The sequence below is a fragment of the Dendrobates tinctorius genome, unplaced genomic scaffold (genome assembly GCF_039654945.1).
Source record: "Dendrobates tinctorius isolate UK_male_01 unplaced genomic scaffold, ASM3965494v1 ptg000144l, whole genome shotgun sequence".
Taxonomy (NCBI): domain Eukaryota; kingdom Metazoa; phylum Chordata; class Amphibia; order Anura; family Dendrobatidae; genus Dendrobates; species Dendrobates tinctorius.
Genome location: NW_027361811.1, coordinates 11,241,099 through 11,376,876, shown reverse-complemented (window position 1 = coordinate 11,376,876; position 135,778 = coordinate 11,241,099). Strand labels below are relative to the sequence as shown.

Genomic DNA, 135,778 nt, shown 5'->3' with positions numbered 1-135,778 from the left:
GCGTTTTTCCGCGCATGCGTTTTTTTGCGGTATGCGCTCGGGCGCACAAAATGCATCCTGTTGCATTTTTTGGGCGTCCGACTTGCCTCAAAAAAACGCATGCGCGCGCAATGCGTTTTTTTACAGCAAGACACCCATTATAAGTCTATGGGTGCGCATATGTGCGCATTGGCATGCTTATGTATGCGTTTTTTTGCACATGCGTTTTTTTTGTTAACCATGGAATTTAGGGGTTTGGGTTAGAGTTAGGGTTAGTTAAGGGGGGTTAGGGTCAGGGTTAGGGTTTGGGTTAGGGTTAAGTATGGTTTGGTTAAGGGTCAGGGTTAGGTTTAGGGTCAGGGTTAGGGTTTGGGTTAGGGTTAAGTATGGTTTGGTTAAGGGTCAGGGTTAGGTTTAGGGTCAGGGTTAGGGTTTGGGTTAGGGTTAAGTATGGTTTGGTTAAGGGTTAGGGTCAGGGTCAGGGTTAGTAAAGTCATGGTTTGGGTTAGTGTGAGGGGCCACCTAATGTTTGGAAAAAACGCAAACGCGGTAAAAACGCACTAAAAACGCATAAAAACGCTGCGTTTTTTTCATGCATGCTCATAAAAATGCTTGAAAAAAACGCAGCAGTTGTATGCTTTTGTATGCGTTTTTTCAATGCGTTTTTTTGCGGGAAAAACGCGCTGCAAAAAAAAAAGCAAGTGTGAAATTAGCCTTAACAGCGCAATTTTGCTGCGAAAAATAAGCATCCCATGCAATCCTATGGGATTCCGCGGTAAAAAACGCAGCATTCTCATTAATTTGCGGAATCGCAGCGATCCCGCACCCATAGGAATGCATTGTTCCGCTTACTTCCCGCATGTGGCTGTGCCCTCCATGCGGAAAGTAAGCAGAACATTTGCGGATGGTACCCACGGTCCGGAGGAGAGGAGACTGTCCTCCGGGCTTTGGGTACCATATCCCTGTAAAAAATAGAATTTAAAATAAAAAATATTGTTATTCTCACCTTCCGACGTCCCGCGCAGCCTTCCCGCCTCTCTCCACGCTCCCGTTCCCAGTAACCCTTTGCGAAAATGCCCGCGATGACGTCCATTCTCGCGGGATCGCGAAGTCTCGCGGTCATTCGCGCGACGTCATCGCGAATGACCGCGAGATGTCGCGATCCCGCGAGAACGAACGTCATCGCGGGCATTTTCGCAAAGGATTACTGGGAACAAGAGCGTGGAGAGAGGCGAGAAGGCTGCACGGGACGTCGGAGGGTAAGAATAACACCATTTTTTATTTTTTACATTTTATCTTTTACTACTGATGCTGCATAGGCAGCCTCAGTAGTAAAAAGTTGGTCACACTTGTCAAACACTGTTTGACGAGTGTGACCAACCTGTCAATCAGTTCTCCAAGTGATGCTACAGATCGCTTGGAAAACGCTAGCAATTCTGCAAGCTAATTACGCTTGCAAAATGCTAGTTTTTCTGCGGGAAAATCGCGGGAATTTAAAATGCGATTTTCCCGCAGAATGGAATTCCGGAATTCTTGCGGTAATTTCCGCGAGAGTTCCGCTACGTGTGAACTTAGCCTAAAGGTTTATCCTAGAAAACTCTCTTTAAACCCTTCTTGAAGGGATAAGGCAGCCTTTAACCCCTTAGCAACCAGTGACATTTTCACCACAGCTCGAAGAGGGCTGAGTCCGCCTCATACTTGGTAGATCATGTCTGTGTTACATTGGCGGCATCACTGACCGCTGTCCTGTGAATGGGATGATTGCCGGTGTGCTTGTGCACTAACTCCTGCCCCCTTTCCCCATGACACAATTGCTGGGGGCCGATTGGTTACCATGGCAAGCAGGGGCCAGCTATAAAGCCTTGTGGCTGCCATCTTTTTCCTATTGCAAATCTCAGCCACATGCTGGGTTTCGTAGGAAAAGAGCACCTAGGATATATTCACACGTTGCATTTGTGCTGCGATTTTTTTATGCAAAGTTTAACCCCTTTCTAACATTAGACATAATAATCTGTCTCTGTGCCCTGGGCCTTATTGACCAAGGATGGATTATTACTGCATTTTTTTAATGCGACACTGCGTCTGAAGACTCGGTAATCGCATTAAAATTTGGGCGCCATCTTACCTCTGGGTAGATGGTGTCTTCATCATGGGGAGGTGTACCTGGCCCTCTGCAACTACGATCTCTGTGATTGGCTGCTCAATTCTGAATAGCCAATCGCAGCATTCCTCAGTGTTTGAGGCAATCAGATTGCCTGAAACACTGATGGCCCAGCCTATGATCGGCGACCTGAGAGCACTGATCATAGAATGGTGCCGGGTAACGTCATGCATGGGGTGGACCCGCTCTGATTGGCACGATCAATGATTACATCAATCGCGCCAATCACAGGGTACAGCCGTGGTGACCTGCCTAAAAAAGGATCTGTAAGAGTGTAAGGGATTGAGCAGAATATCCCTTTAATGCCACCTCCCCTTTAAGGAGTTGTAATAGTAATGTGTATTGTAAATAATGTACAGATCTTATGATGTTTTGGTACTGCTACACTATGGTGTATTACCTTCTGTTCATTGGTACTGCCACATTATGTGTTACCATGATGTATTGTATTATATTATATGCCGTATATTAATGCTTAGGCTAGGTTCACAATTGCGGTTGAGTCCGCAGCATATCATCCGCATTCCCAAACGCATGCAAAAACGCATGCAAACACATGTTTACGCAGCGTTTTTTTATCCGCATCATCTTATGCATGACGGGAAAAAAACAGCGATTACATGCGTGTGTATGCGTTTTTTTATGCGCATGCGCTAGAAATTTCCAATTTTTTCCTGTAGCTTTTTCTTGACATCAGACACCCATGGGATTTCTATATATATAGACAAACTGCACAGAGGAAATACTCATCTTTGGCTGCTGTATCTAACTGCAAGATGGATCTTGACCTGGACTGCTTCCTAGAAGATCTGGATTTACAATTGAAGTTGGCTATTGCCTTTGCTTTTGCTTGTCAAGTACACAGAAGAAGAGAAAGACTGAGAAGACGTCGTCGTCGCTATTGGCAACACCCCATTCTTGAATGTAGAGAGAGCAGTGGCGCCTACCACTCCTTGTACACCGAGCTGCAGCAAAACCCGGAGAAGTTTTCTGACTACACGAGGATGTCGCAACAGAGCTTCCATGAGTTGCTGCTACGTGTCCAAGGATCCATTGCCAGGCAGGACACACAGCTCTGGCGAGCAGTTCCTGCTGAGGAACGTCTCTTGGTCACCCTGAGGTACGTAGTGTTGAACCCTAACCCTACCCTACCCTATCCCTAACCAGTGTACTGATTTTTGTTTTTCATTTTCTTTTCCGCAGATTCCTGGCTACTGGAGAGACATTGTCCTAGTTACATTTCCAATTCCGGATTGGGGTATCCACCCTTTCTGGGATTATTGTAGACACTTGTCGTGCTTTAGTTGGCATTCTGCGGCAAGAATTCATCCCCCAACCCACAAGTAAACTCTGGATTGAAAATGCTTCCAAATTCCAGGACATTTGCAATTTTCCTAATTGTGTGGGGGCTGTGGGGGGCTGGAAGTGGAACAGAGTACTTCAATTATAAAAAATATTTTTCCATAGTTCTAATGGCTATTGCGGATGCCGATTGTAAATTCGTTGCCGTGGACATTGGCTCTTTCGGACGAGGCAATGACTCACAGACGTCAAAAACTCAGACATGGGCCAACGTCTGTATGGGAATGATTTTAATTTTCCGCCGCTACGACTTCTGCCCAACACTGATGGACCGCCAATGCCTTTTGTTGTTGGGGATGAGGCGTTCCAAATGTGTGCCAACCTCATTAAACCATACTCTAGTAGAAACTTAAATCACACCAAAAAAATTTTCAACTACAGACTGACAAGGGCATGAAGAACCGTGGAGTGTGCATTTGGATTTCTGTTATCGAAATGGCACATTTTGTGCACATCTACTAACCTAAAAATTGACACTATTGATGAGGTCGTGAAAGCATGTGTTCTTCTGCACAACTACATAATGGTTAAAGAGCGAACAAGCTTACAACCAGAGGAACCTGTTACTTTGCATGACTACCAATTTCACCCTCTGTGAACCACTGTTGAAGTTGCCCAGATGAGGGATAAGTTTGCCGCTTACTTTGTTTCATATAATGGACGTGTGGCCTGGCAAGATGAATTGATTTAAGCCGCTAAGTTAAATGTACCTGTTATGTTCTGTACCTGTTATGTACCTGTAAGATCAAATATTACATACCTTTTATGTTTAAATGTACCTGTGATGTTAACATGTACATGTAATAATTAATAATAATAATCTTTATATAGTGCCAACATATTCCGCAGCGCTTTACAGTTTAACAGTTTCAAAACACAAGTCATGTCGTGAAGAGGTTGAAAAGTACCGGATTCCCGTGGTTACCCTGAAGAACCCCCCGATTAATTGCTTCAGTTGACGGCAAACCCTTACTGGAACCCATCACCATGGTCACCGAGGAGGTTGTGTTGCAAGTCGGCGCTCTCCACCGGGAGAGAGTGGCTTTCTTTGTGCTGCCCGCGTTGTCCCACGCCATTCTTCTTGGTCTCCCGTGGCTATGGACTCATCAGCCAGTCCTCGACTGGTCTTCCAGGGAGGTATTGCGCTGGGGACACTCGTGTCAAGGCCGGTGTCTGAACGCTATTCGTCCAGCTGTTACCGCACGTCCACCTCTGGAGCTCTCGGGGCATCCTTCGGCCTATTAGTCCTATGCAGATGTCTTTGACAAGAAGGAGGCAGAGATCCTTCCCCCGTACCGGCCTTTCGACTGTCCAATCGAGTTAATCCCCGGTTCCACCCCTCCTAGGGGTAGGATTTATCCATTGTCTCCCGCAGAAACCGCAGCCATGTCTGAGTACGTCCAGGAGAACCTTGCAAAGGGATTCATACGGAAGTCTTCCTCCCCCGCAGGAGCCGGTTTCTTCTTCGTTAAGAAAAAAGACGGTTCGCTGCGCCCTTGCATTGACTGTAGGAGCTTAAACAACATCACTATCAAGAACCGGTACCCTCTTCCACTCATCCCAGAGTTGTTTGATCGCCTCAGAGGAGCACGGATCTTCTCCAAGTTGGATCTCAGGGGAGCATACAATCTTATCCGCATCCGTGCCGACGATGAATGGAAGACTGCTTTTAACATTCGTGACGGTCACTATGAGTATCTGGTTATGCACTTTGGTCTGTGCAATGCTCCGGCTGTGTTTCAGGAGTTCGTCAACGAGATCTTCCGGGACCTTTTGTACTTCTGTGTAGTAGTGTACTTGGATGACATCCTTGTCTTCTCCCCAGATCTTCTGTCTCATAGGAAGACTGTCCGCTTGGTGCTTCAGCGTCTTCAGGAGAAACATTTGTACGCCAAGATGGAGAAATGCCTGTTCGAGCAAACCTCGCTACCATTTCTGGGCTACATCATCTCCGATGCCGGGCTGCAGATGGATCCAGAGAAACTGTCCGCCATTCTCAAATGGCCCCGCCCCGTCAGTATAAGAGCTATCCAACGTTTTCTCGGATTCGCTAAATATTACAGGCAGTTTATTTCGCACTTCTCGTCACTTACCAAGCCGATCTCCTCCCTTACCCGGAAGGGGATGAGTTCAAACTCCTGGACACCAGAGGCTGAAGAGACCTTCCAGTCACTGAAACGGGCATTTTCCACAGCTCCTATGTTGTCCCGTCCTGAGAGCAGCAAACCCTTCGTGCTGGAGGTGGACGCATCCTCGACAGGTGCTGGGGCTGTATTATCTCAGAAAACCGCCTCTGGTCACCTACGCCCTTGTGGATTCTTCTCCAAAGCCTTCTCCTCATCCGAGTGCAATTACTCGATTGGCGACCGTGAACTCTTGGCCATCAAGTTGGCATTGGAGGAGTGGCGTCATTTCCTGGAGGGAGCTGTCCACCCGTTTGTTATCTACTCGGACCACAAGAACCTGGCCTACCTTCAGTCTGCCCAGAGACTTAACCCTCGGAAGGCCCGGTGGTCCTTGTTTTCGCTCGCTTCGATTTTGAGCTCCATTTTCGCCCTGGGGACAGAAACACCAAAGCTGATGCCCTATCCAGAGTCTTCCAACCGTCCGAGGTAGGGGAGCCCACGAAGATTATCACCGTGGCACCGCTGAGTTTGCTTCCTCCACCCCCAGGCAAGACTCTCGTGCCAGAGAGTGCCAAAAGAAGAGTTCTGCTTTGGGGGCATTCCTCCAAATTGGCAGGCCATGCCGGAATTCAGAAGACTCTTGCCCTCATATCTCGGCACTATTGGTGGCCAACTCTCCGCCAAGAGGTGGCAGACTTCGTTGCCTCCTGTCCCTCCTGCGCTAGGAATAAAATACCTCGTCGGTCTCCGTTTGGTCTGCTGCTCCCTCTGCCGGCTCCTACGTCACCTTGGGAGAATATTGTATTGCCATGGACTTTATCACCGATTTGCCCCGCTCTTCCGGTTGTACGGTGATTCTAGTAGTGGTGGACCGGTTTTCCAAAATGGCACATTTTAGTCCCCTGAGCGGCCTCCCCTCTGCGCCCGGATTAGCCAAGATCTTCATCCATCAGATTTTTAGGCTTCACGGGCTACCGCAGCGTATAATATCTGACCATGGAATCCAGTTTACTTCCAAGTTTTGGAGAGCCCTTTGCAGACTCCAGGATATATCCCTGGATTTCTCATCCGCCTACCACCCGCAGTCCAACGGACAAGTAGAGCGAACTAACCAGACGTTGACGGGATATCTTCGTCACTTCTCCAACGCCCATCAGGACGACTGGGTTGACCTGCTGCCCTGGGCGGATTTCGCCTACAACAATCATGCCGGCGAATCCTCTACCAAGTCGCCGTTCTTCGTGGTGTTTGGCAGACATCCCAACATACCTCTCCCTGTAGCTCCGGCCTCCGACGTACCTGCAGCCAACTCCTTGTCCCAAGAATTTTCTGAAATCTGGTCCGAGACCACCACGGCACTCGAGGGCCAGAGAGCGGATGAAGAATCATGCGGACAAGAGGTTAGATCCTCCGCCGTTTCACATCGGGGGATAAAGTCTGGCTCTCGTCCAAGTATATCCTGTTAAAGTTACCCTCTTACAAGCTGGGTCCCCGCTACATCGGTCCTTTTGAGATCCTGGAACGTGTCAGTGAAGTCGCCTACAAGTTGAGGTTGCCTGCTTTGCTCCGTATCCCAAACACCTTCCACTTCTCTCTCCTGAAACCCGTGGTACTAAATCAGTTCCATCCCTCACTCTTTCCTGCTCCTCGGCCGGTGGGCTCCGACAACACCTTCGAGGTAAGAGATATTCTTGCCATAAAAAGAGTCAGAGGGAGAACCTTTTTCCTGATTGACTGGAGTGGTTTTGGTCCTGAGGAAAGATCCTGGGAGCCTCAGGAGAACATCAATGCTCCCTGCATTCTCAGGAGATTTTTTGCCAATCGCAGTGGGGGACGGCTTAAGGGGGAGGGTACTGCCACGGCCCTCACCGCGCGCCATGCCACGGCCCTGTTGCGCACCCTTCCACGGTCCCCGTCACACGCTCTCCTACTTACATGCCTGCACCGCAGACTCTCCCCCTCCATCGCCGGCAGCGGCGTCCTCTGACCGGGCCGCGGTCTGTGACGTCGCTGCGACTCCTGCGCATGGGCCATAGGCCGCGGCCGGCTCTCCCCGCCTGATCTTATACTCCGGCGGTGCCCTGACCCGGTAGCACCACCGGACCAATGGGGGGCAGATCCTCGCCTACAGTTGTGGCCAAAAGTATTGACACCCCTGCAATTCTGTCAGATAATACTCAGTTTCTTCCTGAAAATGATTGCAAACACAAATTCTTTGGTATTATCTTCATTTAGTTTGTCTTAAATGAAAAAACACAAAAGACAATGAAGCAAAAAGCAAAACATTGATCATTTCACACAAAACTCCAAAAATGGGCCAGACAAAAGTATTGGCACCCTCAGCCTAATACTTGGTTGCACAACCTTTAGCCAAAATAACTGCGACCAACCACTTCCGGTAACCATCAATGAGTTTCTTACAATGCTCTGCTGGAATTTTAGACCATTCTTCTTTGGCAAACTGATCCAGGTCCCTGATATTTGAAGGGTGCATTCTCCAAACTGCCATTTTTAGATCTCTCCACAGGTGTTCTATGGGATTCAGGTCTGAACTCATTGCTGGCCACCTTAGAAGTATCCAGTGCTTTCTCTCAAATCATTTTCTAGTGCTTTTTGAAGTGTGTTTCGGGTCATTGTCCTGCTGGAAGACCCATGACCTCTGAGGGAGACCCAGCTATCTCACACTGGGCCCTACATTATGCTGCAAAATTTGTTGGTAGTCTTCAGACTTCATAATGCCATGCACACAGTCAAACAGTCCAGTGCCAGAGGCAGCAAAGCAACCCCAAAACATCAGGGAACCTCCGCCTTGTTTTACTGTAGGGACCGTGTTCTTTTCTTTGAATGCCTTTTTTTTTCTCCTGTAAACTCTATCTTGATGCCTTTGCCCAAAAAGCTCTACTTTTGTCTCATCTGACCAGAGAACACTCTTCCAAAACGTTTTAGGCTTTTTCAGGTAAGTTTTGGCAAACTCCAGCCTGGCTTTTTTTATGTCTCGGGGTAAGAAGTGGGGTCTTCCTGGGTCTCCTACCATACAGTCCCTTTTCATTCAAATGCCGACGGATAGTACAGGTTGACACTGTTGTACCCTCGGACTGCAGGGCAGCTTGAACTTTTTTGGATGTTAGTCGAGGTTCTTTATCCAACATCCGCACAATCTTGCGTTGAAATCTCTTGTCAATTTTTCTTTTCCGTCCACATCTTGGGAGGTTAGCCACAGTGCCATGGGCTTTAAACTTCTTGATGACACTGTGCACGGTAGACACAGGAACATTCAGGTCTTTGGAGATGGACTTGTAGCCTTGAGATTGCTCATGCTTCCTCACAATTTGGTTTCTCAAGTCCTCAGACAGTTCTTTGGTCTTCTTTCTTTTCTCCATGCTCAATGTGGTACACACAAGGACACAGGACAGAGGTTGAGTCAACATTAATCCATGTCAACTGGCTGCAAGTGTGATTTAGTTATTGCCAACATCTCTTAGGTTCCACAGGTAAGTTACAGGTGCTGTTAATTACACAAATTAGAGAAGCATCACATGATTTTTCGAACAGTGCAATACTTTTGTCCACCCTCTTTTTTATGTTTGGTGTGGAATTATATCCAATTTGGCTTTTTGTGTTTTTTCATTTAAGACAAATTAAATGAAGAAAATAATACCAAAGAATTTGTGTTTGCAATCATTTTCAGGAAGAAACTGAGTATTATCTGACAGAATTGCAGGGGTGTCAATACTTTTGGCCACAACTGTATATCAGGCCGCCCTCCCTTAGTGGAGGCGCCTGATCGTTGTTGTGTTTTCAGCCTTAGGCTCCTGTGCCTTGCCTGTGCACGGCTCCTGCTCTCACCTCCTGTGCTTTCTTTCAGTTCTACTCCGACCCTGTGTGTGTGTTCCTGCCTACCCGTGCCTATCCATGCCTGTTCCTGCAGTCCTACTCCGGTCCTGCCTACCCGTGCCTATCCGTGCCTGTTCCTGCAGTCCTACTCCGGCCCTGCCTACCCGTGCCTATCTGTGCCTGTTCCTGCAGTCCTACTCCGGTCCTGCCTACCTGTGCCTACCCGTACCTGTTCCAGCAGTCCTACTCCGGTCCTGCCTTCCCGTGCCTACCCGTGTCTGATTCCTGCAGTCCTGCTCCGGTCCTGTTGACAAGTGTCTCAGCCTCCTGCTATCCTACTCCTGTCTTCCTCTGAGGCCTACGTCCTTCCTGTGCCCGTTGGACCAGGTCCTCGGCTCCAGTCCAGTCCGAGCCGTCCATCTTGGTTCCGGCTGTCGTGGTATTCGAACCCCTGGGCCTGCGCCTAACGCTCCCTGTATAGGGGTCGGTCCCACCAGGTTGGTTGTCCTGGGCCCCTCGGTGCCACAGTCCAGAGGGTCCACTCCGGGAAAACCCCTTGCCTAGCGCCTCGCTAACAAGTCATAAGTAACAACGTTAACAATACAATAATTAAAGCAAAATAAGACGACCCTGCTCATGAGAGCTTACAACCTACAATGAGGTGGGAGGAGATACAAAGTACAGTTGTGTATTTACAATGGTGTATTTACAATGATGGTCCAGCCATCTTGAGGGAGTGAGGGATGGATGGAGATAGTGAATGGGCTACACATGCACACTTACACATAGAATGACTTTGATTAGTGAGCGTGATAGGCTGCTCTGAACAGATGTGTTTTGAGGGAGCACCTGAAACTCTGCAAATTGTGGATAGTCCTAATTTCTTGGGGTAGAGCATTCCAGAGGGTTTGCGCAGCGCGGGAGAAGTCTTGGAGTCGGGAGTGGGAGGTACGGATTAGTGCAGAGGTTAGTCCAAAGTCGTTTGCACAGCGCAGCGGTCGGTTAGGCCGATAGAAATGATGGAGGAGATGTAGGGGGTGCTGCACTGTGGAGAGCTTTGTGGATGAGAACAAGTACTTTGAATTGGATCCTATAATGAATGCGCAGCCAATGTAAGGACTGGCTAAGAGCAGACGTGTCCGAGTACCGATTAGCCAGATAGATGACCCTGGCTGCTGCATTAAGTATGGACTGAAGAGGGGATAGTCGAGTAATGGGGAGGCCAATTAATAGCAGGGCTGTGGAGTCGGAGTCGAGGAGTCGGAGTCGGTGCTCATTTTGGTGGAGTCGGAGTTGGAGTCGGTATAAAATGGACCGACTCCGACTCCTAAAGTATATAATAAATTGGGTACAGTAGTTCAATGCAGAATATGCTGAATATTTTTTCATAGGAATTTGGGAAAGTTATGAAATGTCCTATAAATGACTGTTCTATTCCTGATCTAAGGCTACATTCACACACAGCGTTTTTCCTGCGTTTTTTGAGGATACGTTTTTCAGGTGCAAAAGCAGATCAGCTTTTTAAAAAACCGCATCACCTGAAAGGTTTTTGAGCTCATAGATAATGTTTTCAATAGCAAAAGCAGATTAGAAATCTGCTCTATCTATCTATATATCCATTTATCCATATCTGTCTATCCATATCATATCTGTACCAAAAAGAATGAAAGCCGGATAGCACACAGACTAACACTCCTTTTTTTTTAGCACCAGTCAGGTACACCTCATAGCTGCCCAAAAGGACGCCCAAGACAGGCGTTGCTCGTCTTCAGTAACATCAACATCAACTGATAGTTGGAATAAATAGACTGCATTCATCACCACATCTTCTTAAGGTGCAGGCTTTATTTTCAAGTGTAGGGGTGTAAAGTATGAGGTTCTGCAGCAGCTGAGGTGTGCAGTATGAAATTCTGCGGAACAGTATGAGATTCTGCCCCCCCCCCCCAGGTTTGATCCTGGCTACGCCCATAGTGTGAATGTAGCCTGAGGATCTAGGCTTTATCTTTGCCGAGATAAGTCATAGTGTGTGTGTGTATGTGTGTGTGTGTGTGTGTATGTATATATATATATATATATATATATATACACACACACACAGTACAGACCAAAAGTTTGGACACACCTTCTCAATCAATGCGTTTTCTTTATTTTCATGACTATGAAAATTGTAGATTCACTCTGAAGGCATCAAAACTATAAATTAACACATGTGAAATTATATAATTAACAAAAAAGTGTGAAACAACTGAAAATACTGTATGTCTTATATTCTAGGTTCTTCAAAGTAGCCACCTTTTGCTTTGATTTCTGCTTTGCACACTCTTGGCATTCTCTTGATGAGCTTCAAGAGGTAGTCACCGGAAATGGTTTTCATTTCACAGGTGTGCCCTGTCAGGTTTAATAAGTGGGATTTCTTGACTTATAAATGAGGTTGGGACCATCAGTTGTGTTGTGCAGAAGTCTGGTGGATACACAGGTGATAGTCCTACTGAATAGACTGTTAGAATATGTATTATGGCAAGAAAAAAGCAGCTGAGTAAAGAAAAACCAGTGGCCATCATTACTTTAAGAAATGAAGGTTAGTCAGTCCGAAAAATTGGGAAAACTTTGAAAGTGTCCCGAAGTGCATTGGCAAAAACCATCACGCGCTACAAAGAAACTGGTTCACATGAGGACCGCCCCAGGAAAGGAAGACCAAGAGTCACCTCTGCTGCGGAGGATAAGTTCATCACAGTCACCAGCCTCAGAAATCGCAGGTTAACAGCAGCTCAGAATAGAGACCAGGTCAATGCCACACAGAGTTCTAGCAGCAGACACATCTCTACAACTGTTAAGAGGAGTCTTTGTGCAGCAGGCCTTCATGGTAAAATAGCTGCTAGGAAACCACTGCTAAGGACAGGCCACAAGCAGAAGAGACTTGTTTGGGCTAGAGAACACAAGGGATGGACATTAGACCAGTGGAAATCTGTGCTTTGGTCGGATGAGTCCAAATTTGAGATCTTTGGTTCCAACCACCATGTCTTTGTGCGACGCAGAAAAGGTGAACGGATGGACTCTACATGCCTGGTTCCCACCGTGAAGCATGGAGGAGGAGGTGTGATGGTGTGGGGGTGCTTTGCTGGTGACACTGTTGGGGATTTATTCAAAATTGAAGGCATACTGAACCAGCATGGCTACCACAGCATCTTGCAGCGGCATGCTATTCCATCCGGTTTGTGTTTAGTTGGACCATCATTTATTTTTCAACAGGACAATGGCCTCAAACACACCTCCAGGCTGTGTAAGGGCTATTTGACCAAGAAGGAGGGTGATGGGGTGCTACGCCAGATGACCTGGCCTCCACAGTCACCAGACCTGAACCCAATCGAGATGGTTTGGGGTGAGCTGGACCGCAGAGTGAAGGCAAAAGGGCCAACAAGTGCTAAGCATCTCTGGGAACTCCTTCAAGACTGTTGGAAGACCATTTCTGGTGACTACCACTTGAAGCTCATCAAGAGAATGCCAAGAGTGTGCAAAGCAGTAATAAAAGCAAAAGGTAGCTACTTTGAAGAATCTAGAATATAAGACATATTTTCAGTTGTTTCACACTTTAATTATATAATCCACATGTGTTAATTCATTGTTTTGATGCCTTCAGAATGAATCTACAATTTTCATAGTCATGAAAATAAAGAAAACTCTTTGAATGAGAAGGTGTGTCCAAACTTTGGTCTGTACCGTATACATGTACATGTATACAGTGTATTACATATTTACAATTTATTACAGTTTTTTGTGTTCTAAAGTTGTATTCCAATAAATAGATATTATGTTCTATCTAAATATCTTGATTATTGGATCATAGAAATGATTAAATGTCTGATGTTCACATTGTACTACAATAAATTTTTCACTTAAATATAAGCAATATATGTGGGAGTCGTGGAGTCGGAGTTGGAGTCGGTGTAAGGGAAACTGAGGAGTCAGAGTCGGAGTCGCAGGTTTGGCTTACCGACTCCACAGCCCTGCCTGGTAGAATACATATAACATGGTAAACCATGAATTGGTAGTTCTGAGGACATGAAGTGTGGTAGCCAGGCCGAGAAATGGTCAAGGAAGTGGGTGGGTGAGCTTGGGGGCCGGTATATGACCGCTACTCTGAGGGAGAGGGGACGGAAGAGCCTGATGGTGTGGACCTCAAAAGAAGGGAATATGAGTGATAGAACTGGGGGATGACCTGGAAAGTGCATTGTGGGGAAAGGAGTATGCCGACTCCAGCACCATGTCTGTTTGTGGGTCTCGGGGAATGAGAGAATTGTAAGCCACCATAGGAAATGGCAGCAAGAGAGACAGTGTCAGAATCCTGAATCCAGGTTTCAGTGAGGGCCAACAGATTAAGAGAGTTGTTCAGAAAGTAGTTGTGCAGGAAAGGAAGCTTGTTACAAACAGATCGTGGATTCCAGAGGGCACAATTAAAAGATGGAGATGAGGGAGTGCAAGTAATATTAATAAGATTATTATGGTTTCGATATGAGGTAGGGTAGGGGTTGAGGTTGGGGGATTGTGGACCAGGGTTGGGGGAGATGTCCCCTGAAATCAGTAGGAGTAGGAAGATAATGAGCAAATAGTTGTTGGAATTGTAAGTAGTTTTTTTCTGCGATGTGTTTGGGCAAGATGGGCTGAGGTTTCTCAGGAAGGTGAGAAGTGCATGGGAGCTGTACATGGGAGAGAGAAGTATAGAGGGGCTGATGTGTATGAGTGGTGATGGAGGGGGGGATGGGGTGGTGAATGTAGATGGTAAGGGAGCACAGCAGGATAGAAATAAAGCACATGGTTAAAAGGGAGAGCAAAGTGTGGGTTACCTGATTCCTGCCCTGATTAACTGCCATGGATAACCTCAGTTTTCTTGATGCTTAGCTTCTGTGATGCTTTGCTTATGGGATGCTTGCGTGCTGCACCCCACACTGCGTGCTTCCCCTTAGGAACTACTACATATATAGGCCACACTACAGTGTCAATAATTTACCCCTAATGTTTCCTGATTTAAATATAAACTACCTTCCCTCCCAAAAAAAAGTGTGTTTGTGTTATATTTTACCTAAAAAAACAAGTGTTTGTGTTGGCGGCAGCACAAAAAAGATAAAGAAAAAACAAGGTATAGTGGTAACAAAATATAACAACTTTTATTTACAACGTTTTAACAAAAATAAAGGGGTTAAGGTTGGGGTGATTTATTTTTTCTTTTGGGTTTAGGTGAGGGTGTAATGGGTAGGACCATGGGGGGTGTGGAGCTGGGTGATAGTTGATGAGGATGCGGTTACAGGGGAAGGGGCAACCAATTGAATTATTGGATCAGGGATGAGAGTGAAGACATTGGGTATAGATGACAAAGTGAAATCAGAAGGGAACAGACAGAGACAAAAAGGAAGGTAGTGACAAATTGGTAGATGAGGGTGGAGGTGGTGAGTTCAAGGTGGGAAGAATTTTTTGGCTCCTGGTTTTGGTCCTGAGACCAAGATTTTTTGTTTGGACTTTGCTTTTCTTGGCTGAGCGGGAGTGCTGGGCTCTGTAGCAGTACTCTGGCAGGGTGCTGGAATGGGCCACATTAGGGGTACTGTAGTGGGCAGGGGTGCTGGACTGGACAGGGGAGCTGTAGTGAGCAGGAGTGCTGTAGTGAGCAGGGGTGGTGGAATGGGCAGTATCATAGATCCTGATGGCTGCAGGGTTCCTGTACTCTGGAGCATGGTAGATGGTGCCGGCTGCAGGGTTGAAGGACATGGCAGCGTGGTCGCTCAGTGAACTGGAGGCGGTGGTGGTGGCGGAAAGTTCGGTCCTGTGGGAGCTGGATAGTACGTTTGCTCCTGATAGTATCCTCCGGCCTGTTCAGTGTAGGATTGGGACTGCTGCTGTAATGCATGGCTGTAAGCAACCTGGCAAGCCTGCATGACGGACAGCTGGAGTTGAGGCATATGGTTTTCCAACACGCTCCGCTCAATTGCAGAAAAAAAAGTTGCGCCGGTCTATTAAGGTCGGCTTCCAGGCGGTCTAGGCGATTGTTGACTTCCTTGAACCCACTCTTCACTCTGTCAGCAATCAACCTAACACCATCCTGGAAGACCGAGCTTAATTGAAGAAACTCAGGCATACCTGACCTCTCCCAGGCCCTCTGCCACTGACTAGAAGACCTAGCAAAAGCAGAGGGCTGGGATAGGGGAAAACCTGATGGACCGGCTGCCTCTTCCCCAGCCTGTGAAGCCTGCAAGGTTGCTCTATCGCTGGTCGATGACTGGGACTGTGTCTGTTCAGTGGCTGGTAGATGAGGGGCCGCTTTAACCAAGGAGGCTCCGGGTTTTGTGGTGCTGCCCCTGGTTCTGTGAAAAAAAAGAGAAAAATGTTAGTGAAAAAATAAAGTTTGTGTTGTACTGCTCCAGGTTATGTGTGGGGAAAAAATTAAACATTAGTCAAAAGAAAAAAAAAAAATTCTATACTTACGTTCGCTGAACAAGTGCAAGCCTCAGAAAGGCAAGGTCCCGGTGGTATTTGTATTTTCTGAACCTTGCAGCAGAACCACTTTGAACCCGAAGCTCCTCTCTCATGTCCTTGTTGAAGCGGTCCTTCATCAAGGACCAACGGATTTTGATTCGCTTCGCTGTGAAGGGGGAAAAAAAAATTATTAGTAAACAATGCACATCCATTCACAGGTTCACTGCTGTTTCAGACCACATTGCAATACTTACCAAAATCAGTTCTGCACGTGGTATGACACGGTCCCAACCAGGCAGTAGCAATGTTGCCACTTCTTCCCAGAGCCGTCGAATCGCCACATCGTCTTGCACTAGGTGGATGAGTTGTTTGTTATCTATATCCAGTGTGACTTGTTCCCGTTGTGAAACCTATAGATAAAATAGAATTTATTTTTTTTTAAGTAAAACTGAAAAAATTGTATTCCAACTCTGATGAAACAAATACTTACACCCCATCTTTCCTCTTGAGACACATGAACCCAACGACCCTGGGAAGATTCCTCTCCACTGGACTGCTCCTACTCTTCATCACTGCCAGGTACCTGTAAAGAAATTACATGATTTAACACATGTGAAGTATTGCCAGTCAATACATATTGTCAGGCAGCGACCGGAGTCATATGTGAGGGTCGCTATGTGTCCCCCAGGATGCGCTCAGAAGCGTATTAGATCCACTGGAGTGCCTTGTGGTCACAGCACTGTGCCTGTGACTCACGGGGCGGAATAAAAGTAAGTTTGAGCCTGGTCAAGTTATTTGGACCAAGGAGTTTGTTCAGGGAAACCCAGTATGGGCTTTTATTTTTGAAACAGACTGCAGGAAGGTAGTGGGGTCCGGCCCGTTTCCTCCAGCCCAGGTCTTATAAGTGGCCTATGGCCACAGATTGGAGGAAGGGAAGAAACCCTGCAGAAAGAGTTTTGGGTGTGTCAGTTCTGGCTTGCACAGACACAGAGCAGTAGCTTGCCGAGCGTTCCCTGTGTGAGGCAACAGGGCCAAGCTGAGCCAAAAGGTTTGGCACCCCTTGCATACCTGGGCAAGGACTGTTTTGTTGCTTCCCGGTTGCGATCCGGAGGATACAGCGTGTTGTGCACTGTGTGTGGTTTTTTGGACATTAAACACTTTTTGGTTAACTGGCTTGAGTCACTGCCTCATTGCACAGCGTGGACACCGCTGCTTACAATATCAATCAGTAAAGCGAAGGTGATTACATAATCTTTGTCTGGTCCACCCTGGGAAGAAGTCTGTTGTTCACTGAGGACATGGTTAAAGAACAGTCAGCAGCCAATAAACAATGTAGACCCAAAAAAAGGACAACAATACTTACATTACAGGCAGTAGTCCAACACCACAGCAGTCAGCACAGGCCAGGGACAGATGGCAGCAACAGGAGCAACCAAAGCACCAGGAGACGACCACAGGAAAACCACTGCACCAGGAGAGACACCCACTGCGCCACAGACAATCAGCCAGTCTACATGGAACAGAAAAAGGATGCAGAGAGACAGACATTTCCAAAGCTTCTATACTTACATAGATAGTCTTATCCTCACCACGACAGAAAGCAGCACCAGGGAGATGAAATGGAGAAAACCACTGCACCAGGAGAGACACCCTCTGCGCCACAGAGAATCAGCCAGTCTAGAAGAAACAGAAAAAGCATTCAGAGAGACAGACATTTCCAAAGCTTCTATACTTACATAGATAGTCTTATCCTCACCACGACAGAAAGCAGCACCAGGAGATGAAATTGAGAAAACCGCTGCACCCGGAGAGACACCCACTGCGTCACAGAGAATCAGTCAGTCTACAAGGAACAGCAAAAAGGATTCAGAGAGACAGACATTTCCAAAGCTTCTATACTTACATAGACAGTCTTGTCCTCACCACGACAGAAAGCAGCAACAGGAGCCAAACACTGTACCAAGCCAAGTGACACGTCTAAAATGAAACAGAAAAAAAATTAATAGTAAAAAAAAAAGCAGTGAGACAGACATTTTCTATGCTTGTATACTTACATAGCCAGTGTTGTGGTATCATCCAAAGTCCAGAGAGTTATGGCCTTGCCGTGTCCACACTTCCTTTTATACAGCTCTCAATTATCAGGTAGATGAATCACTTCCTGGACCAACTCATTAAAGAAACGCATGTGTATAGAACGCATATGCGTACGCACGTACATGTACGTTTCCATAGACATTAATGCGTTTATTTGACGCACTCATCTGCATGTGCATGATTGCACATATTTGCTGGATGTTGCCGCTTCCAAAAATCCAACATGATGCATTCGCCGGACCCCGCCGCACACCGAAAAACAATGCATGCGTACGCTGACGCATGCGAACTGATGCAAACGTATGCACCAGCGTACACCATGTTAAAGATAGGGAAACATGACGCATGCTGAATGCTGTGGATGAAACGCTGCACAAACAGATGCTAATGTGAAACCAGCCTTAGATTAGGGTAAGCCAGTGCATTCTTTGGGTTCAATAGTGGAGGGCACTGTTAGTATGTATAACAAACAAAAAATTTGCCTGCGCTATATACCCCAATAAATACTGGGTTTTGGGCTGACACCGATCCCTGTTTTGGCACTAGCTGCTAAGTGCATAACCCCATCTAGCTTTGAGTAAGCGCTCGTGTGTTTTACTGTTAGTATAGTTCCTTAGGCTGGGTAAGCATAGTTCTGTTGTGGGCCACTAGATGGGGGTATACTAGTGGGCCTTGTTAGGTATAGTTGATAGGTAGTTCACATATGGGTTAACTGTAGGAGAAGCTGCTATGGGTTAAGCAAGCGTAGGTCATAGGAATAAGTCAGAGGGGCGAGTCCACAAGGGCTTTAAGCCCAGGATGCCATAGCAGCTATGAATTGTTGCAGAAAAGCACGGGAACAGTCAGACGGGTGATAAGACCGGAGCACCCAGGGAAATTGCAGTCTATGACAGCAGCATAGATCCAAGAGTCGTGCAGGGCGCAGAGTATTCACCATGTAGGTAGATCTTGAATAGGGCTGAAACCTGCCAGTCTGAGGCGAAGCGGATGAATGGGATCCCCTATATCTTTAGGTCCAACAGGAGTGATGCTGTGGTACCGCCAAGGGCGCTACCACCCCGGAATGAGTCAACGGGTAGACAGTCGCACTCAAAATTTAATGTCACTTGCATCAGAGTCATTAAAGGAATTATTATGATTTTTATTTATTTTTTTTCAATAAATCAAGAAAAGTGAAAAAACGCCGCAAACAGAGATCAGATTCCAAACATGAGTATTACATGGTTACGTTTCAACCTATACCTAGGTCTTTCTCAAACCATACTCAATAGGAGTGTCAAGGTATATGGAAAGAGGACAATTTTTCAGAGTCCCAAAGTAAGGGCTGCCGGAATGTGCATGAGGATACCGAAAGTAAGCAAGGGAAAGTGCAGGAGGAATTCTGTGTGGACTGTAATGTAACTGATGTGTCCGGGACCATTAAAGAAGAAAGTAAAATCATTGATTTAGCATCAGAACCGGTATCTGTGTCCGTTATTTCAACCCTGAGCACTGGAACCAAGTGTGCAAGAGCTGGGTCGCACTGCAGTGGAATCCCTGCTGATGGTTTTTCTGTGGGAAGAGGTCAGGACACCAAACCCCGGTGTCCTCGGCTGCGACTACCATCCTGGCCCCATCTTACAAGAGCACCAATCCTAGGCTGGTGCCTGGCAATGCCAGTTTCACCAGGGCCAGCTCTGATTGGTGCTATTGATGTCATCGTCGATCTCACCAATCACAGGGAATAGAAGTGGTGTGACCTGTCTGTGACCACCCTGCACATTCTCACAGTAGCTGAGGATTTGGCCAGGGTGGTCGCACTGTCCAATCTGCGATGTGATGGGCCTTGTGCCACATAAGCCTGTGACCCCACAATTGCTCACTGCTGCCAAAGAGGAAAGAACAGAGAAGAAAGAAGACAGAACAGACAAGACATCTGTGAGAAGATCCCTACCTGATCTCTCCTCCACACCAATCCCCCTCTTTCCCCATCACAGAAGAAGGAAGAGAGAAGGAAGAAAGAGAGAAGACAACTAACTTTTTTGATTCCTGCCTGATCTCTCTCCTCTCATCGACCCCAATCCCCTTCCCCCTTGCCCTCTTTTTACACCCCTCCACTCCCCCTTTACGCCACCTTGGTGCCCACATCCAGCAGTGTGGCCAAGTGTTGATTAGTGATGCAGTTCATGGATCAGCACTCGTGCTCGTTATTTTCCACTTTTTTTTCACCCCCTTTGCACCACCTTTGTGTGCACTTCCAGTAGCCGCCGAGCATTGATTAGTGATGCAGTTCACTCATCAGCACTCGTGCCCGCTGTTTTACACTTTTTTTCACTGACTTCTTTTTCTTCCCGATTGCTGCTATTTTTCTTTTATCTTTTTCTTAACCCCTTTCTGCCATGAGACGTACTATCCCGTCCATGTGCCCTGGGACGTAATTCCCAGGGACGGGATAGTACGTCATAGACAATGTAATAAAGTTAAAAAAAAAAATAATTTTAAAAAAATCGCTAAATAAATTAGTAAAAAAAAAAAATATTCCCCAATAAATTCATTTTTTGAAAATAAAAAAAACAAAAACAATAAAAGTACACATATTTGCTATCGTCGCGTCCGTAACGACCCGCCCTATAAAACTGTCCCATTAGTTAACTCCTTTAGTGAACCCCTTAAAAAATAAAAATAAAAAACTAAGCAAAAAATAATGATTTATTATCATACCACCGAACAAAAAGTGGAATAACGTGCGATCAAAAAGACACATATAAATATCTATGGTACCACTGAAAACGTCAGCTTGTCCTGCAAAAAACGAGCCACCATACAGCGTCATCCGCAAAAAAATAAAAAAGTTATAGCTCGCAGAATAAAGCGATACAAAAATAATTATTTTTTACATAAAATAGTTTTCATTGCATAAAACCGCCAAAACATAAAAAACAACCTAAATGAGGTATCGCTGTAACCGTACTGACCCAAAGAATAAAATCGCTTTATCAATTTTACCGCACGCGGAACGGTGTAAACGCACCCCCCCAAAAGAAATTCATGAAACGCTGGTTTTTGTTCATTCTGCGTCCCAAAAATCAGAATAAAAAGCGATCAAAAAATGTCACTTGCCCAAAAATGGTACCAATAAAAACGTCAACTCGTCCCGCAAAGAATAAGACCTAACATGACTCGGTGGGTCAAAATACGGAAAAATTATAGCTCTCAATATGTGGTGATGCAAAAACTATTTTTACAATAAAAAGCGTCTTTTAGCATGTGACAGCTGCCAAACATAAAAACCGCCATAAATAGTAAATCAAACCCCCCCGTTATCACCCCCTTAGTTAGGGAAAAATAATAAAATTAAAAAAAGTATTTATTTCCATTTTCCCATTAGGGTTAGGGCTGAGATTAGGGTTAGGGGTGTGTTGGGGTTAGGGTTGGAGTTAGAATTGGGGGTTTCCACTGTTTGGGCACATCAGGTGCTCTCCAAATGCAACATGGCATCTGATCTCAATTCCAGCCAATTCTGCGTTGAAAATGTCAAATGGTGGTCCTTCCCTTCCAAGCTCTGCCATGCGCCCAAAGTGTTTTACCCCCACATATTGGGTATCAGCCTACTCAGGACAAATTGCAAAACAACTTTTGGGGTCCAATTTCTCCTGTTACCCTTAGGAAAATAAAAAATTGGGGGCAAAAATATCATTTTTGTGGAAAAAAATGATTTTTTTATTTTCACGTCCAGGCGTTATAAACTTCTATGAAGCACTTGGGGGTTCAAAGTGCTCACCACACATCTAGATAAGTTCCGTGGGGGGTCTAGTTTCCAAAATGGGGTCACTTGGGAGTTTCAATAGTTTAGGTACATCAGGGGCTCTCCAAACGCACATGACACCCGCAGACCATTCCAAGTCTGCAATCCAAAACGTCACTACTTCCCTTCCGAGCCCCAACGTTTCCCCATACAGTAGTTTTCTCCCACATATGAGGTATCAGGGTACTCAGGACAAATTGAACAACTTTTAGGGTCCAATTTCTCCTGTTACCCTTGGGAAAATAAAAAAATTGGAGACTAATTGATCATGTTTGTGGAAAAAATACGATTTTTTTTATTTTCATGGCTAGGCATTATAAACTTCTGTGAAGCCCTTGGGGGTTCAAAGTGCTCACCACACATCTAGATAAGTTCCTTAGGGGGTCTAGTTTCCAAAATGGGGTCATTTGTGGGGGTTTCCACTGTTTAGGTACATCAGGGGCTCTCCAAAGGCAACATGACACCCGCAGACCATTCCATCAAAGTCTGCATTCCAAAACGTCACTACTTCCCTTCCGAGCCCCGACGTGTGCCCATACAGTAGTTTTCTCCCACATACGGGGTATCAGCGTACTCAGGACAAATTGGACAACAACTTTTGGGGTGCAATTTCTCCTTGTACCCTTGGGAAAATTAAAAAATTGGTGACTAAAAGATCATGTTTGTGGAAAAAATACGATTTTTTTTAATTTCACGTCCGGGCAATGTATTTAACAGTGTCTAAAATGAACAGGATTCGGACAGGCGCTTCTTAGTATGGGCTTGTGGTGCAAGACAGCTCTTTTGTGCATGCCACACAAGAGAGGTGTGGGGTCTCTCTCTACATTAGATAGGGACTGCTTCAATACGGGTTACCTTGATGCGGTGAAGCAGCTTGGTATACATTTTTTTGCAAAAAAGCGTATCTGCTAAATACCCTGTATTTGTTATCCAGCACTTGCTGATTACTGTCATATATTTTACTGCAGAGTATTTTTGCAAATCTGTTTTCGTGTTGTGTCTCAGTTAGTGGGTGGTGTGAACATTGTCTTACCGACTTGTTCACATTGTGCATGTCACATGTGTTTTTAATCCGTTTTTTCCTTGCCTAGCATGGTTTGAGAGACCCCACCACTCTCTTGTGTGGCATGCACAAAAGAGCTGTCTTGCACCACAAGCCCATACTAAGAAGCGCCTGTCCGAATCCTGTTCATTTTAGACACTGTTCAGATGTTCAGGTTTTAAATACATTAGATAGGGACTGCTTCAATACGGGTTACCTTGATGCGGTAAAGCAGCTTGGTATACATTTTTTTGCAAAAAAATGTATCGACTAAATACCCTGTATTTGTTATTCAGCACTTGCTGATTACTGTCATATATTTTACTGCAGAGTATTTTTGCAAATCTGTTTTCGTGAAGTTCCTTGGGGGGTCTAGTTTCCAAAATGGTGTCATTTGTGGGGGGTTTCCACTGTTTTGGTACATCAGGGGTTTTCAAATCAGGACATGGTGTCCGATCTCAATTCCAGCTAAAAACGTCAAATGGCGCTGCTTCCCTTCCGAGCTCTGCCATGCGCCCAAATAGTCATTTACACCCACATATGGGGTATCAGCATACTCAGGACAAATTGCACAATAACTTTTAGGGTCCTGTTATCCTTGGAAAAATAAAAATTGGGGGTGAAAAGATCATTTTTGTGGAAAAAATATGATTTTTTAATTGTACCGCTGTACGTTATAAACTTCTGTGAAGCCCTTGTGGGTTCAAAGTTCTCACCACATATCTAGATAAGTTCCTTGGGGGGTCTAGTTTCCAAAATGGGGTCACTTGTGGGGGGTTTCCACTGTTTAGGTACATCAGGGGCTCTCCAAACGCGACATGGCGTCCGATCTGAATTCCAGCCAATTTTGCATTGAAAAAGTCAAACGGCGCTCCTTCCCTTCTGAGGTCTGCCATGCGCCGAAACAGTGGTTCCCCCCCACATGTCAGGTATCAGCGTACTCAGGACAAATTGCACAATAACATTTGCAGTCCAATTTCTCCTGTTACGCTTGGTAAAATAAAAAAAATTGAACCTGAAGTTTTTTTTTTTGAGAAAAAAAGTTAAATGTTCACTTTTTTAAATATTCAACAAATTCCTGTGACACACCTAAAGGGTTAATAAACTTCTTGAATGTGGTTTTGAGCACTTTAAGGGGTGCAGTTTTTAGAATGGTGTCACTTTTGGGTATTTTCTATCATATACACTCCTCAAAGTGGCTTCAAATGTGATGTGGTCCGTAAAAATAAAATGGTGTTGCAAAAATGAGAAATCGCTGGTCAATTTTTAACCCTTATAACTTCCTAACAAAAAAAAATTTTGTTTCCAAAATTGTGCTGATGTAAAGTAAATATGTGGGAAATGTTATTTATTAAGTTTTTTGTGTGCCGTATCTCTGTGATTTAAGGGCATAAAAATTCAAATTTGGAAAATTGCGAAATTTTGAACATTTTCGCCAAATTTCCGATTTTTCAGAAAAAAATGCAAGTTATATGAATGAAATTTTACCACTAACATGAAGTACAATATGTCACGAGAAAACGATGTCAGAATCACCGGGATCCATGGAAGCGTTTCAGAGTTATAACCTCATAAAGGGACAGTGGTCAGAATTGTAAAAATTGGCCCGGTCATGAACGTGCAAACCACCCTTGGGGCTTTAGGGGTTAAAAAAAAAAAGTTTACACCAAGCACTACCTCACAAACACAACTGAATAAATTACTGACACAAACACTACATACATTAAAAAAAAAAAAAAAGTCGTCCCGCTCATCCCAAAAATGCTATTCTGTGGAGGAGGCATATGCTTTCCTTGCCTCCGACACTGATAGTGAACGAGAGGATCCCACCTTTCTTTATTTTTCAGACTCTGACTCCTCGTCCTCCTCCTGTTCCTTCTCAGGTCCTGCTGAACCATCATGAAGACGCCCCAGGACAGAAAATGAACCAGCACCCCCCATTACTGACCCCGTATGGATGTCGCCCCCCAAAAAAAAATTATAAGCCACTGATTCCTAATTTTGTGGCGCAATCAGGAATCAAGTTTGACACCACAGGCCTCACAGAAAGACTTTTTAAAGTCTTTTTCTCTGAGGATTTTGCTAACCTTATTGTGAGCTAAACTAATTTATATGCTCATCAAATTTTGGCACAAAACCACGATTCATCATTTTCTAACTGGTCTCCTGTAGATGCAGTTGAAATGATGCAGTTTTGGGGCCTGATCCTTCACATGGGTATCCTGAAGAAGCCAGAACTTTGGCAATATTGGATTTGATGAACCAGGAGCCAGCGAGGGCTTGACATTGCAAGAGAGACAGAGCAGAATGGAATGAGGCACTCACATAGAACACAGGCTTGAGGTGGGAACAGCTGGATATACACAGTAGACACACGGACCAGAGATAGGGAACAGCAGGAGGTACACAGGAGACACACGGACTAGCCAGAGAGCTCGGGGGCCTGAAGGCAAACGAGGATGCCTGGCGCAGGAACGCAGGCGCTATCCAAGCAGATAATCAGGCACCTTACCTGCTTACCTGCTCAGAAGTGGCGCTGAAATACCCGGTGGGCGCCGCCATGACAAGGCGGAGCCACCGGGTTAAGATCTCCCAGCAGCACTAGAGGTAGAGGGAGTGCGGCAGCACATGCGCGAACCGCCGACTCGCCGGGCCCCTGAGAACACAGGCGAGGGGCGGGACAAAGCCTGCGTCACTCTGAGAAGTGGAGGAGCTCAGGTGAGCACCCGCAGGCGTGACAACACTCCAGTGTTCTGAATGGTCATGGCCCAGACACGTTTTGAGTGCATCCACAAATTCCTGCATTATACCAATAATGCACAGTGATCTCCCCGAGGTGATCCCAACTTTGACCGTCTGTTCAAAGTTCGGCCAGTCATCAAACACTACAACAAAAATGTGCTGAAATGTACGTGCCGCAAAGGGACATCTGCGTGGCTGAGTCCCTAATTCATTTCAAGGGGAGGCTCACATTCTGTCAGTACCTGCTCAGCAAGAGGGCCAGGTATGGAATCAAACTCTACAAACTGTGAGAGTACCTCAGGGTACACCCACAGGTTTAGAGTTTATGAAGGAAAGGACACCAGGATTCAACACCCTGACTGCCCCCCTGTCCTATGAGTGTGTGGGAAAACTGTGTACGATTTGGTGCACCTACTGATGGATAAGGGTTATCATCGCTTTTTATACCAGCATCACACTCTTCAAGTCTCTCTCTGCGCGAGGTAGTGCAGCCTGCAGCTACTGTCCGCAAAAATCAGACAGACAATGTTAATTGGGCAGATGTTCAGAAGGGGTGACAGCAGAGCCCAATGTAGCGATCACCTGCTCTTAGAGTGCCGATCATAGTCTGGAACTGGTCACTCCCTTTAACAACCATTGGGGTGACATACACCAAATTTTGCAGAACTAGGGAATCTTACTTAGGGAACCAAAACTTGCCCACTTTATTAATAAACAACCTAAACTTACAGCTAAGAGAGCAAGAAACCTAAAGGACTCCCTATCCACCAGCCATTTCAGACGTACAGTGCAATCACTTGGTAAGGGCTCTAGATTGGTGGGCACATACCCATTTAGTGGATGTACCATTTGTCCATACATTTTTTCAGACAAAAGTATTACCATCTTGGTATTTGCTAATCAATTAAAAATCAGTTAAACACATGGTTCTATTCTAACTGCCGCACTAAAAATGTATATATTCTCATTTGCAGCTGTCCAAAAGTTTATGTAGGTCAGACCACTCTGACGTACGATCCAAAAACATCTATCAAATATCACACGTTCTCCGGGCCATAGTAGTAGACTGTTAGTACCACGCTGGAGTCCTGCTCTGACAGGCAGGGTCTCCAGCGTGTCTCTTCACTCACTAATGCTGCAGACAGTTCTTCCCATCCCCATGCTCTGCATGCTTCCAGCCGGCCCTCTAGCCATGTCCTTAGGGCACGCGCGCGTGCGCTCCTGCCCTCTTAAAGGGCCAGCGTATGCACTTGTTATTTCCTCCCCAGCCAATGGCTGTGGGACATTATGTATATATTGCTTGCTCCCCACTGAGGAGGTGCCTGAGCAACTTTCCTATTTAGAGTCTATGTTGTGTAAGGTTGCATATCAGTACATGTCCTGTTTGCTGTACTCAAGTGCAAATCCTGCCTGCTGCACTCGGATACGAACTTGGTCAGATGCATTCTGATACAATCTCTGCCTGCTACTCCACCCAGTCTATCCTTCTGGGTCCAGCTGCTGCGTGTTCGTTGGTCTATCCTGGAGTGGCACCTGGCGTTCATCAGGAGCCAAGTCTAACCTCACCATCAGAGGCTCTAGTGAACAGTCTTGTGTTCGCTCCCCCAAGCTCTCCGCGGTCCGTGGCACAGTGGTTCCACAAACCACATCCATGACATATAGACAAACTAGAGTCAACCATTTGGGATAGGCTTATTGTAGAAGAACTCTTAAGATGTGAGGCCAGATCTCAATAGTTTGTCACCCAGAGGCCTCAATGAGGAATGTTGAGGCTACAGTTATTTACTTGTTTTTACTTACAGGGAATATATCTGCAGTCTCGATTTATAGCTTTGCCTTTCGTAACACCCTCTTTTCCTCTTTCTTTCATAGGTTATTTGAATATAGTATACATTTCTTGCAATCACCAATGGCATCTTACTTGTCTCAGTATTGGGATGAAACTTCACCGTGAATGTTCACATTTTTTATACAGGTGCTACTCTTGTGGATTTTTAATTATTGTATCAGTTTTGTGACTCTTCATATTTTTTTTTAAATTAATTTTTATAGGATAAACATTGGTAGCTATTATAGACATTGCAATACCAAAGCTCGCAAAATTAACAGACAGCCTTGGCACGCCAGCCTGACCAAAGAACTGAGGCGAGCTTTCAGGGCTGCTGAGCGGAGATGGAAAAGATCCCACTCCAATGAGGACTTCATTGCATTCAAACAGTCCCTCACTACTTTCAAGGCCACACTCGCCACAGCTAAACAAACCTACAGTTGTGGCCAAAAGTATTGACACCCCTGCAATTCTGACAGATAATACTCAGTTTCTTCCTGAAAATGATTGCAAACACAAATTCTTTGGTATTATTATCTTCATTTAATTTGTCTTAAATGAAAAAACACAAAAATAATTGTCCTAAAGCCAAATTGGATATAATTCCACACCAAACATAAAAAAGAGGGTGGGCAAAAGTATTGGCACTGTTCGAAAAATCATGTAATGCTTCTCTAATTTGTGTAATTAACAGCACCTGTAACTCACCTGTGGCACCTAACAGGTGTTGGCAATAACTAAATCACACTTGCAGCCAGTTGCATGGATTAAAGTTGACTCAACCTCTGTCCTGTGTCCTTGTGTGTACCACATTGAGCATGGAGAAAAGAAAGAAGACCAAAGAACTGTCTGAGGACTTGAGAAACCAAATTGTGAGGAAGCATGAGCAATCTCAAGGCTACAAGTCCATCTCCAAAAACCTGAATGTTCATGTGTCTACCGTGCACAGTGTCATCAAGAAGTTTAAAGCTCATGGCACTGTGGCTAACCTCCCTAGATGTGGACGGAAAAGAAAAATTGACAAGAGATTTCAACGCAAGATTGTGCGGATGTTGGATAAAGAACCTCGACTAACATCCAAACAAGTTCAAGCTGCCCTGCAGTCCGAGGGTTCAACAGTGTCAACCCGTACTATCCGTCGGCGTCTGAATGAAAAGGGACTGTATGGTAGGAGACCCAGGAAGACCCCACTTCTTACCGCGAGACATAAAACAGCCAGGCTGGAGTTTGCCAAAACTTACCTGAAAAAGCCTAAAACGTTTTGGAAGAATGTTCTCTGGTCAGATGAGACAAAAGTAGAGCTTTTTTGGCAAAGGCTTCAACATAGAGTTTACAGGAGAAAAAAAGAGGCATTCAAAGAAAAGAACACGGTCCCTACAGTCAAACATGGTGGAGGTTCCCTGATGTTTTGGGGTTGCTTTGCTGCCTCTGGTACTGGACTGCTTGACCGTGTGCATGGCATTTATGAAGTCTGAAGACTACCAACAAATTTTGCAGCATAATGTAGGGCCCAGTGTGAGAAAGCTGGGTCTCCCTCAGAGGTCATGGGTCTTCCAGCAGGACAATGACCCGAAACACACTTCAAAAAGCACTAGAAAATTGTTTGAGAGAAAGCACTGGAGACTTCTAAGGTGGCCAGCAATGAGTCCAGACCTGAATCACATAGAACACCTGTGGAGAGATCTAAAAATGGTGGCAGTTTGGAGAAAGCACCCTTCAAATATCGGACCTGGAGCAGTTTGCCAAAGAAGAATGGTCTAAAATTCCAGCAGAGCATTGTAAGAAACTCATTGATGGTAACCGGAAGCAGTTGGTCGCAGTTATTTTGGCTAAAGGTTGTGCAACCAAGTATTAGGCTGAGGGTGCCAATACTTTTGTCTGGCCCATTTTTGGAGTTTTGTGTGAAATGATCAATGTTTTGCTTTTTGCTTCATTCTCTTTTGTGTTTTTTCATTTAAGACAAATTAAATGAAGATAATAATACCAAAGAATTTGTGTTTGCAATCATTTTCAGGAAGAAACTGAGCATTATCTGACAGAATTGCAGGGGTGTCAATACTTTTGGCCACAACTGTACTTCTCATCTCTCATATCCTCCCTGTCTCAAACCCTAAACACCTTCAATTTTCCCTCTACTCCTCTCTGGTCAGACCTCATCTGGAATATTGTGTCCAGTTTTGGGCACCACATTTTAAAAAAGACATCAACAAACTGGAGCAAGTTCAGAAAAGAGCGACCAGAATGGTGACCGGTCTACAAACCCTGTCTTATGAGGAAAGGTTGCAGGATTTGGGAATGTTTAGTTTGCAAAAGAGAAGACTGAGAGGAGACTTAATAGCTGTCTACAAATATCTAAAGGGCTGTCACATTGTAGAAGGATCAACTTTATTCTCAATTGCACAAGGAAAGACTAGAAGCAATGGGATGAAACTGAATGGGAGGAGACACAGATTAGATATTAGAAAAAACTTTTTGACAGTTAGAGTGATCAATGAGTGGAACAGGCTGCCACGAGAAGTGGTGAGTTCTCCTTCAATGGAAGTCTTCAAACAGAGGCTGGACAGACATCTGACTGGGATGATTTAGCGAATCCTGCTTTGAGCAGGGGGTTGGACCAGATGGCCCAGGAGGTCCCTTCCAACTCTACGATTCTATGATTCTATGATTCTATGATTCTATGATTCAATCTCTCTTTCATCCCCCAGCAACTCCTCCATCTCCACTCATCTCAGCTGAAGACTTTGCCTCATTTTTCAAGCAGAAGACTGATAACATCAGAGACAGTTTTGGTCAACAACCCCCAGAGCTCTTCCTCCTAACTGCCCAGCCTTCCTCCTCCAAAACCAACTTCTACACCTTTACAGAAGATCGACTCTCCACTCTACTCTCCAGATCACATTTCACCACCTATGCTCTTGACCCGATCCCATCCCACTTCATCCCAAACCTCACCACAGTCTTCATCTCAACTCCAACCCATCTCTTCAACCTATCACTTAGCGACTGGTGTTTTCCCCTCAAGCTTTAAACATGCCTCAATCACACCTATCCTCAAAAAGCCCTCTCTTGTCCCATTCTCTGTATCTAACTATTGCCCTATATCATTTTTCCCCTATGCCTCAAAACTACTGGAACAACACGTCCATCTTGAACTGTCCTAACACTTCTCTTCTTGCTCCCTCTTTGACCGCTTACAATCTGGCTTCCAGCCACACCACTCCACTAAAGCTGCCCTAACTAAGGTCACCAATGATCTATTAACCGCCAAGGCCAAGTGACACTACTCTGTCCCACTCCTCCTAGACCTGTCCTCTGCCTTTGACACAGTGGACCATTCCCTATTACTACAGACCGTCTCATCTCTTGATATCAGAGACTTGGTCCTATCTTGGATGGCATCTCATGCGACACCCCCCAACGGACCTATCAATTAAAGTAAAGAGCTGCTCACTCTCTCCAGTCCCACAAGCTTGCTGCCTCGGGGTTATCCTTGACACTGATCTCTTTTCAAGCCACATATACAAGCCCTTTCCACTTCCTGCTGACTTCCACTCAAAAATATTTCATGGATCCGTACATTCCTCAACCAAGAATGCGCAAAAAGCCAAGTCCATGCCCTCATCATCTCTCGCCTTGACTACTGCAACCTCCTGCTCTGTGGCCTCCCCTCTAACACTCTCGCACCCCTCCAATCTATTCTAAACACTGCTGCCAGACTAATCCACCTGTCCCCCCGCTATTCCCTGGCCTCTCCACTCTGTAAATCCTTGCACTGGCTCCCCATTACCCAAAGACTCCCGTTCAAAACCCTAGCCATGACATAGAAAACCATCCACAACCTGTGTTCTCTGTACATCTGTGACGTCTCCCGGTACTTACCTGCACGCAACCTCGGATCCTCACAAGATCTCCTCTACTCCCCTTTAATCTCCTCTTCCCGCAATCGCATACAAGATTTCTCCCACGCATTCCCCCTACTCTGGAACCCTCTGCCAAAACATATCAGACTCTCGCCTACCATGGAAACCTTCAAAAAGAACCTGAAGACCTACCTCTTCCGACAAGCCTACAACCTGCAGTAACCACCGATCCACCAAACCGCTGCATGACCAGCTCTACCCTCACCTACTGTATCCTCACCCATCCCTTGTAGATTGTGAGCCCTCGCGGGCAGTGTCCACTCTCCTCCTGTACCAGTCGTGACTTGTATTGTTATTGTTATAGTCATATAGTATGATGGTCCACCCAACAGTACACTATATAGTATGGTGGTCCAACCCACAGCCCCTTATATACTATGATGGTCCAACTCACATCGCCCTATATAGTGTGATGGTCCCCCACAACATCCCAAAAATTAAAAAAAAATTCCACTACTCCCCTGTACTCATCCAGACACCTAATCCTCCAGAGCGTCTGACTCTTCTTTTATGCATTCTTGCAGTGGATGCTGGCTGATAGCGTGATGTAGTGATATCATTGCACTGCTAATGTCCCCTGTTGGTCATGGTCCACCTTGTCTGCTACATTGTTATCAAAAACTGCAGCCTCAAAACGCTTATACTGTTAACAGTTGTGACGGAGAACAAAGTCATTGGCTCTGTCACTTACTCCAGCAGACTGTGGAAGTCTCCTGCGACCTGCCGGAGGCCAGCACCCTTCTGGCATTTGCCAGAATTGCCAGATGGCCAGTCCAGCCCTGATGAACACCATTGATACTGGTGTTGTAATCACTGGTTTCTTGGTGCTGCTTTGAACTGTGGATTGCTTGTCCTCTCAGCCACATGGTAATCATTATCATGTTTCTTACCTTATTAAATATGTATATATTGGACAGACTCTTGGCATATCTCCAAAATTACCCCTGAGGAAGCCACGTCCTGTGGTGATACACATCGAGTTCCTGCTCCTCATATGACTGCTGCTGCATACAGGACCCACCTGTTACGTGTGTCACATCGACCTGAGAGATCTGGGGTTAGGCGATCTTAACTTACTGTGAATTGCAGGTCTTTCATTTAGCCTGTGTGTTTTGTTGCTCATATTAAATAGGCTTTGTTTCCTTTGGCGCTGAAGAGGTCAATGTCTCTGTATGCTGGTAAGAGACATGCAGCTCCATCTCACAGCTGCTCCTGACCTGCTCATTTTCTCTCTCTCTCTCTCTAAAAACTGGCCAGACCTTCTCATCCCTGCCTGTGAAAGTTTTGCTTCCTTTGCTGGAGTTGGTGTGCTGTATTTGGAGTTTAAAAACAAAAACACATGACCATAGTCCTATCATTAAAAATATTTTATTGATATACCATAATAATATAAAACCAAGGTTTAATTAAAAAAGCAAAGCATCAAATATATATATGATAATATGTCTGCATTGTGATTGCTATAAGTGTGTGCTAGAAGTGTGAAGATTAATTTAAGAATTAAAACCAGAAGGATGAATACAGACTGTGCCCTGCTACCTGCCACCATCGCACTCTAACAAGCATCTCTATTCTTCCGACAGGTATGTCCATCCACCCAGCTCTCCTGCTCTCCTGCTGTCTGTCTATGAAGGACACACAGTGTGTCACCCAGCTTTGCACATAGACTTGCCTCTGCACCTAGCATTCACATGGTATGTCCATCCACCCAGCTCTCCTGCTCTCCTGCTGTCTGTCTATGAAGGACACACAGTGCGTCACCCAGCTTTGCACATAGACTTGCCTCTGCACCTAGCATTCACATGGTATGCCTTTCAGCTAACCCCAGCTTACCCCAGTGTTATTTATGACCTTGTTTACTCTGGCTTGATCATATACATCTGGTCCAATCTTAATTGTCTGGCCAAGATGAGCAGAGACCACTCCTCTCTGCTTCACACCTGACTGCACTTAGTTGTACATATATTGCAGAGTACAAGTCTGCATAGACTTCAGTCTGCATTGTGATTGCTATAAGTGTGTGCTAGAAGTGTGAAGATTAATTTAAGAATTAAAACCAGAATTGAACCAGAAGGGAACTGAAGGTAACTGGACACAGTCACTGTAAACAATGTTTCTGTTTGTTTTCACTTTCACCCCAATAATCCTTCACTTTCTGCTAATTCCCCTAATCCCTACTCCTAGTAAGGAACTGTTCATCTCTTCTTCAATCCTCCCCATCCACCTCACCTCCGCCTCAAAACTGTTCCTTAACATACAATCCTCTGTCTCCAAACACAGACAGCCCCCTCATGCCCTCTCCTGCTCCCACCTGCTAACACTTTCTCTGCTCCTTCTCACTGCTGGTGATATCTCTCCAAATCCTGGTCCTCCTCACCACATTCCCACAGTCATTTCTACCTCCCATCCACGCTCTATCACAACCTTCCGTAACCTCTCCAACCTTATACCCATTCACCCAGCCCCCGCTTCCCCAGTCCCACTAACAGGAGCTCTGTGGAACGCTCGCTCTGTCTGCAACAAGCTTTCCTACATCCATGATCTTTTTGTTACTACCAAACTCTCCTTCCTCGCCATCACCGAAACCTGGCTCACCCCTTCTGACACAGCCTCTCCTGCTGCACTTTCGTATGGCGGCTTCCACCTTTCTCACACCCCCCGCCCCAGCAGCAAACATGGTGGAGGAGTTGGTTTTCTCCTGTCAGATACCTGCTCCTTCACCCCAATCCCACTGCCACCCTCTGTTACCCTCCCTTCCTTTGAGGTGCACTCTGTGCGCATCTACTCCCCCTCCAACCTCCAACTGGCTGTCATCTACCGCCCCCCAGGGCCAGCCACCACCTTCTTTGACCACTTCACCACCTGGTTACTTCATTTCCTTTCCGCGGACATCCCTACTATCATCATGGGCGACTTCAACATCCCCATTGACACTTCCCTCTCAGCTGCCACTAAACTTCTATCTCTCACTTCCTCCTTCGGCCTCACTCAATGGTCTTCTACAGCCACCCACAAAGATGGCCACACACTGGACCTCATCTTCACCCGCCTCTGCTCCCTATCTAACCTCTCTAACACACCTGTTCCTCTCTCTGACCACAACCTGCTCACATTCTCTTCCCTCTTCACTCCATGTCTACAATCCCCACCCCACAAACTTTCACACCCTCGCAGGAATCTTAAACACCTTGACCTACACTCATTCTCCGAATCCCTCCTCCCTCTTACAGATATAAGTTCCTTACACAATGCGGATGACGCTGCCGCTCTATATAACACCACAATAGCTGTAGCTTTGGAATCCGCTGCCCCACTTACACATACCAAAACTCGCAAAATCAACAGACAGCCCTGGCACACCAGCCTGACCAAAGAGCTGAGGCGAGCTTCCAGGGCTGCTGAGCGCAGATGGAAAAGATCCCACTCCAACGAGCATTTCATCGCATTCAAACAGTCCCTCACTACTTTCAAGACCACACTCGCCACAGCTAAACAAACCTACTTCTCATCTCTCATATCCTCCCTGTCTCACAACCCTAAACAGTTATTCAACACCTTCAATTCTCTCCTCCGCCCCCCAGCACCTCCTCCCTCCCCACTCATCTCAGCTGAAGACTTTGCCTCATTTTTCAAGCAGAAAATTGATAACATCAGGGACAGTTTGGGTCAACAACCCCCAGAGCCCTTCCTCCCGACTTCCCAGCCCTCCACCTTCAAAACCAACTTCTCCACCATTACAGAAGATCGACTCTCCACTCTACTCTCAAGATCACATCTCACCACCTGTGCACTCGACCCGATCCCATCCCACTTCATCCCAAACCTCACCACAGTCTTCATCCCAACCCTAACCCATCTCTTCAACCTATCACTAACAACTGGTGTTTTCCCCTCAAGCTTAAAACATGCCTCCATCACACCTATCCTCAAAAAGCCCTCTCTTGACCCATCCTCTGCATCTAGCTATCGCCCTATATCACTTCTCCCATACGCCTCCAAGCTACTGGAACAACACGTCTACCTTGAACTGTCCTCCCATCTCTCTTCTTGCTCCCTCTTCGACCGCTTACAATCTGGCTTCCGGTCACACCACTCCACTGAAACTGCCCTTACTAAGGTCACCAATGACCTCTTAACTGCCAAGAGCAAGCGACACTACTCTGTCCTCCTCCTCCTGGACCTGTCGGCTGCCTTTGACACAGTGGACCATTCCCTATTATTACAGACCCTCTCATCCCTCGGCATCACAGACTTGGCCCTCTCCTGGATCTCATCATACCTAACAGACCGGACATTCAGCGTCTCCCACTCACACACCACCTCCTCACCTCGCCCCCTATCTGTCGGAGTCCCACAAGGTTCAGTCCTAGGGCCCCTGCTGTTCTCTATTTACACCTTTGGCCTGGGACAGCTCATAGAATCTCATGGCTTTCAATATCAACTTTATGCTGATGACACACAGATCTACATCTCTGGACCAGATATCACCTCCCTACTAACCAGAATCCCTCAATGTCTGTCCACTATTTCATCCTTCTTCTCCACTAGATATCTGAAACTCAACATGGACAAAACAGAATTCATCATCTTTCCCCCATCTCACGTGACCCCCCCTACGAACCTATCAATTACAGTAAATGACTGCCCACTCTCCCCAGTCCCACAAGCTTGCTGCCTCGGAGTAATCCTTGATGCTGATCTCTCCTTCAAACCACATATCCAAACCCTTTCCACTTCCTGCCGACTTCAACTCAAAAATATTTCACGCATCCGTTCATTCCTCACCCAAGAATCTGCAAAAACCCTAGTCCATGCCCTCATCATCTCTCGCCTTGACTACTGCAACCTCATGCTCTGCGGCCTCCCCTCAAACACTCTCGCACCCCTCCAATCTATTCTAAACTCTGCTGCCCGGCTAATCCACCTGTCCCCCCGCTATTCCCCAGCTTCTCCCCTCTGTCAATCCCTTCACTGGCTCCCAATTGCCCAGAGACTCCATTACAAAACCCTAACCATGACATACAAAGCCATCCACAACTTGTCTCCTCCATACATCTGTGACCTCGTCTCCCGGTACTTTCCTGAACGCAACCTCCGATCCTCACAAGATCTCCTTCTCTACTCCCCTCTTATCTCCTCTTCCCACAATCGCATACAAGATTTCTCTCGCGCATCACCCCTACTCTGGAACTCTCTACCACAACATATCAGACTCTCACCTACCATCGAAACCTTCAAAAAGAGCCTGAAGACCCACCTCTTCCGACAAGCCTATAACCTGCAGTAACCACCGATCGACCAAACCGCTGCACGACCAGCTCTACCCTCGCCTACTGTATTATCACCCATCCCTTGAAGATTGTGAGCCCTCGCGGGCAGGGTCCTCTCTCCTCCTGTACCAGTTATGACTTGTATTGTTTAAGATTATTGTACTTGTTTTTATGTATACCCCCCTCACATGTAAAGCGCCATGGAATAAATGGCGCTATAACAATAAATAATAATAATAATAATATGCATAAAAATTGACATAGAAATTGAAGGGTCAGCTAACCATAATCATAAGAGAAGGTTACACATATGTGTAGGGTCCCATGCCACAGAAAAATATGCAAATAGTGTTACATAAAGAATATAAAAATATATATAATGGTGCCGTGAAGATATGTGATAAAAAACATATATTAACAAAACGACATACAATTAGATTAAAGTGCAAAATATGTGCTAACAAAAAACACAATTTGTGTAATTAATAAACACTAAAGTGCAAAGTGCAATAGTGTCCAGCAGGGGTTGCTACACATAGATAAAATTGCGATTTTGTAACCACGAACATATATCTCTTAACGAATGAGAGCGTATGAAGGCGCAGTTAGGAGATAAACAATCACCACAGGTAGTAGTAAACCAATCAGAAAAGAGAAATGGTTGCTGCCAACAACCAGACTATAGTGTTAAATAGTTATACCTGTGGATTTATAAATGCTCCTACACGCCAGAGGTAGCTGCCCTTCCCCAACGCGCGTTTCGGCCAATTGCCTTCGTCAGGGACGACGAAGGCAATTGGCCGAAACGCGCGTTGGGGAAGGGCAGCTACCTCTGGCGTGTAGGAGCATTTATAAATCCACAGGTATAACTATTTAACACTATAGTCTGGTTGTTGGCAGCAACCATTTCTCTTTTCTGATTGGTTTACTACTACCTGTGGTGATTGTTTATCTCCTAACTGCGCCTTCATACGCTCTCATTCGTTAAGAGATATATGTTCGTGGTTACAAAATCGCAATTTTATCTATGTGTAGCAACCTCTGCTGGACACTATTGCACTTTGCACTTTAGTGTTTATTAATTACACAAATTGTGTTTTTTGTTAGCACATATTTTGCACTTTAATCTAATTGTATGTCATTTTGTTAATATATGTTTTTTATCACATATCTTCACGGCACCATTATATATATTTTTATATTCTTTATGTAACACTATTTGCATATTTTTCTGTGGCATGGGACCCTACACATATGTGTAACCTTCTCTTATGATTATGGTTAGCTGCCCCTTCAATTTCTATGTCAATTTTTATGCATATTATCATATATATATTTGATGCTTTGCTTTTTTAATTAAACCTTGGTTTTATATTATTATGGTATATCAATAAAATATTTTTAATGATAGGACTATGGTCATGTGTTTTTGTTTTTATTCCAGTTTAGGTTTTTGACTGTCCTTTAGTTGCTATAATATAGTCTTGGGTGGTGTATGCAACATACTATACTAAAATTGACTAATTTCCCACTATATCCCCTTTATTTGCTATGTATTTGGAGTTTGTAGTTGCTGCTGGAGATTGTTGTCTGCTGTCTTTTGGTGTATGCTTTCTCCATTATACTATTCCCATTCAGTTTGTACCTTCCTATCCTTCCATTTATTCCTTTCTATTCTTGGTGAGAGTTTTTGTATGTAAGTTGCTTTTTGTTATCCCTGTTTGTCTTACATGTATTTATACTAACATATCTGTCCCAGGCCTCTTGGCATAAGGGACAGCTTAGGACATTAACAGGAGCATAGCATGGTCAGAGACTCTGGCCTCTCCACCTTTAAGAGTACCCCAAGAACAGGGATAGATACGGGCCCAGTTCCAGAGAAAATTTGAGGCCCCCATTCCTTACCGAAGACCATCATAGCTTGACATTTCCACAGGTCCCACATTTTTGGATTGTCGCTAGCCTTGCGAGACAGCTGCAGGGTTTGTCTTGTGAGCAATGAGACCTATGGTCTAAGGTTTCTTCACACCAGACAGATGGACTGGAAAATAAAGTAGCACTCCTGGATAGGTTTTCAGGAGGTTGGGACAAATTTATCATGATCCAGGAAGCCCGTAAGCTCTATTTCAGGCTTTGTCCACGGTCATCTGGGAGTGAGGTACAGTGAGTGGTGATTATTGTCTCCCTCCTTCAAGGAGACCCTCAATCCTGGGCCTTCCGACTCCCATCCGACTCATTGTCCCTCCAGTCAGTGGATGGATTTTTTCGGGGCTTTTGGCCTCATTTATGATGACCCGGATCGTATCTCTCTTGCCAAATCTAAACTACGTAAGGGTATGTGCACGCGGTGCGGATTCTACTGCGGTTCCGCAGTGTTTCTGCAGCTACTTGTCCGCAGCAGATTCTGCTGCGTTGTACAGTACCTTTATTTCCTATGGAAATTAAAAAAAGCTGGGCACATGCTGCGGAATTTTCCGCGCGGTTTTGCTGCGGTTTACAATCCGCAGCATATCAATTGTTTGGTGCAGAAACCCTGCAGTTTTACACCTCATCCATTATGAGGTGTAAAACTGCAGGGCAAAACCACAGGAAAACCGCAGATAAACCGCAGGACAAACAATGTATCTAAAGCACCCAAAACCAGGGGGGATCTGCAACACGTGCTAAATATCCGGCAGCTCATACACCACTGCTAAATTTATCCCATACTAGGTCCACAATACAGCGCTATACAGTGGGGAAAAAAAGTATTTAGTCAGTCAGCAATAGTGCAAGTTCCACCACTTAAAAAGATGAGAGGCGTCTGTAATTTACATCATAGGTAGACCTCAACTATGGGAGACAAACTGAGAAAAAAAAATCCAGAAAATCACATTGTCTGTTTTTTTTTTCATTTTATTTGCATATTATGGTGGAAAATAAGTATTTGGTCAGAAACAAGCAATCAAGATTTCTGGCTCTCACAGACCTGTAACTTCTTCTTTAAGAGTCTCCTCTTTCCTCCACTCATTACCTGTAGTAATGGCACCTGTTTAAACTTGTTATCAGTATAAAAAGACACCTGTGCACACCCTCAAACAGTCTGACTCCAAACTCCACTATGGTGAAGACCAAAGAGCTGTCAAAGGACACCAGAAACAAAATTGTAGCCCTGCACCAGGCTGGGAAGACTGAATCTGCAATAGCCAACCAGCTTGGAGTGAAGAAATCAACTGTGGGAGCAATAATTAGAAAATGGAAGACATACAAGACCACTGATAATCTCCCTCGATCTGGTGCTCCACGCAAAATCCCACCCCGTGGGGTCAGAATGATCACAAGAACGGTGAGCAAAAATCCCAGAACCACGCGGGGGACCTAGTGAATGAACTGCAGAGAGCTGGGACCAATGTAACAAGGCCTACCATAAGTAACACACTACGCCACCATGGACTCAGATCCTGCAGTGCCAGACGTGTCCCACTGCTTAAGCCTGTACATGTCCGGGCCCATCTGAAGTTTGCTAGAGAGCATTTGGATGATCCAGAGGAGTTTTGGGAGAATGTCCTATGGTCTGATGAAACCAAACTGGAACTGTTTGGTAGAAACACAACTTGTCGTGTTTGGAGGAAAAAGAATACTGAGTTGCATCCATCAAACACCATACCTACTGTAAAGCATGGTGGTGGAAACATCATGCTTTGGGGCTGTTTCTCTGCAAAGGGGCCAGGACAACTGATCCAGGTACATGAAAGAATGAATGGGGCCATGTATCGTGAGATTTTGAGTGCAAACCTCCTTTCATCAGCAAGGGCATTGAAGATGAAACGTGGCTGGGTCTTTCAACATGACTATGATCCAAAGCACACCGCCAGGGCAACGAAGGAGTGGCTTCGTAAGAAGCATTTCAAGGTCCTGGAGTGGCCTAGCCAGTCTCCAGATCTCAACCCTATAGAAAACCTTTGGAGGGAGTTGAAAGTCCGTGTTGCCAAGCGAAAAGCCAAAAACATCACTGCTCTAGAGGAGATCTGCATGGAGGAATGGGCCAACATACCAACAACAGTGTGTGGCAACTTTGTGAAGACTTACAGAAAACGTTTGACCTCTGTCATTGCCAACAAAGGATATATCACAAAGTATTGAGATGAAATTTCGTTTCTGACCAAATACTTATTTTCCACCATAATATGCAAATAAAATGAAAAAAAAAACAGACAATGTGATTTTCTGGATTTTTTTTTCTCAGTTTGTCTCCCATAGTTGAGGTCTACCTATGATGTAAATTACAGACGCCTCTCATCTTTTTAAGTGGTGGAACTTGCACTATTGCTGACTGACTAAATACTTTTTTTCCCCACTGTATATCCACATTGTAATAAACGATAAAAGTCAAGACACATCACCAGGGAAAGCAGGTTGACGGTGAAGGCAGCAGAGACACGAATTATTGCACGTCCCTCCTCACCCCGACACGCGTTTCGCATACATCTTCCGGGGGCATGCTCCAATTCATGTCTCTGCTGCAGATGCTTTGTCTTGGGAGTTTCCCTGGGGGTGGGGGTACTGATGATGCTGTCCCTACTTTACAAAAAGGGGTAGTCATCTCCGCTGTGTGTTCTGAACTTGAGGGTGAGATATTGAAGGCGCAGGGGGATACCCCTGCTGGTCCTTCAAGGAAATTGTTTGTACCTGTACATCTGCATTTCTAAATTTTAGAGGCATGTCATAACTCGGCGGCTCTGGCTGGTCACCCAGGTAGTAAGGTGATCTTGGACCTCATTTCTCGTAGTTTCTGGTGGCCAAAGTTGTGTAAGGATGTAGTTGACTGTGTCTTCTTGTAGAGTCTGTGTGCCTTCTAAGACCCCGCATACTCGTCCATCTGGGGCTCTTTTACCATTAACCATTCCTGATCGACCATGGACTCATTTATCCATGGATTTCATCAAAGATCTCACTTCGTCCTCTAGCAAAAGTTATCTTAGTTGTGTTGGATAGGTTTAGTAAAATGGCGCACTCTATTGGTTTACTTGCTCACCCTAATACCAAGACACTGGCTCAGGTGTTTGTCACTGAGATCATGAAGCTTCCTGGGGTTCACTTCCATGTGGTGTCAGATCGGGGGATCCAGTTTGTATCCAAATTTTGGAGGGCGTTTTGTTTCCATTTAGGGTTGCATCTATCCTTTTCCTCGGCATTTGACCCTCAAACTAATGATCAGACTGAACGCCTAAACCAAAATTTGGAAACATACCTCAGATATTATGCATCAGATAACCAGAAGGATTGTTTTGTTTTTTTTTTTACCTCTGGCTGAGTTTGCTTTAAACAATTGTTGTAGCGAGTCCACTGGTAAGTCGCTACTTTTTGGAGCATATGGCTTTAATCCTCAGTTCTGTACCTTCAGTAAAGATGGGTCTTCAAGGGATCCAGGAGAACAATTCTCATCTTCGTTCTCATCTGTGTGGGAAGGGGTTCAGAAGAATTTAAAGATCATGGGAGACAAAAATAAATGTATCGCTGAAAAAAAAATAAACAAATGTCAGGTCCAGGCCTGGGAGGTGAATGTGTTGGCATGGCTGTCCACCAAAAATATTAAACTGAACATTCCTTCTTGGAAACTAAGCCCTAGATTTATTGGGCCTTATAAGGTGGTCGCCGCAATCAACCCTGTAACGTTTTGTCTCTAGCTTCCTCCGAACTCTCAAGATCCATGTTTTCTACAGGTCTTTACTCAAAAGATATGTTGCACCTGTGGTACAGTTACCTTTACCACCGCCACTGGTTATTATTGATGCCAATTTAGAATTTTAGGTAGCGAGAAGTTGATTCCTGTAAGGTTTGTACTCTGCACAGTACCTGGAGCATTGGAAGGGTTTTGGACCAGAGGTGAGAATGTGGATGCCAGCATCTGAGGTTAATGCCGGTAGGTTTATACTGTTCTTTCATTTGGCACATCTGCATAAACCCGGCCCTGAGGGTCCCGTGGCCCCTTGTAGAAGGGGAGGTACTGTCACAAGTGTGTCACGTCCTTCTAGGAGATCTGGGGATAGTCGATCTTTACGTACTGTGAATCGCAGGTCTTCCATTTAGCCAGTGTGTTTTGTTTCTCATACTAAATGAACTTTGTTCTCTTATGGCGTTGAAGAGATTAACGACTCTTTGCAAGCTGGTTAGAGACATGCAGCTCCATCTGACAGCTGCTCCTGACCTACTCCTTTTCTCTCTATAAAACCTGGCCACACCTCATCCCTGTCTGTGAAAGTTTTGTTTCCTGGCATTGGTGTGCTGAAGTTGGAGTTCATAGTTGCTGCTGTAGATTGTGGTCTGCTGTTTTTGGGTGTATGCTTTCTCCATTATCATATTCTCAATTTATTCCTCTATATCCTTGGTGTGTTTTTGTATGCAAGTTGCTTTTTGTTATCCCTGTTTGTCTTACGTGTATGTACATTAACATATCTGTCCCAGGTCTCCTGGGGGAGCCGGAGGGGACAGCTTAGGACATTAACAGTAGCATATTAAGGTTGGAGACTCGGGACTCTCTACCTTTAAAGAGTACTCCCAGGACTGGGATAGTTAGAGTCCCAGTTCCAGTTTAAGGCCCCCTCTTCCTTACAGGAGACTGTCATAGCATAACGTCACCATTGTATGGCTTCACCTTTTTGGTGTGTAGTCACTTTATTTTCTACTCTGGATTTTTCTCAAGCCTATTTCTCTTTGGTCTATTCTAAACAGACTTGTATGCATACTTATTTTTATTAGATTATTTTGTTTGACATGAGCCGCATTACTATTTTTGGTACCTATTACACATATATAAGTGCATCTTATGGCTTCTTTAGATCATAATACAAGTATATGCATCTTGGGCTAATTAGACTATTGCCTTTTTGCTCCAGGGCCTTCTATATTTATACCGCTTAGTGTATTATTGTGGGTTACGTCAGCGTGCACATTGGAGGTGGTGTTGGTCCTTATATGGACACATCCAGTGGCGTACATGCTTTTTTTTTTTTTTTTTATTATATTGGGTGATCCAGACTGCTTTGCACGCACACGACGCAAACTCATCAAGTGTACCAGATACTGGCTTGTCTTGATATGTCTACAACGACTGATCAGAAGTACGGAGATTAGGCCATATGTTTTTCCAGCGAGTTTCTTCACCAGGATGCTAGATAAAAGGGTAACAACCTAAAAAATACCAATTTAATAAATAACTCCCATTATATCCCAGAGAACAATATAAAAAAAAGAAAATTGATCGATCTTACAATAGGGGAAGAAAGGACAAATATCCACAGCAAACCTATCCTTGCAGAAAAACACTGAATGGCAATGATCCTATAATAAAATGTGGCAGGAACAGCTGACCCAATCTATATACTGTTCCAGTTCTGACACAGTTGTATCACCTGTAATCTCAATGTATATTTTTAGCTGACTCTACTGAATATTATAGAACGGATAATATATACATGATGAAGTCAGCTAAACATACAGCTCTGGTAAAAATGAAGAGACCACCACATCAAAACCCTGTAATGGGCAGCCCATTCTCCAGACCTGAACCCCATTGAAAACCTCTGGAATGTAATCAAGAGGAAGATGGATAGTCACAAGCCATCAAACAAACTGCTTAAATTTTTGTGCCAGGAGCAGTGGGAAAGACTGGTGGAAAGCATGCCAAGACGCATGAAAGTGGTTTTTAAAAATCATGGTTATTCCACAAAATATTGATTTCTGAACTCTCCCTGAGTTAAAACATTAGTATTGTTGTTTCTAAATGATTATGAACTTGTTCTCTTTGCATTATTTGAGGACTGAAGGCACTGTTTGTTATTTTTAATTTTGACCATTTCCCTTTTCAGAACAAAAATACAAAATTTATTGCTTGGAAATTCAGAGACGACATGTCAGAGGTTTGTAGACTAAAAGAACAATTTATGTTTTACTCAAAAATATACCTATAAAGAGAAAAATCAGACAAACTGAACATTTGGAAATGGTCTCTTAATTTTTGCCAGAGCTGTACATTGATATTATTTTCGCAAGAAAAAGAAAAGCAGACAACAAATCAAAGTAGTAACACACTACGGTATGGTACTGTAATTGCCTGACTCCCACACAGGGCCACAAAACATAAGGGCTCTAAAATGGCTCCCACACACTTTCTGGACATTGTACCGCTACCGTAACAATCACCCACAGCAGTTCCTTTACCGTAGCAGCCCCATCATCATTGTGCAGCCCCAAATATTGCCATCATCCCATTGCAGCCCTCATCATCTCTTTATAGTCCCCAATACAGCACCCCCATCATTCCATTACAGCCCCCATCATTCTACAGTACAGTATTGCAGCCTCCCATCATCCCGGTATCCCACTGCAGCCTCCCATGTATGTACCGTACACACACACCCTTACACAGACACACACACCCATACACACACACACTTTCTTAGTGGTTTCCTCCGCGGTGCTGCTTTCAGTGCTTTGGTGGTGCAGGAGCCCTGGGCCAATCAGAGAGCAGGAGCCCTGGGCCAATCAGAGCGCAGGAACAATCAGAGGCTATGGATGACGTCAGCTGGCCCATGGTTCCTGCGCTGTGATTGGCGCAGGGCTCATGGGCAGAGATCGGCACACAGCTCCGAGGCTGTGATTAACTCCTGCGAACAGCGCGACAGCAGTGGCGGGCACTGGACAGCGGGAGCGAGACACAACTGCATGCCCCATGCACAGAACAAGGTATGCCTTAATTTCGGGGGGGGGGGGGGGGTGCCTTATATTAGCAGGCACAGTGCTCCCCCTAGCATGCCTTACTTTCGGAGGCACCCTATTTACGGGGAAACACGGTATAATAAGCAAAATGTATCATCTTTGGCACGGTTTATCACAACCAGGACCTTTACCTATTGTATGGGATTTTTTGGCCTCTCTTGAGATCGTGTCCTTCTTACACTTTAGGGCAGTGGTCCCTAACCTTTCTGACCTTGAGAGCCACAATCAGATTAGAGAGAGGGTCGCAAGCCACATTCAGTACTGAGAGAGGGTCGCGAGCCACAACCAGCTCCTGCCCCCCTTCAGAGTAGTGACAACCAAAGCTCCCATTACAGGTATAATCATAAACAAAGCTTTTCCACAGAAATCACTCCAAAGAAGTACACCAAGATCCAGGGGTTCCCACAATACCCCATTCAGTATTCTCCCATCAAGGACACTGTCACATCCAGCTTCAAGAACCTCCAGAGTACCATACCTAGATCATCTCTAAACCCCTAAGACCAGTAAATGTGCATCCAGATCTGCTCTTCTCTGCAGGGCTACTCACGGAAATCACTATTTTGTGATGTACTCTTCATACCTGTTTGCTAGATCTGGAGCTAATGCACCAAGCTGGAAGACAGTCGCGAGCCACAATTCATGGGACAACGAGCCACATGTGGCTCCCGAGCTACAGGTTGGGGACCCCTGCTTTAGGGAAACACTGCTGTTATTTCAATTGTGTGCACTGTTACCGCTTGATAAAATTTAGCTATTATATGACCCTTTTAACAAAGTAATTGTTTTGTACAGGGCGGCCATTCAATCTGCAAAAGGTATAGGTGATACATATGTATGTAATCTCAAATATTCACAAATATACATAAATATTGAATATTACAGTCTGTGTGCCTTATTATTAGATTATTTACTATCCACAATGTGGACACCATGCTGTCCATAGGTCATAGATTACATACCCAATATATCTCTTGACATTTATTCTGCTTGCAGGGACACTTTGGTTATCTTATCCCCATACGCACTTTATCATTGGTGATTATGCATTTCTTTCAAGGGATATATATACTAGTGATGAGCGAACGTGCTCGTATGACATCTTATCCAAGTGATCGGGTGTCATCCGAGCATGCTCATATTTATGTTCTAATCCCTGCAGCTACATGATTTGTGGCTGTTAGACAGCCTGAATACATGTGGGGTTTGCCTGTCTGTTAGACAGCCTGAACACATGTGGGAATACCCTAACAGTCGCAAATCATGCAGCCGCAGGGACTCGAACATAATATACGAGCACTCCCAGATATTCGGATAACACCTGAGCATGCTCAGATAAGACGTTATCAGAGCACGTTCACTCAACATTAATATATACTGCAGTATATACTGTTCCAGTTCTGACACCGTTGTATCACCTGTAATCTCAATGTATATTTTGACTCTTGATCACGTATATATACACTCACTGGCCACTTTATTAGGTACACCATGCTAGTAAGGGGTTGGACCCCCTTTTGCCTTCAGAACTGCCTCAATTCTTCGTGGCAGAGATTCAACAAGGTGCTGGAAGCATTCCTCAGAGATTTTGGACCATATTGACATGATGGCATCACACAGTTGGCGCAGATTTGTCGGCTGCACATCCCTGATGCGAATCTCCCGTTCCACCACATCCCAAAGATGCTCTATTGGATTGAGATCTGGTGACTGAGGAGGCCATTTGAGTACAGTAAACTCATTGTCATGTTCAAGAAACCAATCTGAGATGATTCGAGCTTTATGACATGGCGCATTATCCTGCTGAAAGTAGCCATCAGAAGTTGGGTACATTGTGGTCATAAAGGGATGGACATGGTCAGCAACAATACTCAGGTAGGCTGTGGCGTTGCAACGATGCTCAATTGGTACCAAGGGGCCCAAAGAGTGCCCAGAAAAAATTCCCCACACCATGACACCACCACCACCAGCCTGAACCGTTGATACAAGGCAGGATGGATCCATGCTTTCATGTTGTTTACGCCAAATTCTGACCCTACCATCCGAATGTCGCAGCAGAAATCGAGACTCATCAGACCAGGCAACGTTTTTCCAATCTTCTACTATCCAATTTCGATGAGCTTGTGCAAATTGTAGCCTCAGTTTCCTGTTCTTAGCTGAGAGGAGTGGTACCCAGTGTGGTCTTCTGCTGCTGTAGCCCATCTGCCTCAAAGTTCGACGCACTGTGCGTTCAGAGATGCTCTTCTGCCTACCTTGGTTGTAACGGGTGGCAATTTGAGTCACTGTTGCCTTTCTATCAGCTCGAACCAGTCTGCCCATTCTCCTCTGACCTCTGGCATCAACATGGCATTTCCGGCCACAGAACTGCCGCTCACTGGATTTTTTTTCTTTTTCGGACCATTCTCTGTAAACCCTAGAGATGGTTGTGCGTGAAAATCCCAGTAGATCAGCAGTTTCTGAAATTCTCAGACCAGCCCTTCTGGCACCAACAATCATGCCACGTTCAAAGGCACTCAAATCACCTTTCTTCCCCATACTGATGCTCGGTTTGAACTGCAGGAGATTGTCTTGACCATGTCTACATGCCTAAATGCACTGAGTTGCCGCCATGTGATTGGCTGATTAGAAATTAAGTCTTAACACACAGTTGGACAGGTGTACCTAATAAAGTGGCCAGTGAGTGTATATAATATGTTCTATAATATTTAGTAAAGTTTGATACCATAAGATATCTCCCTTTCCTTGTATTTCTGATTTTTCTGCAAGGATAGGTTTACTGTGGATATTTGTCCGCATGATACCCCTGTTGAAAGATTGATCAATTTTATTTATTTTTTTTTTTTTAGTAGTTAAAAGGGTACTTTTGTAGTTTAAACCTGATAGCAGATGACAGTTGCTTTCAGAGCAGGAACCCTTAAAATGTATGACTACTTTGATGCGCAAGCCCCTAACCCTATTTTTACAGATGAAAGCATGTGCACGTGTCTTGGGTATCAGAATAGGCACCACAGTCCGTTAGCCTTTAGCTGCTTTATAAATTGACACCCCCTGCAATTCTGTGAGATAATACGCAGTTTCTTCCTGAAAATGATTGCAAACACAAATTCTTTGGTATTATCTTCATTTAATTTGTCTTAAATGAAAAAACACAAAAGAGAATGAAGCAAAACATTGATCATTTCACACAAAACTCCAAAAATGGGCCAGACAAAAGTATTGGCACCCTCAGCCTAATACCTGATTGCACAACCTTTAGCCAAAATAACTGCGACCAACCGCTTCCGGTAATCATCAATGAGTTTCTTACAATGCTCTGCTGGAATTTTAGACCATTCTTCTTTGGCAAACTGCTCCAGGTCCCTGATATTAGAAGGGTGCCCTCTCCAAACTGCCATTTTTAGATCTCTCCACAGGTGTTCTATGGGATTCAGGTCTGGACTCATTGCTGGCCACCTTAGAAGTCTCCAGTGCTTTCTCTCAAACCATTTTCTAGTGCTTTTTGAAGTGTGTTTTGGGTCATTGTCCTGCTGGAAGACCCAGCTTTCTCACAATGGGCCCTACATTATGCTGCAAAATTTGTTGGTAGTCTTCAGACTTCATAATGCCATGCACACGGTCAAGCAGTCCAGTGCCAGAGGCAGCAAAGCAACCCCAAAACATCAGGGAACCTCCGCCATGTTTGACTGTAGGGACCGTGCTTTTTTCTTTGAATGCCTCTTTTTTTCTCCTGTAAACTCTATGTTGAAGCCTTTGCCCAAAAAGCTCTACTTTTGTCTCATCTGACCAGAGAACACTCTTCCAAAACGTTTTAGGCTTTTTCAGGTAAGTTTTGGAAAACTCCAGCCTGGCTTTTTTATGTCTCGCGGTAAGAAGTGGGGTCTTCCTCTGTCTCCTACCATACAGTCCCTTTTCATTCAGACGCCGACGGATAGTACAGGTTGACACTGTTGTACCCTCGGACTGCAGGGCAGCTTGAACTTGTTTGGATGTTAGTCGAGGTTCTTTATCCAACATCCGCACAATCTTGCGTTGAAATCTCTTGTCAATTTTTCTTTTCCGTCCAAATCTAGGGAGGTTAGCCACAGTGTCATGGGCTTTAAACTTCTTGATGACACTGCGCACGGTAGACACAGGAACATTCAGGTCTTTGGAGATGGACTTGTAGCCTTGAGATTGCTCATGCTTCCTCACAATTTGGTTTATCAAGTCCTCAGACAGTTCTTTGGTCTTTCTTTTCTCCATGCTCAATGTGGTACACACAAGTACACAGGTTGAGTCAACTTTAATCCATGCAACTTGCTGCAAGTGTGATTTAGTTATTGCCAACACCTGTTAGGTGCCACAGGTAAGTTACAGGTGCTGTTAATTACACAAATTAGAGAAGCATCACATGATTTTTCGAATAGTGCCAATACTTTTGTCCACCCTCTTTTTTATGTTTGGTGTGGAATTATATCCAATTTGGCTTTAGGACAATTCTTTTTGTGTTTTTTCATTTAAGACAAATTAAATGAAGATAATAATACCAAAGAATTTGTGTTTGCAATAATTTTCAGGAAGAAACTGAGTGTTATCTGACAGATTTGCAGGGGTGTCAATACTTTTGGCCACAACTGTATACAATAAAAGTATAGTAGATACAGATGAGAATTGCATCTATCTCAAGAATGGGATCCCATCGTATGCTCATGACAGTCGAGCGGTGGTCAGAATCCCCATCACACTGAAAGAGGTGTCAATACTTTTGGCCACAACTGTAACTATTCCTTTTAATCTGTAATTGGCCCTTATTTAACTAAACACATTATATTAAAGCAGCCCTTCACCCTGGCACTGAAAAGTGACTATACATGTGTCATGAATGTAAACTTTCTAATGCGTACAGACCAAGTTTGCAAATGGAAGAATAAGTTTTATTCAGTCATGAAAAATTAAAAAGATATGGCATTAAACAGCAGTGATTAAACTCTGCAGAAAACATTAGTGCTTATTAGAAAATGCTCCATTTACTCCATCGATCATCGGCCATGGTCAGATTCAGTGTTCCTCTTCCCCTTCTTACCACCCTGTAGAAGAAAATTAAAGCAGAAAGGTGAATCAATCCTCTTCCTAGAAAATGACTGAGTGGTAAAAAGAAGACATAATAGACTATCATTCAATCTAGGGATGGACGAACCCGAACTGTAAAGTTCGGGACTGTACCGTACACATAGTGTTCGGTCACAAAGTCCCGGACACGTGTTTCCATGGAAAACCTGTGTTACAGTTCGGGTCTAGAGCCATTCTAATTATACTTACCTGTCCAGCGACACGTCCTCCCGTCCCGCTGTCTCCGGGCCGCATCCACTACCGGAAAAAGCCCAAGACTGCCAAGTGCAGTGAATACTGCTGGCAGTTAATGAGCGGTCCCGGAAGCAGATGCTGATGGGAGGACGCGTCGCTGGATGGGAGGACGCGTCGCTGGACAAATAAGTATAATTAGAATGGCCCATATCTGTAAAGTTCAAGTTCGGGGTTTGATTGCAAGTTCACATCATCTCTGGCCCTGAACTCGAACTTGGGTGAACTCGCCAATCAAGAACATCGGGGGGTTCACCCATCACTAGTACAAACGCATTTGAAATATAATCTTAAAAGGGGTATTCCCATCTACAAGATCCTATCCCAGTATGTAGTAGGTATATTATTAGTAAATTTCTCCAATTAGAAATGTAGTATAGTTCTTCTGATTCACTATGTTGCTAACCCAATGTGCAGGGCATTGCATAGTTCAGGTATCCAGGTATAATCCTTTCCAGCAAGTTAAGAAAAAAGGCACAGGGATCTATTTTTTTTTGTGCTACCTTCTCATGTAAATTAACAAAAATGAAGATGGCAGCACTGCGGGTATTAGTGTTTAGCCCTTAAAGGGAATCTGTCACCCTTTTTTTCCCCTATTAGCTGCCGGCATAGACATCGGGGGCTTATCTACAGCATTCTGTAATGCTGTAAATAAGCCTCCGATGTAACCTGAAAGAGAAGAAAAACACGTTATATTATACTCACGGAGGTGGGCGGTCTGGTCTGATGGGTGTTGCCGTCCCGTCCGGCGCCTCCCTTCATGCGATGATGTCCTCTTCTCCCGTCCTGAAATGGCTCCGGCGCAGGCGCATTGCTCTGCCCTGTTGAGGGCAGAGCAGAATTCTGCAGTGCGCAGGCGCCAGACCTCTCCCGACGCCTGCGCACTGCAGGACTCTGCTCTGTCCTCAACAGGGCAGAGCAGTGCGCCTGCGCCGAAGCCATTACAGGACGGGAGAAGAGGACGTCATCGCATGAAGGGAGGCGCCGGACGGGACGGCAACACCCATCGGACCAGACCGCCCACCTCCGTGAGTATAATATAACGTGTTTTTCTTCTCTTTCAGGTTACATCGGAGGCTTATCTACAGCATTACAGAATGCTGTAGATAAGCCCCCGATGTCTATGCCGGCAGGTGAAAGGCAAAAAAAAAAGGGTGACAGATTCCCTTTAAGAGCCACTAGCTAAGAGCCCAATACAATAAATCAAAATTGAGGCAGCACTTTCAAGCTTTAGAAAAAAAAGAAAAAAGCGGATCTTTATTCACTCATCTTGCGACATTTCGGCTAAGCACTTCACAGATGGGTGAATGAAGTTCCATCTCTTTATCCCTAACCTTAGAAGTGCTGCCTCAATTTTGATTTTTGCAGCTACATTAGAATAATGTGGAAGAGCTCTTATAAGGTTTTTGATATTTCTTTATGCCCAAGTCTATCAGGCACCTTTAATACAGGATTAAAGGAATTCTAGTGACTGATGAAGACTGGCTGCAGCTTTCATGACTGTAAATCTACCTGGTATTTCGTCAGCTCTGCTTGTAAAGCTTTCACTTTAGATCGCTCTTGTTCTAAAGCAGCGTGCAGACCGGTGACCTGGTGGATGAACAGGGAAACAAACATTTAGGTTTAACATTGATACTAACAATTTTATTAGGGAGCAAAAAAACGTAGAACATCCAGTGGCAGTATTATCAGTTTTACCATAATGGTTTGGTAAGCGTTTCATCTGCATTTCTCAGATAGATATAAAGATTCGCCTGTTAAACTATAAAGCATATGGATGTCTCGATTTTTTCATGGACCCATAGACTTTAATTGGCAGGTTTGACCCAAGACTGTTGAAAATCGGGCAAATCACAGTGATTCTGTGCAGACCATCCGGTCAGCGAAAATACACAGACAGCCCAGTAGACAATAAGGGTATATGGGTACGAGTGTTAGCTGTGAAAAACACAGATAGAAATTGTATAAGAAAAATGGATATCTGAAGGAGGCTTAAAAGGGGTATTCCCATCTCAAAAAATCCTAGCTCAATATGTAGTTGGTGTAATAATATAAGTAAATTCCTCCAATTAGAAATGTAGTATAGTTCTTCTGGTTCGCTAGGTCGCATACCCCATCTAGGCCACAGAAGCAGCTTAGGTATCCATGGTTACGACCACTCACATAGTGACAGATGTTAGTGACCGTAACCATGGATACCTAAGCTACTGCAATGCCCTGCAAATGGGGTAAACGACATAGCAGATCAGAAGAACTATACATTTCTAATTGGAGGCATTATTATTATTACTACTACTACACCTACTACATATAGGATTTTGGAGATGGGAATACCCCTTTAAGGCTACATTCACACGAGTGGCTAAAAAATATATAAAAAAAAGTCTGATTTTCATTCAAAACAAAAAGGATGATTTCCCAACCATATTGTCTCAGGGAAGGCATCTGTTATATCAGCAGTTCATAACATTTACAAAACTAAATACAGTTTTCATTGGTATTAATTGCAAGGCATAAAAAAATCACATGTTGTACAGATGATATATTTTAGTAGTCAGGACTAAGCCAAAATAATTATAAAATAATTGTTTTCTTACCTGTAATGTCAGTTCATTCTTAATAGATACCAGTTCCTCCACCTGCAGAAGAATTTCAGCCTTGTCTTTCACTAAATGGAAGAAAAAAAAAAAATCAGGAATAATGGAAGAAAGACACAAACAATGATTAGAATCAGAATCCTCTTCCCTGCTCCATCACTGATGGTCTCCGCCAAATAGGAAATGATGCATTGACCACTGAATCTATCGTTTGGTTTGAACCCATGGAGTAGCAACCACTGGGTACGAAACTCCATATTCGTCGCATATATTTTGTATGATGGAGCTGTACATATAACATGGGATTTAAGTTTTTTTTTTCCCCCCGACACAATGTAAGAAAATAAAAAAAAAATAAATAAATTTTGCATTTGCGAATCGTTCACCAATCACTATAAATTGCATGTTCTCTTTTTCTTGGAAAAAGTAAAGTGATGCTAGACATTTTAATTTTACTTTTATTACATATAATCTTTATTTTCTTTGTGCTTTTGTGATTAACATGTCATTTTTAAGATTTTGGCTAGCAGTCAGTGAACAGAAACACTTGGATAACATAGAACCACTAAAAAGGCTTTGAAGACATGGACACAGCTGCATTATTAAAGACACTGCTCAATTATACTAAAAACAATACCCACATGTTGTGACTACGGACTATTCAAAGTGCCTGTAAAGGCCAAACAGTGAAAAATTTGTAATAAAACCCAATAGCAAAAATGATTTTAACCCCAAATGCATGTGCTAGCAAGAAGAAAAAAAAACAAAAAAAAAAAACTGAAAACATCACAAAAAGTGGACATCCCCTTTAAGATAAAATTGAACTGGAACAACCAACAAAAAATACACTTACTTTCACCTTCTTGCAACATCTTAAGAACTTGTGCATTCCTGGCTTTAACTTCTTTGTATTTTGCCTGCATCAAATATAAGGGAAAGGCAACATGTAATGTCAGAGGAAGTCTTCTAGTGGCAAAAGCTGGTGTGCAATCACGTTACAAACCTCCCACTGCGAAATGTTGCTTTTCAGATGCTTTATCTGGGCATCTTTCTTTTCCAGTTCCAGCTTCAATAGCTCTGTTCTTCCATCTTTTAGGACAGGGTCCTGCATATTGAATTATTACATACCGTACATTACATTTTAGATTTTCACCTTGGACTTTTTTCTCTGCCCTCCTTTGACTATTGCGTGAATGTTTTCTTCTGCTTTGACAAACATTTGCTTTTCAAATTTACATAAAGAGGGATTTTTGGTACTCGCCGTAAAATCTCTCTTTCTTGGAGCCTTCATTGGGGGACACAGGTAACCATGGGTGTATGCTGCTGTCACTAGGAGGCTGACACTAGGCGATAAAGGAAAATAGCTCCTCCTCCGCAGTATACACCCACCGACAGGCACCAAGTTCCTCAGTTAGTGTTAAACCAGTAGGAGAAGCAACCTAAAAGCTCAACATATGTACCAACCCAACAACAAGGCATGTAGGCCCAAAAAGCGGTACAAACAGGGAGGGTGCTGTGTCCCCCAATGAAGGCTCCATAAAAGATTTTATGGCAAGTACCAAAAATCCATTTCTTTATCGCTTCATTGGGGGACACAGATAATCATGGGACGTCCCAAAGCAGTCAATATAGGTGGGAAACAAAGAGTGCAAAGAAAAGAACGGACTTATGTCGGCCGATGCACAACCGCCACCTGCAGTACCTTCCTTCCTAGGCCTGCATCAGACGAGGCATGGATATGAACACTGTAAAACCTTGCGAAGGTGTGCAAAGTAGACCAGGTCGCGGCTTTACAAAATTGTAAAGCCGAGGCCTGGTGACAAACTACCCAAGAAGTTCCCACTGCCTAGGTGGAGTGAGCCTTTACCCCTGGAGGGGGCGGTTTGTCCTGAACGCAGTATGCTTCCATTATTGCAGAACGAATCCAATGGGCAATAGTGGATTTGGAAGCTGGAAGCCCCTTACGAGGACCTTCACAGATGACAAATAGGGCATCAGAGACGAAAGGAAGCAGTCCTTGAGAGATAGACTAGGATAGCTCTGACCAGATCCAAGTTGTGGAGGGACTTCTCCAAGGAATGGACCACAGAAGGACAAGGAGAAGGCAGGACAATGTCTTCATTAATGTGAAATGAAGAGACCACCTTAGGTAGGAAGGAAGGAACGGGTCTGAGAACTACCTTGTCCTGATGTAGAATCAGGAACGGGGAATGGCAGGATAATGCCGCTAACTCAGAAACTCTCCTGATGGACGTAATGGCAACTAAGAAGGCAACTTAGTGCACCAAGAACAAGGTTAAGATCCCATGGATCTTTCGGAGGATGGAAAGGAGGAGCCAGGTGGGCGACTCCTTGAAGAAAAGTCTTCAACTGGGAACAAGAAGCCAGATTTCACTGGAAAAGAACTGACAGAGCGGAAACCTGACCCTTTAGGGTACTAAGAGATAGACCAGCATCAAGACCCGCTTCTAGAAAACCCATGATGGAAGGACGGAAAAAGACATAGGGACCAAATCGTTGTCCTCACTCCATCGAAAGAAGGCCTTCCAGTATCTGTGATAGATACGCGAGGAAACTGGTTTTCTCGCTCTAATCATGGTCTGAATGACCTGCTGGGAAACAGCGACGTCCTTTAGGATTGCGGCCTCAACGGCCATGCCATTAAACTCATACTGTGAACTCTAGTGGAAGAGGGGACCTTGTGAGAGGAGATCAGGACGGTCTGGAAGTCTCCAGGGAGCGTCCATGAGCATATTCATCAGCTCCGCATACCAGGCCCTTCTTGGCTTGTCTGGAGCTATGAGAATTACGGGAATTCCCTCCACCTTTATTTTTTTTTTTTTTTTTAGGACTCTCAGAATTAAGGGGAAAGTCAGAAAAAACAAAGCAGCTGGAATTGAGACCACAGGATCACCAGAGCATCGAAGCCGATAGCTAGCGGATCTCGGGGCCTGGCCACGAACTGAGGAACCTTGTGGTTCATCCTAGACACCATCAGGTCAACGTCACTTAATGCATTATCATGGTGCATTGTGCCTCCGGGAAAATGGCCACTGGAGGCGGCGCATGCTCAGATTCAGATCTTGTTTTCCGAGATCTCGGGACGAGATCTTAATCCGAGCATGCGCCACACCCAGCGGCCATTTTCCCGGAGGCCACCGCATGGCAGCAATGGAGCTGCCGGGGCCTCCGGGCTTTGATGACGTGCCGGCGGAGCACCGACGCTGCACAAAGAGCCGCCGCCCCCCAGCACAGAGCCTCCACGTTGCTGAAAGAGGAGCCGCCGCCCTCCAGCACAGAGACCCGCAGAGAGCACGCTGCCGCAAATGAGGTAATAGGGATATTACTCCACTTACACCTTCACTGTGAGACGCCCCCTCCCTTCGTCATCGGGACCACTCCTCCCCCCACTATATGACGATTGGTCTGCACCCTCCCTATAAGACGACCCCCCGACTTAAGAAGATTTTCAGGGGTTAAAAGGTTGTCTTATATGCTGGAAAATACGGTAGACACCTGTTGAACAGTATAAAATGTTATCGGGTCATATTGACCCGAACAGTACAAGTGTAACAATTAGGGTGTAGCAAAAAGTAAACAAAAAAGAACCCCTCAAATGATGGAAAAGTCAATAAATCACAAGTTTCAGATCCGCTTAAATAATCCGCAGGGTCTCAAATGTCACTTCGGGTCATATAGACCCGAACAGAACAGCAGGGGTATTAAGAGATGCACTGTCCGGTAAAGACAAGACCGTTTTGGAAGACAGGTGAGAAACAAGTGGGTTCACCTTAGGGGACTCTGCCCATCTACCAATAAGGTCTGGGCTAAAGAATGTCTAGTTGCTCCCTTCTCAGAAAGCGCTTTTCGGGATGATCTCGGGGTTTAGCCATAATCACTTCAAATTTTCTGTGATTGGGAAAAGTCCGGGAAGGACGCTTTAACAGTTTGAAGGAAACAGAGCGCTCCTGGGCCGGTGTCTCGTCCTCCTTCAGGTTAAGAGTTTGGGTAATAGCCAAGATATGCCTACTGATCATATCCTGCATTTTTGAGAACTGGTCCGAAACCGACTCAGACCAGGAATCCGCATCCGACCCATAAGCCACCTCCGAAGAGGGGGCATGGGGAGAGGAGGACATCCCAGATGATGCAGTGGGACCCGGGGAACTGGACGAGGAACTGGAAAGAGCCCGCTTCCTTTGTTTTGTACCAGATCGGTCCCTGCGAAGGTCATGGTCAGGTGCGTGTGAATCACAGGGAGAGGTGTTCGGAGCACTGGTGGCGACAGACAAATGTGGAAGATGCTACAGAACCTGTACCAGGGACTGTGATTCTTTAGTCAGGTCAGAGACTGACTGTGACATGGCAACAGCCCACTCCGGAGGGAGGGGTGTGCTCTCATCCCGGGCGTTAGGGTGCTTCTGTGGGGCAGACATGGTGGAAGGACTGCAGAACGGGCAGAAAGGGGAAGGCTGTCCTGAAGCCCACTTTCTTTTGCAGAGGGCGCAGGCGTAATGAATCACAGTAGGCTTAGTGGGAGGACGAGAAGCCTCTGCAGGGTTGGGCATAAGTCGAGCCTTGGTGATACTGCTGAAAAGGGCTATATAGGGGGACAGAAGAAAGGAAGGGGGGGGGGGGCAGAGCCTACCCGATGTCAGCGACAGTAGGCAGGCGACTGTGAGGTTAGCGGTGTCCCTCTGTGTCAGATGTCCGCAGGTAGATGCCGCGAGGTCTGATGCCAAATGGGCAGGAAATGTGTGGGTAAAGGTAGTGCCTCAGACAGGACTCATGATCTGCTGAGGCACCAGATCTGAAATAACATCGGCTATGCTGATCACAACAAGCACGAAGCAGTGCGGTGGGCGTGACTAAACTGCCGGCCGGTGAAACAGAAAGCATGTCTCTGATTGGCTGGCACGACAGGGGGCATGAACAGCCAGGAGGATCTGCCACCCGGCAAGAAACAGAAAGCGCCCCTCCAACTGGTGAATCGCTGGGGGGCATGTAATGGCAGGGAGAGGGAGCTCCATGATGGGAGAAAAAAGGGCGACAAGGACACGTGCGCGAATCGGGGGGACGTGGCCAGATCAGAGCAGAAGAATTTCTTACTCGGCGAGACCTCCTATTGGTCCAAAAGAGAGTGAAATTCAAATGCGCAATGCTGAGTGGCCGAAAGGTGGTTCCACGGTTCCTCTTCACCGATGAGGATCGCATCAGGAGCCCTCAGGTGGGTGAGAGTCACTGGAATCAGGGATCCTCCTTCCCGTACAGTCTTCAGACGGTGCAGAAGACGGCGTCAACCCCTTTAAGGGGGGAGGTCATCGCTGGTGACCTCCGTCTTCCTCCCTGCCATCTCCGAGGAGAGGGGTGGGGAGGGAAAAAAGGCTAGGACCGGCTACCAGGAATCGCCCTGAAGCATCCATAAGGGTGACAGGGGATAAGGTCCTGCCTGCGGGTCTGAGAGTGGGCGATATGGATGACACCACATTACTCTCTCAACAGCATAAGTATGGGAAAACAGGGCGAGAAATTACACCCTTTTACCCTATGGAAGAAGAACCTGAAAGACAAATTATTACTAAAACACAAGATACCTGAAAAGGAAAATGAGGATCTGGGATCAGATCCAGGTCCACCTCCTACAGACACTAAGCTTAAACAGACATACTTGGTGCCTGTCTGTGGGTGTATACTGTAGAGGAGCTATTTTCCCTTTTTGCCTAGTGTCAGCCTCCTAGCGACAGCAGCATACATCCATAGTTACCTGTGTTCACCATTGAAGCAATAAAGAAATATATATTTATCTAAATAAAAGGCCGTAAAGAAAATGAGGCATTTCTTGTGTGTTCTCATTGTCAATTCAATTATTTGGAATTTTTGCTAAATTTGCATCTTTTGTGTTTGCCACTATTTTTTTTTTTTTAACATTGTAGCCAATGGCCAACATACGGCTTTACAGAGGCATATGTAAGTGCTACACATCGGGCAATATTTATGACATATAGCCAGAACACAATGTGAACAGTCTAAAAAGAAAAAAAAAAAAAAAAAAAAAGAAGATGCTCACTGTTTAATGACATTTGTTTAGGATTGGATGATCTTCTCGCTTACCGTACAGGAATCAGAGGATACAGAACTTTCCAATACTTCAGGACCAGAGTTTTGTTCCTTTCTTTTTTCTTTAAGTAGTATTTTGGTCATGTCATCTTCCAGTTTATTGAAAAAGCCACGGTCATGGGGTAACATCAGGGGGGATTTTATCTCCTGGACAATTAGAATGAAAATGATAAAAAAAAAATGACTAGAATGTTATAAAACATATACCCGTATATTTAATCACACCCACTACTGTGCAAACGTTTTAGGAAGCTGTGAGAAAAACACTGTAGAGTAAGAATGCTTTCAGAAATAGAAGTGTAAGTAGTTTATTATCCATTAACAAAATGCAAAGTCAGTGACCAAAAGAGAAATCGAAATCACATCATCATTTGATGTGACACTCTGACTTCAAACAGCATAATTTCTTCTATGTGCACAGTTTTTGAAGGAAGTCAGCAGGGAAGTTGTTCCAAACACCATGGAGGACTAGCCACAGATCATAGATTTGCACAAATCTTTCTTTCTTTTCATGTAATCCCAGACAGATTTGATTATGATGGGATTAGGGCTCATAACGTTACATTCAGGACTCCTTGTGATAACAGTGGCAATATATTTTGGTCGTTGTCCTGCTACAAAATAGAGTAGGAGCAGGATATCTCCTTGATGTTATCGCATTATGCGCATAAGTATCTGCCCTGATCTCATAATGGAGTCTGTCTAGGATTACATGAAAAGACAGAAGGATTTGCACAAGCCTACATCCCCAGCAGATCTGTGGTTAGTAGAGTTGAGCGACTTTGGTCGGATCGGGTTTCATGAAACAAAATTTGTTTCAGATGAAACTGGTCCGACTAGGGCAAAAAAAGTAGGAGTTTCGTCCGAAACCCGACCCCAATGCAAGTCAATGGGAATAAAAGTCGCTCAACTCTAGTGGTTAGTTCTCCATGATGTTAGGAACAACCTTCCTGCCAAATTTCTCCAAAAACTGCACAATTATCCCTAGAATTGATGCTCAAAATATTGATTTGATTTAGATTTTTCTCATTTGTTCATTCACTTTATTTTTATTAAATAAAATACAAACTATTGATACTTCTATTTTTGGAAGCATTCTGACTCTGCAGTATTTTTTCCACACCTACCTAAATTTTTTGATAATACCGTAGGTATACAAAGGGAAATAAAATTGTTTTAAAATTCAGTATTTGCAAGTTTACTAAGGTAATAATTTCCTGGAAAAGATACAAAAATAGTTTCCTAGAAATTGTCCTCACATGTTTTTCAATACAAAACTCACAGTGAAATTTGCTAATAAAAATAAGCAGGGAACACAACGAGTACCGTATATACTCGAATATAAGCCGAGATTTTCAGCCCATTTTTTGGGGCTGAAAGTCCCCCCTCTCGGCTTATATTTGAGCCATATACACCAGGGGGTCGGAGGGGGAGGGGGTGTCAGGTCATACTTACCGGTCCTGGCACGGTCTCTGCAGCCTCCAGCTTCGCCACGATCTCCCTTCCTTCCTTCAGTGGTCACATGGTACCGCTCATTACACTCATGAATATGCGCATATTCATGAGGTGTAATGAGCGGTACCACGTGACCGCTGAAGGCAGAAAGGGAGATTGCGGAGAAGCTGGGGGCTGCAGAGACCGTGCCAGGACTGGTAAGTATAGCGATACTCACCTGTCCGGGTCCATCGCTGCTTGCTGCTGTCTGGCACGTCATCTGTCAGTGACGTTCAGACAGCAGAGGGTGCGGTGACGTGGTTAGTGGGCGCCGTGCCCCCTGCAGTCTGAACGTCACTGACAGATGACGTGCCAGACAGCAGCAAGCAGCGGCACCTAGCCCCAGCGACGGAGAGGTGAGTATGTCATTTTATTTATTTCTAAATGCAGCAGCGGCAGCACATGGGGGCATAATCTATGGAGCATCTTATGAGGGGTGCATATGGGGGCATAATGTATGGAGCATCTTATGGGGCAGCATATAGGGGTATAATCTATGGAACATCTTATAGGAGCAGCATATAGGGGCATAATCTATGGAGCATCTTATGGGGCAGCATATGGGGGCATAATCTATGGAGAATCTTATGGGGCCATAACCTTTATGGAGCAGCATATGGGGCATATTATTCTAGGGAGCATCTTATGGGGCCATTATTAACCTTTGTGCAGCATTATATGGGGTGTATTTTGTATGGAGCATCTTATGGGGCCATCATGAACTGTATAGAGCATTATATGGGGCTCCTGATTCAATATGGATATTCAAAAACATTTAACCTACTGATGATGTCTCAATTAATTTTACTTTTATTGGTATCTATTTTTATTTTTTAAATTTACCAGTAGCTGCTGCATTTTCCACCCTAGGCTTATACTCGAATCAATAAGTTTTCCCAGTTTTAGGGAAAATTGGGGGGGGGGGGGGGGGGGTCGGCTTATACTCAGGTCGGCTTATACTCGAGTATATACGGTAAATATTCACTGAGCCATAGGACAAATTAGAACTAAACAAGAAAACAACAAATGGGCAAACTAGAAAATGGGAATGTTATGTTTATCTCTAATGAGTTTGTTAAGAACAACATTTATCACCTATCCCTAGGATCGATGATAAATCCATGGTCAGTGGCGTAGTAGTGGGCAAACCTGATTAATCCTTCCCAGCTGCAGCCAATTTTCAATTTTTTTTTTCTTTCTTCCAAGAACCATAAGGCTGTGTGCACACTGTGCATTTTTGTGGCGTTTTTTCCTCACGGAATTGGTACATAAACACTGAGGAATCCTTATGTCAACAAAGTCAATGAGAATCCTGAAGTGCTGTGCACATGATCAGTAATTTTCCTTTCTGGATTTGTGCCGCTTTTAAATCTGTAGCATGTCAATTCTTTGTGCAGCCTTTTTCACCCATTGATTTCAATTGAGTCAAATATGCAGCAAAAACACAGGTATAAAAATGTTTGCCAATTTGTTAAGTTTTTGCTTACATTTTTACGTACTTCCTATGGTGATTCCCACGTTGTCAACTGTGTGACAACGTAAGAAACACCGGCGCGGCAGTTCTGATTGGCGGTAACCTTACTGTTGGTAGATTACCATTGGTCAGAGTGATGCGGTGTCATACAGTCAGATGTGAGCGTGACCCGCGGTAAAAAGCGTACAGCAGGTCACCGGCGTCGGCTGATGAGACACTACTACTCCCATCAGCTGAATCCTGCTGTCACTGATTACAGCAGAAGTAGGCAGCGGCTGATGGGCGAAGTCATCAGCTGGGGCCTGTGCTCAAAAGAAAAAAAAAGAAAAAAAAAAATTAAAATAAATACTAACAAAATACACAGTATATAGTCACCTTACACCTAATCCCTGAAGCCCTTTCCAGTCTCCTGTAAAAAAACAAAACAAAAAAAACATACACTCACTTTAACGCCTAATCCCTAATTCCCATGACAACTGGAAAAGAGATAAAATAATAACCAACATATCCCTCACCTATCTGCCGTAATCCACAATATCCAGCGACGATTCAAATCACTTGTAGAGCAGTATCAGCAGCTGATGTGACTGCTCTAACTGGCGATACACTGACAGGAGTGTGTAAGATGCGCCTTTTCTGTGGCGTCTGATAGCTGATGTTTTTAGACTGGGACGGGGCCCAATAGCCATTGCCCCTTCCCAGGCTATTAATATCAGCCCGCAACTGTCTGCCTAGCCTTTGTGAATTATTAAATATAGTGAGACCCTACATCATTTTTTTTGGTGGGCCCCCCATTATAACTGCCTTTCCTGGTTAATTATACAGCTATGGGCTTATATTAATAGCCTGGGAAGCTCCATGAGTATTACCCCCTTCCCAGGCTATAAACATCTACCCCCATCTGTTCACTTTCCCTCTACTGGTTATGAAAGTTACGTGGGAGCCCAAGCCATTTTTTTCAGAAAAATAATCATTTATTAAATACATGTACAGTAAGCTACACAAGCACTGTACTAATTATATATGTAACGGACATCTTTATATCTATTCAATGTGTATATATTCCATTTTGTTGGGTCACACTGATTTTACTGTACGCAGCAGATGAAATGTTGGGCTTTTAAGGAAATGGGTGTGTAAAAATCGGACAGCATTCGCATGGTCTGAGTGAAGTGGGATTTTATTCTTGCAACCATTGACTTGCATTGGCGAGTCTCATCCAATATACAAGGACAATCGCAGCATGCTACGATTCTATATACTCAGTGTGTGTGTTTATTTAACTCTGGGCTACACCTCTTCCATACTAAATCTGGGGCTTTGAGTCAGAGACAGCTGCAGACACCAACCCCTAATTCCATTACTCTGCATCAGGAAGAGCCTGGGCTGTGTCAAAATTGGCGCTTCCAACATGAAGTGCCATTTCTGGGGCAGCTGAAGACTGGTATTTTTAGGGCAAATGAGCTTGAAAATGAAGGCGTTGAACAAGGAAATTACATAAAAACAACTTCTTTTTTTAACTTTTTTCAAATATCTTTATTTAGCACCAACAAGCATTCATTGCTGTACAAAAACACATGCATCAAAAACGCATTTTTTTCTGTTGCGTTTTTGCTGACAAACTCCTAGAGATGCAGAAATGTTGCAGAAATTTCTGCAATAAAATATTCAACGTGCACTGATAGCAAAATGTATTTCTGTTTTCATCACCATATAATTATGTACGACGGCTTTCTTTGAATATTGAAGGGTTCGATGAAATACTGTATATTCATTTCACAATATAATGTAATGAAAGAGATCCAAGTTGGGTGGAATTAAAAAAAAATAAAGTCATACAATTTGTTGTTGCTTTTATGTTTACTTTGTGGTAAAAATGACCTAGTAACTTGGTTTTATGAGTGGGTAAGGGGTTATGGTGATAGCAAACACAAACAGGCTTCAAATCGCCATTTCCTGAGAAGCATAACATTTTAATTATTTGGTTTATAGAATTCTAGTAAAGCTGTAGGTTAAATTGATACAATTTGGGGTTTCATATGACTTCTTCATTTTTTGTGACATGACAGAAAAAACTACAATTTTAATTTTTTTGTCCATTTTGGCATTCCTGTTATGGGGAAAATATTTTTTTTTATTAATTTTGAACAACAAATAAGTTAATTTTTTTAGATTTCGACTAGACTTAGATTGTGAAAAAAATGCAGATTTAAACCTTTATTTTTATTTCATATTTACAAAATTTTTTTTTATATATTTGTCTGATTTTTCTCTTTACAGGTATATTTGAGTAAAATGTAAATTGCTCTTTTATTCTATAAACTACTGACAACATGTCTTTGAATTTCAAAGTACTAAATTTTGTATTTATTTTCAGAAAATGAGAAAATGGTCAAAATAACAAAAAATGCAGTGCTTGCAGACCTCAAATAATGCTAAGAAAACAAGTTCATAATCATTTAGATTCAACAATACTAATGTTTTAACTCAGGAAGAGTTCAGAAATCAATATTTTATGCAATAACCATGATTTTTAATCGTGGCTTTCATGCGTCTTGGCATGCTTTCCACCAGTCCTTCACACTGCTTTTGGGTGACCTTATGCCACTCCTTGGTACATAAATTGAAGCAGTTCTTTGTTTGATGGCTTGTGACTATCCATCTTCCTCTTGATTACATTCCAGAGGTTTTCAATGGGGTTCAGGTCTGGAAATTGGGCTGCCTATGACAGAGAATTGATGTGGTTAGTCCTTCATCCACACATTGATTGACCTAGCTGTGTTGCATGGTGCATTGTCCTGCTGGAAAAACCAGTCCTCAGAGTTGGGGAACATTGCCTGAGCAGAAGGAATAAACTGTTTTTCCAGGATAACCTTGTATGCTGCTTGATTCATACATCCTTCACAAAGATTGACCTGCCCAATTCCAGCCTTGCTGAAGCATCCCCAGATCATCACTGATCCTCCACCAAATTTCACAGTTCGTGCAAGACACTGTGGCTTGTACGCCTCTCTAGGTCTCAGTCTAACCATTAGATGACCAGGTGTTGGGCAAAGCTGAAAATTACACTCATCAGAGAAGATTACCTTACTCCAGTCCTCTATGGTCCAGTCCTTATGGTCTTGGCAAGCTTCAGCCTAGCTCTCCTTTGCTTCTCATTGATGAAATACTTTTTTCTAGCTTTACATGACTAGAGCCCTGCCTCTAGAAGCCTGTTACAAACTGTTCTTGCCGTGCACTTAACCCCAGCTGCCATTTGCCATTCCTTTTGTAGGTCACTTGATGACATTCTGTGGTTGCTGAGTGACATTCGAATAAGATGACTGTCATCCCGGTCAATGGAAAGTCGTTTTCGCCCTCTGCCGTTCTGTAGCTTTGTTGTCCCCAATGTCTGCTGCTTTACCTTGTTGTAATGGACTGCTGTCTTACAAATTTTAAGGATGGAGGCAACATGGTGCTCACAGTACCCCTCTGCTAGTAAAGCCAGAGTTGAGCCCTTCTTTTCGTCATTCAAGATTTTTCTTTTAAACTCCTTTGGCATGGCTAAAAGTTATTTTTTCATTCCTATTACTTTTGGGATATTACTAGCACTTGTTTTGCCATCCAGCTTGTCCTATTGCAAGAGGATTTTGAACACCACAGTAGGGTTTCATTTATACTTTCCTTTGTTACATAAGATTTGGTTCAGGTGATCACCTAATCAGAAGCACATTAAGTAGAATGGGGTGTACTCTGGTTGGAATTCAACTGACACTGGAATGGAATGGCTGTCAGACATGTAGTGAAGCTGATTTTTATAAAACTGTGCAGTAGTGGTCTCTATTTTTTTTTCTCTTAAGTATCATCACACGTGACTGCCCGGCAGCAGCAGGAAGGCTCCGGCAGACACGGTGCACGCTACTGAAGAGCAATGAATACGCACTGCTCTCTGCACAACCAGTCCCGGCGTGCAGAGCAGTGAGTATTCCGGCAGCTGCCCTTCAGCTTGCAAGCAGCGCATGACGTCCCTGTCATGCGCTGCTTACAAGCAAAGCAGCTGCTGGCATCGGGTCAAGATGCTGGGAGGGAGCACTGGGAAGGTAAGTGTAATGGTTTTTTTTTTGTTTTTTTTTATGTTTTCTGATGAGACCATGTATATCAGGATGGGGGTGAGGGCCAATCATAAGGATAGGGCCCTGCATACCAGAATAAGGTTGGGGGCCGTGCATACTATGACGTGATGGGTGCCCTGCATACCAGAATAAGGATGGGGGCCATGCATATCAGGATGGGGCAATGCATACTACGGCGAGATGGGGGCCTTGGTATCAGGATAGGGATGGGGCTATGCATACTAGGGCGAGATGGGGGCCTTGCATACCAGGATAGGGATGGGGCCATGCATACTAGGATAGGGATGATGGCGATCATTCTTGCCAGGATAGGGATGAGGGGGACAATTCCTACCAGGATAGGGATGAGGGGGCCATGCACACCAGGATAGAGATGAGGGGGCTATGCACACCAGGATAGAGATGAGGGGGCTATGCACACCAGGATAGAGATGAGGGGGCTATGCACACCAGGATAGAGATGAGGGGGCTATGCACACCAGGATAGAGATGAGGGGGCTATGCACACCAGGATAGAGATGAGGGGGCTATGCACACCAGGATAGAGATGAGGGGGCCATGTATACCAGGATAGGGATGAGTGATCCATGCATACCAAGTTAGGGATGAGGGGGCCATGTGTATCAGGATGGGGATGAGGGGACCATATATACCAGAATAGGGGATATTAAGTACAGAATTGACCACATTTTTTGCTTTAATTTTTTTTCCTAATTTTCTCCTCTAAAACCTAGGTGTGTCTTATAGCCTAGCCTGAAAGATACAGTATAGTATATATAATTTTTTTTTTTACTTTCTTAGTAGTGCAATTAAGGGACATGAACCTCTGATCACTTGACAGCTACACAATAGTCTATTACATTGTTTCTAATCTACTAAGAAGCTCATTTCCTAAGCCCCCACTCCCCGTTTCCTAACCTCATAAATGCTGCTGTGAGGATTGACAATGACATTAAGAGGTTAGGTTGCCAGCTGTATAACACAGTCAGCACCTGCTCTGTGTGAGTAGGCTCAGCCTCTGTGTACTGAAGTTAATACATAAAAACCTATGATACTCAAAGAGGGAAACAATGCAGAAGAATCAACAATTGTGGAAAAAAACTAATAGAAATTATGCAGCAAAACCTGATCTGAAAAGCTCTGTTCCGAGTAGGGAGACAGTAAGGAAAGATTATACACTTACCTCTAGATTTTTCACAGACTGTTCTGGAAGCAAACAAAAAAAAAAGCATGAATATAAAACTACCAAGGAAAGCTCATCTGATGTATTAGTATCTTACACATGTTTATTTATTGGACCTTTCCCTCAATGTCAGTAATGATAAATCACTAACAGAATAAAAGGCAGACAGCTATTTCGTCATATATCATCAACCCCATCCCCATTGAGAACTTACAGTGCCTTCTGTTGTGTTCCTTGGTCTTCATGATGCTCTCTGTGCATCAAACAGAAGGCTATGTGCACACGTAGTTTTTGGTCCTGCGGATCTTTCTGCGCGGATTTGGAAAAATCCGCAGGTAAATTCTCAGGTGAAAAGACCTGCGGTTTACCTGCAGATTAGCCTGCGGTTTAGCCCTGCGGTTTCACACCTGTACAATGGAGAAGGTGTGAAACCGCATCAGATTCCGCACAAAGAATTGACATGCTGCGGATTTGAACCCGCAGCAAATCCGCATGGAAAAATCCACAGCATGTGCACAGCGATTTTCAGATTACCATTGAAAACAATGGTACTGTACAACGCACCTAAATCTGCTGCGGACCCGCAGAGCCTGAAACGCTGCGGATCCGCAACGTGTGCACATGGCCGAACCCTGAGACTATCACAGAGCAGGTGCATTTATACGGAGACTTGATTACACACAGGTGGATTATATTTATCATCATTAGTCATTTAGGACAACATTGGATCATTCAGAGATCCACAATGAACTTCTGGGGTGAGTTTGCTGCACTGAAAGTAAAGGGGCCGAATCATATTGCACGCCCCAATTTTCAGTTTTTGAATTTTTAAAATAAGCAATAAATTTCGTTCAACTTCACAATTATGTTCAACTTCTTGTTGATTTACAATTGGTATCATTAGTTCAATAAATTTTTATTGCATATTTTCAAAAAAGAAAACATATAAGCAACAATGCCCCCAAAGTAGGGGTTTAAACAAGGGAAACATAAGCATAAATGTGCATACTCATAGATTGACAATGTATAAAACAGAAAACATATTGACACGCATTAAAAAATCATATGAAAAGACATATCTTCAATGCAAAGGGGCAGACCTCTGACTAAGTAACCACGGATCCCATATTTGATCAACCTTTTTCTTGGTAACTGACGAGTGCGCCAGAGATTGTTCATATTGGCAATGTATATTAATTTTGTCCACCACTTCTCTCATGGTGGAAAGACACATCCCCTTCCATTTAGCAGCAAAGGTCAGCCTAGCTGAAATCAGAATATGTGACACTAAACCCCTGATATTTAAAGGAAAATCAGTTGTCCCTATATGCAACAGTCCTATTGATGGTTTCAAGTTAACCTGAATCCCAGTCACTTCCCTTAACATATTTAAAGTATTCCAAAAACCGATGGCCACCGGACAGGACCACCACATGTGGCTCAACTATCCCAAACCTCCGCAACCTCTCCAGCAAGCCGAAGTCTGGTTTGGCCCACAATGTACAAGTTGTCTTGGACACCTATACCACCTAAGATGCATCTTTTTTAACTGTTCTAGGTGACCAATACAAGAAGATACTCTACGTATTTCTCTTAAACTATCCCTCCATTCCTCTGAATCCCACGTTGTTCCCAATTCCTCCTCCCATTTTAGCATATATGATAATTTAGCATCCACCTCTGGATCATTTAATACACTATAGAGGATTGAAACACCTTTGGGGCCTGATTCAGGTCATAGGAGGAATCCCATGGCTTTGTGATTCACAGGGGGTTTAAGAAAGAGGGAGTCTGGCATAGTTTGGAGCAGATGTCTGATCTGTAGGTACTGGTAAAAAAGACGCCTAATACTAGGGAATTTGGAATAGAGTTGATTGACTGGGATAACAAGAGAGCCATCTGTCAGGTCCTGGAGGGATTCAACTCCTGCAGCGGACAAGCGTTGTAAAGGGGATATGCATTTCCAAAGCTTTTAAGGAAATATTTGTTAAAGGAATATTTAGAAGGTTTGAAGCAAATTTCCTCCAATAACGTATTGCTTATTGCTGTTGATGCGGTAGGTAGACACGGGGTGTAGTTACTAAATTTAATAGCTTCCATTTCCAATGTAAACCGCGTCTCGAGGTCAATTTATATAAAATGACTCAATCTGAAGCCACCTATGTGTCCTATCCAATAACCACCAGAGTCTAATACCCGTTAATACCGTCACTTTATGATAAGCATGTAAGTTAGGGGCACCCATCCCCCCAAATTCGTAAGGATAATACAACAACCTACCAGCCACTCTTGTTTTTTTATATGCCCAAATGAAGTCATTTGCTATATTTTGAAGGAATTTAATTATCCTAAGAGGAATCTGGACAGGGATGCAACGAAAATAATATAAAACCTTGGGAAGTACCAACTTCTTATAAATGTTAATCCTTGCTATCCATGACATAGTAGCTGTACGCAATTCGTCCAGACTCCTCCTAGATTCTTGTATCAATTTTGAGAAATTCCTTTCCACCAATTGTGTAGAATTAGTGAGGACTATGCCTAAATATGGGAGTTAATCACTCACCCACTTAAAGGGATACTCCCGCTCCAAACATTCTTGAATTGTGGGTGGAACCAATACAGGAAAGACCAAAGACTTAGCAGCATTTAGTTTATAGTATGAGACATTAGCAAACTCCTCCAAAGCAAGGATAATAGCATGGAAGGAGGACTCTACATTAAGACAAGAGATAATCACATCATCTGAGTATAATCCAATTTGGTGAGACACCTGTCCAACTCTAAAGGCCCTTTTACATTTAGCGATGCACCAGCGATCCAACGAGCGATCCGACCCGGTCAGGATCGCTGGTGCATCGCTAAATGATCGCTAGTGAGCTTTCACACAGAAAGACCTCACAGCGATGCAGCAGCGACGCAGCGCACAATACTCACCTTTCACACACAGCGATCCTGACGTCCTCCCGCCCGCCTCCACGCGTCGCTCGTCATCACAGCAGGAAGCAGACGATGAGAAATGGAGCCGGATATTCTCGCGCGATCAGCGATGGACAGCGGGGGAGCCGGTCGGAGGTAAGTATCACACATAGCAATATCGCTATAACGTCACAAAACCAGTGACGTTTAAGCGATATTGCTAGAGATATCGCTATGTGTAAAACCCCCTTAATACCTGCTATATCCTGGGCACTCATTTTTTCTGCCAAAAGTTCCATGTACAAGACAATGGGCAGCATTGACGTGTACTATTCGATATACAAAACTACTCTGAAAGAAACCCTGATGATAAAACTTTGGCAGAGGGATTCGAGTACATAGCACATATCGCCGAATAAACGGGGCCCGTCAGACCAAATTTTCGTAAAACACTTTTGAGATACCCCCAGTGCACCCTGTCAAATGCTTTTTCAGCATCTAGGGACAGGAATGCACTGGGGACCCCACTCAATTCCGCTGTCCGGATTAAATTTATCATCCTGCGTGTTCCTTCCTATGCTTCCCGACCTGCTACAAATCCTACGTGATCAGACGAAACCAAGGAGGGGATCACATGCTGTAATCTAATTGCAAGCATTTTAGGAAAAATTTTAAACATCGCAGTTTGAGTGCAATGGGCTAAAATTACTGGGACATATCAGAGGTTTCCCCGGTTTAGGCAGAGTAGTAATAGTGGCCTCTAGATTTGTGACAGATACAGATTCTGAATTTTGCCATGAATTAAATATACGAAGGAGGTATGGAGTCAAATATTGATGAAAATGGTCGATAGTACTCGATTGATAGCCCTTCTGGGCCAGTGGCTTTATGACATTTTGTAAGTTTGATGGTGTTCCGAATTTCCTCCTCTGTAAATGGGGCATTTAGTACGTTCAGTTGTTCCTGTGATATTTGGGGTAAGTTTATAGATTGTAGATATCTATCAATATTAGTTTGGGAGGGCTGCGGAGTGGTTGGATCAGTCACTAGATTATAGAGTTTTATAGTAATTAGCAAAAACCTTTACTATTTCTAATGGATTTCTGATACATTTCCCTTGTTGATCTACTAAATGGTCAATTCTAGCTCATCCCTCTTTTTTTTTTTTTTTTTTTTTTTTTAACTCTACGGGCTAACAGCGCCCCAGCTCTATCACCTGTTGCATAATAATTACTTTTAAGTTTCTTAAGATTATATTCATACAGCGACAACAGGTTTTCTTGTAGTTTGAATAGGATATTATAGATTTCATCAGACAGAGCTGGTGTGATCGCTGTTTTATTTAAAGACTCTAATTGTTGAAGCCGGGCTAACAAAGTAACCCTGCTGGATTCCCTTTTACGCTTCAAATAGGAAGCTTGCTGCAGAAAGATGCCTCTAATTACGGCTTTATGAGCCGACCACAAGGACTCGTCTGTGACTTCTCCATTGTCGTTTGAGTGGAAGTAATGTTGGAGCTCAGTCTGTACTTTCTCTACCACCTTGCTTTGTAACAATAAGGATGTATTTAACTGCCACCTAGCAGAAGGATTAGACTGATGACGTAGCGTTAAGGCCCTGTCACACATAACGGTGCACCAGCGATCCCGACAACGATACGGACCTTGTCAGGATCGCTGGTGCATCGCTACATGATAGCTGGTGAGCTGCCAAACAGGCAGACACACCAGTGATCAGGACAAGCGAGGACGCTGATATCAAGGTAAATATCGGGTAACTGAGCGAGCGCGTCACTTAGTTACCCACTGTGTACCTTGGTTACCAGCTCCCTGCGCGAGCACGCAGGTATCTAAGGTACACAGCGGGTAACTAAGTGACGGCGCGCGCTTAGTTACCCAATATTTACCTTAGATACCAGCATCTGCTTACAGCGCTGGGAGCTCGCTGATCGTTGTTCTCCCGTTGCCACACGCAGCGATGCGTGCTGGCCAGCGGGAGACCAACAATCAAAAAACGGCCCAGGATCATTCCTGTAGGATCAGCGATACCCGTGGGGCGGCCGTTGATGCGTGCCACACAGCGCTATCACTGATGCGTTACAAAATCAGCGATCTCGCTATGTGTGACGGGGCCTTTAGTCTCAGGAATATCGGGGCGTGGTCTGACCATGTAATCAATCCAATATCCGCTGATCTGCATCTATTTAGAGTCGTATTGTCAACCAAGAAATAATCTATTCTACTATATGTCCGGTGACAGAAGGAGTAGAATGTATAGTCACGTTCCATAGCATGGGAATATCTCCAATAATCATGGAGACAATATTCCTTCACTACTACTGTCAGGTCCCTCCTAAAACGGGTTAATTTACTAGAGCAGTCCATCTCTCTATCTATAGGGGCATTGAAGTCTCCACATATAATCTTTTCTCCTTTAGCTAATTCAGACATTTTCTGAAACACCTTGCGAACAAATGTGGATTGGGCTTCATTAGGGGCATACACCACCACCAGCGTATGTAGTTCACCATTGAGGGAGCAGACTAGGATTAAAAATCTGCCCGCAGGATCCGCATACATCTCTATATTTCTAAATGTCACAGTGCTTTTAATCAATATGCAGACTCCTGCCTTTTTACTTGCATTATTAGCGAAAAACCTATGAGGGAACTGTGGATGGTGGAGTCTACTATTATCAGCTTCCAATAAATGCATTTCTTGCAAACATATGATGTCAGCACGTGATTTTTTTAACTTTCCTCCATAAAATGGAACGTTTCATAGGTGAATTGAGGCCTGTAACATTCAAGGACAAACTGTATACTCATGTCTAAATAACAAAGTTCCTACGGATGCAGCAGGCCCCAACACACCAAGCCCCTCCACCATAACAGCTAATTAGGTCCCCAGCATAAATATAAAACCATAAGTTATATATCCTTATAAACTGAATCGAGATGCAAGTGTCAATCATCACATTAAAATGCACAATAGTCAAGAAAAAAGAAGAATCATAAAAAAGGAAAAAATAGAAAAAACAGCAGTACTCAAAACATAATCCAAACAACTGGATGCACAAAAAAAAATATGCACATCCTCAAGTGCCATACAAAGAATGCAGAAATATGACTGCAATGGGGTTGGTGAGCTCTTCTAACTCTACAGAGATCCTCAGCAGAGTTGCCCACAGTCACAGGTTGCTAGAAACAGTGAGAGCAGGATAAAAGTCCCAGCTCCAGCAGACTGACCTTTCCAGTCTTCCACCTTATATTTGAGACAATTCTGGGTCTATGTTTTTCCCCCTAGGCACTGGTCACTGTGCAAAAGGAATATTCCAATCCTTAAGTCTGTCTTCAGCTTGTTTAGGGGTACGGCAAGCAATTATTCTCCCCTCATGCATAATCAACAGTTATTTTCTCTGAGCCAATCATTGGGGGACACAGACCGTGGGTGTTATGCTGCTTGCCACTAGGAGGACACTAAGGGTATCGGCACATGCTGCGGATTTTCTGCGGTTTCTAATCCGCAGCATGTCAATTCTTTGTGCGGATTCCGCAGCGGTTTTACACCTGCTCCATTGTAAAGGTTTCAAACCGCAGGGCAAAACCGCAGGCTGATCCGCAGATAAACCGCAGGTCTTTTGACCTGCGGATTTACCTGCGGATTTTGCCAAATCTGCGCAGACAAATCGGCAGGACAACCCGCAACATGTGCACTTACCCTAAGTGAACACAGAAAAAAGTTAACTCCTCCTCTGCAGTATACACCCTCCTGCTGGCTGAGATTTCCCCAGTTTGGTGAAAAAGCAGGAGCATTAAACAAATAACAACAATAACTATGTCAAAACCTAAGAATGCTACAGTAAGCCAATAGGCTAAACAGGGTGGGTGCTGTGTCCCCCAATGATTGGCTCGGAGAAAAGGATTTTACGGTGAGTACACACAAAAAAATCCCTATTTCCCATACGCCTCATTGGGGGATACAGACCGTGGGACGTCCAAAAGCAGTCCCTGTGTGGGGAGAAAGGAGCCTCCTGTAAGGCTCCGAGAACCAAATTAAGGTCCCATGATTCCAATGGCCTTTTATAGGGAGGCGCCACATGGGAAACTCCCTGAATGAACGTCTTCACCTGAAGTTTGGTGCAATTTTGCGTTGAAAGAGAACTGACAAACCTGAAATTTGGCCCTTGAGCGAGCCAAGCGCGAGGCCTGACTTTAATCTAGATTGTAGGAATTCCAATATGGAAGGAATGGAAAACACCAGAGGGGATCGACCATGGTCCCTGCACCACGAGAAGAAGGTTTTACAGGTGCGGTGATAAATGCACATGGGCTTCCTAGTACTAATCATGGTGGAGATCACGTTATGAGAAAACCCAGCCTGTGCTAAAAATAGAATTAGTCTTACCGGTAATTCGGTTTCTAGGAACCTTCCATGACAGCAGTATCGGAGGATGTCTCCCCGCCCTAATAGGGGACAGGAAATGCACAAGAGGTTAAGTAACCCTCCTCTTCCTATTACCTCCAGTGTTTTTTCTGTACACGCTAGCATGTATAGTTACCACCAAGGTGCAGGAATCATCCGGTAGGACGTCAGGTAGGGAGGGAAATTAGTGCTGTCGTGGAAGGTTCCTAGAAACCGAATTACCGGTAAGACTAATTCTATTTTCTCTAGTCACCTTCCATGACAGCAGTATCGGAGAAATACCAACAACTAATTTCTTAGGGAGGGACAACAGCCTGCAGAACACGTCTGCCAAACGTTAAATCCCTGTTGAAATTTAGTCTATAGTGCCTGGTGAATGTGTGGACAGACGAACAGGTGGCGGCTCTGCATATCTGCTCTGTAGATGCGTCCCCTCTTCCTGCCCACGAAGTTGCTACGGAACGGGTAGAGTGTGCTTTTAATGATGTAGGAGGGGAAACGTTCTGCGACGAGTAGACGAGGTTGATAGCTTGCTTGATCCCATTGGCGATTGTATTTTTTGCCGCCTTTTTGCCTCTATTTCGGCCTGAAATCTGAACGAATAGGTTCTGATCAATTCTCCAACTTTCCGTCTGCTGTAGGTAGAAGAGGACTACTCTGCGTACATCGAGGGTATGGAACCCTTCTTTCGCATTGGAGGGATTTGGACAGAAGGAGGGTAATACGATGTCCTGGCTCCTATGAAAGTTCGAGGCTACCTTCGGCATAAAGGAGGGGTCTAATCTTAGGATGATGCTATCTTCCATGATGGTTAAGTATGACTCCTGTATCGAAAGGGCCTGTAGCTCTCCTATGCGTCATGCGGTAGTGATTGCCACCAGGAACACTTTTTAGTGTCAAATTTTTCAACGTCGTGGAAGCCAGAGGTTCAAATGGTTTGGTTGTCAAGCTTTTGAGAACCAGGTTCAAGTCCCAGGGGGGAATCTGGCTATGGAGTCTGGGACGGATCCTAGACGCCAAGGTCATGAACTGTTTTATCCATCGATGGCTCGCCAAGTCCTGATCGAAGAATAAGCTGAGGGCTGACACTTGAACTTTAAGGTACTGGGTGTGAGGCCCAGATCTAGGCCATCCTTGAGGAACTCTAAGATCTGTGCAATCTTGGGACAGAAGGGATCCGGAAGATTTGGGGAGCACCAGGACGAGAATTTCTTCCAAACTTTCCCGTAAATGGCATTAGTCACTGGTTTTCTACTTCTTTGTAGGGTTTGGATTACCTTGTCGGATAAGCCCTTAGCTTTTAGAATTCCGGCTTCAGTAGCCAGGCCGCCAGGTTCAGTTTGTGCGGATCTGGGTACAGTAGAGGGCCCTGGCGAAGGAGATCATCCCTCTGGGGCAGGAGTATTGGACCATCCTGGGCCATGTCTTTCAGGGCTCCGTACCAGCTCCTCCCCGGCCACAAGGGAGCTATCAAGATTGTAGTGACTCGTTCTGCCCGTACCTTCTGTAATGTCCTTGCTATCATGGGGATTGGAGGGAAGGCGTAGGCTAGGTTGAAGTGCCACGGGTGGGAGAAGGCATCTACTTTCCATGCTCCGACGGTGGGGCTGAGGGAGAAATATGTTTCCATCTTCGCATTCTGACCACTGGCGAACAGGTCCACCTCGGGATAGCCCCATCTTGAGACCAGCGATGAAAATACCGACTGATCCGGGCTCCATTCCCCGTGATGAACGTCCCTTCTGCTGAGGAAGTCCGCTTCCACATTGTCCACTGCCCTTAGATGCACTGCTGATATGGACAGTAGGTGTTTTTCTGCCGAGGATAAAATCCTCGTAGCCACCCGCTTTAGGTTGAAGAATTTTTTGCCTCCCTGGTGGCGGATGTAAGACACCGTCGTCATATTGTCTGAGTACACGCGTACATGATGGTTTTGGACGAGGGCCACTGCTGCCTTTAGTGCCTCCTATACTGCCATTAGCTCTCTCGTATTTGAGGAGCTGGAACTGACTTCTGGGTCCCATAACCCCTGGAAGTGTGATTTTTCCACTGTCGCGCCCCAGCCTCGCTGACTGGCATCCGTGGTGATGATCTTCAGGGGTAGCTGATCCCAGCCGACCCCCCGCTGAAGGTTCTGGCGGTTCAGCCACCATAGAAGGGAGGCTTTCACGTGTCCGGACAGAGGAGTTTTTCTGGTCAATATATTTTGGTGCCTTCTTGAACACCGAAGAACGTAGGACTGCAGGGCCTGAGTATGGGCTAGGGCCCAGGAGACAGCTTGGATAAATGCTGTCAGTGATCCCAGCATGGACATTGAGTCTCTCAGGGTCGGTGCCCTTGGTCCCTGAATGTGGAAATCCTCTGGACCAGGTCGAGTTGTAGTTCCCTGGGTAGAAAGGATGTCCTCTCTCCTGAGTCCAGGAGAACCCCCAGGAACTTTTTCCTCGTCACCTCGCCATTTGGACAGAATAAAAGGGGGACCGGTCCTGCTACTTACAGTAGGAGGGTGCACGCTGGGCTCTACAGAAGCAGAACGAGAGGGCTTATCACCGTCCATGGTCAGTCTGTCACAGTCACTAGTGCAGAAATGGCCTTACCTGGACGCCCTCTGCCAGAGTCTTAAGTAGCTGAGGCTCCACAGCGCTTTTGGTGCTCCTCCTCTCCTGGTCCAGAGGTGGGGGAAATCATGATTACCCCTCCTTACGGCTACTTCCCAGCCGTCCGTGGTCATCCTGGAGACGCCACCCCACCTCCTCGAACTCCCAGCCACTGCCCGGTGCCGCCCATGTATCCCCTGAGCCCACCATCAGTGCCCATCATTCAGGTAAATGGGCGGGTGGGCGCGTGGACCGCGTCAGGCGGGTGGGCAGCATCAGGCAGGTGGACAGCGTTGCGACTCACCTTCCCAGAGGCGCCGCTCGCGTTCCCTGGAGGCCGCCATGTTGCCCGTCCCGAAACCAGAAGTACGGCTCCGCGTCACTTCCGGTGTGCGGATGCGCCGCCGTCGTGGGGAGGACGACACCAGGGAGCTCCAAGAGGACCCCGGCTGCACGTCACCGCCTTGCTTTACCCCGCGGAGGGGGTGCAGGAAAGGCGGGCACGGGGTCCCGAGTTGCGCCAGCAGGTGGAGACGGGAGCGGCCAGATCCAGGAGGGAGGAAGCGAAGTACCCGACGTCGGCCACCCGGCCCAGGTAAGAGATGGGGTGCTCCGGTAGCCGGCCACGGCAGCACCATTGGACCTCTCATGCCCCCATAGGGGACAGGAAAAACACTGGAGGTAATAGGAAGGGGAGGGTTATTTAACCTCTTGTGCATTTCCTGTCCCCTATGAGGGCGGGGAAGACATCCTCCGATACTGATGTCGTGGAAGGTGACTAGAGAAATCCAGGCTTCAACGGACAACACAGTCAAAGACAGGGCCTCGGAGTTCTGGTGGTAAATAGGGCCCTGTGAGAGTAGATCCATGTGGTCTGGATGTCGCCAGGGTACATCGGCGACCAGTTGTACTAGTTCTGCGTACCATGCCAGGCGCGGCCAATCTGGCGCGACTAGGATCACTGGTACTCCCCCTGCTCTGATTTTCTTGATGACCCTCGGGAGCAAGGGAAGAGGGGGAAAAATGTAGGGAAGTCGGTACTGGTGCCACGGCAGAACTAGGGCGTCCGCTCCGATGGTGAGTGGATCGGGCAATGAATCGAGGAACCTTGTTGTTTAGTCTTGAGGCCATGAGATCCACATCCGGAGTCCCCCAGCGATGACAAATTACTGAAAGACTTCCGGATGAAGAGACCATTCTCCTGAGGTAAGGCCTTGGTGGCTGAGAAAATCCGCCGCCCAATTGTCTACCCCCGGGATGTGGATTGCTGAGATGGGCGAATAGTTGGTCTCGGCCCAATGGAGGATGTGACTCACTTCGTGCATGGCCATCCTGCTCCGAGTACCCCGACGGTTGATATACGCCACAGCCGTGGTGTTGTCGGATTGGATCCTGATGGGGTGACCTGCGAGGAGAAGGTGGAAACTCAGTAGGGCTAATCTGATCGCTCGTATCTCCAAGACGTTGATGGGGAGACGTCACTCTCGAATTGACCAACGACCAATGCCGTGTGGTGACGAAAAACCACGCCCCAGCCCAGAAGAATTGCGTCGGTGGTCACTACTGACCATCGTACTGGGAGAAAAGACTTCCCTTGACTCAGGGAGGATTTCAGTGTCCACCACTTTAGGGCTTGTCTGACCTGCAGGGACAGAAGGAACCGACGGTCCAGGGAGAACGGGTTCTTGTCCCAAGTCAACAGCAACGCATGTTGTAAAGGACAGAGATGGAACTGTGCGAATGGGACCGCTTCTATCGCTGCCACCATCTTTCCGAGAACGCTCATGTAGAAACGTATGGAGTGAGAAAACGGTCGGGAAAGAGTCCACGCTCTGTTGTAAGGCTCGGGCCTTGTCTGGAGGGAGAATGACCAACCCGCGGGAAGTGTCTAAATTCATTCCCAAAAAGGAAATCTGCTGGGCCGGTATTGGGAAAGACTTTTCGAAGTTTATCTTCCAACCCAGGCGAGAAAGTGTTTTTACTGTGATATCCACGGATTCCTCGCAGGCTGGAAGGGACGGACCCTTAATCAGCAGGTCGTCCAGATAAGGCAGTACCACCACTCCCCGAGCATGAAGAATGGCCATGACAGCCGCCATGACCTTGGTAAAGACCCTGGGGGCGGTGGCGAGTCCGAAGGGCAAGGCAACGAACTGGAAGTGTTCCTCGCGAGTTGCAAAGCGGAGGAACTGCTGGTGGGATGGACAAGTTGGGATGTGAAGGTAAGCATCTTTGATATCGATGGATGGTAAGAACTCTCCCTTTTCCATGGAGGCGACAACTGACCAAGGAGAGATTCCGAATGCAATCGGAATCGTTGCACCTTGACAAACTGATTTAACTGCTTGAGGTCCAGTATGGGCTGCATTGTTCCGTCCTTTTTTGGAACCACACAAAAGTTTGAATGAAAACCCTTGAACCTTTCGTCTTGAGGGACCGGAATGATGACTCCGTCCCTTTGCAGCGCATGAACGGCCTGAAGGAAGGCTGTTGTCTTTGTCTTGGGAGGTGAGGACCGGAAAAAAAGGTGTCGGGGGGAGGGAGAGAAAATTCTATTTTGTATCCGGTGTTAACCAGCTCCCTTGACCCATTCGTCGTGGACGACCGCGAGCCAGGTGTGACTGAATGAAAGCATATGACCGCCTACTTTGTCGGTGTCCGCCGGATAACGCAACAAGTCATTGAGTGGAGGATCTATGGGATTGGGCTCCCCTAGATCCAGATGCTCTTGGCCTGGGTTTCCAAGAGCGGTTAGGTCTGTAAGAGACCTGGGAACCTATGTCTCCTCGTGGGGACCGGCCTGATCCGGAAGAGAAGGTTGTGGAGGACCAGCTGGAGCTTTTGCGGAAAGGTCGAAAACGAGTCAGCTATTGATTCTGAAACAGTCGGACAGCCTTTTGTTGGGGAAGAAACTTACTCTTCCCCCGGTAGTGTCAGAAATGAGCTGGTCCAGTTTCTCTCCAAATAGGCGACCAGTTTGATAGGGCAGAGAAGTCAATCTTTTGGAGGTGGAATCTGCCCACCAGTCACATAGCCATAAAGCTTTTCTAATAGAGACTGCATTAGCGGCTGCCTGAGCAGCGCAATTAGCAGCATCTAAAGAGGTGTCCACTACAAAGTCCCCTGCGTGAATTATCTGCCTGGCGACACTGGTTGCATCCGGAGGAAGATTGCTACCTTGGAAGGCAGTAATTAAGACTTCTGCCCAAGCGGCCATTGCCTTAGCCACCCAAGTCGCCGCGAAAGATGGAAAAAATGGCGCTCCTGAAGCTTCAAAAACTGAACGAACGAGGTAGTTAATTTGACGATCGGAGGGGTTTCTGATTGAAGAACCCTCAGAATTCACTGCACAGGCACGGTGGTACCTGCATCTACCACTGCCATCAATGATTGCAATTTGTTTTGGGCTCACTTACTTAATTGTGGATCCTCTGGAATCACTTGCCATAAAGGCAACTCTCTCTGGGCACATTACCATTAATGTGGATCTTCAAGAATTAGAACTACCTATCATAAAGCATAATCCATTGACTCTTAAAACATTTCTCAACAGTGAAATTATTCACCCGGTGACTACAACCTCTCTTCTCTAAAAGGGCGACTATATGATTAAGGCCATTGTGAGGCAAAAACGTCAAAAAAAGTTGTCGCTTCCTCACCGTCTAATAAAAATAAAAATATTTCACTTTTGCAAAAATCCACGTGCGTAGTGACTCTACATTGGACTAAAACTTTGGATGGCTGGCAAATACCCTGCGTACACGTTTAGTCTTCTTAAAGGAGATAGCGTGTTCCGGAGCGGGAATATTTTCCTTGTCCAACGTTAGAATCTTGTTGACTGATTCTATAAGAGAATCAAGCGACTCTTGGTCATTTGGGGGATTCTGAGGGACTGACGTGTCAGACTCGAACTCAGAGTCACATTCGCTGCGAACATTAGGAGAGGGAGAGCGAGAGAGACAGAACTCGCCGATGCTGAAGCATGAGCGTGACTAGGGGACGAGTCATGGGTCCGCTTTCTAGAGACCTGAGGATCCCTCGAACGAGTACGGCCCCTGCTGGTGGACGGTTCCCGGCAGTCTCCAGAGCCCTCCTCGGGCGGTAAAGACGCATTCTGACTTAAAGAGGATTCCCGGAGGGAGTCTATAGCCTTGGTCAGTGACTCCACAGACCGTGACAGGGACGCAGCCCACTCAGGGGAACTAAACGCAGGAAACACAGTCGCAGGGGCGGCGGATGGCGTTTGAGCACAAGCTGGGTCGCAATCCATGCATAACGGATTAGTCCGGGCACTGGGCAAGGCAGTCTTGCAAGTGGAACAAGCAGTAAAGAATGCAGTGTGCTTCTTAGTAGCCCTTTTGGCTTCCTTGGATTGAGACATAGTGCCCCTGAAAGGGTTACAAGCAGAGCCTGGGCTGCAGCTGCAGGGAATGTGCAGAGAAGGGGTTAAGCTTTGCTCTGAGGGCAGATGTAGCTTACCCACGGTCCTGATGCTGTGTCTTCAGGAGGAATAGCGGTGGCCCTGTAGCGTCCCTAGGTGCTGTCCGTCAGTGCGCACCCCCGCAGCAGTCACAGAGCCTGAGGTGAAAAGGACATGGCTCCCGAGACTAGCAGGGCGCTTCTCGTACAGAGCGAGAAGCGCCAAAGACGTGGGCGGCGCTAACGGTTGCGGCGCGGTGTAAATTGGGGCCTAGTAGGCCGAAAAGCCGGGAACTACATTTTTGGGCCTACCCGCGGTGAGCGCCCGGTGAAGGAAAGAACGGGGGGCCGCGACGGGGCGCCGGTGTACCGCCGCTGAAACTAGGTCAGCGCTTCTCCCAGGGACCAGGACCCGACCCCATACCTCCAATCCGATGCTCGCGCAGGCCGCGCTGTCCAGGAGCCTGCAGATCTCATTCTCCCGGGCGATGTAGCAGAGCCGGAGGACCTCTTAAAGGGGTATACCTCAATCGATCCTCCCTATGGGCAGGGGGATGGAGAGGCCTTGGGGCTGATTCCGGGCTTCCAAAGCGCTCCAAAGTCTTCTCCCTGCACTTTGTGTGCTGCGTGCGCTTGCCCTCGTATCTGAGTGAGGAGATCGGGACCGTAAAGGAGAATCAGGTATGTCCCAGTCGTCGCAGGAAAGGGTACGGGGAGGTATACTTCGCGTTCTCGCTTGTTTTTGGTTTGGGGGGAGAGCGGACCCTTGAAAGGAATCTGTCGCCCCCTTCACTCCGTTAATTAAAAATGTACAGAAAAAAAAATGTCCAAAAAAACAAAATAAAAACGTTGGGGTCTGAAGTCAGACCCAAGTGCCTCCTACAGACACTAAGCAAGAACTGGGGAAATCTCAGCAAGCAAGAGGGTGTATACTGCAGAGGAGGAGTTAACGTTTTTCTGTGTTCACTTAGTGTCCTCCTAGTGGCAAAACAGCATAACATCCACGGTCTGTGTCCCCCAATGAGGCGTAGGAGAAAAAGTGTATTCTTGCCAGCGTTTCTCTAGGCAGGTCTTGATCCACGTGTTTTGGTTTGGGGGTTCTATGGACCCTATCAACCATTAAGTCTTTAATGGACATTTCAGAGAGAACAACCTTTAAAAAGTTATGCAGGAAAGCAGGCAAATCCTTATCCAAGACCTCCTCAGGGATCCCTCTCATACGAACGTTATTCCTGCGCGATCTATCCTCCAAGTCGTATGTTTTATCACTGACACGAGCCAATTCTTCCTTTAAGGCTTCATTTTCATTGACTAGTGCATTGAAAGAAGTGGCATATTCAGCCATTTTATTCTCTAAATGAGAGGTGCGCTCTCCCAGAGCTGAGATTTCTCCTTTCAGCTCTCTAAGCATATTATGCATGTCCTCTTTTAAAGAAGCCCTCAAAGAGGAAAGAAACTCCTGCATATCCTCCTTAGTGAGTGGAGAAGAGTGGTGTTGATGAATCCCCTCTGTGCCTGCACCTCTCCCAGAGCCCCCAGAGCAGCATGGGGAGCACGAAGGGGACGCAGACACCATTTTACCTGTTGCTTTGGTGGACTTCCCCCTCGCAAAGATGTCGGGCAATCTCAGCGGAGATCCTCTCTTCTGTGATCTGCCACGCGTCATCATGTGCCTGTGTGGTTGCAGGAACTGCAGGTGAGTAGCTGGAGGAAGCTGGGTGCTGAGTTGAGCCAGGATGGGCTGCTAAAGGTCCTGAGCTGCAGGAGCTCTGTAACTATGCAGCTGCCACACTTGCTAGCAGGCCACGCCCCCTACATTTGGTATCTTTATGTTTGAAGCATGACATGTGGGAACAGGTTGAAAAGTTCCAGGGAGCCGAATACTTTTGCAAGGCATTGTATATGTACGCCCTCGGATAGGCACAGGTGTATAGCGTGGGCTTAGGAAGTGAGCAGCCGCCATACATGAGATGTGCCTCTGACTGCAAATACTGGAGCTAGCTACAGTCATTTAGAGGCTGCTGTCAGTCACAGAAAGTGGCATATATAAAGTTCTATCATGCTTACAATGCGATAGTGGGTTGCCTTGGAAGGGTACCGATCGTTGTTCCCACAAATCTCAGTCGGGGCTTTTTAGCAAATCATTAACTCCTCTAAATATTGCAATATTGTGGTTTTGAAGTACATAGTACAAGCAAACAAAAATTCAAAATTTCCTTGGAAAACTTAAAAAAACAAAGAAAAAAAAAAAAAAAAACTTATAAAATTATTAGAAAAAAAGAAACCTGGTATCACCTCCTTCTCTCAATTCAGAAATAAAAAGAACAAACATTTGGCATTGTTGCATCTGTAAAATTAGAGCTTAGAAAATATAAAATTAATTCAGCCATATGGTAAGCCAAGTAAAAGAAAAAAAAAATAACATTAAACATTTTATGTACCATAAAGAGGTATTAAAATTTTTTTTAAAAAATGGAAAAGTTACAGAAACAAACCAATAATGCATTATATATGATTCTCAGGGGGATCTGTATTTGGTACATACGGTAGATCTTAACAGCTCATTAACATATAAGAAAACCATGGATTTCTCAGGAACCATTCATCGGATCACAGATATAGAGGTATAATTTTATCCAGCTTCCTATAGTCTACTTGTCCATACAGAGGTCTTAGGAGGGTTGATCCTACCGACAGATTCCTTTTAATGAACCAGGTCAGTGTACTCCAGTGGGTACTTCATTAAGACCGATGTTCCCTACACCTTAATGAATCGCCCCCAGTGTGTATATTATTTTCTCTTTCTTCATATCTGCATTCAGTCACATTACATTTCCAGTAACACTATAGTAGATATACATTGGAGCAAGACACTCACCTTCTGCCTGGAAGTCTTTGAGAGACACTGTGTGAGGCTTGTCCTTTCCTTGTTGGTTCTTCCGTTTATCCTTTTTATTTGTTTTTTTTGAATGAGGTGATACATTTTCTCTACCGTCATTTTCCTAAAAAAAGGGGCATAATAATTTGTGGTTGAACCATTTCCTAAATAACCTGCCCCCATCCCTTGAGATCCTAAAGTCAAAGTTCTAACATTGTGCATTTCTTGCTGTATTCTACAACATCCCACATAAATAAATATAATGTACCTTTTTCAGCTCTTCGTATTCCAGCTTGCTTAGCATTAAGGCTTTTTCAAGGTCTGCTTCATACATTTCAGATGTAATCTACAGAAAAAAAAAAATAATAATGAAAAATTAGAGACATTTTTATTTAAATCTGTAGTCCCATTATGAGATATATTTCACAATTTCACTTCTGTAGCATATATATTTGCACTCCTCCTTCCAGACATACCTGTGTGTCATACTGTGGCAACACCTCCATCTTTAGGACATACAGGTAGGTCCTGATGATCACATGGGCACAGTAGCTGTGCCTATAAGATCTCTGCCAGTTGTTAGGCTTAGATGGTGACCAAGCTCCTTCAGAAACAGCCAAGGCCAGCACTATCCATTGTTGTTTAACTCTCTCGCGTCAATAGCAACTGCAGCATTTAGAAGGCTCCCTCTCTCACCCTATCGCCACCACACTGTGGCGATCACAGGTTGTCACTATTTGGATCTGCCAAGTACGGTAGCATTTTAAAGGGAATCTGTCACCCCTTTTTTCGAATATGAGCTGCCAGCACCAACATCAGGGGCTTATCTACAGCATTCTGATGTAACCTGAAAGATAACAAAAAAAGAGTTAGATTATAATCACCGGGGGGCGGTCCGGTAGGTGTCGCGGTCCGGTCCGGTGCCTCCCATCTTCTAACGATGAAGTCTTCTTCTTTCCTTCCTGTCGTGGCTCCGGCGCAGGTGCACTGCTCTGCCCTGTTGAGGGCAGAGCAGAATACTGCAGCGCACAGGCACCGGACCTCTCCCGGCACCTGCGCACTGCAGGACTCTGCTCTGCCCTCAACAGGGCAGAGCAGTGCGCCTGCTCAGGAGCCACGACAGCCCATGATGGCTGTGCTGGCAGGTCATATTCGAAAAAAGGGGTGACAGATTCCCTTTAAGAGGTTTAAGATGTTGTACGTTTGAAGGATGAAGTTATCCCCTATCCCATCAATGGATGCTAACTTCTTGATCACTGAACGCTGGAAAGGGCAAGATTCTCTTTGAGTTGCCAGAGATGGACGATAACTGTTCTTTTCTTTGCCAGTTTCATAAAGAATGTATAGTGTGGAGGTTCACATGCTCAATCTTCCCATTGTCATTTTCAGCAAATTATGCCCTATAGCAATGGTCTCCCACCTTTTTTTTTTTTTAACCTTAAAAGTTATATTCAGCTCTGACAGGTGGTAAGCAAGCAACAATGTGAAAAAAATCATAGAAGCCATATCGCAAACAAAGACAGATGACTGGTCATTAAAGGGTTATTGCTGGTAGTTAGTAGGCTACCATCAGTAATAATGCTCCCAGAGTGCACCCTCCAGTAATATTTCCACTATTGTCCCGAGTGATTCAGCCCTACAAAAAAAAAACCCCTCACCTAATTTTTCCCCCCGATGTCCAAAGCCATAGGCGGCGCAACACAGTGCAGTCAACGTGCTGCCTGTATTAGAACGCTGACATATTGAATGCTGTAGGTCTACAGAAGCTTGCCACCTAAAAAAATAGTGGTTTTTAGGGATAAGAGCCTTCAGCTCTACCTCCGGACCAAACTGTATTGGTGTCATGTTGACGCCAATACAGTTCTCACTGTTTGCCAGAAATTAAGGGCTCCAAGCCAGAAGTCCGGGACAAGAGCCCCAAGATCTCTGCCAGTAGCGATGTCACTGCCAGGCACTTGCGGGGCTAGAAAGTATTCGAGACACACTACAGGATTTCACTAGCCACATGTGACGATTGTAGTATAAAACAAAAACTCCGTAAAAACCCTTTAAAAACTTTCATCATTCAAGGTGTCATATGATAATCTTTACCAAGCTTTCTTGTAGATAGAACTTACTGTATAAGTTTTGTGTGTGGAAAAAAAAAAAAAAAAAATCTTAGTCACTTTTACTCTTCTATATAAATCTCTCAGGTGGTGCTGGCATGGGTTAGTTAATAACCGATAATGGGATTTTGCAGTGCCCATGACAGCACCAACTGAGAGAGCATCCGCTCATCCAGGACATGAAACCCACTGAAATAAAAGGGCCGCACCTCTCCTCTACATCACTTGGTTTAGAAAGCATGAGAGGACCTCCAAACAATCAATAGTACATACCTACATCAAATAATCACTACTCACTAAATGTAATCATTCTACCTGAAAGCATGCACCCACAACCGGTGATAAGGGGTGAATACAACCAGGGCTGTGGAGTCGGAGTCGGTGCTCATTTTGGTGGAGTCGGAGTTGGAGTCGGTATAAAATGGACCGACTCCGACTCCTAAAATATATAATAAATTGGGTACAGTAATTCAATGCAGGATGTGCTGAATATTTTTTCATAGGAGTTTGGGAAAGTTATGAAATGTCCTATAAATGACTGTTCTATTCCTGATCTAAGGCTACATTCACACACAGCGTTTTTCCTGTGTTTTTTGAGGATACGTTTTTCAGCTGCAAAAGCTGATCATCTTTTTAAAAAACTGCATCACCTGAAAGGTATTTGAGCTCATAGATAATGTTTTCAATAGCAAAAGCAGATTAGAAATCTGCTCTATCCATTTATCCATGTCTATCCATATCGTATCTGTACCAAAAAGAATGAAAACCGGGTAGTACACCAATATATATTCTGTTCTATCTAAATATCTTGATTATTGGATCATAAAAATGATTAAATGTCTGAGGTTCACATTGTACTACAATAAATTTTTCACTTAAATATAAGCAATATGTGTGGGAGTCGGAGTCGGAGTTGGAGTCGGTGTAAGGGAAATTGAGGAGTCGGAGTCACAGGTTTGGCTTACCGACTCCACAGCCCTGAATACAACAACTTTCTCTGAAAATCCAGGCTGTCAAATGACGACATGAAAACTTAAGGGTGATAAACTGGGTCCTGGGAGAGCAGATCTGGGATCTCCAGCAGGCTCCAAGGAACCTCATCCAATAAAACCATGGTCTCTTGGGCCAAAATGGAGCTATTCATATCACCTTTGCCCAATCTTCCCTGATTTTCCTCAGAACTGATGGCATCATCATTATGGGACGAAAGGCATAGGCTAGGCCGGGCCCCAAGGTATCTGGAAAGCGTCCACTGCATAAGGCTCCTCTCTTGGGTCTGAACAGCAGAATCTGTCCACTTTTTGCTCCCCCTGCTGGCGTACAGGTCTATTTCCGGAACTTCCCATTGATCTACAACCTGGTTGAACACTGCGTGGTTCATGGATGGCTCCCTCTGCCTCATCTGGTTTTGACACAGGAAATCTGCCTTGATGTTTTTTTTCCCCTTTATGTTAAGTGCTGTCAGGGAAGAGCGGTGTTGCTCTGCCATACAGAAAAGCTCCTTGTTGTCTTCATCAAGGAACAAGATCTCGTTTCCCCCTGATTGTTTAAATATGCCGTCACTCTTTTGTGTGACAATACATGAACAGGGTGGCCCTGAAGGATAGGAAGAAACTTTTGTAATACCATCCTCACAGCTAACAGCTCATATTGGGAGAATCCTTTTCCAGGACGTCCCCCTGACAGCACCATGGAGGACGTCCTCCTCCTCCACCTTGCAGGGACAGGAAAAGCACATAAGAGGTTAAAAGGCTCCGTCCCACCCCATTTCCCTCAGTGTTTTTCCTGTCCCTGCATGGAGGGACACGCGTCAGGAAGCGCTGCAGTGCTTACCGGAGGGCCCAGGGGGATCGTGCGGCCAGACCAATCCTTCCCCCTGTCAAGACGCCCAGGGCTGAAACTCTCCGGTGGGGAGTCCCTCTGCCCCAAAGGCCAGGAGCAGGACGACGCTCCTGGAGGGAGCCGCTCCTCCCAGTGGGAGGCTCTCGGCTCCAATAGTGGCCGCCATGGTAGCGAAGGCCGGTCCCCTGCAGGCAGCTGGCCAGGCGGGCGCCGGCATCAAGAAGAGGCGAAGCTAGCGTCCGGGTAAGCGGAAGAGCGATTCCCGGCCTATCGCGGGAGAACGCGCGTCACTTCCGGTGATGTCACGGGCCGGGTTTGAATCTCGGCACGCGCTCCAGGAGCCCGGTGTCTCTCTGGAAGCACGGGCAACAGGAGGAATGGATACCGAACCGGCGAACGGAGGGTTAAGTGCGCCCAGCGCAGATCACCCTCCCCATCCTCCGCAGGCCAGGACAAGGGACCTGACTACCCTATCCTTTAATCATAGGATAAGGGAACCCCGGCAGCCCCCCCGACAGTGACTAAAGACCCGGCCAAGGCCGCATCTAAGTCGGTCAGATGCCCAGTATGCAGGGTAAAGCTGCCAGACACCTATACCAAAACCCTCTGTGGACCCTGCATGTCAAGGGTGATAAGAGATGAGCAGCCGTCCCTCCTATCCGAGATGAGATCTTTGATACGGGAGGAAGTCCAGGCCTCCAGAGTCAGCCTTGCACAGCGGCAATCCCCCAGTACAGGGCCAAGCCGGAAGCGTCCGTGGTGGGAGGCAGAGCTATTAACCGAACCAAGCTCCGATGAGGGGTCAGACTTCCAGGACTCGGATCCAGAGGAGGAAGGAGAGATTCTGGCGGACAGGCAGGAAATACCCGTTCAGATTAGAGGACACAGACGAGTTGGTCCAGGCGGTGAGAACCACCATGCAGATTGAGGAAGTTCCTAAGCTAGACAGGACCTGATGTTCGGAGGACTCGTGTCCCGCACGCAGACCGTGTTCCCTGTAAGTGAACACATCAAGACAATGGTGCTCGAGGAGTGGAAAGAGGTGGAATGCCGACTTGTACTACCCCATGACTTTAAAAGTCGACTGTCTTTCGATCCCAAGGAAACACGATTATGGGAGGAAGTTACGAAGATCGAAGTTCCTGTAGCCAGGGTCACCAAGAAGACTGTCATTCCGTTCGAGGCCTCATCAAGTCTCCGGGACCCGATGGACAGAAAGGCGGACGTTCTATTAAAAAGAACATGGGAGACTTCGGCGGCCCTCATCAGGGCTAACATAGCAGCCACCTCGGTGGCCAAGCCTATGATTTTGTGGTTGGGGCAGTTGGAGGAACACCTTACAAACAAGACACCTAGGTCCAAGATCCTAGCTTCCCTTCCCCTCATGAAGTCGGCCACGGCGTTCCTATCGGATACGTCGGCCGAATGAGTAAGATTTGCAGCCAGAAACCGCTCCCTTTCTAATGCGGCCCGAAGAGCAGTCTGGCTTAAATCTTGGTCAAGAGATAATGCTTCTAAAGCGAAGCTCTGCTCCATTCCCTACTCGGGCCTAAAGGTATTCGGACCAGCCCTGGATAATATCTTAGAGCTAGTGTCCAACAAAAATAAAAGGTTTCCCGGAAGAGAAACCTAAGCGGCCCCAGCCCTTTCGGAGAGGCCCCTTCTATAGGAGACAGACCGACTCTAGAACCCAAGTTAGGTCCAATAGAGGCTCATATAGAAGCCCCCACGGCCAGGGTGGGAGAAGCAAAGGCTCCCTGTTTGCGTCAACCTCTAGGTCTATGAGGCAATGACGCCATAACTATCGGGGGAAGACTTCGCCACTACGCAGTAAATTGGGCCCGAATCAGCCACAACCAGTGGGTCCTCAGAACAATCGCTGAGGGCTACAGTATAGAACTTTACTCCCCTCCCCCCGACAGATACATTGCCCCCACCTTAGTCCCGGTGGACTCCGCCATGTGGTTAGACATACAAGGCATGATCAGGTCAGAGGTTATAGTACTGGTTCCTCTGACAGAAAGGGGAAAGGGACACTACTCCTTCCTGTTCTCCATTGCAAAGCCATCCAGCGAAGCCCAGACTATTATAAATTTAAAACCTCTAAATGCCTGGGTCAAGTACAAGTGGTTCCAAATGGAATCTATTCGGTACGCAATACAGCTAATAGGGACGCTGTCATGTGCACCCTCGACCTGAAGAGTGCGTACTATCAGGTCCCTATCCATCCCTCATCCCAAAATCTACTAAGATTTGCAGTCAAATTACCAACCCGGACCTGCCACTTCCAGTTCCAATGCCTTCCATTCAGGCTGGCTTCGGCCCCCCGAATCTTCACAAAGCTGGTAGCGGAGGTAGTGGCCTTCCTGAGAAGTCCAGGTATCATCATCATACCGTACTTGGACGACTTCCTCCTGGTGGCAGTATCAAGAAGAAGCGCTCATCCGAGACAGGGACCGGGCAACTACACTAAAGGAGTTCTTCGGCTGGGTGATCAACTGGCAAAAGTAAGATCTCATACCAGAGTGCCGGAAGGTCTTCCTTGGAGTTCTCCTAGACTCACAAGACAGGATATCCCTGCTACCAAGGAGCAAGCAGAAGATTATTCAAGACAGAGTCGGGGACCTCTTGAAGCATCGCTCCTCCATAAGAGGGGCAATGGAGGTTCTAGGCTTAACGACGGCTTGCATTCCGTGCGTCAGATGGGCCCAGTTCCAATCGAGACCGTTACAGTGGCAGATCCTCGCAGTATGGGACAGAAGTCAGGCTTCTCTCGACAGACCCATAAGGCTGTCAGGACTAGTGAAGAAGTCACTACGGTGGTGGACACAGGCCAGGAATCTCCAGGTGGGCGTATTATGGACAACCTCTCCATACGTGGTACTCACCACAGACGCCAGTACGTGGGGATGGGGAGCCCACGTAAAAGGGAAGATCTTCCAGGGGAGATGGCCGGCAGAAATCGAAAACAGATCCTCCAGCTACAGGGAGCTCTACGCGGTCTGGGAAGCTCTCCGGCGGAACCGACCGATCCTGAAGAATCGACATGTCCGGGTATTATCCGACAACATAACAGCAGTGTCATTCCTGAAGCACCAAGGAGGCCCCAGGCACCCACCTCTCCAGGCTCTAGCAGGGAGAATATTCTCCTGGGCAGAAAGAATAGTCCTCTCAGTAACAGCAGTCCACCTAGAGGGTTCCCAAAATGTGGTAGCGGACTACCTAAGCAGACAACAGGTCTACCCGACAGAGTGGGAACTGAACGAGGACATTTTTCATCAACTGTGTCAGCATTGGGGGACCCCCAGTATAGACCTGTTCGCAAATCGAAGAAACGCAAAAGTCTCCAGATTTTATTCCCTGAACCCGGCAGACCACCCGGAGGGTGTAGACGCCCAGAGCCAGGCCTGGGAAGAACCCCTCTCTTACGCGTTCCCTCCACTAGCGCTCATACCAGCGGTACAAAGGAACATCCGCAAGGACCGCGCAAAGGTGATAATGGTGGTTCCAAACTGGCCAAAGAGAAGCTGGTTTCCCCTACTAGGAGCTATGGCAGTGGAAAGCCCAGTCGAACTTCCTCTGAAGAAAGAGGTCATCCACCAGGGCCCGATCCGCCACCCGAATCCAGCAAGGCTTCACCTCTCAGCTTGAATCCTGAATGGAACATCCTGAAGGCAAAAGGCTTATCAGATCAGGTCATAGCTACCCTACAGGCCAGCATGAAACCAATTACGTCCGCAAGATACCAGAAGATTTGGAAGAGATTCTGCCTGGGCGGTGGCAGGTACCCCTGACCTCCCTAGTATCTTAAACTTCCTACAGTCAGGGTTTAATAAAGGTCTTAGGCCCAGTACTTTAAAAGTCCAGATTTCGGCCTTAAGCGCCTACTTCGATTACCCGTTAGCTTCTCATCCCTGGGTAATAAGATTCATAAAGGCCACGCAGCGTCTTCTCCCCACGATTAGGCAGCTCACCCCGCCTTGGGACCTTGGTCTGGTGCTTAGGTTCCTATGTAGGGATCCCTACGTCCTCAATGAAGAGATGACTATCTCAACTCGCACTTGCAGAACGGCCTTCCTTGTAGCCATTACCACGGCCAAGAGAATAGGGGAAATCCAGGCTTTATCCACCAGAGACCCGTATCTCCAGATTAGAGAAGATCGTATAATCTTGAGATTAGACCTGGGATTCGTTCCAAAGGTAGCCTCTTGCCAAAATATAAACCAGGAGATAGTGTTACCATCCTTCTGTGACAATCCCCGTAATGAGAAGGAACAGCGTCTTCATTCACTGGACGTGAGACGCGCGGTTATAGACTATTTAGAGGCCACCAACAGTTGGCGTATTGACCCAAATCTATTCGTCCTTTTTGGGGGTAAAAATAGGGGGAAGAAAGCCTCTAAAGCAACCATCGCCAGATGGATTACTTCAATAATCGCAGACGCCTACCAGGCTGAAGGCGCGAACCCGCCAGATAGGTTAAAGGCCCACTCGACAAGGGCAGTATCGGCCTCATGGGCTGAACGGGCGGGAGCCTCAGTTGACCACATCTGTAGAGCAGCAACCTGGGCCAGACTTAATACATTCTGCAAGCACTACAAGCTTGAGGTGCTAGCCAGTCAGCAGACCGCATTTGGGAGAAAGGTTCTCCAGGTGGTAATCCCACCCTAGGGAGGTGCTTTGGTACTCTCCATGGTGCTGTCAGGGGGACGTCCTGGAAAATAGGTATTAGACCTACCGATAATGATGTTTCCAGGAGTCCATCCTGACAGCACGGGTAGTTCCCTCCCTGTTATGTTATATTATGTTATGTCATATGCTGTAATATGATTGCATCATTAAAAATTTACGTGCATTATCCACGCTGTGGTACTTGTTAAATCACTGAGGGAAATGGGGTGGGATGGAGCCTTTTAACCTCTCGTGTGCTTTTCCTGTCCCTGCAAGGAGGAGGAATCATAGAATCGTAGAGTTGGAAGGGACCTCCTGGGCCATCTGGTCCAACCCCCTGCTCAAAGCAGGATTCGCTAAATCATCCCAGTCAGATGTCTGTCCAGCCTCTGTTTGAAGACTTCCATTGAAGGAGAACTCACCACTTCTCATGGCAGCTTGTTCCACTCATTGATCACTCTAACTGTCAAAAAGTTTTTTCTAATATCTAATCTGTGTCTCCTCCCATTCAATTTCATCCCATTGCTTCTAGTCTTTCCTTGTGCAAATGAGAATAAAGTTGATCCTTCTACAATGTGACAGCCCTTTAGATATTTGTAGACAGCTATTAAGTCTCCTCTCAGTCTTCTCGTTTGCAAACTAAACATTCCCAAATCCTGCAACCTTTCCTCATAAGACAGGGTTTGCAGACCGGTCACCATTCTGGTCGCTCTTTTCTGAACTTGCTCCAGTTTGTTGATGTCTTTTTTAAAATGTGGTGCCCAAAACTGGACACAATTTTCCAGATGAGGTCTGACCAAAGAGGAGTAGAGGGAAATAATGACTTCACGTGATCTAGACTGTATACTTCTGTTAATACATCCTAGAATTGCATTTGCCTTTTTTGCTGCTGCATCACACTGTTGACTCATATTCAGTCTGTGATCTATTAGTATACCCAAGTCTTTTTCACATGTGCTGTCACTTAGCCCTATTCCTCCCATTCTATATATGCTTTTTTCATTTTTATTGCCCAGATGTAGTACTTTGCATTTCTCCCTGTTAAAAACCATTCTGTTAGTTGCTGCCCACTGCTCCAGTTTATTTAAATCTTTTTGAATCCTCTCTCTCTCTTCTCTAGTATTAGCTATCCCTCCTAGCTTTGTGTCATCAGCAAATTTAATCAGTTTACCCTCAATTCCTTCATCTAAATCGTTGATAAAGATGTTGAACAATACAAGTCCCAGGACAGAGCCCTGTGGTACCCCACTTGAGACATTCTTCCAACTGGATGTGCAGCCATTTACGAGGACGACGTCCTCCATGGTGCTGTCAGGATGGACTCCTGGAAACATCATTACCGGTAGGTCTAATACCCATTTTCTTCCTGGTTCATCCACACACCCTAGACTATACACTTGTAGATGTGCCCCCCATCCAGTTGCGCTTGCATCTGTTGTAGTATCGCTTATCGGAGTTACCCAGGGAACCCCTTCTGATAGATTTGCTCTAGGTCCGGTTACATTTAGCAATGCACCAGCGATCCCGACAACGATACGACCCGGTCAGGATCTCTGGTGCATCGCTAAATGGTTGCTAGTGAGCTGCCAAACAGGCATATCTCACCAGCGACGCAACGATGCTCGGCGGTCGTTACCTGTCACACGCAGTGATAATGACGACTTCCTCCTGCGTCCATGAGTCGCTCGTCGGCGCCTGCAGGATGCCAGCGAGAAGAAAACGGCCCAGGAAGTTCTTGTGCGATCACAGATATCCAGGGGGGGGTCGGAGGCAAGTGTCACATGTGGTGAGACCGCTAGCGATATCTCTGTTGAGTCACAAAATCGGTGACGCTTTAGCGATATCGCTACGTGTAAAAGGCCCTACCGCCACAGCATGGAGTCTGTTGATGTTAAGGAGAGATTTATTTTTCTTTCCAAATGCCCTACTAATCGCTTTTTCTCTCTCAACACTTCTACTGTAGTTGACGGGAATGGAAGAGAGCCCATAATACTGCAGGGATATATGATGCCAGGGACCCCACTAAGGACATAGCCCTCCTAAGAGGCATGTTTGGCCTGTTTACTGAAAAGCACACCAAGGACATTATCCTGTGTTTCTTCTCTTCTGGATCTCATCTGGGTAGTCAAGGCCAAAATTATATCTAGAAAAGGTTTGCACTTTTAACCTTGATTTTTCCAGATTTAACAGCCATCTCATCTCTGCCAAGATAGTCCTGAGTCTTAGAAGTTAGGTGATGCAGTGCTCTACTGACCTCCCTATAATGAAAAAAAACATCCAGGTGTAACAGGCTAGGTGGTGGAACCAATGTGCCGTGACACAAGGAAAGCCTGGAGGGGTGCACTAGGTACCTCACCAAGTCTGACCTAGGACACACGGCAGTAGACGACACCGCGATTCGAGGAGAGACGAAGGAGGTGGGCCAGGTGCTACACCAGGACAGACCTTGGGTAGATGGCAGCTGACCCCCAAAAGACTCAAGGCAGGGATGGCAGACTGGGCAAGTACAGACAGGCTTGGCTGAAAGAGTAGCTGGCACAACTAACACAGGTACTGACGGCCACAACAGGTATATTCATAGACAGGTGTCGGCAGGCACGGCTGATGGACATGCAGGTAGGTGGGCACGGTTGATGAGCAGTATGATACCAGTACTTGGACCTGAGAATTAGCAAGCGCGTTAGACTTACAAACACCGTTGCTCAGGCATGTCCATGCTGGAAGAGGTGCCTGAAATAGTAGGAGTCCACCAGCTATTGACTGGGGACATTTTAGGGAAGTGCACGTGCCCCCTCCAAGCACAGTGCCCTAGACAGGGGCCACGGTGGTGAGTAAATTGTCCTCTGCCGGGGAAGGAGGACAGGAGGAAGAGACGCCGGCGCTACATATGGGATGATCAGCATGGCTTATTCTCGAATATGAGCCATCATCTCTGCCACAATTTTTGAAAATACCCTTGGCGCTACAGAGGCCAAAGGGTAGGGCTCTGAATTGAAAAGGTCTTTTGTCCCCTCCCATGGATAGAGCCACTCTTAGATAGTTCTGATGGACTACATGAATTGGAACATGGTAGTATGCATCTTTCAGACCCAATACCACCATGTAGCAATCTGGGAACAGAAGTCTTATTACAGTCCTTATTTATTCCATCTTGAAGGGACGATGAATCAAAAAACAGGATTAACAGTTAACATTTTTTTAACGACATAGTGTCAACCTCCTAGTGACAGCAGCACACACCCATGGTTCCTGTGTCCCCCAATGAAGGTTCCGAGAAAAAGATTTTACGGTAAGCAACCAAAAATCCTGTTTTCTCTATTGCTTCATTGGGGGACACAGGAACCATGGGACGTCCTAAAGCAGTCCCTGGAGAGGGAGAAAAAACAGGTACTTCATTCAGGTCAGAGAATTCACCACTGCCGCCTGCAAAATTCTTCTACCTAGGCTGGCGTCCGCTGAAGCGTAGGTATGGACCTTATAGAACCTTGAAAAGGTATGAACAGAGGACCAGGTGGCTGCCTTGCACAGTTGCATGGCTGATGCTTTATGATGCAACACCCAGGAGGCACCCACTGCCCGGGTAGAGTAAGCCTTAATACCAGAAGGAGGCACTCTTTTCTTAACCCGGTAGGCCTCCAGAATTGCCATTCTGATCCAGCAGGCGATTGAAGACTTAGAGTTCGGCAGGCCTCTTCTCGTGCCATTTGGAACGACAAAAAGCGAGTCTGTCTTCCTGAAGGGGGCGGTCGTAGCCAGATAGACCCTTATCGCCCTGACCAGGTCTAGCTTATTCAGACAGATCGCTCCAGAGGATGCGTTGGAGCGGGACAAGACGAAAGACGAAGGAAGGATTATGTCCTCATTTAAGTGAAAGGCGGACACCACCTCGGGAAAAAAGGAAGGGGGAGGCTGCAAAACAACCTTGTCTTGGTGAAGAATCAAAAAAGGAGGGCGACACGAAATAGCCGCCAGCTCTGAGACAAGTCTGATAGAGGTGATCACGGTGGCTCAGTGGATAGCACTGCAGCCTTGCAGCACTGGAGTCCTGGGTTCGAATCCCACCAAGGAGAACATCTGCAAGGATTTTGTATGTTCTCCCCGTGTTTGCGTGGGTACTCCGGTTTCCTCCCACATTCCAAAGACATACTGATAGGGAATTTAGATTGTGAGCCCCATCGGGGACAGTGATGATAATGTGTGAAAAACTGTGAAGCGCGGTGGAAAAATAAAAGAAAAGGTGATAGCTAGAGTTGAGCGACTTTGGTCGGATCGGGTTTCGTGAAACCCGAATGAAACAAAATAAGTTTCAGATGAAACTCGTCCGACTAGAGCAAAACAAAGTCGGAGTTTCGTCCGAAACCCGACCCCAATGCAAGTCAATGGGAAATAAAAGTCGGACGAAACTCCGACTTTTTTTGCTCTAGTCGGACGAGTTTCATCTGAAACTTATTTTGTTTCATTCGGGTTTCACGAAACCCGATCCGACCAAAGTCGCTCAACTCTAGTGATAGCTACAAGAAATACCACCTTCTAGGACAAGAAGGACATGGAAACCTTCCGGAGAGGTTCAAAGGGAGAATCTCTTAAAGCTTCCAGGACCAGATTGAGATCCCATGGGGCCACTGGAGACCTGTATGGAGAGGCTGCATTCTCTACTGATGCCGCTGGCAGGAACTAGTCTGTATTTATAATGCTACTCTTCCCTGCTTGTTACTTTCATCTTTGCAGCGAGCGATGGCATCTGATCAGGCGCCAGACATATAAACTGACTTTTCGATTATATGTTTGGCCTCTGGTAATTCACTGGTGATTTACTTAGGTAAGCTCAAAAAGTTATCAGTAGAAATGAGGGGAAAGATTAGCAGGACTCCTGTAGTCAGCCAGGTAATTAGTCTCTGGCTGCTAGGGGTAAGCTCTCAGATTCTTTTAGCCTCCAGGATCCTCAGCTCAGCTTTGGATTAGCTAGGGCTGGCGGGACATCATCTGTGTGTCATTCTGCAATGATGAACTTTTGTCCATGTGACAACCCCAATATTTAGTTATATCAGTGAAGCTGTATATGTACACTTGCTTTTACTATATGACCTTTCGGGTACAAGATATTTTCAATATTGTAAATACAGAGAACCAAGAATGCTTATGTGAGCATGGCCTTATATTCAGGTACCTGTTCATCCTTCTGTCGCCACTGCTGCCAATCTTCTTCTTGAGACTCCTTAGGCAGGTTGTGTACTGTGGAATTCTGCTGAGACCCACCACTGGTGTGTGAAGACTTTTGTGGAATTTTCTTAAAGGCAAGGTTCCGGAGCTGTAAAATATTAAAAAGGAGAACATGAAACTTTTCTTAAAGGGGAAATTACCAACTCAGACATGTATGGCATATCCATAGGATATGTGGGGGAATCACAACTTTATTGAGAAATGTGTCCCATCTCTCACTGGTGTGAATGAAGAATAGAACATTGGATACAATTTCCTCTTCATTCCCAGCAATGCCAAATGAAACCCCATTCTAAAAGAGAAAAAAAAAGCCATCTCCACAATGTAGACATTTTGCGGATTTTCTATAAATGACCTGGAAAATGGAAATTACAATATATAGCATATAACTTTAAAATTTCTACTGTATAAGATCAGTATTTCCGATGCTCAGCTTTTTAATCCCTTTGCACCATCCACCGCCAGGTGGTTAAAGCCAACCAACATATAGTACAATTAAGAGCTGAGCAGACACTATATCTACAGTCCATATAAAGGAGGACAGAGTTGCTTCTACTCTAACGTTTGCCCTGCAGAGAGCATTATATTCTTGTGTAGATATTCCCCCCTCTTTCCACTTAATATAAATTTCTATTTTTCCTTTTTAACAAGTGATTACCGTATTTTTCGGATTATAAGACGCACTTTTTTCCAAAAAATTTTTTTGGGAAAATGGGGGTGCATCTTATAATGCGGATATACCTTACCGACCAAGGTGGAGCAGGGTTCCAGGGTCGCTGCTGAAGGAGGCAAGAGTGGCGCGTTGCTGCAAGCCGCAGGCTGGTATGAGAGGGGTGTTCCGATGTGCGCCACTGCGGGTGAAAATACCTGCATTGCTCTGTGGTGCGGAAGGGCTTCGCCGGCATTTTGTGAAAGCCCAGGGCCCCCCGCATATCCATTACTGTGATGTGGTGGCCTCCATGAAAATGGCCGCCAGGGGTGGCACATGCTCAGATTGAGATCTCGGCATGAGGATGGGGAGGAGGTGGGATGGGGTCGAGTGCACAAGTGGTGAGGTGTGATTTGGAGAGAAGATGAGCAAGCTCCCCTTCAGTGATGTTAGATAGGGAGGTTATGGGGTTTGGGCATTGGTCTGGTATACAAAGGGGTTGTGGTGGTTGAACAATGAAGACTTGCCGTGTTTGGTCTTGTTTTTGAAGTGTGTGGCAAAGTCCTCAGCAGAGACTAGGGAAGTTGGAGGGGGCAGTGGTGGGCAGAGAAGGGAGTTAAAAGTATTGAACAACTGTTTAGGGTTGTGGGATAAGGAAGATACAAGGGATGTAAAGAAGGCCTGATTAGCAGAGGTGAGAGATGATTTGAATGCAAGTGTTGCTTGTTTGAGTGCAGTGAAGTCGTCTTGAGAGTGCATTTCCTTCCAGCGCTGTTCAGCAATTCTGGATGCTTGCCGAAGCTTTTTAGTGGTGTTATTGTGCCAGGGTTGTCTATTGATTCGTCGCACTCTGTTATGCATGACAAGGGCGACCGAGTTGATGGCTGATGCAAGAGTGGCATTGTAGAAACTAGTGGCAGTGTCTGTGTCGTGAAGATATGGAGGACAGTGGTAGAATAGAGTCAGAGTGTGTGCAAGTGTCTAGGTGTGCGAGGTTTCTGCGGAGGTGCGCATGTTGCTGGACATGGGTGACAGGTGAGGAGGACAGGGATGAGAAAGAGAGTAGATGGTGGTCAGATAGAGAGAGGGGAGGTTGTGAAGTTAGAAAGAGAGAAGACGGGTGAAGACCAGGTCTATTGTGCGTTCGTCTGTGTAGGTGGCTGAGGAGGACCACTGAGTAAGTCCAAAGGATGAAGTAAGGGACAGGAGTTTGGAAGCTGACTGGTGGGTGTCAATGGGGATGTTGAAGTCACCCATGATGATGGTGGGAATGTCAGCAGAGAGAAAGTGAAGGAGCAAGGTGGAGAATTGGTCAATGAAGGCAGTGGTCGGGCCCGGAGTTCGGTATATGACAGCTACATGGAGGTTGGAGGGAGAGTAGATGCGGACAGAGTGGACTTCAAAAGAGGGGAGAATAAGGGAGGGAAGAGATGGGATTTGGTTGAAGGTGCAGTTGGAAGAAAGGAGAAGGTCCACTCCTCCACCATGTCTGTTGCCAGGGTGAGGAGTGTGGGTGAAGTGGAGGCCGCCCTAACACAGCACAGCAGGGGAGGCGGTGTCAGAGGGTGTCAGCCATGTTTCAGTGAGGCCAAGGAAGGAAAAAATTGTGAGAGGTAAAGAGGTTGTGAATCATATGGAGTTTATTGCAGACGGAGCGGGCATTCCAGAGTGATCCAGAGAGGGAGCAGGGTGGTAGGCGTGAAGGGCAGATTTGAGGGAAGATTTTGGGTGTTTATATTGGGTAAGGAGCGATAGAAGGGGGCAATAATGGAAGGTATGAGCTGTGGGGGTCCAGGATTGGGAGATATGTCGCCAGCAGTGAGGAGAAGCAGAGAGAGGCAGAGCAGGTGGGAGAAGGAGAGTTGGCGACATGTTTTGTGTTTTATTAGGAGAGATCTGAGGTTGAGGAGCAGGTCAGCGGAGGAGGTCAGGTGGGGAGGCAAGAAGGGAAGAGAGATTATTACTTGGGTAGAGGGTGCTGGGGGTTTATGGATAGCGAAGGAGAGTGAGGATTAATGGCGCCAAAACCGTTAGAGCGTATCTCAGCATGATGAGAGTAAGTGTACAGGAAATAGAAAGAAATTTAGTACATTTAAACACAGTGGTTATAGTCGCACCTTCTGGTCACTTCTGGGATATTTCTGTTGTTACCCTTAACCCCTTTCTGCCATTAGACATACTATCCCATCCATGTGCCCTGGGACTTAATTCCCAAGGACGGGATAGTACGTCTAATGCGATCAACGGCGCCCACTTGGTGAGCGCCGCTGATCGCGGCCGGGTGTCAGCTGATTATCACAACTGACACCCGGCACAATGTGTCAGGGGCGGTCACGGACCGCCCCCGACACGTTAACCCCTTGTACACCGCGATCAAACACGATTGCGGTGTACCAGGGGTTAAAGGGAAGCATCGGCAGGGAGGGGGCTCCCTCCGTGCTTTCCTGAGCCCCCCACGGCAGCGCAATGTGCAGCGCTGCTGTGGGGGACTCCTTCCCTACAGGCCCCCGGATCCAAGATGGCGACGGGGGCCTTCGGGGGCCTGTAGGGAGCTGACTTCCTCACTGCCTGCAAAGCGCAGGCATGAGGAAGTCTGCAGAACTGCCTGTGACAGATGTCACAGGACAGTGATGTCCCACCTGGGACTATGTAATAAAGAAAAAAAGAAGAAAAAAAAAAAAAAAAAGTAAAAATAATTTTTAAAAAAATTGCTAAATAAATTAGTTAAAAAAAAAAAAAATAAATAATAATAATATTCCATAATAAATTCATTTTTTGAAAAAAACCCAAACAATAAAAGTACACATATTTGGTATCGCTGCGTCCGTAGCGACCCGCCCTATAAAACTGTCCCATTAGTTAACCCCTTTAGCGAACCCCTTAAAAAATAAAAAACGAAGCAAAAAATAATGATTTATTATCATACCACCGAACAAAAAGTGCAATAACGCGCGATCAAAAAGACACATATAAATATCCATGGTACCGCTGAAAACGTCATCTTGTCCCGCAAAAAACGAGCCGCCATACGTCATCCGCAAAAAAATAAAAAAGTTATAGCCCGCAGAATAAAGCGATGCAAAAATAATTATTTTTTATATAAAATTGTTTTCATTGCAAAAAACCGACAAAACATATAAAAAGACCTAAATGAGGTATCGCTGTAACTGTACTGACCCGAAGAATAAAACCGCTTTATCAATTTTACCGCACGCGGAACGGTGTAAACGCACCTCCCCAAAAGAAATTCATGAAACGCTGGTTTTTGTTCATTCTGCGTCCCAAAAATTGGACTAAAAAGCGATCAAAAAATGTCACGTACCCGAAAATGGTATCAATAAAAAAGTCAACTCGTCCCGCAAAGAATAAGACCTCACATGACTTGGTGGGTCAAAATACGGAAAAATTATAGCTCTCAATATGTGGTGATGCAAAAACTATTTTCACAATAAAAAGCGTCTTTTAGCGTGCGACAGCTGCCAAATATAAAAACCGCCATAAATAGTAAATCAAACCCCCCGTTATCACCCCCTTAGTTAGGGAAAAATAATAAAACTAAAAGAAAATGTATTTATTTCCATTTTCCCATTAGGGTTAGGGCTAGGGGTGTGTTGGGGTTAGGGTTGGAGTTATAATTGGGGGGTTTCCACTGTTTGGGCACATCAGGTGCTCTCCAAATGCAACATGGCGTCTGATCTCAATTCCAGCCAATTCTGCGTTGAAAAAGTCAAATGGTGCTCCTTCTCTTCCAAGCGCCCAAACAGTGTTTTACCCCCACATATAGGGTATCAGCATACTCAGGACAAATTGCAAAACAACTTTTGGGGTCCAATTTCTCTTGTTACCCTTAGGAAAATAAAAATTTTTGGGCAAAAATATGTTTGTGGAAAAAAATGATTTTTTTATTTTCACGCCCTGGCGTTATAAACTTCTGTGAAGCACTTGGGGGTTCAAAGTGCTCACCACACATCTAGATAAGTTCCTTAGGGGGTCTAGTTTCCAAAATGGGGTCACTTGTGGGGAGTTTCAATAGTTTAGGTACATCAGGGGCTCTCCAAACGCACATGACACCCGCAGACCAATCCATCAAAGTCTGCATTCCAAAACGTCACTACTTCCCTTCCGAACCCCGACGTGTGCCCATACAGTAGTTTTCTCCCACATATGAGGTATCAGCGTACTCAGGACAAATTGGACAACAACTTTTGGGGTCCAATTTCTCCTTGTACCCTTGGGAAAATGAAAAAATTGGTTACTAAATGATCATGTTTGTGGAAAAAATACGATTTTTTTTATTTTCACGCCCAGGCGTTATAAACTTCTGTGAAGCACTGGGGGGTTCAAAGTGCTCTCCACACATCTAGATAAGTTCCTTGGGGGGTCTAGTTTCCAAAATGGTGTCATTTGTGGGGGGTTTCTACTGTTCTACTGTTTTGGTACATCGGGGGCTTTCCAAACGCGACATGGTGTCCGATCTCAATTCCAGCCAAAAACGTCAAATGGCGCTGCTTCCCTTCCGAGCACATGACACCCGCAGACCAATCCATCAAAGTCTGCATTCCAAAACGTCACTACTTCCCTTCCGAGCCCCGGCGTGTGCCCATACAGTAGTTTTCTCCCACATGTGGGGTATCAGCGCACTCAGGACAAATTGCACAATATCTTTTAGGGTCCTGTTACCCTTGAAAAAAATAAGAATTGAGGGTGAAAAGATCATTTTTGTGGAAAAAATATGATTTTTAATTGTACGGCTGTATGTTATAAACTTCTGTGAAGCACTGGGGGGTTCAAAGTGCTCACCACACATCTAGATAAGTTCCTTGGGGGGGTCTAGTTTCCAAAATGGTGTCATTTGTGGGGGGTTTCCACTGTTTTGGTACATCAGGGGTTTTCCAATCGCGACATGGTGTCCGATCTCAATTCCAGCCAATTTTGCATTGAAAAAGTCAAACGGCGCTCCTTCCCTGCTGAGGCCTGCCATGCGCCCCACATAACAGGTATCAGCGTACTCAGGACAAATTGCACAATAACTTTTGCAGTCCAATTTCTCCTGTTACCCTTAGTAAAATAAAAAAAATTGAACCTGAAGTACTTTTTTAGTGGAAAAAAGTTAAATGTTCATTTTTTTTTTTAAAATATTCAAAAAATTCCTGTGACGCACCTAAAGGGTTAATAAACTTCTTGAATGTGGTTTTGAGCACCTTAAGTGGTGCAGTTTTTAGAATGGTGTCACTTTTGGGTATTTTCTATCATATAGACCCCTCAAAGTGGCTTCAAATGTGATGTGGTCCGTAAAAATAAAATGGTGGTGCAAAAATAAGAAATCGCTGGTCAATTTTTAACCCTTATAACTTCCTAACAAAAAAAATTTTGGTTCCAAAATTGTGCTGATGTAAAGTAAACATGTGGGAAATGTTACTTATCAAGTTTTTTTGTGTGCCGTATCTCTGTGATTTAAGGGCATAAAAATTCAAAGTTGGAAAATTGCGAAATTTTCAACATTTTCGCCAAAATGACTCTGAGTTTATAACAAGTTACCGTATATACTCGCGAGTAAGCCGAGATTTTCACCCCCCCCCCCGCTTATATGCGAGTCATATACACCAGGGGGACAGCGGGGGAGGGAAAGCGGGGGTGTCAGATCATACTTGGCCCCCCTGGCGCGGTCTCTGCAGCCCCCCTGCTTCTCCCACGGTCTCAGGCTGCTTCCTTCAGCGATCACGTGGTACCGCTCATTAAAGTCATGAATATGCGCATATTCATGACTTCAATGAGCGGTACCACGTGGTACCGCTGAAAGAAGGAAGAGCTGCCGGAGACCGTGGGAGAACACAGGCGCTGCAGAGACCGCTCCAGGAGGGGGTAAGTATCTGCGATATTCACCTGTCCCTGCTCCATCGCTGCACGCTGTTCTGTCCTCCGCGTTCTGTCTGTGACGTTCAGGTCAGAGGGCACGATGACGTAGTTACCGCGCGCCGCGCCCTCTGCCTGAACAGTCACTGACAGAGGACGCGGAGGACAGAGCAGTGCGCAGCGATGGAGCGAGGATCAGTAAATATCGCCAGTGCCAGGGTCCTGAGCCAGCGGTGACACCGGCACCTGTCCCTCATAGCACGTCAGTGTTCCCACCTGCTCAGGACACTGGCAACTGGCCCCCAGCGACGAGAGGCGAGTATGTCTTTTTTTTTTTTTTTTTTTTATTTGCAGCAGCAACATATGGGGCATAATCTATGGAGCATCTTATGGGGCAGCATATGGGGCATAAACTAAAGAGCATTTTATGGGGGCATAATCTATGGAGCATTTTATGGGGCAGCATATGGGGCATAATCTATGGAATATCTTATGGGGCCATAACCTTTATGGAGCAGCATATGGGGCATATTATTCTATGGAGCATCTTATGGGACCATTATTAACCTTTGTGCAGCATTATATGGGGCGTATTTTGTATGGACTCAATTAATTGAGTATTGTCTCAATTAATTTTACTTTTATTGGCATCTATTTTTATTTTTGAAATTTACCAGTAGCTGCTGCATTTTCCACCCTAGGCTTATACGCGAGTCAATAAGTTTTCACAGTTTTTTGTGGAAAAATGAGATGAGGTCGGCTTATACACGAGTATATACGGTAACTGCACATGAATCAGGCCAGGTGTGAACAGGAGGGAGGGGCAGCAGGGAGACTGGTCACAGACACAGGAGTGGATTAATTAGAAGTCAGAAAAAGAAATTCCCAGCTACCTTTACTTCCTCAAACTCATGAGGGAAGTGGAGGTGTTTTTTTCCTCAACATTCATGGCCAACACTCAATAAAGACAAAGTATCGCTTGGAGCCTGATGACAGCGGCTGATCATATGTCAGCAAATGATACATATAAATGATATTTCCAAACACCAACAATTTATCAAATAGAAATATTTAATCTGTTTCCAAGCACTTTATTATGTGTCAGAGAGATTACTTCTGTCCGGGTATATGGCATAGAAAGAGTAAGGGATCTCCCACGAGGAAGAGACATAAGGCGGCTAGAGAAGCATTTTGGATTTTTAATCTAGGATCAAGATTCCTTGTTGGTTTGAATCTGCGCCGCCATTTTATGTGCCATTACTAGGTATTTCATGTTAATGATTTTTTTCTATTTCTTGTCTTATTTGTATTAGAATGTATTTTAGTTTATTTTGGATTACCATATATACGCCAAGATTTTCAGCACATTTTTTTGTGCTGAAAATGTCCCCCTTGGCTTATACACGAGTCATTGTCCAAAAAGCCTGCAGGGGAGGAGAGTGGCGGAACAGCGGCAGGAGCCGGCGGCTGTGGCATCATACTCACCATCACTGCACATCCCTGCATCTCTGTTGTCCTGATGCAGCAGCTCCTCCCCTGTGCTGAGTGGTCACAGGCATGGAGCACCTATTCATTACCTTAATAAGCTGCTGCGCCGGGACAACGGAGATGAAGGGACATACAGCGATGGCGCGAGGACGGGGGGGGGGGGGGGGGAAGAGTCACACACAGCAGGACGGGGGGGGGGGGAGCCACACACAGCAGGACAGGACGGGGGGGGAGCCACACGCAGCAGGACAGGGGGGGAGCCACACACGCAGCAGGACAGGGGGGAGCCACACACGCAGCAGGACAGGACAGGACGGGGGGGGGGGGGGGGGGAGCCACACACGCAGCAGAACAGGACAGGGGGAGGTGCCACACGCAGCAGGACAGGGGGGGAGCCACACACGCAGCAGGACAGGGGGGAGCCACACACGCAGCAGGACAGGACAGGACGGGGGGGGGGGGGGGGGGGAGCCACACACGCAGCAGAACAGGACAGGGGGAGGTGCCACACGCAGCAGGACAGGGGGGGTGGAGCCACATACGCAGCAGGACAGGACGGGGGGGGGGGGGGGCCACACACAGCAGGACAGGACGGGGGGGGGGGGAGCCACACACAGCAGGACAGGACGGGGGGGGGGGGAGCCACACACAGCAGGACAGGACGGGGGGGGGGGGGAGCCACACACAGCAGGACAGGACGGGGGGGGGGGGGAGCCACACACAGCAGGACAGGACGGGGGGGGAGCCACACACAGCAGGACAGGACGGGGGGGGGGAGCCACACACAGCAGGACAGGACGGGGGGGGGGAGCCACACACAGCAGGACAGGACGGGGGGGGGGAGCCACACACAGCAGGACAGGACGGGGGGGGGGGAGCCACACACAGCAGGACAGGACGGGGGGGGGGGAGCCACACACAGCAGGACAGGACGGGGGGGGGGGGAGCCACACAGCAGGACGGGACGGGGGGGGGGGGGGGGAGCCACACACAGCAGGACAGGACGGGGGGGAGCCACACACAGCAGGACAGGACGGGGGGGGGAGCCACACACAGCAGGACAGGACGGGGGGGGGGGGAGCCACACAGCAGGACAGGACGGGGGGGGGGGGAGCCACACAGCAGCAGGACAGGGGGGGAGCCACACACGCAGCAGGACAGGGGGGGAGCCACACACGCAGCAGGACAGGGGGGGAGCCACACACGCAGCAGGACAGGACGGGGGAGCCACACACGCAGCAGAACAGGACAGGGGGGTGTGGAGCCACATACGCAGCAGGACAGGACAGGGGGGGGGGTGGAGCCACATACGCAGCAGGACAGGACGGGGGGGGGAAGCCACACACAGCAGGACAGGCCGGGGGGGGGGAGCCACACACAGCAGGACAGGCCGGGGGGGGGGGAGCCACACACAGCAGGACAGGACGGGGGGGGGGGGAGCCACACACAGCAGGACAGGACGGGGGGGGGGAGCCACACACAGCAGGACAGGACGGGGGGGAGCCACACACAGCAGGACAGGACGGGGGGGGGGGGGAGCCACACACAGCAGGACAGGACGGGGGGGGGAGCCACACACAGCAGGACAGGACGGGGGGGGGAGCCACACACAGCAGGACAGGACGGGGGGGAGCCACACACAGCAGGACAGGACGGGGGGGAGCCACACACAGCAGGACAGGACGGGGTGGGGGGGGGAGCCACACACAGCAGGACAGGACGGGGGGGGGGGGAGCCACACACAGCAGGACAGGGATGAGGAGACAATGCATACGCGGCTTATACTCAAGTCAATAAGCTTAGGCTGGTTTCACATTAGCGCTTTTGTGCGCAGCGCATCGTGCGCACTGCGCACCTATGTTTAACATGACGTGTGCATGGTCGTGCGCACACTTGCGTTTTTGTGCGCATGCGTTTTTTTGTCTTTTGCGCCAGGCGCACCAGACGCAACATGCTGCATTTTTTGGTGCGCCCTGTCTCGGCAAAAAAACGCTTGCGCACGGAATTTGCAAAAAAAAACACATTGAAGTCTATGGGAACGCATGCGTGCGCATGGTCTTGCGCACGCTTGTGTTTTTTTGCGCATGCGTTTTTGAGTTAAACAAGTCTAGAATGTTCTCTAGACAATGGAAAAAATGTCACACCTAAAAACGCATGTGCATAAAAAACGCACACGCATGCAAAAACGCATGTAAAACGCAAGCAACGCTGCGTTTTGACGCATTAGCGTGCGCATGACGCTAAAAAAAAACGCGCGTTTGTTTTGCGTTTTTCATTGTGGTTTTTATGCGCCCGATGCGCTGCGCAAAAAAACGCTAATGTGAAACTAGCCTTACCCAGTTTTCCGTGTCAAAATTAGGTGCCTTGGCTTATACTCAGGTCAGCTTATAGTCTAGTATATACGGTAGTTTTAATGTCATGTAACTTATCCTTTTGGATTCATTTATTGTGGATTTAGGGTAAATGGGAAACTTTTCCCATCAGGTCTTTAGGAAGAACGCTGTTAAGAGTTTGAAATGCGTCGTTTCCTGAGCCTCACCTTTAGTACTGAATGTCATAGATCTTTTAAAATGTTTGAATAAATTTCACATGTTTTAACATCATCGAGAAGCTGGATCACCTTCTCACACACTACTAACACCCATCATACATGTGTACCTCATTAGCCTCACTCTGTTGTTGTTCCTTCTTTTTCCTCCTTTTCTCCCTCTTTTTCTCATTTGCATTGTTCTTTCCACCCGCAGCAGGTCCTCGCAGTTTTCCTCCACTGCGGCTGCCCTTTGTCTTCTCAGAGTCAGAATCACTGCTGCTGTCTACCTTCAGCAAGGCAAAGCGGGAGGCAGTGGTGGGGACGAAGCTCACTACAGCGGAAGCCATTACTAGAGAGAATAGCACCAAAAAAAAAAAACACAACTGCATCATTATACTTCACTGTGGCATAATGCTGAAAATACAAGACATGTTGAGGAAGCCCAAGAGTAAATAGACACGTCAGCACGGGATCACAGCTGATTCTTTTTGTGAGATAAAACATTTCTTTTTAAAACATGCAGGGAAACGCTTTATCTCACAGAAAGAATCAGCTGTGATCCCATGCGGTCATGTCGGTATACTCTTTTGCGTCCCCCCTGCCCAGGAGCTGTGGTGTGATCAGACCATGTTCCTGCACGGTCGGACACAGCCATTACACAGTACACAGCAGGGGCACATTTATAAGATTATCTCAGCACAGGAACATTTATTTTTAACACATCCAAATAAATGAGTTTTTTACCTCAGTATCTGTACGCCAATACCAGGAGTGGGTGATAATACAGAAGTGGTGACGTGTCTCTATTATACTTTTCCTCTGATTGTTCCACTCCTGGTTTTGGCTTACACATACTGATGTAAAATACTGACCAAATACTGAACCTGTGTAATTGTAATGAAATGTAATGAAATTGTAATGCTGCAAATCACAAATAAGCAACGTGCGCAGAAGACTTCAGAATTGTCATTCACTTGGCTGGCAGCAAGAAAACCCAGCAGGGTTTTTGACAAATCTGTTCAGAAAAAAATGTGACAAAAATGTGACAAATCCACATATTGCGCATATTTTTTTTTTTTTTACCAAATGGTCAGACTGGCCTAGAAAAAAAAAAACACACCAAAAAAACAGAAAGTCATACTTCCCTTACCAATTCCCTGCCATTCCCATTCAGACAACACCTGTTCCTGCCCCTCCCCGTAATCCATGTAGTGTAGCGGTAGCACACTTACGCAGTGATGAGGCAGAGACCCACAAAGTTCAAACACAAAACTCCTTTAATGTGTTTCTTCACAGCATTAAATCACCAAATTCACACAAGTGTATATAATCTCAGTGCATAGTATTAGTGTCCATTTCACCGCACTACATACTACACAGCATCCTTATGTTTAGGGTACCGTTACACATAACGATGTCCTAGCGATCCCACCAACAATCCGACGTGGATGGTATCGCTGGGACATTGTTAGCTGATCGCTGGTGAGCTGTCATATAGACAGCCCCTCCAGCGATCAGGAGCAGCGAGCAGGCTGGTTACCAACGTAAACATCGGTTTTCTAAGGGCTGCGGGGCCCTTAGAAACCCGATGTTTACCATAGATACCAGCGTGCACTGCAGGCAGGGCGGAAGGTGGAGGCAGAGCAGCGCACAGACACACGCGTAACTCTGCTATCTGCTACTCCGGTCTGACAGACTGGAGTAGCAGATAGAGCTACTCCGGTCTGTGCGGCGCTCTGCCTCCACCTCCCGCCCTGCCTGCAGTGCACGCTGGTATCTATGGTAAACATCGGGTTTCTAAGGGCTCTGCAGCCCTAATAGGTACCGATGTTTACATTGGTAACCAGCGTGCAGCATCGCTCGTCGCTGGCTCCTGCTGCCACACGCAGCGATGCGCGCTGGCCAGCGGGAGACCAGCGATGAAGAAATGGCCCAGGCCGATCCAGCACGATCAGCGATACCCCGCCGGGGGGAGGGGAGCAGATCGCTGCTGGATGTCACACACAGCGATCTCGCTGGAGAGATCGCTGATGTGTCACAAAATCGGCGATCTCGCCAGCGAGACAGCTGTGTGTAACGGGCCCTTTACAGTCACTAAACACGCTGGACTTCCCTTTGACCAGTAGCTGTGGGCGACTGCAAAGCCGTGTCAATGTCTCTTACTCACAACCGTACACGGCCTTTGATATCATAAGGATTACAGCTGGATTCCATATCCACCTGTTTGCAGCCATTAAACATGCTGGTCCACCTTCGGGCACAGGACAGTCTACCTCCGGTTCACCTCTGGGTACAAGACAGTCCACCTCCGAGACCAGTCACCGTGGACTGCAGCACCACTGTGTACGCTGTGGGTGCCAGGCCTATTGGCTCCGCTCTGTCCTGTGTCTCTTCACACAGACAAAGCTCTGCAGAGCCTCTGCTCTACACGCTCACCTACATCAAACTGAAACTAGCCCTGACACACCCAAACCCTTTCCTGCAGGGCTTTTAACAAAGAAACCTCTGGACTTCATCCACATGGAAAACCTGCAGTCTGTTTCACAACACCATCAAGTTTCCCTTCATCTGCCTTGGACACCAGCATGTTCAAGACTACACTTATTTCTATTATCTCTAGCCTGCGTAGCAGTCACCGCTACACCCGTAACTCGTAAATGCCATGCACTCCTATGGCCATCATATGCCTCCATGCACATCCTGTGGAGAACACACAGCGACCCCCTATCTGTGATATCGGGCACTGCCTCACATGCACTACAGGAAATGATTGGCTGTAGTGGCCACAGGTCTCCGTATAGGGAGAACATCACCTCTGCAGGAAGCACAGTGTGCGGTAGGTTTAAATACATTCAATTACTGCAGCATGGTGCAGGTGTTAGCTCTTACTTGTCTCTGTCTATTTGGAAGTACTAAGTCGGTTAGTTCATTTTCTCAGAGGACTCTTGGAGGATTGATGGCATGACATCTTAGTTGTCTTCTCAAGCTAAGTATTCCACTCGTTTGCCTACCCTCTGTCTTTAGTTGTAGTTGGGACTGAATAGTGCACACCCCATCCCCTCCCTAACCAGGGCCTATTGCTAGGGTCAGGCAGGGATTAGGTTCCTACTCGGAGATAGGTGCAGAACATATACAGGGACGGTTTGAGCTGACGATGATTTTAGATCTGTCTAGGGGTCTCCACTCCCCACTTCCCTAGTGTTTGGGCTCCCACCGTTGTTGTGCATTTACTTATCCTTCATCCAGAGTAACAAACAAATGGAGGGGAAGCTGAGCATACACAACACCACATTCTTCACGACAGGCATAATCTAGACATAGCATGTGGTCTTACCAGTCGGATCCCAGCGATTAGCAAGATATCCCCTTCCATAATGTGGAGGGAATGGTTTACTCTAGCTATCTGTAGTCATAACTGAATATATGTATTACACTAGCTGAAGAGCCCGGCGTTGCCTGGGCATAGTAACCAACTGTGGGTTAGTTATAACAAATTATAATGATTATATTGCACATAAAAACCGTGCATCTAATCCTATCCTGTGTGATACTGACTGCTGAGCCGTGTATCTAATCCTATCCTGTGTGATACTGTGTGCTGAGCCGTGCATCTAATCCTATCCTGTGTGATACTGACTGCTGAGCCGTGTATCTAATACTATTCTGTGTGATACTGTCTGCTGAGCCGTGTATCTATTCCTATCCTGTGTGATACTGACTGCTGAGCCGTGTATCTAATACTATTCTGTGTGATACTGACTGCTGAGCTGTGTATCTATTCCTATCCTTGTGTAATACTGACTGCTGAGCTGTGTATCTATTCCTATCCTTGTGTGATACTGTCTGCTGAGCCGTGTATCTAATACTATTCTGTGTGATACTGTGTGCTGAGCTGTGTATCTATTCCTATCCTGTGTGATACTGACTGCTGAGCCGTGTATCTAATCCTATCCTGTGTGATACTGACTGCTGAGCCATGTGTCTAATCCTATCCTGTGTGATACTGACTGCTGAGCTGTGTATCTAATCCTATCCTGTGTGATACTGACTGCTGAGCTGTGTATCTAGTCCTATCCTGTGTGATACTGACTGCTGAGCCATGTGTCTAATCCTATCCTGTGTGATACTGACTGCTGAGCTGTGTACCTAATCCTATCCTGTGTGATACTGACTGCTGAGCTGTGTATCTAATCCTCTCCTGTGTGATACTGACTGCTGAGCTGTGTATCTAATCCTCTCCTGTATGATACTGACTGCTGAGCTGTGTATCTAATCCTCTCCTGTGTGATACTGACTGCTGAGCCGTGTATCTAATCCTATCCTGTGTGATACTGACTGCTGAGCCGTGTATCTAATCCTATCCTGTGTGATACTGGGCTCCCCCTGCAGTCTTTGTCAGAGGGTGGTCTGTGTTGGCACGGTAATAAATTGTGCAATTTCCAGCATTACAGAAGGACGATAACACCATAGAAATGATAATAATATTAGGCCTCAGTTACCACAACCAACTGTCTACAAAGAAAACTGTTGCTAATAGCAACCAATCACAGCTCATTTTTCATCTTTTATATAGCTCTGGGACAGCGTGGCGAGTTTTGAGTGGCGACTTTTGTGTTTCGGCTTTTATGTTGTGAGGTTGGTGTATGTGTGGTGAAATGTGTGCTGAGGGTGGTATATGTGTTGAAGCACGTGGTAGTGTGTGGCGCATTTTGTGTGTGTGTGTTCATATCCCCGTGTGTGGTGAGTATCCCGTGTCAGGGCCCAACCTTAGCAACTGTACGGTATATACTCTTTGGCCCCATCTCTCTCATTCTTTAAGTCCCCCTTGTTCACATCTGGCAGCTGTCAATTTGCCTCCAACACTTTTCCTTTCACTTTTTCCCCATTGTGTAGATAGTGGCAAAATTGTTTGGTGAATTGGGGTTAAAATTTCGCCTCACAACATAGCCTATGACGCTCTCGGGGTCCAGACGTGTGACTGTGCCAAATTTTGTGGCTGTAGCTGCGACGGTGCAGATGCCAATCCCGGACATACACACACACACACACATTGAGCTTTATATATTAGATAAAGTATAACCAACTAGAGCTGTAAAAAGAAAAATCTGTTTTTATTCTCACCAGTTATCCAATTGCTTGCCTAGAGAAATAAACAGTAGTTTGTCGGTGCTTTGGTGGTGACTGAAAGGCTCAGAGACAAGTTTCCAATCTGGAGAAAGAAGCACAATGTACGTGAGATACAGCACCAAGCCTATCTGTACAGATTTCCTATAGACGGCCCCACACTCCTTCAGCCCCATGTCCACGAGCACAAGGAATATTTATCTTCTTTTGATTGACTGCAGCGGTCACGTGACATTCTGTACATCAGTAGAACAGGGAAGCATAAAGGGCCCAGAGCGGAGGCACGACATTGGTCCAGGAGGTTGCTTTTTAATTCAGCACCCTGCGGTCACTAAAGGGACTGTCAGCGCAAAATGTCCCTTTAATTCTGTGGGGGATTTTTTTTCTTGCAGTGGTGCCAAAAACTCTTTAAGGTTCGTCTACACAGGGCAGGTACACTGCCGGCGGCTTCCTGCTGGCAGTATAGTAAAGTTACAGCAGTGACTATACTACGGGCTCATTCACACTTGCGCATAAATAGGACAAGCGTAATCCGATATAATAACAAAATCAGATTGCACTCGGGCCAGTGTTATTCAGTGAGGCCAGGCAGATCTGGGTGGTTTTTCTCAGCTATACAGTGCGAGGAAAAAACAAGCATTCAATACAGACCATCGTAATCACATCCGACTTTTCCAGATACATTACAGTTCTGCAGCATCAGACATTGCAAATGATTAATAGCTGCTGAGTACGGACACAAATTGTGTGCGGACAGCACACGGAGACAGGTGAGAGAATCGTCCCACTCACCTGGATGAGAATGGGGCTGACTGTTAGACACTAGTGTGAGAGATCACATTCAAGTCTTTAGGTGGGTGTGAAACATCAGACTGCACTTGGATGTCACCTGAGTGCAGACTGATGGAGTAATTTTGCTCTCCAGCTTCTCCACCCCTGTGCTGGGATTCTGACATGGGAGAGAACCGGATCACACCAATGACACTGGGCTGACACTCTGACCCCGGCCTAAATCCCACACTACAGAGGAGTCCGCAGGGCAAACTGACAGGCGCTGGGGCATTAGTTTACGCAGAACATTTGCCATGTATAGGATGAAATCTGCAGCCAGTCCGCAGTACAGTGTGCACGTGTGCCGAGCCCAGGGAGAAGGTGCCCGGCATCCACATTACACGCCCGGGGTGAGGCTGGGCACAGGGGAGAAGGACGGCTGAGAACCGAGCCCACATATTGTGGGAGCGCCGCTTCTCCAGAATGAGCCAGTGTCATGTGGTGCTGCACAGGCCGCAGCCCGCAGTGCCCCGAGTACACGCACCCCGCCCTCAGCCGTGTACCGACGTCCCGCTCTCACTCACCTCAGCGACGGTCCTTCACTCGACGATCAAGAAACTCCCCGCAAGGTAACTAAGACACCGTCCAGACAGCTGCTCTCAGCGGCTACACTCACTACGGAAGCCTGCTGGGGGCACAAAGCGTGAGCGCGAAAGCTCCACCTACTCCATAAGGAGACGCTGGGGCAGACAGACTGTGACGGGGCAGACAGACTGTGACGGGGCCGGGACGGGCGGACTCCGTGTAGAGAGGCTGAAGTTGGGCAATTTTTTCTTTTCTGTTTTTATTAGTTTACCAACAAAAAATAAGCATCACACAATCATAAACCAGAGTGCAGCGAGGTGCCCAGCTTAACAACAGCTACAAAAACCATAAAACTGGCACAAAAATGGGCCTCAAAGTGGGCACTGAAGAAAGGGTTAAATGACTTGGGGCCACTGATCTCACACAAAGAATACACAGATAGTGATGGCCCACAAAAAACCCAGGTCCCTCCTGCCTGGCCCAAATGGGTTCTGGGCATCAGAATTGGCATCAAAGTGGGCAAACAGACCTTTTCCACTGATTTGAAAGTAATGCTTTTAAGGGGTTAAATGATAGGCTGGAGGGTCCTGGGTTTGATGTGGGGCATCACTATCTGTGTATTCTTAGTGTGACATCAGTGGCCCAAAGTCATTTAACCCCTTAAAGACACCAGGTACTTATTCAAATTGACAAAATCGACTGTGTGTCCACTTTGATGCCAGTTCTGATGCCCAGAACCCGTTTGGGCCAGGCTGGAGATCCCCGTTTTTGAGGTGGGGCGCCCTGTTCTATATGTCTCCAGTGTGAGATCAGTGGCCTCCTTGGTGCCCACTTTGATGCCCATTTTTGTGCCAGTTTTATGGTTTTTGTCACTGATTTTACGTGTATTCACATCAGGGCACCTCGCTGCATTGTGGTTTAGGATTGTGTGATGCTTATTTTTTGTTGTTAACCCTATAGAAAACAGAAAAGAAAAAATAGCTGAATAAGAAACCAACTTCAGCCTCGTGTAGTGGTGTATAGAGAGCTGGGGTATGCCGGCATATACAACCTGTGGAGGTATAAAATGTGCTGTATGGAGGTACAGTGGTGTAACAGTATACTACAAGTACTTCTCACTAAGTACAGTCAGGGAAATAAGTATTTGATCCCTGGCTGATTTTGTAAGTTTGCCCACCGGCAGAGACATGAACAGTCTATAATTTTAAGGGTAGGTTAATTTTAACATTGAGAGCTAGACTATCAAAAATAAAAGCCAGAAAATCACATTGTATAAATTATATAAAATTGCACTTTGCAATGAGAAATAAGTATTTGATCCCCTACCAACCAGTAAGAGTTCTGGCTCCTACAGACCAGTTAGACACTCCTAATCAACTCGTTACTTGCATTAAAGACATCTGTCTTTTTTTTGATATTCTGTCTCTCAATGGTAAAATTAACCTACCCTTAAAATTATAGACGGTTCATGTCTTTGTCGGTGGGCAAACTTACAAAATCAGCAAGGGATCAAATACTTATTTCCTTCACTGTATGTCTCTACCAGCTTTGCACATCTAAAATGTTGACCATTGGTCTTTGCACACTCACTCTTGCTCAGTGACATTGGATGGAGGCATCTGTGAACAGCAATTTGAAATTTCAAGTCTTGGCCCAGATTCTCAATGGGATTTAGGTCTGCACTGTGGCTTGGCCATTCACACACGAGTATGCTTTGTTCTAAACCATTCCGTTGTAGCTCTGGCAGTATGTTTACGGTCATGTCCTGCTGGAAGGTGAACCTAGGTCCCAGTCTTTTGCAGCCGCTAACAGGTTTTCCTCTAGGATTGCCCTGTATTTAGCATCCCAACCGCATGATTCTGTCAGCACCATGTGTGATGGTGGAGATGGTGTTTTTTGGGTGATGTACAGTGTTCGTTTTCCACTGCACATGGTATTTTGCATTTAGTCCCAAAAGTTCATTCATCTTCTCTAACCAGAGCACCCTCGACCATATGCTAGTTGTGTCCCCTACATGGATTTTTGGATACTGCAAAGGTACTTCTTATGGCTTTCTTTAAACAATGGCTTTCTTCTTGCCACGCTTCCATAAAGGGCACATTTGTAGAGTATACGACTACTCGCTTTCTTGTGAACAGGTTCTCTCACCTGAGCTGTGGAACTCTGCAGCTCCTCCAGAGAGACCAGGAACTTTTTGGCTGCTTGTCTTTATTAGTGCTCGCCTTGCTAGGGTTGTCAGTTTAGGTGGAAGGCCATGTCTTGGTAGGTTTGCAGTTGTGCTAGACTCCTTCCATTTTTGGATGATGGATTGAAAAGTGCTCCATGAGATGTTTAGAGCTTGGGCTATTTTTATAACCTAACAATGCTTTAGGCTATGTACCCACATATGCAGAAAATTCCTGACTAAAAACCGGACTCCTTCCCAGGAAACGCGCGTTTTTTATGCGTTTTTTTTTTCCGGAGCATCCCCAGTCTGAGTATAGTTAGAAATGCGGATTTTTCCGTGAAATTAATGAGCATGCTGCTTTTTTTTTTCATGGAAAAAAGGCATCAATGTGCACAAAAAGTGTAGAATTCAGTAAAATGAATGGAATCCTTCTTGTAAGCATTTTTTAAGCGTTTTTGCTGGTAAAAACGCTTAAAAAACCGCAAAAAAAATGCTTACGAGTGCACACACCCTTATTCTTCTCTGCAACCCTGTAGAATGTAAAGGGCCTGTCACACTAAGCGATATCGCTAGCAATATCGCTATAACGTCACTGGTTTTTGTGACATAGCAGCGATATCTCTGTGTCTGATACTTACCTCCGACCGCTCCCCCGCTGGTTATCGCTGATCGCGCGAGAATGTCCTGGACCGTTTCTCGTCGTCAGCTTCCTGCTAGGCTTCCTGCAGAGAGACGAGCGTGGACGCGGGCGGGAGGACGTCAGGATTGCCTAGTGTGACAGGTAAGTAGCGACCCCCGTCCCCAGCGATGTCGCTGGTGAGATCTGCCTGTGTGGGAGATCACTAGCGACCACTTAGCGATGTACCAGAGATCCTGACCGCGTCATATCGCTGGTCGGGATCGCTGGTGCATCACTAAGTGTGACAGTACCTTTAGCCCTCTTCCCTCTGCACCAGTCCATCATTGTTAGTTTACTGTCAATTATATCTGTATTTTGTATGTAACCCCTTGTCATGTAAAACACCATGGAATCAATAAACAATAACTTTATCCCTGACCTGTCTGGTGTGCTCCTTGGATTTCATGTTGCTCTTTGATCCCTAATCTTCTCAAACAAACCTCTGAGGCCTTCCCAGAACCGCAGTAGTTATACTGAGAATAACACAGAGGTGGACAAAATTTATTAATTATATGACTTTGGAGGGAATTGGTCATTCAGGATTTTATTTAGGTGTATCAGACTACAGGAAGCTGAATACAAAGGCACGTCACAATTTTCAGATTTAGATTTCTAAAATAATTAGAAAACCATGTATCCTTTCCTTTACAGTTCACAAATACTTTCTACTTTGTGTTGGTATATCATATAAAATCTCCCAAAAAATACATTTAAGTTTCGGGATGTAACGTGAAAAAATGTGGCAAAGTTCACAAGGTATGAATACTTTTTCAAGGCACTGTATGTGCTAGGATAATATGCATTTCACACCTCACTTGATGCACCACCACAGATGGGACAGGTGGTGAAGCCACCATGACTGGGAGTCACATCTGTTTCCACCTCTAGGTGGGATCTGTCTTCTACAGAGGGCATAAAAGTGTCAGCTCATTTCTAATGATCTTATGTGGCAAATAATGCCGTCCTGACTTTGCAAAAACAAAATGTCCTGCCACAGTGCCTCCTAGTTTGCAACCCAATGGGATTCGATGCTGTATATACAGTTGTGGCCAAAAGTATTGACACTTGAGATAGATGCAATTCTCATCTGTATCTACTATACTTTTATTGTATACAGTTGTGGCCAAAAGTATTGACACCCCTGCAAATCTGTCAGATAACACTCAGTTTCTTCCTGAAAATTATTGCAAACACAAATTCTTTGGTATTATTATCTTCATTTAATTTGTCTTAAATGAAAAAACACAAAAAGAATTGTCCTAAAGCCAAATTGGATATAATTCCACACCAAACATAAAAAAGAGGGTGGACAAAAGTATTGGCACTGTTCGAAAAATCATGTGATGCTTCTCTAATTTGTGTAATTAACAGCACCTGTAACTTACCTGTGGCACCTAACAGGTAACATAGTTTTGAAGGCTGAAGGAAGACCTTATGTCCATCTAGTTCAGCCTATTTTTAGTGCAGCTGTTCTGCATTGTTGATCCTGGGGAAGGCAAAAAACCCACAGAGTAGAAGCCAATTTTCTCCATAGGGAAAAAAATTCCTTCCCCAAAGCTGGGTCAACCATCTGCCTATAATATTATGTTATTAGTAACCTTCTATACTGTTACTCACAAGAAAAGCATCCATTCCTTTCCTAAATTCATTCAGTGAGTTGGCCATCACCACTTCCTCAGGAAGAGAATTCCAGAGCCTCACTGCTCTTACCGTGAAGAACCCTCTTCTATGCTGGTGCAGAAATTGTCTTTCCTCGAAACGAAGAGAATGTCCCCTTGTTCTTGTCACAGTCCTTAGTACAAACAGTTCATTGGAGAGATCTCTGTATTGCCCTCTGATATACTTGTACATATATATTAAGTCTCCCCTAAGTCTTCTCTTTTCTAGAGTAAATAGACCTAATTTTGATAACCTTTCTGGGTATTGTAGTGAACCAACTCCATTTATCATTTTAGTAGCCCGCCTTTGAACCCTTTCAAGTTCAGTAAAGTCTTTCTTGAGCACCGGCGTCCAAAATTGCACACAATACTCCAAGTGTGGTCTGACGAGTGATTTGTACAGAGGGAGAATTATGTTTTCATCTCGTGTCCCCAGACCTCTTCTAATGCATCCCATGACCCTATTTGCTTTGGTGGCAGCTGCCTGACACTGGGCACTCCAATTTAGCTTCTTATGGACTAAGATGCCCAAGTCTTTTTCCATGTCTGATTTCCCCAGCAGTTTCCCATTTAGTAAGTAATTGTAGCATCTGTTTCTCCTTCCCATGTGCATAACCTTACACTTATCTGTGTTAAACCTCATTTGCCACTTTTCAGCCCAATTCTCCAATTTACTCAAATCTGTCTGTAGTTGCAGACTGTCCTCCTTTGTGTTAACTACCTTACATAGTTTTGTATCATATGCAAATACTGATATTTTACTGTGTAAGCCATCCACTAGAACTTTAGTAAATATATTAAATAGTAGGGGGCCCAATACAGAACCCTGTGGTACCCCACTAGTAACCCTGGCCCAATCTGAGTATGCGCCATTAATAACCACTTTGTTTTCTATCACTAAGCCAGCAACCTACCCATCTACACACATTTTCCCCTAGCCCAAGCTTTCTCATCTTACTTACCAATCTTTTATGTGGGACAGTGTCAAATGCTTTAGAGAAGTCGAGATAAATGACATCCAATGATTCCTTGGTCCATTTGAGAGCTTACGTCCTCATAGAAGCTGATCAGGTTAGTTTGACAGGAGCGATCCTTCATAAATGCATGTTGATATGGAGTTAAACATTTATTAACACTGAGATATTCCATAATGGTATCCCTTAGAAACCCTTCAAAAATTTTACCCACAACAGACGTTAAGCTTACCAGCCTATAGTTTCCAGGTTCCCTTTTACACCCCTTTTTGAATATTGGTACCACATTTGCTTGCCGCCAATCAAAAGGAACAGACCCTGTTTCTATAGAGTCTTTAAATATAAGGAATAGAGGCCGGTCTATCACATTACTTAACTCCCTTAATACCCGAGGGTGAATGCCATCAGGGCCTGGTGATTTGTCAATTTTAATCTTACTAAGGCAGTTCTGCACTTCTTCCTGGGTTAGGCAGGTAATACTTAATGGGGAGTTTACATTATCACTCTGCATTTCCCCTGGCAAATCCTTTTCCTGTGTGAACACTGTTGAGAAAAAAGTATTTAAAACATTTGCTTTTCCCACATCGCTCTCTATACTTTCACCCTCATTGTTCTTTAAAGGGCCGACACCATCAATTTTAATCTTTTTACTGTTTAAAGAATAGTTTGGGGTTTGTTTTACTTTCCTTAGCAATGAGTCTCTCAGTTTCCACTTTTGCTAAATGTATTTGTTTTTTACACATTTTATTTTTTTCTCTATAACTTTTTAATGCTTCTTCATTGCCTTCTTGTTTTAGCTTCCTAAATGCCTTGTTCTTGTTATTTATTGCCCTTTTTACATCCTTATTTAGCCACACTGGTGTTCTCCTGTTCCTAGCCCTTTTATTTCTGTATAGTATGGCTAGCTCGCAGTGGGTGTGTAAAACTGATTTAAATATTTCTCATTTATTTTCTGTGCTCCTATTTTTGAGGACATTGTCCCAATCAATTCGGCGAAGGTCCTCTCTAAGCTGATCAAACTTTGCTTTCCTGAAATTCAGCATTTTCGTAACCCCCTTCCAGGGCACCTTACTGAAGGACAAGTGGAATTGTATTATATTGTGGTCACTGTTCCCTAGGTGCCCATCGACTCGTACTTCTGTTATTCTATCTGGCCTGTTGCTTAAAATTAAGTCCAGAAGGGCTATCCCTCTAGTTGGGCCCTGCACAAGTTGGGACAGATAATTATCCTTGGTCACTGACAGAAATTGGTTTCCTTTCTGAGATACGCAGGTTTCAGTTTCCCAGTCTATGTCGGGGTAGTTGAAGTCCCCCATAATAATCACCTCATTGTGATTTGCTGCTTTGTCTATTTGTTTTAATAATTCATTTTCTGTGGTTTCTGTTATATTTGGTGGCTTATAACAAACCCCTATGAGGATTTTATTACTTTTCTCTCCTTGTATCTCCACCCATAGAGACTCCACCTCTTCATTTCCCTCTTGTATATCTTCTCTTAGTGTGGGCTTTAAAGTGGTCTTTATATATACACAGACTCCACCCCCTTTCATTTTTTTACGATCCCTCCTAAACAAATCATATCCTTGCAAGTTAGCCGCCCAGTCATAGCTGTCGTCTAACCATGTCTCAGTTATTCCTACTATGTCGTATTTTTCCTCATACATTTCCAACTCCAGATCTTCAATCTTATTGGTCAGGCTTCTTGCGTTGGTCAGCATGCAGGAAAGAAGTTTTGCTTCATTTTTCTTAGCTTCCTTCTGAGTACCCTGTCTTGGGTCCTCTTTATCACATCTAGTATCCTTGATTAGTTTGTCTTTCTGCTGCATGTTCTTGTCTGCTGTTTTTCCTCCCATCCCCTCCTCTTCTAGTTTAAAGCCCTCCTGATGAGTGTGGCAAGTCTTCTGGCGAATGTGTGTTTCCCAGGTTTTGTGAGGTGTATCCCATCTCTTCCGAGAAGTCCATCGTAGGGGTAATTCACGCCATGGTCCAAGAATCCAAATCCTTGCTGCCTGCACCACCGTCATAGCCAGTTATTCACCTCTAGTATCCTATTCCATCTTATGATGCCATGGCCATCGACTGGGAGGATTGATGAGAAAACAACCTGTACGTTCCGTTCCTTTATTTTCTTCACCAGAATTTCAAAGTCTTCGCAGATAGTTGGTAGGTCATTTCTTGCCGTGTCGTTTGTGCCTACATGTATCAGTAGGAAAGGGTAGTCGTCCTTGGATTTGAGGATAGTTGGTATCCTGTTGGCCACATCCTTGATTTTTGCTCCTGGGAGGCAGCATACTTCTCGTGCGGTTATGTCCGGCCTGCAGATAGTTGCCTCCGTGCCTCTTAGTAGTGAGTCGCCCACAACTACCACTCTTCTTTTCTTTCCGGACGCACTGCTTGTTGCTCGTGAGTGTTTTTGAGTGTCATTTGTTTCCGATTTTGTTGAAAGAGTAACTTTTGTTGATAGTGTGTCTTCTCTTGTAGATAAGGTATCATCCTGAGCTGTGCCATTTTCGTTCTCCAGCATGAGGGCGGTGATGACCACTTGATCCGTTTGCTTCTTTTCGTCACATGGCTCCACTTTTCAGCCTCTGTATGTTCTCTAAAGCTTTTCTCACTTTCCAAATCCTGAATGGTTGCTTCTGCTTCATTCAAGAAGTCCTCATGTTCTTTAATTACCTTCAATGTTGCTATTCTTTCTTCCAGTCCCTGCACCTTTTCCTCTAAGAGGGCAACAAGTTTGCACTTCTGACAGGTAAAGTTGAGTTTTTGGGCCGGAAGATCCGTAAACATGTAGCATGTGTTGCAGGTGACCATGTGGATTTTCTTCTCTTCCATATTGCTGATGCAGGTATTGATGGGTGGAACGGCACGCGGTTTTGCGATGTCCTCAAACAGCGAGACCCGGCAAGTCCCAGTGATCGATCAGCTTAATGCGACTCTTCTCCTCTTCCCAGAATGCACCGGAAATATGCAGATGAGCTTCCTTCTTCTCCAATAACTAAATCACACTTGCAGCCAGTTGACATGGAATCAAGTTGACTCAACCTCTGTCCTATGTCCTTGTGTGAACCACATTGAGCATGGAGAAAAGAAAGAAGACCAAAGAACTGTCTGAGGACTTGAAAAACCAAATTGTGAGGAAGTATGAGCAGTCTCAAGGCTACAAGTCCATCTCCAAAGACCTGAATGTTCCTGTGTCTATCGTGCGCAGTGTCATCAAGAAGTTTAAAGCCCATGGCACTGTGGCTAACCTCCCTAGATGTAGACGGAAAAGAAAAATTGACAAGAGATTTCAACGCAAGATTGTGCGGATGTTGGATAAAGAACCTCGACTAACATCCAAACAAGTTCAAGCTGCCCTGCAGTCCGAGGGTACAACAGTGTCAACCCGTACTATCCGTCGGCATCTGAATGAAAAGGGACTGTATGGAGGGAGACCCAGGAAGACCCCATTTCTTACCCCGAGACATAAAAAAGCCAGGCTGGAGTTTGCCAAAACTCACCTGAAAAAGCCTAAAACGTTTTGGAAGAATGTTCTCTGGTCAGATGAGACAAAAGTAGAGCTTTTTGGGCAAAGGCATCAACAAAGAGTTTACAGGAGAAAAAAGAGGCATTCAAAGAAAAAAAACACGGTCCCTACAGTCAAACATGGCGGAGGTTCCCTGATGTTTTGGGGTTGCTTTGCTGCCTCTGGCACTGGACTGCTTGACCGTGTGCATGGCATTATGAAGTCTGAAGACTACCAACAAATTTTGCAGCATATTGTAGGGCTCAGTGTGAGAAAGCTGGGTCTCCCTCAGAGGTCATGGGTCTTCCAGCAGGACAATGACCCAAAACACACTTCAAAAAGCACTAGAAAATGGTTTGAGAGAAAGCACTGGAGACTTCTAAGGTGGCCAGCAATGAGTCCAGACCTGAATCCCATAGAACACCTGTGGAGAGATCTAAAAATGGCAGTTTGGAGAAGGCACCCTTCAAATATCAGGGACCTGGAGCAGTGTGCCAAAGAAGAATGGTCTAAAATTCCAGCAGAGCATTGTAAGAAACTCAGTTATTTTGGCTAAAGGTTGTGCAACCAAGTATTAGGCTGAGGGTGCCAATACTTTTGTCTGGCCCATTTTTGGAGTTTCGTGTGAAATAATCAATGTTTTGCTTTTTGCTTCATTCTCTTTTGTATTTTTTCATTTAAGACAAATTAAATGAAGATAATAAAACCAAAGAATTTGTGATTGCAATCATTTTCAGGAAGAAACTGAGTATTATCTGACAGAATTGCAGGGGTGTCAAGACTACTTAATGCAGCAAGCAAACTGGGAGTATGGATTACATAAAACATCCCACATTGGCAGGTTCTAAGTAACGTGTCGCCTACTGAAACCCCTTGACGAAATTACATCATTTGTCAGTAGGGACATATGTGGAATCAAGATGTCATTCCCTTCATATTTAACCTGTAAAAAAACTCACCAGAACCCAAGAGGGGACCTTTCTTGGACGCCCAGTTCATTTGGGGACCCTCAAGATCCATGTTAAATGCGCCAGTATATGGAAGAGGAAGATCGGCAGCAGGTGGATGTGGGGGGGGGGGGGTAAAGATGTGGCACAGGCTGTGGATGATGTTTGTCATGACTACCAACTTTCGAAGCAAGGTGATGAAAATGAATTACCAAGGCCTTTGGTCATGCTGGCTCACATGACAAGCTCTATGCTTATGGTATGACAGGCATATTGTTAACATCAAGCAAACGGATGGCTATTGGATAGCCACCCTCTTAGACCCCCTCGCTATTAAAAGCAAAATGGGAACAATTTTTCAGGCTTTGGAAAAAGAATAAGCTATGTTACCTGTTCTGCAAAGCTTTTGATGAGCAGCCACCTGCCATCCACACGAATGACCAGCAGAGCCCTTTTGCAATCACTGCAGATACAGTGCTCTCCCGTGAAAGCATTACGGCTACAGCAAGTAGCTGAGGTAGCAGCAATAGCTGCAGTATATTTGACACAATGGATGAAATATTTTTTATCTACTATTTCAACAACCAGATCCACTTCATCAAACAAACCTACCCTGACTGAACAGCCAGATTCAGTTGTACCTAGATTGTGTCTGTTATGCTCCTGCCTCGGCTTGGCAGAACTTCTCCACCTTCCCTTGGCCGCTGCCCTTAGCGGTGCTCCACATCAGGTTTTCAAGTGGCCTGGCATGCCTCCATTATCTGCCTAGGCATATTTGAGGCCCACTAAGACAAACACCTGTGTCTTTTGTATTACGACTCCTAGTTCTGTTTTTATTTGCTGTGCTCCTCTATCAGCTCCTGGTCTGCCTCGTGATTCTGCATACCTGCTACCACTACCATGGTTGATTCTGACTTTTCTGTGTCCTCTCTGTATCTGGCCTATGTTCTCCAGTGTTCCAAGCCCTCCACCACACATGCTTTCCTGCCTGCTAAACCAATGCCCAGTCTCTGTGCTCCCACCTGGACCTTAGTCGATCCTCCTCACTAGGTGAGCCTAAGTGTTCCTTTTCAGGCAGATACTATGACATCTAAACTCATAGATTTCTGGGTCAACAGATTGGATCAGTGGCAAAAACTGGCCCATTTTGCAGTGTAATGACAGAGAGGAGGTTCAGCATGGCTGTTAACCTGGTCAGCTTGCATCTGACAAACCTATCTAGAAAACCTACCGTAATATTTGTCAAAATGAATCAGGCATGGATCAGTGCCGACTTTCATTGAGTCCTGCTACAGAGTGTGAGAACTCAGACTGACAGCTGCAACTTGTACTGAACGGTGAGATTCCAGCAGAGCGAAGGAACATCAAGGAGTTGATGGAGATCTATTTCTGTCTATGGCCAGAACAGTGGCTAGCACTGTACCTTTGCAGCATCATGGTTTTGAGTTCAAATCCTACTGAGAACAACATCTGCAAGGAGTTTGTGTGCGTTTTTCTCTGGGTACTCCAGTTTCCTCCCACACTACGTACAACAGTGATAGGTAATTTTGATTGTGAGCCACAATGAGGACAGAAAATAGACCTACCGGTAATTGTATTTCCAGGAGTCCATCAGTATAGCACAACAGGAGGTAGTCCTATTTATCCTCTAGGGACAGGAAACACACAAGAGGTTAAAAGCCCCCCCCTTCCGCCTTACCACCAGTGTCTTTTACCAATCACTCAGATATTGGCAGTGGTCTTGGTGAATTGGCATGTGATAGTATGCATCTCTCAGATCTAAAGTGCACATGGCGCTGTCTCTCCCTATTGGCTGGATGCTTGATTTTATTGTCTCCATTTTGAATCTCCTGTACTTGACCCACTGATTCAGGGGCTTTAGATTTGATGGTCCAATATTTGCCCGAAGGTTTTTTTATGGAGAACAGAAAGGAGTAGTAACCCTGATCTATCTCTAAACCAGGTACCGGCTCGACTGCCCCCAACTCTAAGAGGTTCCTGACATCTTTACCTCCCTTGGGGTAACTCTACCTGCCTGATTTTCCCTTCCCCTTACAGCCCTGCCAAGGGGACGGATGGGGCCTATAAAGGAACAGAATCTCCTGGCTTTTTCCTCTAGGAACACCTTCCTGTCATCAGCGGACCTCTCTAAAGTGTCGTCTAGTACTGGACCAAAGACGTGTACCTGAGAAAGGAATGGAGCAGAGCTTGTTTTTAGACTGGCTGTCTCCTGACCATGTTTTACGCCAGATGGCCTGCCGCACCCAGTTAGAGAGCACAATTACTCCTAGCTGCAAACCTTACAGACTCCGCTGAAGCATCCGCCATAAACTGCGTCACCATTTTTAACATAAGGAGGGACTCTGATATAACCTCTCTAGGGGTGTTAGATTTTATCTGAGTGGACAGCTCATCAATCCAGATACACATGGACATAGCTTTCGAGGTGGCTGCTATATTGGTCTCAATAACCACCGCCAAAGATTCCCAACTCCTCTTCAACAGCCCATCTGCTTTCCTATCCATGGCGTCCTGCAGCCAGGAAGAGTCATCAAATGGTATACAGGTCTTCTTTGCCACTTTAGCAATAGGAATGTCCACTTTAGGGATTTCTTCCCACTCCTTGATCTCCAATGGGTCAAATGGGAGACGGGCCTTAAAGTTGACCAGGCGCTTTTCTGTATCTTCCCATTCTTCCAGGATCATAGCTCTAATGTGATGGTTGACTGGGAACACTCTATTCCTTTATGCTCTCAGTCCCCCAAACATCTCATACTGAATTGTGAGACCTAACTCTTCAATTTTCATAGTTGCTCTTACACTCTTCAATAGGTCGTCCGAATTTTCAGATGCGAAAAAACGGGGATTTTTGTGATAAACTCACCATAAAATCCATTTCTCCGAGACGCTCATTGGGGGACACAGATACTGTGGGTGTATGCTTCAGCCGCTTGGAGGCTGACACTAAGTGAAAAAAAGAGGTTAGCTCCTCCTCCGCCGTATACACCTTCGCCCCTATTCCGGGGAGAAATCAGTTTGGTGCCAAAGCAGTAGGAGGACAACAAAATCAGCCTTAATACAGGAACATGTCCAGAAAAAAGACCACCCTTATATCACATAAATAAATGCGTATAAATTAAACCAAATAGAAGCCAACTTGGCTAATAGAATGGGTGCTGTGTTCCCCAATGAGCGTCTCGGAGAAAAGGATTTTACGGTGAGTTTATGAAAAAAAAATCCCTGTTTCTCCTTCGCCTCATTGGGAGACACAGATACTGTGGGACGTCCTAAATCAGTCCCTGGGTGGGAGACTGACTCACCGATCCAAGCTACATGCACCTCTTATTTAAAGGTGCGCCACCGCTGCTTGCAGAATCCTTCTACCCAGGCTCGCATCCGCCGAGGCCAGAGTATGGATATTATAATATTTGGCAAATGTGTGCAGGCTGGACCAGATCGCTGCCTTGCAAATCTGTTCCGTTGAAGTCTGGTGCCGAAGCGCCCAAGAGGCGCCCACTGCCCAAGTAGAGTGCACTCTGATCCCTGCTGGAATCGGCGTGCCTCTAATGCGATAAGACTCCTGAATAGTCAAACGAATCCATCTGGCTATGGTAGATTTCGAGTCAGCGAGTCCCTTCCTGCGCCCTTCGGGGAGCACGAACAGCGTGTCCGTCTGACGAAAGGGTGCCGTCCTCGACACGCACTTCCGGAGGGCTCTTACGAGGTCTAACGTGTGAAGAGCCTTTTCCACACGGTGCACCGGTGCTGGACAAAATGAAGGCAAGACAACATCCTCATTAATGTGAAATGAGGACACGACTTTCGGCAGAAAAGGAGGGGCTGGTCTGAGCACCACCTTATCTTTATGGAAAGTGAGGAACGGCGCTTGGCAGGATAGGGCCGCCAGCTCTGAAACCCACCTGATAGAAGTGATGGCCACTAGGAACACCACTTTCCAGGAAAGGTACCTCAAAGAGACATCCTGAAGTGGTTCAAATGGAGCTTCCAGCAGAACACCTAGGACCAGGTTAAGGTCCCAGGCGTCCATAGGCGCCTTATAGGGAGGTACCAAGTGGGAGACTCCCTGGATGAAAGCCTTAACCTGCAAATTGGTAGCAATTATGCGCTGGAACAGGACGGATAAGGCCGATATTTTTCTGCTGAGGGAACTTGGGGCCAAGCCTGAGTCTAGGCCCGACTGGAGAAAGGCCAAGATGTTGGGAATCGAGAATCTCAGTGGAGAAACACTCCGGCCTCGACACCAAGCAAAGAACACCTTCCAGGTGTGGTGGTAAATTCGTGCTGAAGCAGACTTCCGGGCGCTAACCATTGTAGCGACCACCTTGCTCCCAAACCCTGCCTGGGATAGAATCCAAGATTCAACGGCCATGCCATCAAACATAGGGCCCCTGAGTTCGGGTGGCAAATCGGCCCTTGAGAAAGTAGATCTGGGCGCTCTGGCAGTCGCCAAGGAACGTCGGCAAGCAGCTGCATTAGATCTGCGTACCACGCTCGACGGGGCCAGCAGAATCGCTGGAACCCCTTCCGTCTTGATCTTTTTGATGACTCTCGGGAGTAGTGGCAGTGGGGGAAATAGATATGGGAGGCAGAACTGGTTCCATGGCAGAACCAACGCATCCACAGTGATTGCTTGCGGGTCCTTGGCACGAGCGACACATGTGGGCACCTTGGCGTTCACTCTGGACGCCATGAGGTCCACATCCGGAGTTCCCCACACAAGACCCTGCCGGTTGAGAAAGTCTGCCGCCCAGTTTTCCACGCTCGGGATGTGGACTGCCGAAATCACCGAGTGGTTTGCTTCGGCCCACTGAAGAACGTGCCCCACCTCGCGCGTGGTTGCTCTGCTGCGGGTGCCCCCTTGGTGATTTATGTAAGCCACCGCCGTGGCGTTGTCCGATTGGATCCGGACGGGGCGGCCAGCTAAGAAGTGATGAAACTGCTGCAGAGCCAGCTGAATTGCGCATATCTCCAATAAGTTGATCGGGAGGCGTGCCTCCTGTGGCGACCACCGTCCCTGGCTTGTGTGGTGGCGAAACACCGCTCCCCAGCCGAGGAGAGTGGTGTCGGTTGTTATCACCAACCAATGGTCTAGGGGGAAGGGTTTCCCCTGGGTCAGAGAGGAACTGGTTATCCACCATCCGAGCGACTGCCTGACTTGCCTGAGGACAGTCGGCACCGCCGATCAAGCGTGAAAGGATTCTTGTCCCAGGCTGACAAGAGAGCGTGCTGCAGGGGGCGAAAATGGAACTGGGCGAATGGTATTTCTTCCATTGCTGCCACCATTCTTCCAAGAATCCTCATCCCGAAACGAATGGTATGAGGGACTGGTTGGCGAAGAGTCCGAACTCCCTGCCGGAGAGCTATGGCTTTTTCCTGAGGGAGAATCACCAACCCTCGGCAAGTGTCGAAGACCATTCCTAAGAAGGAAATCCTCTGAGCTGGCACAAGGGATGACTTCTTCGCATTGACCAACTACCCTAAGCGGGCAAGAGTATCTAGCGTGATGTTGACATTTCCCTCGCATGCCCGTCTTGAAGGGCCCTTGACCAATAGGTCATCCAAGTAAGGCAAGACGACTATCACTCGAGAATGCAATATGGCCATGACAACTGCCCTAACCTTTGTGAACACTCTGGGAGCCGTGGCTAACCCGAAAGGTAGCGCCACAAACTGAAAATGTCAACCGTTGATGGCGAAACGCAGGAACCTTTGTTGAGGAGGAAAGATGGGAATATGCAGATATGCGTCCTGGATGTCGACCGAGGCCAAGTATTTTCCCTGCTCCATGGCCGATATGACTGAACGGAGAGACTCCATCTGGAAATGTCTGACCCTGATGAATTTGTTCAGAAGTTTGACGTCCAAAACAGGTCTGACAGACCCGTCCTTTTTGGGAACCGCAAACAGGTTGGAATAGAAGCCCTGAGCCCTTTCGTGCTCTGGCATGGGAACAATGACCCCGTTGCGCTGGAGCGATTCGATGGCTCCCAACAGAGCTCTTGCCTGGGTATCCACCCTGGGAAGACGAGAAAGAAAAAAACGTTTTGGAGAAACTCTATTTTGTAACCCGAGGCCACCAACTCCTTTACCCATGCTTCGTCTGCGACACTGAACCAGACGTGGCGAAACCAGAGTAGTCGGCCGGCCACCTTGCTGGTGTCGTCTGGTAAACGCCTCGAGTCATTTGGCTGACGATCTTTGGGATCTGGATCCCCTCGATCTGGGCTGTTGAGTACACATTCTCCCCAACGGGTTGGTTCTATGAGACCTGCCGCTCCCTATCCTGGTTGGGGAGGCCTGAAGAGGTGGAATTGGCCACTGTGGTCCACCCGGGGTTGCGAAAGGCCCGAAAACGTGCCTGAAAAGGGTGGCAAAAAGGTGGTTTGACCTTTTGCTGAGGGAGAAAACCACTCTTTCCTCCTGTGGAGTCGGAGATAAGTTGATCTAACTTCTCCCCAAATAGACGGCCGCACTGATAGGGCAGGGAAGTCAAGGACTTCTTGGAAGTAGAATCGGCCCGCCATGTCCTTAACCATAGAGCTCTTCTGATAGAAATTGCGTTAGCGGCAGCAAGTGCCGAGCAATTGATTACGTAGTCTCCGGCCATCGCGATCTGACTCGCGATCTCCAATATCTCTGCAGGTAGTTCTTGCTCCTGCGCGACCTTGTTTAATGATTCTGACCATGAGATCATGGCCTTGGCTACCCAAGTTGCTGCAAACAAGGGAGAGCACGCTGATCCTGACGCCTCATATACTGAGCGAGCTAAGCTCTCTCTGAGGCGATCTGTGGGATCCTTAATAGAGGAACCACTAGGTACGCATAACAGAGTTTTAGCGGCTAGGCGTGACACTGGTGGATCCACCATCGGAGATTCCGTCCATTTTTTACGGAGGTCCGGGGCAAATGAATACCTTGCTTCGAGTGCCTTTTGACCCGAGAAACGCCTGTCTGGTCGTTCCCTGTGTCGCTGCACTATGTCCTCAAACTCGGGGTGAGAGGAAAAAATTCTGTGCTGCCGCTTCACTTGTTTAAACACCACCTTATGCCCTGTAGCCGCTGCGGGATCATCCTCAATCCCCAAGGTCCGATTGACGGCTTCTATGAGGCTGTCCACTGTCTCACGTGACCCTGGAGCATCCAGGTCAAGGGGCTCCGAGTCGAAATCTGAGGTCTGCTCGCTATCAACCACTGGCGACAGGGAGCGAGAAGCAGAACTTATGGACGCCAAAGCACCGGATGGACTGGGCGACACCGTGTAGATTATCTTCCCCTGGGTCTGCCTGGAATGAGAGCGGCCCCTGCAGGCCGAAGGCTCAAGTGAGGTGGAGGTTTCCTCTAAGGCCGGCGAGCCACTGTCCCTGCCCCTATCTGGGGCCTGAAGGGACTTGATTGCCCTCGTAAGCGACGCCATGGACTGTGACAGTGATAGGGCCCACTCCGGGGGGTTCGGGACCTCGGTCACAGTCGCAGGGGAAGGGCTCCTGGGCGCGTTCGGACTCGCAGGCTTCGCATAATCGCTTGCTCTGTGCCCACGGAAATGCAGCCCGACAAGAGATGCATGCAGCGTAAAAAAGTGTGCGTCTTTTCTTTTTTGGACATGCTGTATCTGTCCGCTGCTGGGGAGGGGGGGAGGAGGTAGCACCTCGTTTTCCCTGTAGCGTGGCCTCTTGGGCAGCACTTACCCCAGTCCTGTGCCCCCACGTTCCTGGATGCCTCCACACCAAAATTGCGCGCCATTAGCTGTGGGGCGGGCCGCCAGCATATAAACCGCTCCAGGGGCGGTACTTCCGGCTCTGTGGCCTAGCCGCGCTCCGAAGTGGGGGACTAAATTTATCCACCGCCGCCCAGGCCGGGGGGGCGGGCCACCGGAAGTGACGCGCGGCCCGCAGGCGGAACTTCCGGCCACGGCCTAGCTCCGGCTAAAGCCGCGGCCTCAATTTATCCCCTGCCCGCGACTGAGGGGGGGGACGCGGACCTTCCATAGCGCCGCAAAAACTGGCGCTACTTACTGGCGTGGGCTGCTCCGCACCGCGCTCTCCATCTGCAGCCACGCTCAGCCAAGAATGGCCGGTGGCCGCCGGCTAAGGGCTCCAGCCCTGGATCTTTGCCGCAGGAGCCCTCCCAGGCCCTCTCCTCACTGACGATCCTCTTCAGCTTCCCAGCTCAGGTATGTGAGGGGGCCTTGAAAAATAGGACGGTGCAGGCACCCTAGCTCCATCTAACCCCTTCAGGGGGTGAGGAGAGGGACCGTCCACCGCCTTGCAGCACCGCAGTCTAAGCATTGGTGGAGCAGTGGGGGCCGCACGGACTAGTCTTGTGCCTCTGTACAGCCCATGGTTTCAATACCTAGGGGTGGCCAGGGCTAAGTCCGGCATCGTGTCCCACGTCGCGGGAGAGCATACGTGGAGGGAAACTCGCACGTGCTCGCCTGTTGTTGGTTTGGGGAAATCGGACCCTTTCAAAAGGATCCATTGCCCCTGTCTGATCTTCATGGAAAAAGTCTGGAACAAAAAAAACAGACATGTGCCTCCATGGACACTAAGCAAAAAACTGATTTCCACCCGCAATAGGGGCGAGGGTGTATACGGCGGAGGAGGAGCTAACCTCTTTTTTTCACTTAGTGTCAGCCTCCAAGTGGCAGAGGCATACACCACAGTATCTGTGTCCCCCAATGAGGCGAAGGAGAAATATTTTATCCTCTCCTCTGACAGCCTCTGGGAAAAATTTTCTTCTCCGTCTTCAGTATCTTCCTCTGAGTAGTACGAGTATGGGTACGCTTCCTCCGAGGACTCCTCTATCTCCCATCTGGCTCTTGTGATGGGAAGAGTTTGGATTTGGCTGCAGCGGCATGAGAATGCCCAGGGTGCTCTGGACCTCTTCCCTAATTATGGCCCGCATATCCATTAAGAAGGACGCTTGGTGCATGAATCTGCTAATTTAGTGTTGCATGTCGGGCATCTCATTCTTTTCCGGGAAGAGGAGCCGGATCTTAATCTCTTTATCCTAATACAAGAGACGGAACATGTATTCTTACTGAGTGACTACTAACATGTGGTGAAGCAGGCGGTATGGGATTACTTACACTGGCCAAGGACTGCTCGGCTGGTGCTTCTGAGCAGGGCGGATTAACCTCCATGGTTCAGACTGTGCACACCACCCATTCTGTGAGTACCCTTTTAAAGGGTCTCACTTTGTCCAGGTGGCCTTCAGATTATCCCCATAGTCCTTTCATGCGTTCCTGGTTGGAATGCATGTTGCACCGTCCCGATCGGAAGTGCCCCTCTAAACCGGAAGTGTGCATCCTCGAAAGGGGTCTGGCCGGAAATGTGTTCCACGCTGGAATTCATGCTCGCTCGTGCAACAGGAAGTCAGCGGCCGGCGGTGGCATGAAGCAGAGAGCCCTTCGGAGAGGGAAGCGGCAATGGTGGAAGCGCCTCTGCTCCATCGACAAGCTGAGGGACCCTCGCCCAGTGAGGTATCGGTGACGGAGCCTCTTGATAACAAGAATGGAAGATCTCCAGTCCCCTCCGATCCTGCTGAACCCCGGGAAGCATCACGCTCCTCTTGTGCACCCTGTCCTGGTAGGGACAGGAAAAACACTGGGGGTGAGGCGGAAGGGGGGCTTTTAACATCTTGTGTGTTTCCTGTCCCTAGAGCAGGGGTGGGGAACCTCAGGCCCCAGGGCCATTTACGGCCCTCGATGACCTTTTATCCGGCCCCCGGGCAGATTCTCAGGGACTGCAGTGCTTTGGCAGGGAGTTGTATTTTGATTGCCACCAGCTCATTAATTTCTTCTTGCTCTGTGAGCACACACATGCAGTATTCACTACAGAACACTGAAGGGCATGCAATGAAAGATTACATCCTGACACCAGGGCCAGACTCAGGATGTAATTTGTGGGCGGAGTTTGTACAGCCCCCGAAGGATGGTATAAATATCCAAATGGCCCTTGGCAGAAAAAAGATTCCCCACCCCTGCCCTAGAGGAATAAATAGGACTACCTCCTGTTGTGCTGTCATGAGAGACGTCCTAGGGAAAAGATACTCTTTGTAAAGTGGTGTGGAATA

At 46.1% G+C, this 135,778-nt stretch overlaps 1 protein-coding gene across 1 annotated transcript; it reads right to left on the bottom strand.

Moving 5' to 3' along the window:
* Positions 1-50,252: 50,252 nt before the first annotated feature.
* Positions 50,253-115,956, bottom strand: GKAP1 (G kinase anchoring protein 1). Its single transcript, XM_073546026.1, has 13 exons — positions 115,753-115,956; positions 114,395-114,482; positions 109,402-109,622; positions 98,701-98,841; positions 85,184-85,261; positions 84,916-85,039; positions 67,679-67,701; positions 59,410-59,562; positions 54,302-54,403; positions 54,152-54,215; positions 53,299-53,369; positions 52,214-52,291; positions 50,253-50,427 (listed from the first exon to the last, which is right to left on the bottom strand). Exons 3-13 carry the CDS (start codon positions 109,618-109,620, stop codon positions 50,380-50,382), a joined length of 1,101 nt encoding a protein of 366 aa, XP_073402127.1. The 5' UTR covers positions 109,621-109,622; positions 114,395-114,482; positions 115,753-115,956; the 3' UTR covers positions 50,253-50,379.
* Between the last annotated feature and the right edge of the window lie 19,822 nt (positions 115,957-135,778).

What these genes read in the sequence shown, in the direction of transcription:
- GKAP1 (XM_073546026.1), bottom strand. Translation starts at nt 109,620, where the DNA reads ATGGCTTCCGCTGTAGTGAGCTTCGTCCCCACCACTGCCTCCCGCTTT. An exon ending in GGCGACAGAAGGATGAACAG is followed by an intron (nt 85,262 to 98,700) that starts GTACCTGAATAT and finishes TTTTTTCTGTAG; the next exon opens with ATTACATCTGAAATGTATGA. An exon ending in CAGAGCTGACGAAATACCAG is followed by an intron (nt 50,428 to 52,213) that starts GTAGATTTACAG and finishes TTTCTTCTACAG; the next exon opens with GGTGGTAAGAAGGGGAAGAG.